Source organism: Nuphar pumila, chromosome 11 (assembly GCF_984573655.1).
Source record: "Nuphar pumila chromosome 11, dmNupPumi1.hap1.1, whole genome shotgun sequence".
NCBI classification, from domain to species: Eukaryota; Viridiplantae; Streptophyta; class Magnoliopsida; order Nymphaeales; family Nymphaeaceae; genus Nuphar; species Nuphar pumila.
Window position 1 is genome coordinate 40,832,021 of NC_143259.1, and position 144,179 is coordinate 40,976,199.

The 144,179-nt window shown below is 36.4% G+C and overlaps 1 pseudogene; it reads left to right on the top strand.

Moving 5' to 3' along the window:
- The first annotated feature begins 37,581 nt into the window (after positions 1-37,581).
- LOC149822299 (K(+) efflux antiporter 5 pseudogene) lies at positions 37,582-38,512 on the top strand (annotated as a pseudogene).
- Positions 38,513-144,179: the final 105,667 nt, after the last annotated feature.

Genomic DNA, 144,179 nt, shown 5'->3' on the forward strand with positions numbered 1-144,179 from the left:
GCTGATAGTCATGCTTCATCAGAAGATCGAATCCCTTCTTGGCTTTTGAAAACTGATGGAACAGAGGATGATCTCTGAGAGAAGCACAATTGAGGCATTCTCCGATTTTGTAGAAATGAGGTCCCTGCCACTGAACTATTGTTGCGACATTCTCTGTTGGATGAACCTCCTTCAATTTCAGCATGTCTAGACTGTCGCTCAGATTAATTTCATAAACTTCCCGGATGCTCGGGATGTCGGCGATGAAAGTAGGATGAGGAATCATGGGTTGTGGGAGCCTTTTGAAAGTGTACTAGGATCGAGGCAACAAGCACTAGAGGGGGGTGAATAGTGCTTTTAAAAATAATTTGCGGAATATTAAAGGATTTTGCAATTTGAATAGCAAACACACACAGAACACAAGATTTTGTCCTGGTTCGGTCTATCCCGACCTACATCCAGTCCCCAAGCAAAACCCGTTTGAGATTTCCACTATCAACCTTGTTAACTACAAGATCACACAGACCAAAATCGGTCCCACTTTCAGTAACAACCCTACTGAAAGCAAACAACTCCTTTAAACCAAGGAGTCCTTTTTACAGAAAATAAGTAACAACTTACAATACAACCTATGAGCCTTTCTTTTGAATACAAATGAGATACAATTGGCTTTTGAGGTTGTTGAAATACTCTACTCACGAATTCACTATCTCTCAAAGGGATTTGAGTGAAAAACTGAAGTGAAAATATCAAGTGAGTGAGAAAACAAATACTTGAATGAATAGGAGTGAAAAGCAAGAAGTAAATGATTCAAATTGATTGAATTCAAGTTATTTTGAGTGTAAAATGCACTCATATTTATAGTTGAAAGATTCCATACGTTGAGAGTATGAAAGGGTGTCAAAACCGTCCATTTTGAACAATCAAAACGTTTGAAAAATGAAAAGACACGCATTTATGAAGTTTCAGAAAAAACGACAAAATTAGTCGACTGAAACATCAGTTAGTCGACTAATAGTTAGTTATTAGTAGACTGACAGTTATCGTCGGTCGACTGATCTGTTAATCGAGCCGTTTGAAAATCTAAACTTTTGAAACTTAGTCGACTAGAGAAAAATTAGTCGACTGATAATATCATCAGTAGACTAAAAAAACTTTCAGTCGACTACTGTTAAAAATCTTTTAAAAAACAAACATTTTGTCTGGTTGACTGATAAAAGCATTAGTTGACTGATGCTAAATTTTTCAGAAAACACATGTTTTGCTCAGTCGACTGATAAAACCATTAGTCGACTGCTACTAATTTTCCAGAAAACAGACATTCTGTCCAGTCGACTGATAAAACCTTCGGTCGACTAATTTGACAAAAATAACTTTTTAGAAAATATGGCGCGAAAGGATTAGTCGACTGGTAAGTCTATTGGTCAACTAATAAACACAAAAATTTAAGAAAAGAGTTTTATAAAAAAAAATTCATGAGGGGTTCTTTTAGAAAAGTTTTTCTAAAGACTTTTAGGTAAAATGCTGTGATCATTGCAAAATTTTTCCTCTCTTGTGTATTTCTCTCTCTTCCTTCTCTTTCCCTTTTCTAACCTCTATTCTCCTCCTTTTTGAAGGGAGAAAAATAAAAGAAAGAAAAGAAAGAGAGAAGAGAAGAGAAAAGAAAAGGAGAAGAGAAGAGGAACTATTTTGCGCGGTCTCACTTGACCTTTATTTGAAAATATTTAGAAATTTAACTCGCCTCCGTTTTGAAAATTTGCGGGAAAATGAAGAGACGGGATTCGCTCGTTGGTACGAGGTTCGACCGTTCCTGGCGCCTTTACCAGGGGTAATCGAACCAAGGATCGAATCTATGCCTTTTGCTTTGCCTAAGTATAATCTAAGAATTTATCCTAACTCTAAATGCACAAAGAATCATACTTGTGCAATGCAAGGATGTATGCTCCTTTTGAAAAGATGTTTTAAAATTTTCCAAGTTTTCTGAGATGAATTTGGTAAAGGAGTGAAGAAATGATCGAATTTATCTTAGAGCTTGAGATAGATCAGAGAAATTCTAAGTTTTTGAAGTAAATTAGGATTTGGAAGAATAAATGAGAGAGAATGAGTTGAAGCTTTGAAATGAAAGGAAATGAAAAGTCAAAATCGACTTTGAATTTGGATTTGAATTTAGAAAAGGAAATGAATACTTGAGATGGAATTGAATTTGGATTTGAATTTAGAAAAGGAAATGAATACTTGAGATGGAATTGAATTTGGATTTTTAAATTTGGAATGGATCTGAGAAATTCGGATGGTATTTAAGAATAGAAATGGATTTAGATTAGATCCGACAATGGAATTGAAAACTAGAATTTGGAATTGGATTCCGGATCCTAAACGGAATGGGATCCGAGATTTGGAATCCAAGATGGACTTGAGTTCTGGATCCTAGAATGGGTTTGGTTCTGAAGTCTAAGATCCAAATGTAGAATTGGGTTCCTGATCCTAAGATGGATTTGGATCTGAAGTCTGAGATCCAAATGTAGAATGGGGTTCTGGATCCTAAGATGGATTTTGGATCTGAAGTCTGAGATCCAAGGTGAAATAGGATTCTGGATCCTATAAGGAAATTGGATCTGAAGTCTGAGATCCAAGGTGAAATAGGATTCTGGATCCTATAAGGAAATTGGATCTGAAGTCTAAGATCCAAAGTGAAATTGGAGTATGGATCCTAAAATGGAATTGGATCTTAAGTCTGAGATCCAATGTGAGTGTTGAATCCTAGATCCTAAAAATGGATTTAGATTCAGAAGATGAATCAAGAATCTCAAAGTTAAATTAAACTTTGATTGGAGTATTTGAATATAAAATGAATTTGGAATTTCAAAGTCAATTTGGATTTTGAAATCTGTTTTGAATTTGGAAATTTGAAGTTTGAATATAAGAATGATTTTGGAATTTCAAAATCAAATTGGACTTTGAAATTGACCTTTTGAATCTTGAAATGAGATAGAATTGGATTTGAATAAGATTTGATATGAGAAATGAAGGAGAAGAATCACTTGGAATTTTAAAAAGGAAATTTTTGAAAATATGATGCAATTCTATCCTATATGATGAATGAATTTAAAGAATCTTTGAAATTGGATTTTGAAAAGCTATTCCATTCTTTAAATGAATTAAAACAAGATTGAAGATATAATACATCCTTGACTATGGTCATTGAATGTATTATATAATAATCTATATTTAAATTCAAGAGAAGAATGAAACACATTTGGTGCTTTTATAGAATTTAAAACGAAATTAACTCTCAATATACCCTGACTATGGCCATTGGTATATATTTTGAGTTAATTTTAAGTTAAATTCTGATAAAAGGAGAAAATATTTAAGGAAATATGATGAATTTTGAAAATGGATCCAGTGTGGATCCAGTGTTATTTTGTAAAAGATAAAAATACTAAGTTTTGTCCACACCTTGACTATGGCCATTGATATGAATCATCAACTTAGGATTAATTTACCTCTTACGAAATGGTGCACGTGCCATTTCTGTTTCACCATTGATGAGAACTTGGGAAATAAAGAGAAAAATATGAGAACAAGTGATTCATGATATTTATAATGCTCATTCATTCTATCTAAGACAAGAAATGTAAATTTCTCATTTAGATCTAATTTATTACAATTTTGGAAATGCAAAGAAATGATGAAATTCTGAATCTAAGGAGGTTTCAACAATTTCTGAGCATTTCCTGCAAAACACTTAGTTAGTATAAAATGAGAGGAAAATAAAAATGGCAAAATATTTACATTGAATCCAAGGATACCGATAATTAGATAGACATGCCTAAAATGGAAAAGTATACATATATGAGAGGGTATATGCAATGGATGAAGGCAAGAGTTAGGATGGTCCAAGGTGAACCATCATGAAATGTGGTAGTTCCTGATGAACTGCCATGGAAAGGAAGAGACACGGTGGTTCATCGTGAACCTCTGTGGAACATGGCAGCTATGGTAGTTCTTGATGAACTACCATAGAGGAAAGGGGACATAGTGGCTCATTTGTGAACCACTGTGAAAACACAGCAACTATGGTAGTTCATTATTGAACTACCATAGAGGAAAAGAAAACACAATAGGGTGATGATCATTTGAGAGGCTGTGTGAAAGCAAAACGCAGCAAAATGCTGCAGTACGGCAGGTGTCTTTGGTGGCATGCGGGAATTGTGAGAGGTGTTGTATATTGGGGATTTGCTGAAAAGGTGTTTGGAGGTTTTGCACCATGGTGCTCTACTTGATGTTACATGCCCAACATTAAGGAGCGATCAGTCTGGAGACAACAGTTATAATTTCAGCATTTGTTACTGAGGCTACTGGAGAATTTCCAGTTTGTTTGACATGAGTGACAACTATGCCATGTTGGGGCTGTCAAGTGAAAGGATGAGGACAGTGAAGGGGGTTTACTTGGCATCCAGACAGCAGACCGAAGAGATTTTACAATAGCAACACCACTAAATTTCCCTTTCCCGATTTTATGCTTCTATTCGACTTTCTCTCCTATTGTTTCTAGCAACAAAAAGTAAATCATGTACAAAGCTCATGTTTTCACCTGCATGTTATAGTATATTTCTGCAACACAGACCATAAGAAGACATCATGTGATCGCTCTAGAGCTATTCCAAAGGTGGTAGCCTATCCTGCAGTGCAAACCCTGTTTTATTTTCATAGCCATCTCTACTTGTAAAACAGAAACAATGTGATCAAAACTTCCACTAGACATGATCCATTATAAATCTACCCAATAATATCTCATCTTTAACTAAATGAATGACATGACCAGTTATTGCACTGAAACTCAGACATTTACTCTAAGAAGTGGTTGTGGTATTTTAATGCTCTAAGCATGACATTCTAGATTTTGGTGGACAGATTCAAGGGGATACTCTTGAGCGTCGAAGAGACACAAAAGGCACCTGTTAGAGCACGCAGAATAATTTGACAGAAAATCAGGGAAGGCAATAAATTGAGATGGGCAAAGGCAATTCATCAGTCAAATTTCAATATAAACAGTGGATAGAGCAATTCTGAGCATTACATACTATATATTGGTTAATGAAATACAAGTTTCTTAAACTACAGAAAGAAAAACAAACAAGCAGCTTGGCTTAGAAGCATACTATCATCAACAAACTAAAGGCACCATTTTAAGACCAAGAAAACAAACAAAAAAAAAAAAGAATATTCCTGCGACCTTTGAATCATGAACCTGAGGAGCCAGGGGAGAGGTGTACTTACAGGAAGTTAGCAAGAAGGACATATTTTGTGTTTTCAAGGAACTAGGCTCCCCTTTCAGACTTGCACGATATCCACTCATACACTAAGAGGAAGGCTTAATGTTTTTCCAGCACATTAGTAAAAAAAATGATTTCTTCACTTCGTGTTTTGATTCCTGAATAATACTTTGAGATTTTACGCTGAAATGGAGCATTGGAAATGGACTTAATCCATCTCCGATCATTCTGAACCAAAGCCTACTTATGACATCATGCCATTATATGATCTCTAAATGCTCATGAATTCCTGCAAAAGGAAAAAAAAAACTTCAGTTAACAGACATCTAAATATAGTGGGTTGCCTAGTCTGGGCCAGACATGTACACATGATCAGATGGGTATTAAATTGAATCTTTGCCACAGCTTCACATGACCAAATTGCTTGATCTTGCGTGATCAAATTACCCTTCACGTTGCAGAGGCCTCGGTTCATATTTCGGTAGGCCTGGATGAATGGTCAGCGAACTCAACCGGGGTCAGGTGAGGGGTATGGCGCAGGGAAATGGTGGCAGCAGTGGAAGTATTGTTGGGAGTGCTGGAGGGATCATTCAGCAAATGTATGTCGGCGTCTTGCTAGAATGCTCTTGCAGGCTACACTCTTTGCTTCTGATTACCACTAAGATTTATGCCTCCACGTGAGAAAAACTCCAAATCCCTTTTCAGGGTACAAGCATGAATGATATTTTTGTATCGGAATTTGTCCATTGGGCTACCAAAAGGAATGTTCCCCTCTATGTTTCCAGACTGGATCCAAGCTGATTGAGAAACGCAGGCTACCGAACTTGTTTCACCAGAGATCTTTGGCATCTCTCCCAGGATACAAGAAAGGAAACTTGGTTTCCCAGAACCATCTCAGATTTCCATGACCATATTAGTGAGTGGGGTTACACTGTAGGTTTTGTGAAGGGTGAGTGATGAGTATCTGTATAACTGCAAAAATCCTATCATGGATTCACACAGAAGCTGCTCAAAATGTTCATACAGCCTTTGCTTTAGTTACTGCAAAGAGGTTTGTAAAGGCAACCTGCCGGGAGGTGTTGGGGCAGCAATTGCTAAATACAGCAACAGAGGGGGAACTAGCACCGATTATCATGATATATACAGGGAATTAACCTTGTGAATACAAGAAAATTGCATGATAAAACCGAACTGATTATAGTGCCTAACCAATTACCAGGTGAATATTATGATGAATCGAGGTTAATACGTTGCAGTGGTTAAAAGAAAAAAAAAATGTGCAAGCAGTATCTAGAAAAATATAAGATTCAAACCATAGTAAGCGAAACAAAGCAGATTTTCAGAAATACAAGGAGCAGGTAAACAGAAATCAAAGCAAGTGCAGATGAGGTAAGTTGAGGTGTGCAAGCGATGGGGAAAGGGGTACAACCACGCTGTAAAGACCCTTCAGGATTCTTGATGGTATTTAGGGATCCGATTAGAGCATTTTGTAGCAAGGGTCTGCAATGTCCCATGGACAAGGAATCTATGGTCCAATAGATGCTCTGAATCATAAAACTCAGGTGACTCGGATCATGATGCGTCTGTATGATGACACAACCAAGCCACCGAATGCATGGATAATGAGGTCTCAAACCCATTTATCAATTTAGATGATTCTTAACACATCAAGGCAAGTGGGGAACTCAATGCCATCATTATGATAATGATGTTCTGTTACCCTTGGGTACCGTCGACCAGAGACCATACCGTGTTGAAGATGAGGAACTCATCAATGATCCCGATGATCAGGGAGGATGCGGTGGAGAAACAGGTAAAACCAAACACGATAACAGATCTCAATGTCACCGTATCACTCACCTTATTAAGCCAAGCTCAGCTAGACTCTGATATATCAATGCTATCTCTTACCAAGATGCTAAACTCTTAACGAAAGAAGGAACGAGGATCAACCGTGGCACAGTAAATGAAATAAAAGGGGAATCAGAGTAACATTGGGAAATTGAAAACAACAGAAAATGAAAATGCCGACGAAGATCAAAATGACAGTTGATTGAATTGGGGGTTGGAAATCAAATATCCAAAGAAATGATAATGATGCAAGCAAGAAATCAAAATTTAAAGGGAAAATCAAAACACAAACAAGCAATCGATAATTTACAAAGAAGAAAAAAATTAAAACTAAACAGGGAATCAGAATAAAATTAAGAAAGTAGAAAGCAATGTCGGAATGCAAGCATTCCATTAATATCGCTCAAGGAGGTATTGAGGTTGCTATAGGCAACTCAATACCATCGATATTGCATTTTACGGGACCCGAAATGAGAAAAGCGTAAGAAAAATTGGGAACAGAAGATAAGGGAAAACACTTACCAGGGCTTTGCAGTGATTTTGAAGGAAGGAGGAGAACTCCGGGAGCCAGAAGAGAAAAGGGGAAAAGGAGGAAATAGAGCGTGAAGAAGAAGAATGGTGCGGGGGTGAAAACGGATCGTGTGTGAGAGAGATGCGGGGGTGAGAAGCGGTCCTGAAGAAGACCTTTCATGCCCCTTTTAAAGTTTTGAGAAGATGATTCGAGAGAAAAAGTGGTTGAAGATGAACGGTTTGGGGCATGGCCATGGAGGGTTCGGGCGGATGATGGAGGCGAGCTGTTGGCCATGGAAACTTCCCGAGATCGTTGGGGATCAAGGGTTTAGAAAGGGGATGGCGATCAGAGGGTTCGGTGATGGGCGGTAGAGGAGAGAGTTCTGGAGAGTAAAAGAAAAGGGGAACAGGCGAGAGATGAGGTTTTTTGTTACGGAGGGATTTTCCAAAGTTTTCCAAAAAGAGACCTCTTTAAAAAGTTCTTTTCTCAAAACGGGTTCTTAAGACCATTTTTTTTGTAATTTGCTTTTATTATTTGATTTTTTTGTTCTTTTTCCGGGCATTTTCTGATTTTTTTTTTATATTTTTGGAATAAAATCCTAAAATTCACGGAAAAACAAAGATTTAAACTAATTTTTTTGTATTTTTTGAGAAATATTTACAAGAGAAGGTTTCTAAGGCTATTTTGAGGAAATTTCTTCAGAAAATGGGTTTGGACCCAAGTTTTTAGAAAATATTCGAGTTTTAAACCTCGAATTGAGAAATACAATGTGATGGATCCAAAACGGATGTCGAATGGACTGTCCGAGCTATTTAAAGGCAATTTTTGGTATTTTCTATAATTTTAATTTTAAAATTTGAACAAGGAGATTCAGACTTGGATCTGGACAATGGATCCAGATCCAAAATCAATTTAAACATACGAAATGAATTTAATTTCAATAAAACTAGAGAAATGAACTGGAATTTAGATTTGAAATGACCCATTTGCTCAGAAAATGAATTTAGGGGGCAAGAAGGGAATATTTAAAAGATTTTGAAAAATTTGGGGTGTTCACAAATGCAACCTAAATATGCACTCTAAGTAAGGCTCTTACAAGAATCTAAGAATTTTTAATGAATTAAACATTTGCACACTAGTCTTCAAAGATTCTTTATCGAATTCTTCAATTTCTTCATAGCCTTAGTTGAAATGCAGTTGATTCCACTTGCTCATCATCAAAACCTTGTACTTGAAGTATCATGTATGGCTTCATTGTCGTAACAATCTCCCCCTTTTTTATGATGACAAACTTAATCAAAGATGAAACATTTAGATGCATAGATGGAGATTTTACTCCCTCTATCAATATGCTGCAAAACATTAAAAGTTAGTACTTTCAAAGCACATATATCACATATTGATTGGTTTGCATTTTCATTCATCATTACTTCATGCATGCATTCATTCAAAGCTTACTTTTTCTCTTAATTTCGCATTTCTCTTGGAAGATCTCATGCAATTTCAATGTAATGCTATCTTTTATCTTTTTCTCCCCCTTTGTCAGAATAAAAAAGAGTAAGGGCAGAAATAGCATAAGCAAAATAGAGATACAAGTTTAAAATATTACAACCCATAAAGTATGAAAGTTTAGACAAAAAAGATCAGAAAAGTGAGTTAAGCAAATCCTTGATTGAAGTAATCTCTTTCTGAATCGAAGATAGTTGTTGAGTCACATCTTCACGAAAAGTGTGTTGATGCAGCTCCAAAGCTTCCAGTCTCTGCATAACTTCATCATTGTCTTGACTTGTAGGAAATTTCTTTCTTTTTGCATGAGATGAAGGTGTCGCAGAAGGTGAAGGTTCAAAAATTGATGGTTCAGTAGGATCAGATGGTTCAGTTTGATCAACGTTTAAATGAGGCAGATATTTAATTTTCATTCTTTTAAAAATTGTTTGATCAAAGAACTCTTTTTGCTCAATATATTTTTCATTTGTTAAGGGAACTTTGAAATGTCTAAAAATACGAGTTAGAAGACATCCATAAGGAAGAAATGGTTTTTGTTTCCACAAATTTGTAAAATACACATTGGTCTAATTTATAGAAATATTTCCAAATAAAACATAAAGAGCCATAGATAGATCTGTGGAATAGTAATCAAAAGAACCAGTTTTAGGTAGAACATTGTGGGCAAGGATTCGCCCAGCAATGCGTGCACGAGTTTGAAGATTAGTATTTTTAAAAGGAGGGCAGTGAGGTGCACCTGGAAGAAGAATTTGTTCAAAAATTCTTTCATCATTTAGTTCAACAGTGTTGAAAAGAGTGTCTGAAGGTGGAATTTCTAGAATTTCTCCAAGCAGTTTAGAATCAAACTCGATTTCAACATCACGAACAAGAGAAGAAAGAACTTCAGTTTCATGATTAATTTGTAAATTCGTGTAAAACAAGTGAATCAGAAAAGGATAGTGAAGGGTATCTGCACAAGCATAAAAAAGATGTGAAATTCCAGGAAATAATTCTCTTACGTTGTAACGAGAAAACAGGTGAAACAGTAGATTTCAGCCTGGTAAAATAGGTAGTGCAAAAATTGATCCAAAAGTATCATATAAGAGAGGATTTCAGAGTAATCTGAGTGAAAAACCATGTCTTGAAGAAGGTGTAGGAGGAGGAGAACCTAAACCTTTTGCAGATGCAGACTTCGTACGAGGCATGATTAAAAACAGATTTACCAAAAAAAATGTCGGCTTCCAAATGACGTCCGACAAGGGGAAAATGTTGTCCGGCGTTCAGAAACGAAGGAAGATACGGTGGCTGACGGCGAGTGTGAAGGCTGCCACAAGGGGATTCCGACAATGGCTGAAGATACACCGTCACGGCAAGAGTGTTCCGACGTGTTTTGAAGATGCGCCAGTTACTGCAAGAGGATTTCGGCATTTTAAGATCACGGCCAGAAGATTCCAGCGTTTCCTTGTCATGGCAAGAAAATCCCAGCGAAGATCGAACGACACTCCAAGGGTTTTTCGGAAGAGAGAGAGGAAAGAGACCAAAAAGGGGTTTTCGTTTTAAGGGTTTCGTTCCTTTAAAATAAAAACAAAAAGGTGTGAAAATGAAACGATGCCTATTTAAAAAAAAACGGGTGTTAAAAAAAATCCAAGGGGTATCGGGTCCCTTCATTTAAAAAAAAAAATTTTTTGGTCGACTAAAACTTTATCAGTCGACTAAGAATGTGCGACTCATTCTAAAAACATCAGTCGACTAGAAATATATGGGTCGACTAATATGGTGCGATACATTCTAAAAATTTTAAAGCATCAGTCGACTAAATTTTTATCGGTCGACTAATATAGTGAAATTTTGAGATATTGTTCAAAAATTAGCATTTTTATAAATCCAAAAATGAGAAAATACCTAGTTCTCTCCTAATTCTCATAAAATCTTCATTTTTAAGAAGTTTAGTGAAGATATCGGCATGTTGTTCTTTAGTGGAAATAAAATTTAACGAAATATATCCTTTTAACACATGATCTCTTAAGAAATGATGTCTAACTTCAATATGCTTAGTTCTTGAGTGCTGAACAGGATTTTTCGAAAGATTTATAGCACTAGTGTTATCACAATAAATAGTTGTTGTAGAGTAATTCAAACCAAAATCTTTTAAGGTCTGTTTCATCCATAGTACTTGTGAACATGCTAAACTAGCTGCTATATATTCTGCTTCAGTTGTTGAGAGTGACACTGAATTTTGCTTTTTACTAAACTAAGAGACTAAAGAATTTCCTAAGAAATGACAAGTTCCACTAGTACTCTTGTGATCAGATTTACTTCCTGCAAAATCTGCATCACTATATGAAACTAAATCAAAGGAAGATGATTTTGGGTAAAACAAACCGAAATCTGAAGTATCTTTCAAATAACGAAGAATTTATTTTATGGCAGTTAAATGAGATTCCTTTGGATTAGCTTGAAATCTTGCACACATACAAACACTAAACATAATATCAGGTCGACTAGAAGTTAAGTATAATAGAGATCCGATCATACCTCTGTAGAGCTTAGTATCTACACTTTTACCATTTTCATCTTTATCAAGAGAAGTAGTTGTACTCATAGGATTCCTTCTTGATTTCGATGAGTCCATCCCAAATCTCTTGAGAAGTTCTTTTGTATACTTAGCCTGATTGATGAAGATTCCTTCTTCAGTTTGCTTTATTTGAAGTCCAAGGAAGTAGTTTAATTCGCCCATCAAGCTCATTTCAAACTCTTCCTGCATAGCTTTAGCAAATTCTTTACAAAGAGAATCATTAGTAGAACCAAATATTATGTCATCAACATAAATTTGCACAATAAGAATATCTGAATTAAGATTTTTAATAAATAAAGTGGAGTCTACCCGACCAATGGAAAAACCAGATTGTTCTAGAAAATTTTGTAGTCTTTCATACCACGCTCTTGGTGCTTGTTTGAGTCCATACAAAGCTCTTTTCAATTTGTAGACTTTTTCTGGATATTTCTCATTTTCAAAGCTTGGAGGTTGCTCTACATAAACTTCTTCATTAATGTGTCCATTTAAGAATGCACTCTTAACATCAATTTGATATAACTTGAAGTTCATGTAACTAGCAAAAGCAAGCATCATTCGAATTGACTCTAATCGAGTCACTGGTGCATAGGTTTCATCAAAATCTATGTTTTCTTCTTGATTATAGCCTTGCTTTGTTACGAATGACTTCACCATTTTCGTCCAGCTTATTTTGGAAGACCCATCTTGTTCCAATTACTGGATGATCCTTTGATCTATCAATTAGATCCCAAACATCATTCCTAGTAAATTGGTTAAGTTCTTCAGACATGGCCAAAAGCCAAAATTCATCATCACAAGCCTCATTGATATTCTTTGGTTCTAATTTAGATATGAAAGCAACATTTGCAATATATTTTTCTAATTGCCTTCTAGTTTGAACACCACTTTTTATTTCTTCAATAACTTGCTCATGTGGATGATTAGGAACTTCTTTCCAAACCGGTTGAAGAGGAATATTTTCTTGAAAAGTACTCTCTATCAAGGGTTCTTCTTGAAGTATTACTTCTTCTCCTTTGCTTAGAGGTATAACCTGCTCACAATTCTCATCAAATGCAACATGTAAAGATTCTTCAATACAAGATGTTCTTTTATTGAAAATACGATAAGCTTTACTTCTAGAAGAATATCCAAGAAATATTGATTCGTCTGATTTTGAATCAAACTTATCAAGATTATCTTTGGTATTTAACAAGAAACATTTACTACCAAAAATTTTGAAATATGAGATCTTTGGTATACGATCATAATACAATTCAAAACATGTTTTATGTAAGATTGGTCGAATAAGAACATAGTTTAAAACATAACATGCTGTATTTATTGCTTCAGCCCAAAAGTATTTTGGTAAATTTTTATCTTGAAGCATAGTTCTAGCACATTCTTGCAAAATTCTATTCTTTCTTTCAACAACTCCATTTTGTGGGGCCGCTCTAGGAAAAGCAAAGTTGTGAGATATACCTTGTAAATCACAAAACTTTAGAAAAGATTCATTTTCAAATTCACCACCATGATCACTACGAATTTTAATTATAAATGTAGATTTTTCATTTGTAATTCTTCTACAAAGTTTGGAAAATTCAGAAAAGCATCATTTTTGCTTTTTAGAAAAATCACCCATGTAAACCGAGAATAATCATCTACTATAACAAAAGCATACTTGCTACCATTCAAACTTTGAATTCTAGATGGTCCAAATAGATCTAAATGTAAAAGTTCAAGAGGACGTTTTGTTGAAACTATATCTTTTGCTTTAAAAGAACTCTTGATTTGTTTACCCCTTTGGCAAGCATCACATAAGTGATCTTTCTTATATGGTATTCTAGGTAGACCTCTTACAAGATCATTCTTGGATAACTTTAAAATAATTTTAAAGTTAACATGTCCAAGTCTCTTGTGTCATAACCATTGAATTTCATTTGAAACAATAAGACATTTTTCATTAAAAGTGGGTAATTCATCTAGATATAGTTCATACACATTGTTCCTTCTTTTACCTTTAAAAATAATCTTTTTAGATTGAAAATCAGAAATTAAGCATAAATCATTTTCAAAAGAAACATGAAAACCTTTATCACATAATTGACTAATAGATAATAAATTATGCATTAAACCATCTACTAAAAGAACATTTTCTATCAAGGGAAATTTTGGATTACCAATATTACCAATACCTATTACTTTTTCCTTGTTATTGTCACCAAAGGTGACGGTTCCTCCATCCTTATTTTGAAGGGTGGAAAATAACTCTGGCCTTCCAGTCATATGTTTGTAACAACCGCTGTCCAATATCCATTTGCTCCTTATGTTGTGTACCTACAACAAAATTAGAAAACAGAGCATTTGACCCCTTTCTATTTTCGAGTCCATGAGAGTTAGTCTTAGGAACCCATATCCATTTGGATTTTGGTTTCCTTTGATAATAAATATTCTTTCTATAAAAGAATTTATCACGTCTAGAATAATCATGTCTAGGCTTATAAGTATTATAGTTTCCATGATTAGATGCATTTCTATTAGAACTAGAAAGTTTAGTTCTATGAACAAATGGTTGAGAATAATGTCTTTGATTTTTCACCACATAGTTTGGTCTATTTTGAGTATCAAAGAAGCTATATCCCAATCCGGTTTTATTAACCGAGCATCTTTGAGAACCAAGAAGTTTTGCTAGATTCTCTTGACCATTTGTGAATTTGGTCACAATGGAAAGAATATCATTTGATTTTTCTTTTAGACTAGATATTTTTTTTTGTAAGAGATTGGTTCTAACTCCAATTTCTTTTATCTCAAATGTTTGGCAAGAGTTTTCCTTCTTGAGATCTTCTATCTCTTGAAGTAACACTTTATTTTGAGAGTCAAGAGTTAAATTTTCAGTTTTTAACTCTTTATTTTTAGAACTTAGACTCTTAAATTTAGCATATAAATCATTGAATGCATCTAACAAATCATCATAGTCAAATTGACTTACCGAATCTTCTTGTGCTACAAAACACATGTTAGCAACTTCTTCATTTGATTCTTCATCGGAAGAGGAGTCACTATCATCCCAACATGCTTGAAATGCCTTTTTCTTCTTGAATTGGTCCTTGGGCTTGATTTTGAGAAGAGGACAATCTTTCTTGATATGTCCTGCCTTTTTGCAGTTAAAGCACTTGACTTCATTGGGATTGGAAGAATCTGCTTTCTTTACCTTTCTTTGAAATCTTCCCTTTTTGATGAATCTTCTGAATTGCCTTGTGATGAGGGCAATATCTTCACCTTCATCTTCTTCTGAATTTTCTGAGTCAGAAGTAGCCTTAAAAGCAAGAGATTTCTTCTTGGGCTGTTCTTCTTGTCTGTCTTGAAGTTGGACTTCATATGCCATAAGGTTACCAACCAAATCTTCAAGAGTGAGAGTATTAAGATCATTTGCTTCTTCAATAGCAGTGGTTTTTCTCTCCCATTCAGGAGTTAAACACCTTAGGATCTTTCTGACTAAATCCACTTGTGAATATTCTTTTCCAAGGGATTTCAAAGTGTTAGTTATATCGATCATTCTAGTTACCATGTCCGATATAGATTCATTTTGCTTCATTTTGAACAATTCAAATTTATGAACTAAAGAAGCAATTTTAGATTCCTTTACCTTCGACGTACCTTCGTGTGTCACGAGAAGAGTATGCCAGATTTCATTTGTTGTAGAGCATTGAGAGATGTGATTAAACTCTACCTTGTCAACGCCACAATATAATGCATTCATTGCCATGGCATTAAGTGAAACAGTCTTCTTTTCTTCATCGGTCCATCGGCTGAAATCAGTTGATGGAGTTTGGTACTTTTCTGAAACAACTCTCCAAATATCTAGATCCATGGATTGCAAGAATATTGTCATTCTTACTTTCCAGTAACCATAGTTTGTTTCGTCAAAGAGAGGAGAACGAACAGAGGAGCATCCTTCTTTATGCTGAGATGTTGTAGTTGTCATGCTAGATGATGATCAAATCAAAATAATAGCAAACTTGCTCTGATACCAAATGAAATTGCACTAGGATCGAGGCAACGAGCACTAGAGGGGGGTGAATAGTGCTTTTAAAAATAATCTACGAAATATTAAAGGATTATGCAATTTGAATAGCAAACACACAAAGAACACAAGATTTTATCCTGGTTCGGTCTATCCCGACCTACATCCAGTCCCCAAGCAAAACCCGCTTGAGATTTCCACTATCAACCTTGTTAACTACAAGATCACACAGACCAAAACCAGTTTCACTTTTAGTAACAACCCTACTGAAAGCAAACAACTCCTTTAAACCAAGGAGTCCTTTTTACAGAAAATAAGTAACAACTTACAATACAACCTATGAGCCTTTCTTTTGAATACAAATGAGATGCAATTGGCTTTTGAGGTTGTTGAAATACTCTACTCACGAATTCACTATCTCTCAAAGAGATTTGAGTGAAAAAATGAAGTGAAAATATCAAGTGAGTGAGAAAACAAATACTTGAATGAATAGGAGTGAAAAGCAAGAAGTAAATGATTCAAATTGATTGAATTCAAGTTATTTTGAGTGTAAAATGCACTCATATTTATAGTTGAAAGATTTCATACATTGAGAGTATGAAAGGGTGTCAAAACCATCCATTTTAAACGATCAAAACGTTTGAAAAATGAAAAGACACGCCTTTATGAAGTTTCAGGAAAAATGACAAAATTAGTCGATTGAAACATCAGTTAGTCGACTAATAGTTAGTTATTAGTAGACTGACAGTTATCGTTGGTCGACTGATCTGTTAATCGAGCCGTTTGAAAATCTGAACTTTTGAAACTTAGTCGACTAGATAAAAATTAGTCGACTGATAATATCATCAGTAGACTAAAAAAACCTTTCAGTCGACTACTGCTAAAAATCTTCTGAAAAACAAACATTCTGTCCGGTCGACTGATAAAAGCATTAGTCGACTGCTGCTAAATTTTTCAGAAAACACATGTTTTGTTCAGTCGATTGATAAAACCATTAGTCGACTGCTGCTAATTTTTCAGAAAAAAGACATTTTGTCCAGTCGATTGATAAAACCTTCGGTCGACTAATTTGACAAAAATGACTTTTTAGAAAATATGGCGCGAAAGAATTAGTCGACTAATAAATACGAAAATTTAAGAAAAGAGTTTTATAAAAAAAAAATCATGAGGGGTTCTTTTAGAAAAGCTTTTCTAAAGACTTTTAGGTAAAATGCAACCTAAATATGCACTCTAAGTAAGGCTCTTACAAGAATCTAAGACTTTTTAATGAATTAAACATTTGGACACTAGTCTTCAAAGATTCTTCATCGAATTCTTCAATTTCTTCATAGCCTTAGCTGAAATGCAGTTGATTCCACTTGCTCATCATCAAAACCTTGTACTTGAAGTATCATGTATAGCTTCATTGTCGTAACACCTTTCTTCTGGATCTTCCCCTAAGACTGTGGTAATCATGCCCCATTTTGACCATTTGATGCATTTGTGACGGGTAGAGGGGACGACATTGACATTGTGGATCTAAGTCCGCCCTAGAAGAAGATTGTATGTGGGTGGCACATTCACCACGTGGAACAACACGGTATGCATCAAGTAGTTGATGAAAATTTCAAGGAAGATTTTACCTTCGGCTGTCTACCCATGATTGTCGAAGCCATAGATCGTTATGGGATCTAGGACATACTCCTCTTCCTTCAGGCCCAAGGCCTTGGTTGTCATCTCCGGACAAATATTGAGGCTGCTGCCCCCATCTACTAGCTCATGCGGGACTGTCATGCCCCTGGTTCACACCACTATATACAAAGCATTGTTGTGGAATGTATGAGGCTTTGGCAAGTCCTCATCTGAAAAGGTTATTGGTGCGTTGGTCATGGCTTGGTTGACTATCTGCGCCATGTCCTGTGGGGTTGTGCTCGGTTTGATCTTGATTTTCCTTAACAAATCATCTAGCACTTGCTAATGTTCAGGAGAAGCATGGTTAAATCCAGGATGACGATGTTCGATAGAGCTGTGATCAGCTTCTGAACTGACTCCGATATCTCACCTTTCTTTGAAACTGACTTGATGAAGCGCTTCAAAATTCTGGGAATCTGCTTGACAACCTCTATCGTTGCCTTTGCCGGCTCACTGACTGGTTTCTTGTTGCTAAGAATTGGAGTGATATCCACCCTCTTGGTGGAAGACTGTGCCTGACATAGGACTAGGACCTGATGTTGATCCTGAATGTCTTGGCTGGAACATGACTGAATACTGTTTTGAAGAAAGACTGTCTGTTCTGAAATAACTGAAGCTGAATGCTTGGGGAAAGGTTTGGACAAGATTTCAGGCTGCTCTTCGTCCTCATCCTCGATCAACAGATTCTTGTCGATATAGTCCTGGATAATATTTTTGAGGACAAAGCAATGCTCCGTGTTATGTCCTACGGTTTGGTGGAATTTGAAAAATTTTTCTGTCCATTTGCCCATAACAACTGGCAAATCAGCCACTTTAGGGAGTTTAACCTTCCCCTTTGACAACAAATATTCTAGGACATCTTCCCGAGATTGCTCTAGAGCTATGAACTCTTTGTCATAACTCCAGCAATCGTGCTTTGGCTTTAGTTGTTGTTTCACTTTAGGTTGTGGCACTGCCTGAACAGGCAGCGACTTGACAAACTTTTTCTTTTGGGCTGCCGAGTTTGCTCTCTCAACGTTGGAGCTTCCTGAGCCCTTGCTACGGTTTTTCTTATTTTTCTTGCTGTTAGAACTGCTGCTATTGCCTGGAAAATCTGTGGAATAAGCAACATGTGCCTTCTCTTTGCTCAGGGTTACCTCGAACGAACGAGTAACCTTCATAGAGGCCATTGTCCAATCCTATTTTGAGCCATTAGGCTCTCTCGATCAATTTGATGAACGATTTGGCAGGAGACGTAGATATGAGATTCCACAACGGTTGAGAAAAGTTATTGAGGATGATCTGCAAGGCATGCTCCTCTGGGATAGGAACCTTTATTTTGTTACAGGTGCTCCTCCACCTGTGAATAAATTATCTTGCTCTTTCATTCTCATTTTGTTTTAATTTGTATAAATAGTTGAGAGTGGGCGAGGCTTCAACATTGAACATGAAATGATTGATGAACAAGTTCACAACTTTATCGAACTCTCGTAGTTCGATAGGGTTGATGTGGTTTGCGTACCACCAGGCTGCTACTCCTTCTAGACTGCAAGGGAAGCAAATGAACAAAGCCATGTTGTCCTTTCTGAAGCGACCGCATTCCGTATGGAAGGTGGAAAAATGAGCTTTTGAATTGCCCGTTTCATCAAATTTGAGGAATTTTCGAGGAAGATTCTCCAGATTATCATCCCCGTCTAGGCTGTTATATAAATCTTCGCCTGAATAGGTTTGCTTGCCTTTGCTCTTGGCCTGGATGTCTTTGATTGCTTGAGTCGTCTCTTTCAATTGCTCGTGCATCGGATCCTCAGCTGAGATCCCAATTTTGGGCTTATTCACAGATTCAGGCTCTTCCGTGATCTTTACAAACTGTCGCAGAGGATTCTGAGTGAAGACAATCTCTAAATCTTCTGACTCTTCCTTTGCTGATTTTGCATCTTCAGAAGTAGTGTCCGCTGAATTTTCTTTTTGACAATCCTGACTTGCTTTTTCACAGCCTTCTTCTTCAGTTTGCTTTTAGGAATGACTTTCTTCAGACTGGCCTCAGCTTGTTCGGACGTCATCATGTCCATCATCTTTTGGAACATACCATACATGGTGGGATCAATATCATCTCCCTTGCTCTGATCCTGTCCTCTGTCTGACTTGGGAGAATCCATTGCTTCGACCTCGTCGTCACTGTGTTGAGGAACTGTCTCTTTTTCAGTCATTGTCTGAACCATTCTGACAATGCCAATGCTTTCTGGAGAATAAGGGAATGGTTAGAGCGAGGAAGAAACTTTTTAAAGCAAAATTTTGAGGAAGAGACAAGAATGAAAGGCTTGGTAGACAATCAAAAGATTATCCCATTACCAGGGATTGGGTCGTCACAAGACTTGTGACAATTACATCATCATTTTCATGACAACTGAAAATGTGCCTTATTACCTAGGTGCGGTTGTCAACCATAATAAAAGATATTGAAAAAGAATGAGGAAAAATAAAAAATATCCCTATTACGAGGGATGAGATCGTCACAAAAATCGTGACAATTTATGCTATAAAACAAATAACAGAATAAAATTTGGCCCAAAAAAGCTTTTCAATAGAATGAAAATAAATTTTATTTGATGACAGATTCAAAGACAAAGAGAGGGTGGGTAGACAGTTTGCCACCACTCTTGATATTCCGTCGATACATTGGGTCCAGAAAATATAGACAGAGAAGTAAAGGAATCCCAAGTGTATTTGGTTATATGGTATGCTCTAGACCACTGATTCGACTGCAGATCGAATTCTGACATGTTGCCTACCGGGAAATGATTGTTGACGTGAACTTGTCGCTGCGAGAACTATCTGAGACACCTCTCTGGCTGATAATCGACACAGAAGAAGGGGCCCAACAATCTGTAGCGCTTGCTACGAGAATAAGTGTAGTGAGAAACTGATTCTTGCCTGTCGAAGTAATCCCAAAGGATCTCCTCCTGATGCAGACTCTCGATCAAGGCTCGACACTGAATGGCAGACTTCGGCTTCTTACTGTTGAACCTAAAGAAATTAGCTTTTGACGACATATGTTGCCAGAACCACGACTGCAAGGCATAGGTGCATCCTTCCACCAGAATGGTCTCTCCAAGGATAAAGCAAGCTAAGCCTCGGTAGAGAAAGGCTAAAGTGGCCATAGAAACTGAAAGATGACGGGTCTGCTTGCTTCCCCATCTTCGAAAGAGCTGGACAATTCTGACATCAACAAAATTTTGACCGTCCTGGAAAAACGCTAATCCCATTGTGCATAGGATCATGGCATGCTGAATTCTGTCTTTTGCTGCTTGGGACAAGGCATCAACTTCCTCGTATGCTCCATATTTGTGATAAAGTCCAAACAGGTCGATGAACTGACTTCCGTTGATCTCAGTGAGAGGCCAAGATTTGCTCTTTGTTGCTCTGGCTAGTGCTTCTCAAACATCTACCCCTTTGATGTTGATCAAGAATTGCTGCTCGACAGGATCATTTGGCTGACCAGCCAGCTCTGGCAATTCCATAATATCATTAAATTCGTTCATCATTAGAGTCATCTCTCCCCATGGAAACCAAAATGTGCAGGTATGTGGATTTTATCGTTCTTCCATAGCCTGAATCGGACTTTCGTTGATGGTTCGCTTGCCCACTGCTGATGCCATCTCCAATCCACAATCATCCAAGTGGTCTGGGAACATATGCGAGAAGGTGGCGAACCAAGAATAATACCACCGAGAGAAGAAGAGATGAGTCTGGATAATCCGATGATCCAGGTATTCAACCTTTATCTGATAGAAGACATGATCTCTTGGAAAGACAACATCGAGGGAATTGGATGCCATCAGAATGATACTGGGGCAAAAGGAATGAGGAGAATCAGATAGAATGCAGAACTTATGGATAGACTCTTGAAGAATAGATACAAACCTGAAAATTTTCGAAAGATTGAGGAAATTTAAAAGAATTTTCTAGGGTTTTTTGAAGAAAATTTGATCTAAAAGAAAAAAAGAATGTAGGTAGAGAAAAAATATACACCTGGGTTTCTGAAAATAAGAGGAAGTTTTGAATAATATACCCAGGGTTTGGAAAAGGTTTGATATATATAGGAGAATACAAGGAAACATCGCATAACTACAGCTGCACAAATAAGGATACACACACAACACTCCCTAAAGGCTGACTCTAAATGCAATATTTGAAATGACTTGTAGGACCTTAATCCTAACTCTATGGTTCAGATCATCTGATTCCAATCAAAGTACGTCGATATACCCAAGCCGAAGCTCGAAGTACGTGGCATATAAAATATTTCTCCGGTTCTAAGGTAATGGCTTCCCAACATCCTTGAGCACCTACCAATATACCTCGGACTATGGCCCTTAGGTACGTGGTAGGGAGGCGCTAACCCAAATAAGTGGTCCAGTTGTAAGGCTCTCTCCCGAACTATAGTTCAGTGAGACAGCCCAGCAACGTGAAGACCGGGACAATATAGGTAAGGATGTTTTCGAAAAACATGCTCAACATGCAATAAAAACTAGAAAGCTCTAATGCAAGTCCTAAAGAGATAGGGTTTTAAATGAAGAGAAGCATACACTCGCATACATTGTTTGCATTCAATCCTTAGAATTGAGGAGAGTTGTATTTCAGACCTAAATTTAAGTGAACATGGAATAATCTCCTCAATATGGTCCTACCAAACCATACTTAGATCCTATATGCATTATGTCAGCTAGGGCAGAGTCTAGGCTCCTAAGGTTTGCATGGAAATGAAGCTGACATTTAAAGAATAAAGACTTAGAAAATATCAAAGCAAAGCAAAAAGGCACAAATTCGACTGGACGGAGACGAGTCCTATCACAGTCGCCAACTCCTGTGATCATGCAAAAAAATTTCTCTCATACCTTTTTTCCTTCTATTTGCCTTTCTAGCCTCTATTCCCTTTTGAAGGGAAATAAAAGACAGAAAAGAAGAGATAATGAGAAAAGAAAGAAGAGAGAGAGACTCTTTTGCAAGGTCTCATTTGACCAAAATTTTGAAAAATGTTTTAAAAATTACTCACCTCCGTTTTGAAAATTTGTGAGAAAATAGAGAGACGGGATTCGCTCGTCGATACGAGGTTCAACCGTTCCTGGCGCCTTTACAAGGGGTAATCAAACCAAGGATCAAATTTATGTCTTTTGCTTTGCTAAAAATATTATCTAAGAATTTATTCTAAGTCTAAAATGCACAAAGAATCATGCTTGTGCAATGCAAATGCAGAAATATATGCTTTTGAGAAAATAATTTAGAAATTTCAAGATTTTCCAAGTGATTCTGAAATAAATATGATAATGGAGTTAAGAAATGATTCAAAGATTTGAAATTGGTTTGAAAAAGTTAGATTTTGAATCTAACTTGGATTTTAAAATAGATCTGGAAGAAGAGACTTGAAATTCCAAGTCTTGGAGAGATCAAATTTTGGAAAGATAAGTCTTCAGATAAAGAGAAAAGGGAACTTTAGAATTGATTTTTTTTTTAAATAGGAATGAATTTTCAAAGTCATGATGGACATTGAATCTAGATCGATTTTCAAGAATTGATTTTGAATTCAAGACCTAAAACAGGAGTTGAATTTGAATTCAGATTTGAGAAATAAATTCAAATTTGGTTTTTGGAAATGAGAATTGGAAATGAAACTAGATTGTAAATCTAGAATGGAATTTTGATCTGAAATCTGGAATGGATTTTGATTTGAAATCTGGCATCCAAGATGAAACTGAATCTGGAATCCTAAATGGAATTTGGATCCGAAGTCTGGAATCCAAAAATGGAGTTGAATCCGACATCTGGAGTCTTAAATAGAATTGAATCCGAAGTCTGGAATCCAAAATAGAGTTGAATCTGAAATCTGGAATCTTAAATGGAATTGAATCCGAAGTCTGGGATCCAAGGTGGAATTGGATCTTGAAATCTGGAGCCCTAGATTGAATTGGATCCCGAAATCTGGAATCTAAGATGAGATTGGTTTTGAAAATCTGAATCCAAGGTGGAATTAGGTTCTAAACCTAGAATCCGAGATGAGATTGGATTTTGAAAAATCCAAATGGGACTTTGAAGATGGATCTGGATTTTGGAAATCCAGATTTGAATTTAAAGGTGGGATTTAAACTTTAGGAAAAATATGATTTTGAGACTCAGAATCACTCTCAAAACCTTGATTTTGAATTGAGAATCAAGACTCAATCTTTAGATAGAACCTTGAAGATTTTGAAAAATAAAGAATAAACTTGATTTTAAACTCAAATTTAAAAGTCAGGAGATGAATCTGGGAATTTCAAAGTTAAATTGAACTTTGAAATTTGATCTGAAATGCTAAATTGATCGTTGAAATTGAATCTTGGAAATGAATTTAGAATTTCAAAGTCGAATTGAACTTTGAATTTTGAATTGGAAATTGAATTTTTGAATATAAGAAGAAAATTCGAAATTTCAAAGTCAAATTGGACTTTGAAATTGAATTTTGAATTTTGAAATGAGATAGAAAGATGAATTGAAATAGAAATTGAAGGTTGGTTTGAGAAATGAAGAAGATATTTGAAAATATATCTCAAAATCACTTGGATTTAAAAAAAATTTAAAAATATGATGTAATTCTATCCTAAATGCTGAAATGAATTAAAGAATTTGAAATTGAATTTGAAAAGCATATTTCATTCTTTAAATGAATTGAAATAAGATTGAAGATATGATATACCCCTGACTATGGTCATTGAATGTATTATATAATAATCATATTTAAATTCAAGTGAAAAATAAAATACATTTCGGTGCCTTTATAGAGTTTAAAATGAAATTAACTCTCAATATATCCTGACTATGGCCATTGATATATATTTTGAGTTAATTCTAAGTTAAACTCTGATAAAAGAAGAAAATGTTCAAAAATATGATGATTTTTGGAAAGAGACCCAATGTGGATCCAATGTTATTCCATAAAAGATGAAAATCCTAAGTTTTATTCACATCCTGACTATGGCCATTGATATAAATAATCAACTTAGGATTTAATCACCTCTTATAAAAAATGGTGCACGTGTCATTCATGTTCCCATTTGTGAAATTTTGCAATAAAGGAGGAAAATGATATGAAAACAAGCAATTTCTAAAATATATGCATGCTCAGACATTCTAATCTAAGACAGGAAATATAAACTTCTCATTATAATCTAGCTGTTACATTTCTGAAACTGAAATGAAAATTACAATTCCTAAATTAAGATGAAAAAAAAAAGAATCAACCATTTTCATACATTTCCTGTAAAGAGAGCAAAGTTAGCAAAAATATAGTTATGGGAGGAAATCTGAAGTACCAAATTGAAACTAACATAAATGCATTGATGACGGGAGGTACATATGATATGCCAAGCAGAGGTAGGGAAATGAATTCAAAATGTATATGAGGTGCATTGGGTTCATGGGGAAGATGCATACTTCAAAGCCTATATGATGCTCAAGTGGTGTCATGACATATATATATATATATATATATATATATATATATATATATATATATATATATATATATATATATATATATACACACACACACACATAGATGCTAATGAAGGTGTCTTTATATGACAGAATAATAGGACTGTTTGGCAACTAAGGGAACCCATATTGTTAAACACAATCCTGGGATTTTTCGATCAATCCTAAAGGAAATAATACTGGAAAACCCAAATAACCTATTGGACAGTGGGAAACTAATGGAGCAAACACCCAACGAGTGTCATGCGAGCGGTGACAGGGGCGGTTGCAGCGGGTGGCTGCTGCTAATCAAGGCACAAGACTGGGTGATGAACATGTTGTGTTAGCAAGGTTCTGCTAAACATAAGTGCAGATAAGATTGGGCAACAAGATGCAAGGGGATGGTGTCCAGTGGAATGGCAATGAGCTGGAGGCTGGCCACCAAGGGATGACTTAATCAAAGAGCCCTGAATCAGGTCTCTGCTGGGCTGAAGATTGGGATTTTGGGATAACCAGAAATCCCAGGGAAGTTGAGGGAATGCTAACTGAATGAGTAGGGGAAAAAAATTAGATGTCATGAAAGTAAATGGCATGTTGTAAAGTGTTCGATGAAATTTTCCCTATATACTGCAGAACAGGGTGGTGTTGGCGTCATTCCCAGTCAAGCCACTCTTACTAAGGTTTTAACAGGGGATTAGCAGAAAATTCAAGCTGCAGAAGCTATACAGACTAAAACACTTATTGATCATGATGACAGAGTTGCATGATATTCACAAATTGAAAGAAATTTTAGTATGGACTAGCAGAAGCCTGCAAAAAAAAAATAGATAAAACTTTCATAACATGAACCCTACTTAAATAGAACTCCTGCAAAAAGTTTCTAGAAATATACGCTATCTCTTGTGAAAGGATTTAAGAGAATTCACTCTGATTGGTGACATCACTGGTTTCATCAATCTGTGGAGCATACTCATGAGAGCACACATTTTTCAAGCCATACCGTAGCTTCTGCAGAACCATACACTAAGACAAGCTTTAATGGTGCCACATTTTTTTTATGATTAATTTCATTGAGTGACCATCAGAATGACCTTCAAAGTCCATGTAGATCAACGAGCACTTCACTTGAACAATCATTTCATTTGAAACCACTTTTGAAGGCTTTGAATCAAGGAGCATCTTGACAGAGATCTCATCAATTCCAACCCCAACAAGAAGATTCTGACCAACAACTTATTCCTTTATCATATAATCATCAGGATTGATAACTTCACCAACATCATCCCCTTCACTCGAATTCTAAAAAAAAAACGGAGGATACTGTCACCCTTCATAATATACAATACACAATCATACACCATCGAATTCAACTAGGAGAGGTTCAAGAAGTAGTGACACACCAATGCTAATGTTCAGAAATAAGATATGCCACCTCGAGAATCAAATTAGAATAGCAGTGTAAAAAAAAAAAGGAAAAGAATATATATACGCCATATGTTGTATAGCTGGTTGATACTAAAGTACAAAAATGCTGCAATATATGGCAAATTACGAACCCAATTCAACCTAAAACAGGCAATGCAACAAGTGTTATGTACATGCAGTTAGGCCTACCCGATGCTAATGAAGGTGCCATGGATGGAACGCCTCATCAAATGGAATGAGGTGGCTGGTGGAGTGCTATGAGATATGCACATGCTCATAGAACCAAGTATGCTATTCACAGTGAAACACTCCAGATGTATATCAAAAAAAAAATGGATGAAGGTGAAGTGGGATTGTACATGAATCATCCTTTCCAGGACTTGGGTCTAATGGGTGAATTGAAATGCGTCAGATAGACCCTCATTGAGGCTATGCTTTACATAGTTCATGTTAAAACCCAAAATCAAGACCTCTGCCATTTTAGAGTCAAAGACCTCAGAGCATGATCTGATAGCAAATGGACCAAAAGCAGAACAAAACCTCAAATTAAATCTATTAGGGCTAATTTTGATAGTAGGTAACAATGCCTAAACAAAAAAAAGGCAGTGGAAGATATGATGATGAGTTCAATCTGACGCAGATGCAATATTGAACTGAGTGAAAGGCAACTAACTTGATATAAAATGATCGATCGGATGAAACACATTGCATAACAAAGAAAGAAGATAACAAAAAAAATGAAATCAAAATTAAATGACCATCAAATGAGAATAGGAGATCAACATGAACTAAAAGATAATCAAAAGCAGGAGGAAGATTAATATAATACAGGATGTACGCTGGAATGTGATGTAAACGAAGCAGTAAAATGTGAAGAAAAGTAAAGAAAATAAGGTGTTGGAATGTGCACATTCCGTTGATTTTGCATAGGCGCAAGTCGATCTTACAATAAGCAAGTTGTCATTACGACAGGTGCATTAATGGGGGCGATGCTCCTACGATGGAAGGAGGTCTTAAACACCACCAACTGTAAACAAAATGCCAGAAATGGGACAGTGACGATACTCGACACAGTAACGTAACACAACCAAGCACTACCTGACGAGAGAGAGAGAGAGACATTGGGGAAATTAACATAAAATGGAAAAATGTGAAGGAATTCAGAAAATGTGTTGGAACAAGGTTGTTCCGTTAGTTTTACTCTATGTGAGCTGATGCTACTATAGGCAGATCGGCACCACATGTGAGATTTTGCATCAAATTAAAAGAAAGCAAAACGAGAAGCACACGAGAAATACCAGAGAAAAAGAAAGTAAGAAAGTAACAGTGAGTAAAGAAAACTTACGGATAATTGAGGAAAAGGAAGTAATGGCTTACCGTGGCTAGGCTTCGATTGGGAGGGAAGGGGTGCTTTCCCTGTATACTACTGCGAAGCAATACTCCTTTACCGCTCGACAGGAAGAAGCAGAGGAAATGAGAAAAGGGAAAAGAGGAGAAGGAGGAGGAGCGAGGGATGCGAGAGGGAGCTTGGAGAAAGATGGATGGATGATCGATGATCCTCTTCTGAGACCCCTGTGTTCGCTTTTATAAGAAACAGAAGAAGGATCGAGAAGGGGCAGTTAGGGATCAATGGTCGGGGGGGGGGGGGGGGAGAGAGAGAGAGAGAGGCAGATGGTTGGCGATGGAGGGTTTGAGCAAGAGGCAGACGATTGAAGGGTTGAGGATGTAGGGAACTCTCCAGAAGGGGGAGGATCGAGAGAGGGAGAAGAGGAAGGCGATGGAGCGAGAGAGAAAGCGAGGATGATCGAAGAGTTCCCCTTCCTTTGATCTCCATCGGTGTTTTTCTGGGAGGAGACTCTTGCGCAGCTTGCAACGGGGACCCCTTTTATTTTAGAAAATTTTCAAAATGGTAGTTTAAAAGGGGGTTTTAGTAAAACAAGCTTCAAAAGATTTTTAAACTACTTATTTTTCGTATATTTTTCAGTTTTTTTTTTTGTTGTTGTTGTTTTCTTCATATTTTCTACATTTTTTTGTATTTTTGACATAAAATTCTAAAACTACGGGAGAATAAGAGATCTAAAACTATATTTTTTTTGGTATTTTTGAGAAATATTTACAAAAGAGGGGTTTTCTAAGAATTCAAGTTTGAATTCTTTAGAAAATGGATTTGGATCCAGGTTTTGAGGAAATATTCGAGTTTTGAACCTCGAATTGAGAAATACAGAGCAACGGATACCGGATGGACTGTCAGAGCGTTTCAAAAATTATTTTTGGTATTTTTGTAAATTTGATAAAAAAAATTGGATAACGAGGCTCAAATTTGGATTTTGAACTTGATCCGGATCTAAAATTGAGTCAAATATAGAAAATGGATTTGATTTCAGTAAATCCGAGAAATAACTGGATTTTAGATTTGAAGATGAATCAAATTTATTCAAAAAAATGAGGCCAGGGGCAAAAAGGGGATATTTACAAAATTTTGAAAAATTTGGGGTGTTCACACACTGTTGTAACTTCTTTGCATCCACAGCAGTTCCATGAACTGTTGTGTCTTCGTCCTTCTCACAGTAGTTCAATGAACTGTTGTCAGCCTCATCTCATACCTTTCTTTATTTAGCACAAACCTTACCCTCGGACATCTTCATATTGCAATTCTCCATTGACATTAGCCTTGCATATGCATATTCATATGCACTTTCTCATTGAATATGTGTATTGCATTCTCGTATGCATTCCATCAATAGGTATATGAATGGCCTTGGGCAAATACATATAGATTTTCATTAGCTTAAGGCATTGCATATATCTTTTCATATAGATTTTCATTAGCCTAAGGCATTGCATATGTCTTCTCATATAGATTTTCATTAGCCTAAGGTATTGCATATATATTTGTATATAAATTTTCTTGTTAGCATAAGACATGGCATATGCATTTCTCATTTAGCATGAGCGTTGCACTTTGACAAATGCATATGCATTTCATTCATGCATTAGACATTACATCTTCATTAATATGTGTGTTTCCATTATAGCTTAGGCATAACCATGTGCATATTGGTTTTGACATGACATTTTCATTTTTTGTCTACATTTTGCATTTTATTGCCTTGTGCTAACTCATATTTGCAGAGAAGCTTAGAAGATGCTGATTTCTTTTCTTAGATTAGAAATTTTAATATTTTGGTATTCGATTTCAGTTGTAATAACTTTATATTAATGAGAATTTCTATTTTTCTGTTTAGAATAGAATGTATGAGCATATAATTGCAGTTTTAATTCTCATAATTGCTTGTAACATTTCATTTTCCTTTATTTTTCAAAAAGCAGTGTGGGATAACACAAATGGCACGTGCACCTTTCTAATAAGCGGTAAATAACCCTAAGTAAATGATTCATATTTATGGTCATAGTCAAGATGTGAACAATACTTAGGATTTTTATCTTTTATGGAATAACATTTGATTTCCATCATATTTTTTTAAATATCTTTTCTTCCTCTATCAAAATTTAAGATATAAATTAACTTGAGATATATTTTTGGTCATAGTCATGGATATATTAAAAGATAATTTTATTTTAAATCCTATAAAGGCACCAAAATTTTATTTTATTCTTTATTAGAATTTAAATAAAAATTATATTATATTATATTTATGACCATAGTCATGAATCTATTATAATTTAATCTTATTTTAATTCTCTTAAAGAATAAAATTTGCTTTTAAATTCTAATCTTTAAATAAATTCTTTTAAAGCATTCATCATTTAGGGTCGAATTGCATTATTTCTTAAATTATTTTAAGTCATCTTCAAAATTCCAAGTGATTTTTGAAATAAATTTTCAAAATACAACTTTCATTTCTAAAATTCAAAATCATTTTAAATTTCTATTTATAAATTCAGACTTTCGTTTTATTCTCAATTCCACTTAATTTTGAATCTTATTCCAAATTCCAATTTTCCAATTTTCAATTCTCATTTCTGAACTTCATATTTTAATTTCAAAATTCATTTTCAAGTCCAAATGTTAAAATTCAAATTCTTTATTTCTATTTTAAATTTTTGGATTCCATTTCAAATCCTGAGTTTTAATTCAACTCTAAATCAAAGTTTTAAAATTCACTTTGAGATTCCAAATCAAATTTTGAGATTTACTTTGAAATTCTAAATCAATTTTCAAATTTCATTCTGATTTCAAATTCCAAGTCTGAATTCAAATTCTATTCTCAATTTCAAAATCCAAAGTTTATTTTAAGAAAATTCTAAATTTTCAATTTCTAAATTCATTCTTTGAATTCCAAATCCAATTTTAATTTCAAATTCTAAATCTCTAAATTCACTTCCAAATTCAAAGTTAAATTTCAAAATCAAAATCAATTCAAAGTTCCAATTTGAATTTCCGATTCAATTCTCAAGCTCAATTCTGATTCCAAATACCGAGTCAATTTTCAAAATCAATTCAATATTCCAATTTCAAAGTTCAATTCAATTTTCAAATTCCATTCCGATTTCAAATTCCAAGTCCAATTTCAACTTCTAAATTCAATTTTGAACTCTAATTTCAAAACCAGATTTCAATCAGGCTTCAATTTCAAATCTTTCAATTTTAAATTCCATTTTCAAATTCCAAATTCAATCTTTTTCCAATTCAATTTTCAAGTTCAAATGTTCACTTTCAATTCCTAAATCCATTTTAAAGTTTGGATTCAAATTTCAATCTTTTCGAAGTTCAATTTTTAAATCACCTCTTCAAAGATATTTTCAAACTTGTTTCAAAATCACTTGGAAAATCCAATCTTCTGAAATATTTTCAAAAGCATGCATCATATTCTAAACCATCATTTTCAAAGTTCATTGCACAAGCATGATTAAATGTGCATTTAGGATTTCAAAAAAATAACTTAGACAAATTTAGATAAAACAAAAGGCATAGATTCGATCCTTGGTTAAATTACCTCTGGTAAAGGCACCAGGAACGGTTGAACCTCGTACCGACGAGCGAATCCTGTCTCTCCATTTTTCTCATAAAATTTTCAAAACAGAGGCGAGTTAATTTTTCAAAATATCTTTTTCAAAGAAAGGTCAAGTGAGACCTTGCAAAAGAGTTTCTTTCCTTCTTTCTTTTTCTTCTCTCTTCTTTCTTTTTTTCTCCTCAAAAAGGCAAAAAGAGAAAAGGGAAAGAGGAAAAGGAATTTTTTTTTACAACGATCACAGAAGTGGCGACCGTGATAGGACCCATCTTTGTTCGATTAAATTGATGCATTTGCCTTGTTTAAATTCTTCTAAGTCATTATTCATCGAGATGTCAGCTTCATTTCATGCAAACCTTAGGGGCCTAGACTCTGACCCAGCTGGCATGATGCATATAGGATTAAGTATGGTTTGGTAGGACCATATTGAGGAGATCTATTCATGCTCACTTAGACTTAAGTCTGAAATATAACTCTCCTCAATCTAGGGATTGAATGCAAACAATGTATGCAAGTCTGTGCTTTCTTATGATTTTCAAAACTCTATCTCTTTAGGACTTTGCATTAGAAACATCTGATTTCTTGCAAGTTGAGCATATTTTCAAAACATCCCCACCTATATTGTCCCAGTCTTCACGTTGTTGGGCTGTCTCACTGAACCATAGTTTGGGAAAGAGCCTCACAACTGGACCACTTATTTGGGTTAATACCCCCGCCACGTACCAAGAGCCATAGTCCAAAGTATATTGACAGGCACTCAAGGATGTTGGAAAACCATTACCTCAGAACCGGAGAATTATTCTTATGCCACATACTTCGAGCTTCGGCTTGAGTCTATCATCATATCTTGATTGAAATCGGATTATTTAAACCTTAGGGTTAGGATTAAGGTCCTACAAGCTCTTTCAAAGTATGCATATTAGAGTCAGCTTTTAGGGAGTACTGTTTGTGCAACTTTGATTCTGTGATGCTCACTTATTCTTTATACTTGTGTTTTCTAGACAAAATTTTTCTAAAAATCCTGGATATTTCTTTCAAAGTTTTCTCCCCATCTTTCAAAACCCTGGTGTATATTTTTCTTTCTTCATTCCCTTTAGATCAAATTTTCCAAAACCTTAAAAATCTTTTTTTAAAAATCCCTTGATCTTTCAAAAATTCCAGGTGTGTATCTCTTCTTCCTTCTAGATCTCAATTTCTTCAAATTCTATCTTTTATTTTTCATAAAGCCCTGCATTTTATCTAATCCTTTCATTTTCTCTTCCCCAATATTATTCAATGGCGTCCAATTCACTTGATACCATCTTTTCCAAGGATCATGTCTCCTATTAGATAAGGGAAGGATTCCCATATTGTTGGGCAATTCAAACTCTTCCCTTCTTCCCTAGGTGGTATTATTATTGGTTTGCCACCTTCTCACGTATGTTCCTGGACCACTTGGATGACTGTGGATTGGAGATGACATCGACAGTAGGCAAGCAGACCATCAATGAAAATCTGATTCAAGCTATGGCAGAATGATGGAATCCACATATCTGCATATTTTGGTTTTCATGGGGAGAGATGACTCTACTGGTGGATGAATTGAATGACATCATGGGATTACCAGAGCCAGCTGGTCAGCCAGATGATCCCGTCGAGCAACAGTTCTTGATCAACATCAAAGGAGTGGATGTTCGAGAGGCCTTAGCCAGAGCAACCAGGAGTAGATCTTGGTCACTCACTGAAATTGATGGAAGTCAGTTCCTCAATCTATTTGGACTCTATCACAAATATGGGGCATACGAGAAAGTTGATACCTTGTCCTGAGAAACCAAGGAAAGAATTCAGCATGCCATGGTCCTATGCACATTAGGATTAGCTTTCTTTCAAGATGGCCAAAACTTTGTTGATATCCGGGTGGTCCAACTCTTGCGAAGATGAGGAAGTAAGAAGACACGTTGTCTCTCAATTTTCATGGTCGCCTTAGCTTTCCTCCATCAAGGTTTGACTCGCTTTGCTCTCAGAGAGACCATCTTGGTAGAAGGATGCATCTATGCCCTACAGTCATGGTTCCTACGACATGTGCCATCAAAATCCAGTTCATTCAGATCCAACAGCAAGAAGCTGCAGTCCACTCTTCAGTATCGAGCCTTAATTGAAAGTCTGCATCAAGATGAGATCATTTGGGACTACTTCAACCGACAGTAATCAGTTCCTTGCTATACCTATGCGCATGGCAAGCGCTACCGATTACTTAGTCCGTTCTTCTGTGTCGATTATCAGCCATAAAGATGTCTCAGGCAGTTTTTGCAGCGGCAGGCTCATGTCAACACTCATTTTCCGATATGTATTATGCCAGAATTTGATCTACAGTCAGATCAATGGTCTAGAGCATACCATGCTGCCAAATACACTTGGGAGTCTTCATTCCTCTTTCCATATTTTTAGGACCCAATGTATCTTCTGAATATCAAGAGTGGTGGCAAACTATCTGCCCGCCCTCTCTTTGTCTCTGATCTGTCATCAATAAAATTTACTTTTTTGTTCTCCCAAAAGTTTCAGGCCAAATTTTAGTTTTCAGTTGTTTTACTCCTTAATAAACAAATGGTCACAATTTTTGTGATGACCTTATTTCTGGTAATGGGACACTTTTTTTTACTTCTCTATGTTTCTTCAAATACCTTTTATCATGGTTGACAACCTCGCCTAGGTAACAAGGCACATTTTTCAGTTATTATGGAAATAATAATAAATTGTCACAATTCTTGTGGCGACCAAATCTTTGAAAATGGGATAATCTTTCTGAATTGTCTACCAAGTCTCCAATTGTTTCTTTTCTCAAATTCATCCCCCTTTCCCAAATTTCTCCTAAAGACTTTTTCAATGTTCTAACCATTCATTTATTCTGCAGAAAACATTGGCATTTCATCATGGTTCAGACAAGGACAGGAAAGAAGGCAGTTTAGCAGCACAGTGACAGTGAGGTAGAAGAGATGAATTCTCCCAGATCATCTGAGGGACATGGTCAAGAAGTGGAGGATGATGTCGATCCGGTCATGTACAAGCTATTTCATAAAATGATGACAAAGATGATGTCCAAACAGACTGGGGAAGGTCCAAAGAAAGTATCTTCCAAGAGCAAGATCAAAAGAAGCCCCGTGAAAAAGCATGTCAGGATCAGTAGAAAGAAAATTCAGCATGACAGCGCTTCTGAGAACACAGAGTCAACAGAAGAAGATTTAGAAGAAGAACAATCTGTGTTCATCCAAAACCCTCTGTGACAGTCTAAGAAAATAGCAGAAGAGCCAGAGTCAGTGAACAAGCCCAAGTGTGGGATCCCAGTGAAAGATCTGATCCACCAACAATTGAAAGAAATGACCCGCATGGTCAAAGATTTGCAAGCTAGGGATATAGGCAAGAGAACCTATACTAGCGAGGATTTCTATGACAACCTCGAAGGAGATGATAATCGAGAATATCTTCCTCGCAAATTTATCAAGTTTGATGGAATGGGCAATCCTAAGGCTCATCTGACGATGTTCTTCGCATAATACAACCATTTCAAAAGAGACAACAAAGCCCTATTCATCTGTTTCCCGTGCAGTTTAGAGGGTACAATGGCAAAATGGTATGATGAGCACATCAACCCTATCAAACTACGAGAATTCGATAAAGTAGTCAATTTTTTTATCGAACGCTTCTTGTTCAACACTGAAGCATTGTCTACTCTCAAACATCTCTGCAATTTAAAGCAGAAAGAAAATGAAAAAGCTAGAGAATTCATCCATAGGTGGAGGATCACCTGTAATAAGATGAGGACCCCCATTTCAGAAGAACATGTGCTCCAGATAATTCTCAATAATTTCTCTCAGCCTCTGAGGAGTCTCATATCCACCTCTCCCTCGAAGTCTTTCATTGAATTAACTGAATGAGTCGAGTGGCTCGATATGGGAATGGAGAATGGTGTCTATAAGGGTATCACTCTTATCAGAAATAACCCTGATTCAAAGAAGAAAGCACATTTCACTTTCTCCGCTGATATCTCCAATGACAGCAGTGGTATCAACAACAAAGATGGTAAACAAAATCATGGTAAAAACTCAGGAATCCCTAAGTTTAAGGGGAATAACTTGTGAACACCCCGAAATTTTCAAAGTTTTGTAAAAATGTCCTTTTTGCCCCTGACCCCGTTCTCTGAGAAAGTCAAAGCAATTTCAAAGTTAAAATTCAATTATTCTTTAGATTTTCTGGATTGAATTCCATGTTGATATATCCAAACTTGATTCCGGATCCGGACCCAGTGTTCAAAATTCAAATCTGAGCTTCGTTATCCAAATTTTCGAAATAAAATTTCAAAATACCAAAAATAACCTTTTGAAAGGCTCAGAAAGTCCATCCGGTATCCGTTTGGATTCATCGTGTTATATTCCTCGATTCGAGGTTTAAAACTAGAATATTTTCTCAAAACATGGGTCAAAACCCTTTTTTTTTAAGAAATCAAACCCAAATTTCTCAAAAAACCCTTCTCTTTGTAAATATTTCTGAAAAATTATAAAATGACTTTTAAATCCCTCATTTTTCTTAATTTCATAACTTTATACACTAAAATGAAGAAAAAGAATAAAAAAAAACCAACAAGAAGAGAAAAATACGAAAAATTGATAGAGTAAGCCTTTTATAAAAAAAAATAAAAAAAATGTTTCTTATAAAAACCCCTTTTAGCAAAAATTTCTTAAAAGGGCACCTTTTTGAAAAATTCATAAAAAAAACCCGAGGGACCCCGTTACGAATTTCTTTTTAGGGTTTTGAGAGCTTTCGCAAGGGGTCGGATGGCTGGCGCCTCCCTCCATTCTCTCCTCCTTCTCCCTCTCACCCAAACCCCCAGAAGTTTCCCCTTCCTTCCTCAATCGCCCTCCAAATCCTCCATCGCCCACCGATGGATCTCCTTTCTCTCCCATCGTTGATTCCCAACTGCCTACCCTTCCCAAACCATCGTCCCCTCTCTTTAAGAAGGGCACGATGAGAAAACCTTGGATCCATCGCTCCTAACCCCAGCCCCTTCTTCTTTACTCTCGGTCGTCTTCATCCTTGACACCCACCATCTTTTCCCATTCTGCATATCGCTTCTCACCCCCAATATTCCTCCTTCCTCTTCCATTCCACATCATCAAGAACGACGCAGCAACCCGACTATTTCCCCTGATTCCTTTCGTGCATCGCGTTTCACCCTGCCTAGCATCTTCTCTTTCACGATCCGCTCTCATCATCTCTCTGGCGACTTCCCCTTTGAAGAGCAGAAACCGACGATCTCTCAGCAGGATCGCAGGATTTCGGCAGGCAAAGAGCTTCACGTGACCTAGATTGAACAAAGAAGAACTCTCTTTTGTCAAAGAATCCCTATATAATCAGGTAAGAGCTTCCTCTCTCTCTCTGACTCTGATCTTTTGTCATTTCTTTTGATTTTAGCACCATTACCGCACCATGAGTGTTATCGCGTTGCCTGTAGCAAACCCCGATACACCCTTGTGCTACAATAAACGGGGCCACGGTTCCCACATATTTCCTTCATCTTTCCCATATTTTACCTTTTTTTTTAGTATTTTTGTTTTTTTTTTATTTATAAGTCGATTTGTTCCTAATTCTTTGTCTGTCATTTCTTTGTTTACATCAAAATCTCAAATCCCGTCTTGATGAATCGACATGGGTTTTGATGTTTCTTCTACGCTCTGCTTTTTCCTTTAGCCCCAATTAGTTATATTCGTCTGGATTCTTATGTTGAAACTGTTATGTCTACTGCATTATGGCTCAAAGTGCCATCGCTACTGCAATTTGATTTCCTGTTATTTTTTTTAGTTTCTGTTGATCGTAATTACTTGAGATGTTTTGATTTCCTGATTGATGCATATCCCTCTTTGTTCCATCAATGTCACAAATGACAACATTCAGTATCATGCTCTGCTCCTGTAAGTATGTTTTCTTGTCTTGTATTCGTTATCTGCTATGCCATATGATCGAATGTTAGATCGATGGGAGTTTCATTTCTATTTTTTGTTCATATTTTCTTCTGTCGCCTTTGTTTTGTCATTACAATTTCTATCTTCCATCTTCTTTTGATTTTATTGTATAAGTATCATGTCTTGTTAGCATACCAGACTATATTGGATTACATCAGCATTGTCATGAGGTTTACTGCAAGAAACTTACTGTTATAAAGAAATTTATGGATCATATTGGGTACTCTGTATGCCAAAGCTTTCTCACATTACCTTACCTTTTTTTTCTACATATATTCTGATCATATTGGGTACTTTAGCATTCTGCATTTTTTGTATTGATAACCCACTTGCCTGCGAATGGGATGCTCAGGGAAGATGACCATGTGTCTCCCAGTTACCTTAACGGTTATTCCTGAGATTAATTTGCAGAAGTCATCAGGTAAGTCGATTTATTGTTTGCTTTATTGATTCGCCTTTCAACACCTAAAACCCTCTGAGATTATGAGGGATATCAAGTTTGATCCAGAACAAAGTCGGTTTTGTATAGATGATCATTGTATATGATTATCCATTTTCTCTTGCTGAATACGTTGGTTCAATAACGTCTGGAAATAATCTTCAGCCAAAATCCAAGGTGGTATCGACCAATATTTTGAAGAAGTTTTATTGATATTGCCATCACCTCATATTGTTGTGGCATCCATCCACCAACTGCATCCTCTTCCCCTGCAAAAGAGTGCTATGCAGTGCAAAGTTGTTAAAGGACATGTTTGTTGGTGCTTTTCTGTTCATGTCATCAACAGTTGTGGTGTTCAAGTTTTTGGTGGAGTGTAATAGTACCAATGCTGTTCATAGCCAGGTCACAATCGGAACACTTATTTTCCAGAATTGCGTTGTTGGTCTGTTATTTGCTTCGCTTCCAGTTTTAGGTGGCAATGGTGGCCTTATTCAAGGTATTGTATCCATAGAGAAACTGTTGCTTGTGATGTCCGTGTTCCTGACTGCTGCATCCATATTGTGTTGGTCATTTGTTCCCCGTTTCTTGAAGTTGATGAGCCAGTTGTCTTCCCAGACAAATGAGCTTTATCAGCTAGCTTATGTGGCTTTTTGCTTATTATTAGCTTGGTGCATTGATAAACTTGGCCTCAGTCTTGGGTTGGGGAAATTTGTTGCTGGTGTTATGATATCAACCACTGATTTTGCTCGGCATACACTAGGTCAGGTGGAACCCATTTGTAACCTATTTGCGGCACTTTTTCTTGTTAGCATTGGCATGCTTACACATGTCCAATTTCTATGGAGCTAGCCGATCAAATGTTGATCATATTTAGAGAGATGTGAAGCTGATAAGATTTCAATGTGATGTTTGTTGTCATTACCTTTTCAGTGCACTACATTATCCTGCAATATTCACATCAGCAACCTTTCACCCATAAGACTTGATTGCATTACACCAGCCGGTTCCTTGCTGATTCTGATTGCATCAGAGGGAAGTCGCATCTCATCCATTGCAACAACGGCTGACTCAGGTAAGTAGCCAGTAATGGCGGTCTCACATGCTATAACTTCATACACAGCACACACATTCTCTACACATGCATAACATTTGTCATAATCCCATTTTTTATATCATGATATTTCTGCAACAATAAATAAGATTGTTCTTGCCTACATAGCTTCATATTGTTGCATCTGTTACCCATCTGCTCCCTTCATTTGTTGGTTGAGGGACGATTAAAGCTATGTATCCCCTGTATTGGTTTTAGGGTGATAAACTGTCATTCAGGAGATCTGTTGGTCTACTCTTTTGCTTTGCATATTGGGTTTGTTAATAATTATCTGAACTCATTAACTCACTTGTTGGCTTTTATATGTATTTTGACAATTGATGAAACCCATTGATTCACTGGTTGGTATATTGACTGTCATTGAGATCTGTTGATCTACTTGCTAGGTTTAAGCATTTTGTTTATCGGTAAATAGGGAAATCCACTGATCTACCTGCTGGATTTAGATGTTGGATTCATTAGCAGCTGTCCAAACTATCAATCTGTTGGCTAGATTATCTTGTATTATTTAAGGACTACTTGCTTAGGCCATTTTATATCAGTTCATGACCATGAAAGCCAATACACTCACACTGAGTACAGTGGCAAATGAGGTTGCAAGGATAGTTTCCCTGCTCAACAGGGTGCTGATAGCAGTAATACAGGACGTTGGGTAGTCAAAAACATGTGATGCTAATCTCGATTATCCTGGAGATCATATTCCTATTTTAATCTAGGGAGAACTTTGCATAATAACTCGTAAGCTCAGGGATAACGACACTACCCAGCCCACTTCCAGTTTCATTAGGATATCCCATCTCTATTTTCCATCATTCTTGTTAACTTTCGCTTGCCTAAAATATTGCTGGCATGTTGTCTTCTAACTTCGATCAGAAGTTTTTCTCCTTGTTCTTTTGAGCCATTTTTCATCAGCACATTATACAGTGATGAACCAGCCCGAAACCTCAACTATTATATGAATTTAACATGTTGAAGATGATTGACCGTGTGAAGCCAAAGGGGAAGATCAATTGCTATGTAATCACTGTTAGTGTTCTTGCGTCATAAGGTATATGCTTTATATACAGTGGCAGCAATCAAGGGAAGGATGGTGCATTTGGAACATCAACGGGTTTTTAGGATTAATGGCCGAGCTGGACCATCGGTTTAATTTCTAAGAGAATCTGATGATCCATGTTCTCGTATTCTGCAAAATGATAAACTGAACCTTGGAGGTATGTGTTTCTTCTTCTTCCCTTTTTTTTTGCACAAATATTGCATCTTCACATTCACCATTCCACCTATATACATCTATATATATTCATATATATATATATATATATATATATACATATTTACATCTATATATATATGCATATATATATGTATATAGATATACATCCTTTTCATTATCCTACACTTTAGATCTTAAACATCTTGGCACGTGGGCACTTTACCATTGACATCTATATGATATATGCAATTTTTCTTCTCCTTTTCATAGTAACCAAGTGCTTTGCTGGGAATATGTGAAGAATGTCATTACTTGGGATTCGTGTTTTCAATTTTAAGTGTTGTAATAAGTTAGATCTTAATGAGAATTTATATTTTCTATTCTAGATTAGAATGAATGAGCATTGTAAATATCATAAATTGCTTATTTTCATACTTTTTGCCTTTATTTCTCAAAGTATCACAATGGAAAAACACGAATGGCACGTGCACCATTTCGTAAGAGGTAATTAATCCTAAGTTGATGATTTACATCAATGGCCATATTCAGGATGTAAACAAAACTTAGTATTTTTATCTTTTATAAAATAACACTAGATCCACACTGGATCCTTTTCAAAATTCATCATATTTTTTTAAATATTTTCCTCTTTTATTAGAGTTTAATTTAAAATTAATTCAATATATATACCAATGGCTATAGTCAGGATATATTGAGAGTTAATTTCATTTTAAACTCTATAAAAGCACCAAAAACGTATTTTATTCTTTACTTGAATTTAAACGAGGTTCTTACATAATACATTCAATGACTATAGTCAGGGATGTATTATATCTTCAATCTCGTTTTTAATCCATTTAAAGAATGAAATATGATTTTCAAATCCAATTTCAAAATTATTTAAATTCATTCATCATTTAGGATAGAATTGTATCATATTTTCAAAATTCTTTTTTTAAAAAAATTCCAAGTGATTCTTTTTCTTCATTTCTCAGACCAAATCTCATTTTTAGATTCAAATTCAAAATCCTATCTCATTTTCAGGATTTAAAATTCGATTTCAAAGTTCAAATTGACTTTGAAATTTCAAATTCGTGTTGTATTCAAACTTCAATTTTTAAATCAAAAATCCAAACTTCAAAGTTTAATTTAACTTTGAAGTCATCTTCTGCTTCAAAAATCAAGTTCATTTTTCTTATCTTCAAAATCAAATTAGGTTCAAAATTTGAGATTGATTATGAATCTCAACACTTGACTCTTCCTAAAATTTAAATTCAATCTGAGTTTTCAAAACCCCAGATCCATCTTCAAAAGTCCTATTTGGACTTTCAGAATCCAAATACATGGTCAGATCCCAAAATCCATTTTAGGATCCAGAATCCAATTTCACCTTGGATCTCAGACTTCAGATCTAAAATCCATTTTAGGATCCAAAATCCAATTCCACCTTGGATCTCAGACTTTAGATTCAACTCCATTTTAGGATCCAGAGTCCAAATTCCATCTTGGATCTTAGACTTCAGATCCAAAATCCATTTAGGATCCAAAATCCAATTTCAGCTTGGATCTAAGCCTTCAAATCCAAATTTTCATTTAGGATCCAGAATCCAACTTCACCTTGGATCTCATACTTCAAATCCAAATTTTATTCTAACTTTTGATCCAATTCCATCTCATTCGAGATTTTTCTTGACTCCCAAAAATTCCAAAAACCAATTTTATTTCTCAATTCTACTTAGATTTTCCAAATTTCATTCTGATTTTAAGCTTCAAAGCCATAATTCAATTCCATTTCATCTCTATTCTGATTCAAAATTCTAATTCAAAGTCCATTTATGACTTTGAAATTTCCTTTCCTTTTATCTCAACTTCAAAATCGTTCATTTCAAAGTCTAGATTTATTTTCCCAAGCCCTGATTATTCCAAAAACTCAGAACTTTAAATCTTAAAGTTCTAAGTTAGAAACCATTTTTTCACCCTATTATCAGATTCATCTTAGAAATACTTGGAGATTTCTAAATCATTTTTTCAAAAAGAGCATACATCTTTGTATTGCACAAGCATGATTCTTTGTGCATTTAGACTTAGGATAAATTCTTAGACGATGTTTTAGCAAAGCAAAAGGCATGAATTCGACTTTTGGTTCGATTACCCCTAGTAAAGGCACCAGGAACGGTTGAACCTCGCACCGACGAGCGAATCTCGTCTCCCGATTTTCCCGCAAATATTTCAAAATGGAGGCGAGTTATTTTCTAGATATTTTCAAAATTAAGGTCAAGTGAGACCCCGCAAAAGAGTTCTTCTTCTCTTCTTTTCTTTTCTTTTTCTCCTTTCTCTTTCTTTCTGTCTTTTATTTTCTCCCTTCAAAAAGGAGGAAATAGAGGTTGGAAAGGAAAAAAAGAAGGAAGAGAGAGAATATTACGAGAGGAAAAATTTTGCGATGATCACAGTTTTGGCGACCGAGATGGGACTCATCTTCGTTCGGTCGAATTTAATGCCGTTTTCTTCTTTGCTTTGATATTATCTAAGTCTTTATTCTATAAATGTCATCTTCATTTTCATGCAAACCTTAGGAGCCTAGACTTTGTCCTAAGCTGACATCATTGCATATAGGATCTAAGCATGGTTTGGTAGGACCATATTGAGGAGATTATTCCATGTTCACATTAGACTTAGGTTCGAAATACGACTCTCCTCAATTCTAGGGATTGAATGCAAAACAATGTATGCAAGTGTATGCTTCTCTTTATTTTAAATCTATCTCTTTAGGACTTGCATTAGAGCCATCTGATTTCTTGCATGCTGAGCATATTTTTGAAAACATCCCTACTTATATTGTCCCAGTCTTCACGTTGCTGGGTTGTCTCACTGAACCATAGTTCGGGAGAGAGACTCACAACTGGACCACTTGTTTTGGGTTCGCGCCCCCCTACCACGTACCTAAGGGTCATAGTCCGAGGTATATCGGTAGGTGCTCAAGGATGTTGGGAAGCCATTACCTTAGAACCAGAGGAATATTTCTATGCCACGTACTTCGAGCTTTGGCTTGGGTATATCGGTGTATCTTGATTGGAATCAGATGATCTGAACCCTAGAGTTAGGATTAAGGTCCTATCAGCCATTTCAAAATATTGCATTTAGAGTCAGCTTCAGAGAGTGTTGTTTGTGCATCCTTGTTTGTACATCTGTGATTGTATGATATTTTATATTCCTTATATTTCCTAAAAACCCTGGGTATATATTATTCAAAATTTCCTCTTTGTTTTTAAAACTCAAGTGTATTTTTCCTTTTCTTCTCCTAATTTCTTCAAATTCTTTTGATCCTGCCTGCAAATTCTTTAAATCTCAAATCTTTGCCATCTACTTTTGAAATTCTTTTTTTCTTTTGCAATAAAATATCTTTTGTCAGGATATGTCCTTTTTAAAATTAATCTTTGTTCACATTTTACTTATTCTTTTTCAGAAAAAAAATGTGGTTGTCGCAAATTTTGGTGACAACCCGATCCCTCGTAATGGGATATTTTCATTTTCAGATTATGATTTCCTCCTTTATTAAAATTTCTTCCTAGATTTTTTCTAAAAACCCCCATTTTTGCTCTATAGAGAGCATTGGTGTTATCAGTTGAGTCAGGCAAAGATCAAAGATTGCACTGCTCTAACATCCCAGTTACAAGTAGAAAGTAAGGAATGGATTCTCAAAAGTCTGTCAGAGAAGGAGTTCAGGACAGCAAAAGTGAGATTGATCCCGCGATATATCGATTATTCAAAAAGATGATGGTTGAGATATTATCTGAGCAAGCTGAAGCCAGTTGCGGAAAAGCTTCCACCAAAAGAGAAGCACCTGTCACCATCCCCATGAATAAACACAGCAATATATGTGCAGGAAACTCTAAAGCCAGTAGGGGCAGCAACCAAGGCAACCAGGGCAGCAACTTGGGAGAGAATAAAAGCCAGATTGGGACATGTTGCGAAAACAGTGATAGACTTCTTCAATACAGTCTTCAGCAAAAAGGCAAGAAGCAAGAAAGACCAAAGCACAAGGATTGGAGCAGAGATCGAGATTTCACTTCTTTAGATGAGCCGCTTGACAAAATCCTCGAATACATGTTGTCTAGCAGATTAGTCAAGCTCCCAAAGGCCGCTAACCCTTCCACAGTCATGGGAAAATATATAAACCAATTCTGCAGGTTCCATAGGGCAACGGGGCATGACACTGAGCATTGTTTTGTCTTTAAGAATATAGTTCAAGACGGCCTTGATAAGAATCTCTTTGTCAAAAACGAAGAAGAAAAGCATCCAGATCTCCTAACCATGCAAGCCCAGTGTAGCTCCCAGAAAGAGGTCAACACTTAATGGAAATCAAGCAAGTCAAAGAAAACAAAACGCGATGGTTGGGATTGTGATCGCGAGCTTACCCCTCTAGGTCAGCCAATCAAAGAAGTTCTACAATACCTGCTCATGAAAGGCATGATCAAACTCCCAAAGCAGGATGATCCCTCTGTCACCAAGGGGAAATGGAAAGATCATTTCTGCAAGTTTCATCGAGCGAGGGGGCATGACACGGAGCGTTGCTTCATCCTAAAAAATATTGTGCAAGACTACATTGACAAAGAGCTTCTGGTGCCAGAGGAAGGAGAGGAGCAGACTGCAGCTCCACCCGAACCATTTCCAGACCACTCAGAGAATTGAGAATGCCACAAGTTGTTCGCTTTCATCCTTTTTTTTTTCAAGTCGCTTTATAGGGGCAAGTTAACCCAGTCTTTTGTGACTTTTTGGTTAAAATACTTGTAAATATTCAGTTTTGTTATCAATTTTTGCTTATCAATGAAATGTCGATTTTTTTTTTATCTTTGATATTCAATATTTCCTTCTTTTTGCCATACCGAGGCATTAAATTCCTTTTCTTTTTCAAAATGCAGGACAATCCTGACATCATTCATGAGAGAAATGATATTACCTATGAGGGTCTTTCAAAAATTATGAAATTTTTTCATATTTTAGTCCAACCTTTTTCAAAGATCAACCTTCGTGTTGATTATCTTTTCCAAAAAAATAGGTTTTCAACCATTATATTCAAGGATCAACCCTTGTGATTGATCATGTTTTCTGAAAATTAGTTTTTCAAATCATCACATTCAAGGATCAACCCTGATGTTGATCAGGTTTTCTAAAAAAATGGTTTTTCGAACCATTGCATTCAAAGATCAACCCTTGTGTGGATCATGTTTTCTAAAAAATTGTTTTTTCAAACCATTGCATTCAAAAATCAACCCTTGTGTTGATCATATTTTCTAAAAAATTGGTTTTTCAAACCATTGCATTCAAAGATCAACCCTCGTGTTGATCATATTTTCTAAAAAAATTGATTCCAAACCATGGCATTCAAAGATCAACTCTCGTGTTGATCATATTTTCTAAAAACTGATTTTGAATCATTACATTCAAAGATCAACCCTTGTGTTAATCATATTTTCTAAAAAAAATGATTTCGAACCATAGCATTCAAAGATCAACCCTCGTGTTGATCATATTTTCTAAAAAATTAGTTTGAATCATTGCATTCAAAGATCAACCCTCGTGTTGATCATATTTTCTAAAAAATTGAGTTTGAATCATTACATTCAAAGATCAACCCTTGTGTTGATCATATTTTCTAAAAAAATTGATTTTGAACCATAGCATTCAAAGATCAACTCTCGTGTTGATCATATTTTCTAAAAATTGAGTTTGAATCATTGCATTCAAAGATCAACCCTCGTGTTGATCATATTTTCTAAAAATTGGTTTTCAAATCATTGCTTCAAAAAAAAATTAACCCTCATGATGATCTCTCGTGAATGATCCCCTTTTAAAGATCAACTCTCACCCTTAATCCTCTTTCCAAAAAATGATTTTTCTCATATTCTTTAAAGATCCCACCTGCAGGCAAGATCAAACTCTTTTCTTAAAACTTTTATCATTTTTTTTTCACTTGTCAAATCCTCTTTCAGTCTTATCAGTTTTTTTTTTAATCTTTATCAAATTTTGTTAAATTTTATTTATTCATTCTTATTTCAAAAATTTCCCTTTCAGGTTAAGGGGTAAACCTGATGCCTCTTTCCCATGAGGTATTTTCTTTTTTCTTCCTTTGCATCCCCTTCAGGTTAAGGGATAAACCTGAAACCTTATCCTACGAGGTCCTTCTCGCTTCGGGATAAGGGATAATCCTGAATGTCTTTCTTCCTCTTTTAAAGCTTCATTTATCTCTGCCAAATCTTTTTCTTTATCTAATTTTATCAGTTTTATTTTTTTTTTAAGTTTTGACGATTCTTTCAATTCTTTATCAAGCCTTTTATTAATTTCCCTTCCCATTCAGGATAAGGGATAATCCTGAAACCACTCATAGGAGCAACAATGCTACCAGTGAGGATTCTGTTACAAAGATAATTCCCATAAAATTTTCTTGATTCTTCTCTTTTGTCAATTATTCCATCAATTTCTGTCTCTTCTTGTCAGTTCTTTTCAAATTTTATTTCCTCCCCAGTCAAGATAAGGGGCCAATCAGATCACATTCAAATAAATGCAGTCCTCAAGCTGGTCATTCTCAATCCTAGATCCGGTCCTCGCACTGGCAAATTTTCAAAACTCAATTAAAACTTTCTGTCAAAAACCCGAGTTTCGACTCGGGCTTCTCCTTTTGGATCCAATGCTCGCGTTGGAACCAATCATTTCTTTAGAAATTCGAGTTTTCAAAACTCGGGTTTCTCTTTTATCTTTTATTTTCTGAAGATCCGAGTTCCAGATCGGGTTTTTCCTCTATTATTTTCGTTTGAAGTTCCGAGTTTTGACTCAGACTTCCTTTTGAATCCAATACTCGTGTTGGAACCAATCATTTCTGTAGAAATTTGAGTTTTCAAAACTTGGGTTTCTCTTTTATCTTTTATCTTTTATTTTCTAAAGATCCAAGTTCCAGCTCAGGTTTTTTTTTCCTCTATTATTTTTGTTTGAAGTTCCGAGTTCCGACTAGGACTTCCTTTTGGATCCAATGCTCACATTGGAACCAATCGTTGCGTCGAAATTTTGAATTTTTCAAATCAAAAATTTCTTTTATCTTATATTGAAGATTCGAGTTCCGGCTCGGGTTTTTCCCTCTATTATTTTCGTTTGAAGATTCGAGTTCCGACTCAGACTTTCTTTTGAATCCAATGCTCATGTTGGAACCAATCGTTGTGTCGAAATTTCGAATTTTTCAAATCAAAAATTTCTTTTATCTTATATTGAAGATCCGAGTTCCGGCTCGGGTTTTTCCCTCTATTATTTTCGTTTGAAGATCCGAGTTCTGACTCGGACTTCCTTTTGGATCCAATGCTCATGTTGGAACCAATCGTTGCATCGAAATTTTGAATTTTTCAAATCAAAAATTTCTTTTATTTTATATTGAAGATCTGAGTTTCGGCTTGGGTTTTTCCCTCTATTATTTTCGTTTGAAGATCCGAGTTTCGACTCGGACTTCCTTTTGGATCCAATGCTCATGTTGAAACCAATCGTTGCGTCGAAATTTTGAATTTTTCAAACTCAAAACTTTTCTTTTATCCTTTGTTTTAAAAGACTCGAGTTCCCACCCGGGCTTTCCCTTTTCTTTCATTTAAAGTTCCGAGTTCCGACTAAGACTTCCTTTTGGATCCAATGTTCACGTTGGGACCAATTGATTGCGTCGAGAATTCGAGTTTTTCAACTCAAAATTTCTCTCTTATCTTTTATCTTGAACACCCGGGTTCCGACTCGGGTTCTCTCCTTTTATTTCATCTTCCTTTTTAGATACACGAGTCCAAACTTGGACTCTCTTCTTTTTCAAAAACCCCAACTGCCAGGCAGGACCTTCTTCCAAAATCCAGCCTTCCGGTTAATCCATTTCAAAATTCAAAATTCAGGTTTATTCTCTTTGAAAATCCTTCTATTACCCTTCAGGTTAAGGGATAAACCTGATGCCTCTTGATAACGAGGTATTTCTTTCCTTCTTTCCCCATTCAGGATAAGGGGATAAGTCCTGAAAGCCGACCACATGCAATTAAACTATGATGGTCCATTAATTTTCACCAAGGATCCTTGATTCCTCAATACTTTTTGAAAATCAAGCTCTCTTCAAAATCCGGTCCTCGCACCGGTAACCTTCTAAATTCAGTGTTCTGATCAAATTCTTCCCTTCTACAAATCAAGTTCTGACTTGAACTTCCAAATTTGATGCATTTCAAAACGTTTCAGCTTTTTGCTGGTCAAGTATTTCAAACGTTTCAGCTTTCGATGGTCAGGCATTTCAAAAAGATCCAACACTCATTGGTCATGTATTTCCAAACTTTTCAGCTTTTGTTGGCCATGTATTTCAAAACATCTCAGCTTTTGCTGGCCAGGTATTTCAAACATTCCAGCTTTTGCTGGTCATGTATTTCAAACGTTCCAGTTTTTTGTTGGTCAGGTATTTCGAACGTTCCAGCTTTTTGCTGGTCATGTATTTCAAACGTTCCAGCTTTTGCTGGTCAGGTATTTCAAAATGTTCCAGCTTTCGCTGGTCATGTATTTCAAACGTTCCAGCTTCTGCTGGTCATGTATTTCAAAGGTTCCAGCTTTTGTTGGTCATGTATTTCCAAAATCAGAGATTCAGCTCAAGGTCTCATCAAAATCTATATTGAGAGATTATTTCACAACAGAATTCTGGAACATTATGCCAATTTGCTAAAAACATTTGTTGATTTCAAATATTCTTACTACACAAAAGAAATTCCTCAGATTACCTCTAGTATCCTTTCCAAAAAGGTAAAACTTTTTGCGAAAAAGAGGTAAAATTCAAATATTTTCCTGTTGGTCAACTAAAAGGATGTAAGAGATGTCCTCGATATGATCAGTGAAAGAAATCTTCAATGATGTTGAAAAGGCAGAAGCAAATTGATATTGATCATGGCTATGGCATATGTTTTAAGACGACTTTCTGGCAATCAGGCAGTGGAAATATCTTGAGCTATAAAAAGAATCCACTCAATCCTTGTCTTCACATTCATTTAAAGTTGCAATCAAATATCTGCAAAAGGGATCTCTCAATTGTCGTCAAGTTGAAGACGAATATGCGAGCTAGACCCCTGGGGCCAAAGAAGATTTGAATCATCTCCGAGATGAAGGAGTTTGTGAAGGATCCTTCCAGGGAAAGTTCAGATCACCGTCGAGATGAAGGCGAGTGCGATGAACCTACCGACAAACCCTAAAAGATATTTGATTTCTGCTATCATCTAAAGACCTTTTGAGCCAATATCATCAATAGAATCTCTGAGATAAAAGAAGGATCGGAACATCTCCAAGATGAAGGAGTTTCTGACGTACCCTTCCCTGAAAAAGAGAGAAAAGATCAGGACATTCAAATGAAGTATGATGTAAAAACCTGAGAAAGTTCAATGACTCAAAAAGAGTGAAAAAAGATCATCATGGGAAAACACCCAGATATCAAACTGCCAAAGTTGTCAGAAGTCATCTTTTCTCATGCAAAATTCTTTTATCAATGTCTTCTCACTACTTGTTATTATGAAATTAAGAATATTTCTTCTCTTCTCATATCAGGGAAATGGATAGCTTCCTTGAAGAAAATCATCAGCGCTAAAAATTTTGAATTTGACTCTTAGAACTGAGGAGTTAACCTCATTGAAGGAAATACTCTAGGTAAAAGCGGGAATATCTTTGCACATACGTGCATATTTCCAAGCGTTTGAATCAACTATAATTTTATCTTATTGGCAAAATTTTCTAGCTATTTCAAGAATGAAATAAAAATTCGATATCCATTTTGATGAAACCTAGTGTTGTTTATATCTTCCAGGAAAAGTTGCCTCATTCAGTTGAAGTATCTCTTCCTGTCCCATCACGGTTTTCCCATTGAAGAATTCTGTATGGTCTACCCACTCAGGTTAAGGGTTAAACCTGAATTTTCTGTGAAAGGTCATTAATTTCAAAAGCTATTTTAGTCTCAGTAATGAGACGCCCAATTTCTTCCCCTTTTCAAAGCTTTAGGGAACCCTATTTTTCCTCTTTTTGCAAAAACCCCTTTCGGATTTGTTCGTCCAAACTCCGAAGGTCCCATCATGGTTTCTTCATTTAAGAAATCCGTATGGTGGATTTTTCCACTCAGGTTAAGGGTCAAACCTGAACCTTCTGCGAGAGGTCATTAATTTCAAAAGTTATTTCAGTCTTAGCAATGAGACGCCCAATTTCATCCTCTTTTCAAAGCTGTAAAGAACCCTATTTTCCTCCTTTCGCAAAAAACCCTTTTGGATTTGTTCGTCCAAACTCCGAAGGTCCCATCATGGTTTCTCCATTTGAAAAATTTGTATGGTGGATTTTCCCACTCAGGTTAAGGGTCAAACCTGAACCTTCTACGAGAGGTCATTTGATTTCAAAAGCTATTTCAGTCTCAACAATGAGACACCCCATTTCTTCCCCTTTTCAAAGCTTTAGGGAACCCTATTTTCCTCCTTTCGCAAAACCCCTTTCGGATTTTGTTCGTCCAAAATCCAAAGGTCTCATCATGGTTTCTCCATTTGAGAAATCCGTATGGTAGATTTCCTATTCAGGTTAAGGGTTAACCCTGAACCTTGCTTCGCGAGGTACCTCCCTTTCTTAGGTTTGGGTTAAACCTGAATCTCGTTTCGACGAGATTTCTCGTTTTTACGAGATGTTTCCTTTCAATCCCATCATGGTTCTTCCCATCAAGGAATCCATGCTTCATATATCCATCCAGAATAGGACCTTACTTGAGCTTCATTTCACAAGGCATTTCCCAAAAATGTCCCATTAAGGTCCTCATGTATTCCTTTCCTCATTCAATTCATTTTGATATATTTTCGTCCCATCCAGGTTAAGGGCTAAACCTGAATCATTCCAAGAAAAGCGTATATTGTCTCACCCATGAGACTTGATCAAAATTCTTATTCCACTATTTCAGGATATTCACACAAAGTCCCATCACGATTTCATCATTTCTATTTATTTGATCACATCATCTTCGAGGATTTCGTCTCCCCAAAACCATTCAAGATAAGGTTTTAAGCCTGAGAAGTCATATTTTCAAATTAATTCTTCCACACCCAGTTCAGATCTGCTTACTGGGGCATTTTCAAAATTTGAAGTGTTGTCTTTGCCACTAAGCTCGGCTTTCAATCGGCTTAGTAGCAAAGAGGGGCATCTGTGAACACCCCCAAATTTTCAAAGTTTTGTAAAAATGTCCTTTTTGCCCATGACCCCGTTCTCTGAGAAAGTCAAAGCAATTTCAAAGTTAAAATTCAATTATTCTTCAGATTTTCTGGATTGAATTCCATGTTGTTATATCCAAACTTGATTCCGGATCCGGACCCAGTGTTCAAAATTCAAATCTGAGCTTCGTTATCCAAATTTTCGAAATAAAATTTCAAAATACCAAAAATAACCTTTTGAAAGGCTCAGACAGTCCATCCGGTATCCGTTTGGATCCATCGTGTTATATTCCTCGATTCGAGGTTTAAAACTAGAATATTTTCTCAAAACTTGGGTCAAAACCCTTTTTTTTTTAAGAAATCAAACCCAAATTTCTCAAAAAACCCTTCTCTTTGTAAATATTTCTGAAAAATTATAAAATGACTTTCGAATCCCTCATTTTTCTTAATTTCATAACTTTATACACTAAAATGAAGAAAAAGAATAAAAAAAAAAGAAAAAAAAAAAGAGAAAATGCGAAAAATTGATAGAGTAAGCCTTTTATAAAAAAAAAATCATTTCTTATAAAAACCCCTTTTAGCAAAATTTTCATAAAAGAGCACCTTTTTTGAAAAATTCATAAAAAACCCGAGGGACCCCGTTACGAATTACTTTTTAGGGTTTTAAGAGCTTTCGCAAGGGGTCGGCTGGCTGGCGCCTCCCTCCATTCTCTCCTCCTCCCTCTCGCCCAACCCCCCAGAAGTTTCCCCTTCCTTCCTCAATCGCCCTCCAAACCCTCCATCACCCACCGATGGATCTCCTTTCTCTCCCATCGTTGATTCCCAACTGCCTACCCTTCCCGAACCATCGTCCCCTCTCTTTAAGAAGGGCACGATGAGAAAACCCTGGATCCATCACTCCCCACCCCCGCACCTTCTTCTTTACTCTCGGTCGTCTTCATCCTCGGCACCCACCATCTTTTCCCATTCTGCATATTGCTTCTCACCCCCAATATTCCTCCTTCCTCTTCCATTCCACCTCATCAAGAATGACGCAGCGACCCGACTATTTCCGCTGATTCCTTCTGTGCATCGTGTTTCACCCTACCTAGCATCTTCTCTTTCACGATCCGCTCTCATCATCTCTCTGGCGACTTCCCCTTTGAAGAGCAGAAACCGACGATCTCTCAGCAGGATCGCAGGATTTCGGCAGGCAAAGAGCTTCACGTGACCTAGATTGAACAAAGAAGAACTCTCTTTTGTCAAAGAATCCCTGTATAATCAGGTAAGAGCTTCCTCTCTCTCTGACTCTGATCTTTTGTCATTTCTTTTGATTTTAGCACCATTACCGCACCATGAGTGTTATCGCGTTGCCTGTAGCAAACCCTGATACACTTTTCTTGGAAGGATCCGTCACAAACTCCTTCATCTCGGAGATGATTCAAATTTTCTTTGGCCCCAGGGGTTTAGCTTGCATATTCGTCTTCATCTTGACGACAATTGAGAGATCCCTTTTGCAGATATTTGATTGCAGCTCAAATGACTGAGGAGATATGGATTGGGTAGGTTCTTTTACTGCCCAGGATATTTCCACTGTCTTATTGCCAAAAGAATGATTTTTAAGAATGTGCCATAGCTATGATCAATATCAATTCACTAATGGCTTTTCAACATCATTGAATTTTCTTTTACTGGTCATATCGAAGATTTTTCTTTGTCCTTTTGGTTGACCAACAGAAGAAGCTTGAATTTTCTTCTTTCTTCGCAAAAGTCTTGTCCTTTTGAAAATAATATTGAAGGTAGTTCGAGGTAATTCTTTGTGCGATGAAAGCTTTGAGATCAACAATGGTTTTTTATAGCAAATTGGCAAGATATTCTTGAAATCCTTGATGAAAGTAATTGCTTGATATCGAATCGACATATCCAAGACAAAATTCTCCTATCTTTTTCTTAAGAAGAGAGACTCAGGCTTAGCCCTTACCTGAATGGGAAGTTAGAACTACTCCTCTCTTTCCTAAAGAGGAGGTGTTTGCAAAATGGAACTTTCGAAGAAAAATTAAGTTTTCGTCAAAAGTCTCTATCTCTAGGCTTCTTTTATGAAAAAGCGACCGAAAATAAGGTTGAAAAAGTATCATAGAGGAACGAGTCCATCACACTCTCCCTAGAAGAGGGTCCTCTGTGAAGGGGTTGGCCAAAAATGAGAAAATCGGGGGCCACAAAAGGAAACGGGCTTCCGACGAAGCTCTCTCTAGAAAAGGATTTCTTTGTGTAAAAATTAGGTTGTTTTGCAAACAGTTTGCGAAGAAACGAGTCCCTTCAAACTCTCCCTAAAAAAGGGTTCTTGCGAACGAAAGATGGTTGCATGCAAAAGGAATGAGCTCCCTCGAACTCTCCCTGAAGATGGTCCTTCGCAAGAGAAAAAGATTGATTTTTGACAAAATGGTAACCCGAAGGTTGAAATTGAGATTTTAGAGCTTGAATGTTGATGAGCGGTTAGCACAAAGACTGAACCTGGAGGGCTAACTGATCAGTCAGCCAGACACTAGCATGAGTGCTAGATGTACCAGTACGAGCACTGGATTTTGAAAATGCACCAGTACGAGCACTGGGTTTCGAAAATGCACCAGTACGAGCATTGGGTTTTTGAAAATGCACACCAGTACGAGCATTGGGTTTAAAAAATGCACCAGTACGAGCACTGGGTTTTAAAAAATGCACACCAGTGCGAGCACTGAATTTTGAAAATATACCAGTATAAACACTGGGTTTTGAAAAACACACTAGTACGAACACTGGATTTTAAAAATGTACCAGTGTGAGCACTGGTTTTTCAATAATACACCAGTACGAGCACTGTGTTTTCAAAAAATGCACCAGTACGAGCACTGGATTTTGAAAAATGCACCAGTACGAGCACTGATTTTTCAAAAATGTGCTAGTACGAGCACTGGATTTTAAAAAATGCACCAGTACGAGCACTGGTTTTTAAAAAAAATGCACCAGTACGAGCACTGGGTTTTCCAATGGAGAGTTGAAAAGGAGTCTGACATTCTAAGATACTTGAGAATTGAGCGAGAATGATTTTCGGTGTTTCAGGATTATCCCTTATCCTGAATGGGAAGTTCAGGTTTATCACTTAACCTGAAAGGAAAATAAAGGAAGAACTTTGGTCCAATAAGAGCATTGGGTCGAAAGGGGGAAATTCGAGTCGGAACTCGAAATCGCAGAAATGGAAGATAAAGGGGAAAACCTGAGTCAGAAACTGGATCTTCAAACGAAAATATCAAAGGAAAAATCTGAGTCAGAACCCGGATCTTCAAACGAAAATATAAAAGGAAAAACCCAAGTCGAAACTCGAATCTTAAAAATAAAGATAAAATAAAAAACCCGAGTTTGAAAACTCGAATCTTCAAAGCAATGATTGGTTCCAACGCGAGTGTTGGATCCAACAGGAAGTCCAAGTCGGAACCGAAACTTCAAATGAAAGATAAAAAAGGGAAAAACCTGAGTCAGAACCCGGATCTTTAAAAACTAAAAAAAAAATGGAAAACCCGAGTTTGAAAACTCGAACCTTCAAAGCAACGATTGAATTCAACACGAGGGTTGAATCCAAAAGGAAGTCTGAGTCGAAACCCGGAACTTCAAACGAAAAAAGGAAAAACCCGAGTCAGAACTCGGATCTTTTAAAAATAAATAAAAAAATGGAAAACCCGAGTTTGAAAACTCGAATCTTCAAAGCAACGATTGGATCCAACACAAGCATTGAATCCAAAAGGAAGTCTGAGTCGGAACCCGGAACTTCAAACGAAAAAAGGAAAAACCCGAGTCAGAACCCGGATCTTTAAAAATAAATAAAAGAAAAAAAATGGAAAACCCGAATTTGAAAACTCGAATCTTCAAAGCAACGATTGGATCCAACACGAGCATTGAATCCAAAAGGAAGTCTGAGTCAGAACCCAAAACTCTAAACGAAAGATAAAAAGGAAAAACCCGTGTCGAAACCCGGATCTTAAAAATAAAAGATAAAATGGAAAACCCAAGTTTGAAAACTCGAATCTTCAAAGCAGTGATTGGATCCAACACGAGCGTTGAATCCAAAAGGAAATTCGAGTCGGAATCCGGAACTCAAAAGATGGACATATAAAAATGAGACCCAAGTCGGAACCCAGATCTTTTTAAAAACAAAAAAAACAAAAAAAAAAAAAAACCTGAGTCAAAACTCAAATGGGAAGGAAATAATTCCAACCTAGGAGTCGAATTCTGGAAGGATTGACAAAAGGTATGACTAGATTCCGACGATGAAGAAGATGAGAAATTTATTCAAGATCCTTGACCCAAGATGGCTTGAGATTTGAATTTATTTATGACGGTTTTCAGGATTATCTCTTATCCTGAAGAAGAATAAAAATTTGACAGAATCGACAAAACTTGATAGAGATTGATAAGAGATAAAACGAATTGATAAAAAGAAAAGAATCCATAAAATTTGATAAAATTGACAATAAAAATTGGAAAACGCTGGTAAGGCTTTGGTAGAAATTTGAGGAAACATTGATGATGGAAGACTTCAGGACTATCCCTTATCCTGAAAGAAAAAGGACCTCGCAGGACGAGGTTCAAGTTTGTCCCTTAACCTGAAAGGGAAAAAGAATAAAAGAGTGCCTCATTGAAAAGAGACATCAGGTTTATCCCTTAACCTGAAAGGGTAGAAGAATAAGGATTTGATAAAACTTAATAAAATCAATGAAAAATTTAATGATCTTGATAAAAACTGATAAAATTGATAATAAATTGATGAAAATTTGATCAGATTGAAAAATGAATAAAAATGGATAAAACTAAGATTTTAGGAAAACAAAGTTTTGTCTGATTCTGCCTGCACATGATGAAAGGAAGATAGATGTATATATAAAAATAAAAATAAAAATGCCCCAGTATCATGGAGAAGAATGTGAGAATTGATAGAAGATCATTATTTTATTGAAAAGGCTCTCTGAAGAGTATAAAAGGCTAGAATGAATATTTTATGTATAAAATATCTTTAAGTGTAGAGCATTGATTAGATCTGGTAGTTCCACTCCATCTGCGTTGATCAGACGATATGAATTGCGGGGCAATGCTTCTTTAACCACATAAGGCCTTCCCAGTTGAGTGACCACTTGCCTCGTGGCCGATGCTTGAGATGAGATGTCGATCTGAGCACTAGATCATTAACTCAAAATCTTCTCTCAATGACAAACTTGGCATAATGTCTAGCTATCCTCTGACAATAAGCTTGAGCATGCTCTGCTGCATTGAGTCTCTTCTCGTCTAGCAGATCTAGTTGTACCAATCTCTGCTGCTAATACTGATCAAGCGGAAGTTCTATGAGCGACGCAAACTTGAATGCGGGCTTCTGAACGTGGAGAGGTAATACCACTTCAGTCCCATACACAAGCTCTGAAGGAGTAGCATTGGTTGGAGTCTGAATGGTGGTTCGGTACGCCTAAAGTGCATCGTGCATTTTCTCATACCAATCACGGCCCGTTTCCACTGTTCTTTCCAGAATGCGGATCAAAATTTTATTGGTGGCCTCTGCATGGCCATTCCCTTGAGGATAATACGGGGCTGAGAAGTGATGATGAATCCTAAACTTCAAACAAAAGGTCTTCATCCTTTCATTTTTAAAGTGACTGCTATTGTCTAAAACAATATCATGTGGTACGCTGAAACGGCAAAAAAGATTCTTATGGATAAAAGAAACCACATGTCGGCCTTCTACTGTTCGCAAAGTTACAACTTTGACCCATTTGGTGAAGTATTTTGTAGTCGTGAGGAAATATTTGTGACCATTAGAAGCCGAAGGAGTGATTGGACCCACCACGTCGAAGGCCCACATTGAGAAAGGCCAAGGAGAAACTACGGACTGCAAGTATGTGGCTGGCGCATGAATAGAAGGTGCGTGCATCTGACATTTGACACACTTCCTCATAAATCGATGGCAATTCTGCTGCATGGTTTTCTAATAATACCCTACTCAGATGATCTGCTTGACAAGTGTTTGGTAGCCGACGTGACCACTATAAATTCCCTCGTGTGCCTCTCGAACAACTTTCATCGCTTTGTCTCTGTCTAAGCATCTGGCGTACTCAGAACTGAACCCACGATGGTAGAGAGTATTGGCAAGGATGAAATAGTGGGTTGACATGTGTTGAATCGCACATTGCTCCTTTCTTGGCATCTCCGGTGGGAATTCACCGGTTTCAATAAAGTTTTTGATGTCTTGGTACCAAGGTTTCTCTTTCTGAGTGGCTTGGTTTACTTGTTCAACTAGAATAAAGGCAGGTTGATCAAGTCTGCCAATCTCGAAAAAATGACATGATTTACTGTCTTTAAAAGACAAAATGGAGCCTAGACAGACCAAACCATTGGCTATATGGTTGTATTCTCTCTTGACATGATTCAACTGAAATTCTTCGAAGTTGCCTATGAGATCTAAGGCAATCTTTTGATAAGGGATTAATTTTGAATCCTTGACTTGCCATTCGGCCTTGACTTGACTGACAACAAGCAAGGAATCGCCGAAGGCATGTACTCTCTTGACGTTGAAATCTTGCAAAATCTTGAGACCTTGTATCAGAGCTTCATATTCGGCCATGTTGTGAATACATTGAAAGTTGAGCTTGAGGGAATAAGGGATCATCTCCTTTTTGGGAGTGATCAATAAGATCCCGACCCTAATACCAGACATATTCCTGGCCCCATTAAAGAATACGGTCCAAACTGAAGATTCCTGAATATTACAGATGCGATCATCGGGAAAATCATCTTCTGCCTTAATCTCTTCTGTCAACGGAAAATCTGTCAATTGATCTGCGATAGACTGTCCTTTGACTGACTTCTGAGAAATATACTCCAAGTCATATCGCATCAGGAGGACTTTCCATTTTGCAATCCATCCAGTAAGGAAAGGCTACTCAAGGATATACTTGAGGGGATTGAGCCTCGACAGAATTTTGATTTATGAGGCTAGCAGATAATGTCTCAATTTCTGACACATCCACACTAAGGCTAGACATGTCTTTTCTATTTGAGAATATCTCTTCTCATAATCGATGAAAGTCTTGATTATGTAGTAGATGACATGCTCTATCCGGCTGCCTTCCTTATACTGTGCAAGAAATCCGCCACAAGCATTCTGGTTGACGGAAATGTACAAGAGAAGTGGTTTTTCTAATTCTGGTGGCTTCAAAACGGATGGATTGAGGAGATACTGCTTGATGCGTTCAAATGAGAGCTGACATTTTGATCTCCATTCAAATTTCACTTATTTTCTCAACAAGTGATTGAAGGGCTCGCATCTTATGGCCAAGTTAGAGATGAAGCGCCGAATCGACTGAATGCGCCCTTGAAGGCTCCTCAGCTCTCTAAGATTGGTTGGAGGTGGCATATCAATGATCGCTTTTGCCTTAGCGGGATCTACCTCTATCCCTTTCTTGATGATCATAAAACCAAGCAGTTTGCCTGATTCTACTCCGAAGACACATTTCTGCGGATTGAGTCTCAACTTGTACAGAATGAGTCTTTTGAAGACTTGGCCGAGAGCATCGAGATGATCCTCTCCTTCTTTGGATTTGACCAGAATGTCATCTACATAGGCATTTATGTTCTTGTGCATCTGGTCATGGAAGATAATTGTCATTGCTCTCTGATAGGTTGCTCCAACATTCTTGAGCCCAAACGACATGACTGTGTAGCAAAATGTGCCCCAAGGCATGGTAAAAGAAGTTTTTGATTGGTCATGAGTGGCCAATTCGATTTGATTATATCTTGAGTATCTATCCATAAAGGAAAACATGGCATGGCCCGCTGTGCTGTCGATCAAAAGATCGATATTGGGGAGTGGATAATCATCCTTAGGGGTAGCCTTGTTGAGATCTCTGAAATCAATACAAATTCGAACCTTGCCATTCTTTTTTAGAACTGCTACGATGTTTGCCAACCAGTCTGGATAATCAATAGTCCGGATGAATCCTACTTTTAACAACTCCTCAAGTCCTTCTTTAACTTGTGGTGCTACTCGGGGATCTATTTTCTTGAGTTTCTGCTTTATTGGCTTGCAGTCTGGTTTTAGCACAAGACGATGCTCGACCAGTTTGGGATCTAAGCCTGGCATGTCTTCATAAGTCCAAGCGAAGACTTCTTGATGTTGCTTGAGAAAATGGATGAGTCTTTCCTTCTCATTTGGACTTAAGCTGGAGCCAATCTTGAGGATCTTCGGATCATCTTCTGAACCAATATTGACATCCTCCGTCGGATCCTGCACCAAAGGCGATGGTTTATCCTGCTTCTGAATACTAACAACTCTTGAATCGCTGAGTCAAACTCTGCCAATTCTTCAGTCTGTTCTGCCATCTTGTTGACCCCTGCCACTGCCTTTGCCTTACAGATTCTGGCTGGTTTGGAGTTATTTTGAAAAAAAATGGGATTGATAATGAGCCTTTTAAGAAATTTAGGAGCCATGATTTGACAATCCTGAAAAGCTCAAAGAAAGTTTTTGAGAAAAAGGTAAGAGATTCAAAATAACCTTTCGCACAAAAACAAAGAATGATGATATAGACAAAATATAAAGGGAGAACGATATACGCCAAGATGTGAAGGGAAGATCAAAATTTTATTGATTGAGCAACTTGATATTTACAAATGATTTTGATAAAAAAAGGAAAACCGGGACAGAGTTGTCCCTACAAGATAACAAAAAGAGAGAGAAAACAGAAAACAATGGCATCATCCTCTTCATTCTGCTCCCTTGACAAAGGTAGTTCTCTTGCCGGATGACTGACCAGTGAATCCCAATCCTATGCTAGTGACATGCTGAATGGGAATGATCGGTTCCAGAATGCCATCCTCATTCTTTTCGAGACCCCTAAAGGGCTGATAGTCATGCTTCATCAGAAGATCGAATCCCTTCTTGGCTTTTGAAAACTGATGGAACAGAGGATGATCTCTGAGAGAAGCACAATTGAGGCATTCTCCGATTTTGTAGAAATGAGGTCCCTGCCACTGAACTATTGTTGCGACATTCTCTGTTGGATGAACCTCCTTCAATTTCAGCATGTCTAGACTGTCGCTCAGATTAATTTCATAAACTTCCCGGATGCTCGGGATGTCGGCGATGAAAGTAGGATGAGGAATCATGGGTTGTGGGAGCCTTTTGAAAGTGTACTAGGATCGAGGCAACAAGCACTAGAGGGGGGTGAATAGTGCTTTTAAAAATAATTTGCGGAATATTAAAGGATTTTGCAATTTGAATAGCAAACACACACAGAACACAAGATTTTGTCCTGGTTCGGTCTATCCCGACCTACATCCAGTCCCCAAGCAAAACCCGTTTGAGATTTCCACTATCAACCTTGTTAACTACAAGATCACACAGACCAAAATCGGTCCCACTTTCAGTAACAACCCTACTGAAAGCAAACAACTCCTTTAAACCAAGGAGTCCTTTTTACAGAAAATAAGTAACAACTTACAATACAACCTATGAGCCTTTCTTTTGAATACAAATGAGATACAATTGGCTTTTGAGGTTGTTGAAATACTCTACTCACGAATTCACTATCTCTCAAAGGGATTTGAGTGAAAAACTGAAGTGAAAATATCAAGTGAGTGAGAAAACAAATACTTGAATGAATAGGAGTGAAAAGCAAGAAGTAAATGATTCAAATTGATTGAATTCAAGTTATTTTGAGTGTAAAATGCACTCATATTTATAGTTGAAAGATTCCATACGTTGAGAGTATGAAAGGGTGTCAAAACCGTCCATTTTGAACAATCAAAACGTTTGAAAAATGAAAAGACACGCATTTATGAAGTTTCAGAAAAAACGACAAAATTAGTCGACTGAAACATCAGTTAGTCGACTAATAGTTAGTTATTAGTAGACTGACAGTTATCGTCGGTCGACTGATCTGTTAATCGAGCCGTTTGAAAATCTAAACTTTTGAAACTTAGTCGACTAGAAAAAAATTAGTCGACTGATAATATCATCAGTAGACTAAAAAAACTTTCAGTCGACTACTGTTAAAAATCTTTTGAAAAACAAACATTTTGTCTGGTTGACTGATAAAAGCATTAGTTGACTGATGCTAAATTTTTCAGAAAACACATGTTTTGCTCAGTCGACTGATAAAACCATTAGTCGACTGCTACTAATTTTCCAGAAAACAGACATTCTGTCCAGTCGACTGATAAAACCTTCGGTCGACTAATTTGACAAAAATAACTTTTTAGAAAATATGGCGCGAAAGGATTAGTCGACTGGTAAGTCTATTGGTCAACTAATAAACACAAAAATTTAAGAAAAGAGTTTTATAAAAAAAAATTCATGAGGGGTTCTTTTAGAAAAGTTTTTCTAAAGACTTTTAGGTAAAATGCTGTGATCATTGCAAAATTTTTCCTCTCTTGTGTATTTCTCTCTCTTCCTTCTCTTTCCCTTTTCTAACCTCTATTCTCCTCCTTTTTGAAGGGAGAAAAATAAAAGAAAGAAAAGAAAGAGAGAAGAGAAGAGAAAAGAAAAGGAGAAGAGAAGAGGAACTATTTTGCGCGGTCTCACTTGACCTTTATTTGAAAATATTTAGAAATTTAACTCGCCTCCGTTTTGAAAATTTGCGGGAAAATGAAGAGACGGGATTCGCTCGTTGGTACGAGGTTCGACCGTTCCTGGCGCCTTTACCAGGGGTAATCGAACCAAGGATCGAATCTATGCCTTTTGCTTCATCACAAAAAAGGTGGGCAAGCTAGCATACAAGTTGGAGTTTCCCCCAGACTTCAAGGTACGCCCGATGTTTCACGTGTGCAACCTCAAGCAGTTTCATCCGGATGATGGAGACCCGGAACACAATGTGCCACAGCGCACTCTCATCATGCAGAGGGCCCCAGCAACACAACGGGCCGAAAAGCACCTCAGTCAGATCCTTTGCCACAAGGTCAACTACTTGGGATAGGCAAAGAAATACTTGGTGCAGTGGGAGAAAACGGCGGAACCAAAGTGGGGGCTGCATTCTGAATGAACAGCCGCTACCCGGCTGAAGTCAGAGCTTACCACGAAACAGATGGCGCTGAGGACGACACATGATTTGAAGGGGGGAGCATGTTCCCTTGCGACTTACATTGTACAGTTGCGCTTAAATTCTGTTTTGCTTTTGTTGAGTCTGATGTAAGCTGCCTAGTTCAGGTGAATCAATAACCCGAAGGGGCAGCCCGTATACTTGAACTATAATAGCCTGCGGGCAAAATTGTGAATGAAGTAAATGTGTTGAACTTTCTTTTGTTCACCCTCATTGTGATTGCAATTTCTCTCCCTCTATTCTCCCTTGCTCTCTTACACTCTAATTACAAGCTTCCGCGACCGACAAGCGAGCTAACAAGTAGGCTTGCGGCGGTGGGGAGGGACCGTCGCGCCGCGCTGGCCCATTGAAAGAAATAGGCCAGTGACAGTCAAGTGAGTCATGATTTTTTACTCCAGAACAACTCCACTTCCCTTATGGCCTAGGAAAGGTCATTGCGGACAATAGATTCTCTCTAATTGCGTCATAGTTACCAGAGTCCACAACCGATTGTAGACCAGCTAGCTCGGTTTGAAGATCTTGAATTCTACGACCAACTGAACCAAAAGACAGACCGTTCCAAGACTTGAAGATTGTATATGACTTCATTTAATTTTTATAGCACACATAGCATAGGGAATCCACTAACTCGGGTGCACCAAGCAGCCTCTATGATAGCCCTATAATTGTGCCAAAGCATCCACATTTCAAAAAACTTGCAAACGAATACTCCAAATCCCTTTTCAGGGTACAAGCATGAATGATATTTTTGTATCGGAATTTGTCCATTGGGCTACCAAAAGGAATGTTCCCCTCTATGTTTCCAGACTGGATCCAAGCTGATTGAGAAACGCAGGCTACCAAACTTGTTTCACCAGAGATCTTTGGCATCTCTCCCAGGATACAAGAAAGGAAACTTGGTTTCCCAGAACCATCTCAGATTTCCATGACCATATTAGTGAGTGGGGTTACACTGTAGGTTTTGTGAAGGGTGAGTGATGAGTATCTGTATAACTGCAAAAATCCTATCATGGATTCACACAGAAGCTGCTCAAAATGTTCATACAGCCTTTGCTTTAGTTACTGCAAAGAGGTTTGTAAAGGCAACCTGCCGGGAGGTGTTGGGGCAGCAATTGCTAAATACAGCAACAGAGGGGGAACTAGCACCGATTATCATGATATATACAGGGAATTAACCTTGTGAATACAAGAAAATTGCATGATAAAACCGAACTGATTATAGTGCCTAACCAATTACCAGGTGAATATTATGATAAATCGAGGTTAATACGTTGCAGTGGTTAAAAGAAAAAAAAAATGTGCAAGCAGTATCTAGAAAAATATAAGATTCAAACCATAGTAAGCGAAACAAAGCAGATTTTCAGAAATACAAGGAGCAGGTAAACAGAAATCAAAGCAAGTGCAGATGAGGTAAGTTGAGGTGTGCAAGCGATGGGGAAAGGGGTACAACCACGCTGTAAAGACCCTTCAGGATTCTTGATGGTATTTAGGGATCCGATTAGAGCATTTTGTAGCAAGGGTCTGCAATGTCCCATGGACAAGGAATCTATGGTCCAATAGATGCTCTGAATCATAAAACTCAGGTGACTCGGATCATGATGCGTCTGTATGATGACACAACCAAGCCACCGAATGCATGGATAATGAGGTCTCAAACCCATTTATCAATTTAGATGATTCTTAACACATCAAGGCAAGTGGGGAACTCAATGCCATCATTATGATAATGATGTTCTGTTACCCTTGGGTACCGTCGACCAGAGACCATACCGTGTTGAAGATGAGGAACTCATCAATGATCCCGATGATCAGGGAGGATGCAGTGGAGAAACAGGTAAAACCAAACACGATAACAGATCTCAATGTCACCGTATCACTCACCTTATTAAGCCAAGCTCAGCTAGACTCTGATATATCAATGCTATCTCTTACCAAGATGCTAAACTCTTAACGAAAGAAGGAACGGGGATCAACCGTGGCACAGTAAATGAAATAAAAGGGGAATCAGAGTAACATTGGGAAATTGAAAACAACAGAAAATGAAAATGCCGACGAAGATCAAAATGACAGTTGATTGAATTGGGGGTTGGAAATCAAATATCCAAAGAAATGATAATGATGCAAGCAAGAAATCAAAATTTAAAGGGAAAATCAAAACACAAACAAGCAATCGATAATTTACAAAGAAAAAAAAAATTAAAACTAAACAGGGAATCAGAATAAAATTAAGAAAGTAGAAAGCAATGTCGGAATGCAAGCATTCCATTAATATCGCTCAAGGAGGTATTGAGGTTGCTATAGGCAACTCAATACCATCGATATTGCATTTTACGGGACCCGAAATGAGAAAAGCGTAAGAAAAATTGGGAACAGAAGATAAGGGAAAACACTTACCAGGGCTTTGCAGTGATTTTGAAGGAAGGAGGAGAACTCCGGGAGCCAGAAGAGAAAAGGGGAAAAGGAGGAAATAGAGCGTGAAGAAGAAGAATGGTGCGGGGGTGAAAACGGATCGTGTGTGAGAGAGATGCGGGGGTGAGAAGCGGTCCTGAAGAAGACCTTTCATGCCCCTTTTAAAGTTTTGAGAAGATGATTCGAGAGAAAAAGTGGTTGAAGATGAACGGTTTGGGGCATGGCCATGGAGGGTTCGGGCGGATGATGGAGGCGAGCTGTTGGCCATGGAAACTTCCCGAGATCGTTGGGGATCAAGGGTTTAGAAAGGGGATGGCGATCAGAGGGTTCGGTGATGGGCGGTAGAGGAGAGAGTTCTGGAGAGTAAAAGAAAAGGGGAACAGGCGAGAGATGAGGTTTTTTGTTACGGAGGGATTTTCCAAAGTTTTCCAAAAAGAGACCTCTTTAAAAAGTTCTTTTCTCAAAACGGGTTCTTAAGACCATTTTTTTTGTAATTTGCTTTTATTATTTGATTTTTTTGTTCTTTTTCCGGGCATTTTCTGATTTTTTTTTTATATTTTTGGAATAAAATCCTAAAATTCACGGAAAAACAAAGATTTAAACTAATTTTTTTGTATTTTTTGAGAAATATTTACAAGAGAAGGTTTCTAAGGCTATTTTGAGGAAATTTCTTCAGAAAATGGGTTTGGACCCAAGTTTTTAGAAAATATTCGAGTTTTAAACCTCGAATTGAGAAATACAATGTGATGGATCCAAAACGGATGTCGAATGGACTGTCCGAGCTATTTAAAGGCAATTTTTGGTATTTTCTATAATTTTAATTTTAAAATTTGAACAAGGAGATTCAGACTTGGATCTGGACAATGGATCCAGATCCAAAATCAATTTAAACATACGAAATGAATTTAATTTCAATAAAACTAGAGAAATGAACTGGAATTTAGATTTGAAATGACCCATTTGCTCAGAAAATGAATTTAGGGGGCAAGAAGGGAATATTTAAAAGATTTTGAAAAATTTGGGGTGTTCACAAATGCAACCTAAATATGCACTCTAAGTAAGGCTCTTACAAGAATCTAAGAATTTTTAATGAATTAAACATTTGCACACTAGTCTTCAAAGATTCTTTATCGAATTCTTCAATTTCTTCATAGCCTTAGCTGAAATGCAGTTGATTCCACTTGCTCATCATCAAAACCTTGTACTTGAAGTATCATGTATGGCTTCATTGTCATAACAATCTCCCCCTTTTTTATGATGACAAACTTAATCAAAGATGAAACATTTAGATGCATAGATGGAGATTTTACTCCCTCTATCAATATGCTGCAAAACATTAAAAGTTAGTACTTTCAAAGCACATATATCACATATTGATTGGTTTGCATTTTCATTCATCATTACTTCATGCATGCATTCATTCAAAGCTTACTTTTTCTCTTAATTTCGCATTTCTCTTGGAAGATCTCATGCAATTTCAATGTAATGCTATCTTTTATCTTTTTCTCCCCCTTTGTCAGAATAAAAAAGAGTAAGGGCAGAAATAGCATAAGCAAAATAGAGATACAAGTTTAAAATATTACAACCCATAAAGTATGAAAGTTTAGACAAAAAAGATCAGAAAAGTGAGTTAAGCAAATCCTTGATTGAAGTAATCTCTTTCTGAATCGAAGATAGTTGTTGAGTCACATCTTCACGAAAAGTGTGTTGATGCAGCTCCAAAGCTTCCAGTCTCTGCATAACTTCATCATTGTCTTGACTTGTAGGAAATTTCTTTCTTTTTGCATGAGATGAAGGTGTCGCAGAAGGTGAAGGTTCAAAAATTGATGGTTCAGTAGGATCAGATGGTTCAGTTTGATCAACGTTTAAATGAGGCAGATATTTAATTTTCATTCTTTTAAAAATTGTTTGATCAAAGAACTCTTTTTGCTCAATATATTTTTCATTTGTTAAGGGAACTTTGAAATGTCTAAAAATACGAGTTAGAAGACATCCATAAGGAAGAAATGGTTTTTGTTTCCACAAATTTGTAAAATACACATTGGTCTAATTTATAGAAATATTTCCAAATAAAACATAAAGAGCCATAGATAGATCTGTGGAATAGTAATCAAAAGAACCAGTTTTAGGTAGAACATTGTGGGCAAGGATTCGCCCAGCAATGCGTGCACGAGTTTGAAGATTAGTATTTTTAAAAGGAGGGCAGTGAGGTGCACCTGGAAGAAGAATTTGTTCAAAAATTCTTTCATCATTTAGTTCAACAGTGTTGAAAAGAGTGTCTGAAGGTGGAATTTCTAGAATTTCTCCAAGCAGTTTAGAATCAAACTCGATTTCAACATCACGAACAAGAGAAGAAAGAACTTCAGTTTCATGATTAATTTGTAAATTCGTGTAAAACAAGTGAATCAGAAAAGGATAGTGAAGGGTATCTGCACAAGCATAAAAAAGATGTGAAATTCCAGGAAATAATTCTCTTACGTTGTAACGAGAAAACAGGTGAAACAGTAGATTTCAGCCTGGTAAAATAGGTAGTGCAAAAATTGATCCAAAAGTATCATATAAGAGAGGATTTCAGAGTAATCTGAGTGAAAAACCATGTCTTGAAGAAGGTGTAGGAGGAGGAGAACCTAAACCTTTTGCAGATGCAGACTTCGTACGAGGCATGATTAAAAACAGATTTACCAAAAAAAATGTCGGCTTCCAAATGACGTCCGACAAGGGGAAAATGTTGTCCGGCGTTCAGAAACGAAGGAAGATACGGTGGCTGACGGCGAGTGTGAAGGCTGCCACAAGGGGATTCCGACAATGGCTGAAGATACACCGTCACGGCAAGAGTGTTCCGACGTGTTTTGAAGATGCGCCAGTTACTGCAAGAGGATTTCGGCATTTTAAGATCACGGCCAGAAGATTCCAGCGTTTCCTTGTCATGGCAAGAAAATCCCAGCGAAGATCGAACGACACTCCAAGGGTTTTTCGGAAGAGAGAGAGGAAAGAGACCAAAAAGGGGTTTTCGTTTTAAGGGTTTCGTTCCTTTAAAATAAAAACAAAAAGGTGTGAAAATGAAACGATGCCTATTTAAAAAAAAACGGGTGTTAAAAAAAATCCAAGGGGTATCGGGTCCCTTCATTTAAAAAAAAAAATTTTTGGTCGACTAAAACTTTATCAGTCGACTAAGAATGTGCGACTCATTCTAAAAACATCAGTCGACTAGAAATATATGGGTCGACTAATATGGTGCGATACATTCTAAAAATTTTAAAGCATCAGTCGACTAAATTTTTATCGGTCGACTAATATAGTGAAATTTTGAGATATTGTTCAAAAATTAGCATTTTTATAAATCCAAAAATGAGAAAATACCTAGTTCTCTCCTAATTCTCATAAAATCTTCATTTTTAAGAAGTTTAGTGAAGATATCGGCATGTTGTTCTTTAGTGGAAATAAAATTTAACGAAATATATCCTTTTAACACATGATCTCTTAAGAAATGATGTCTAACTTCAATATGCTTAGTTCTTGAGTGCTGAACAGGATTTTTCGAAAGATTTATAGCACTAGTGTTATCACAATAAATAGTTGTTGTAGAGTAATTCAAACCAAAATCTTTTAAGGTCTGTTTCATCCATAGTACTTGTGAACATGCTAAACTAGCTGCTATATATTCTGCTTCAGTTGTTGAGAGTGACACTGAATTTTGCTTTTTACTAAACTAAGAGACTAAAGAATTTCCTAAGAAATGACAAGTTCCACTAGTACTCTTGTGATCAGATTTACTTCCTGCAAAATCTGCATCACTATATGAAACTAAATCAAAGGAAGATGATTTTGGGTAAAACAAACCGAAATCTGAAGTATCTTTCAAATAACGAAGAATTTATTTTATGGCAGTTAAATGAGATTCCTTTGGATTAGCTTGAAATCTTGCACACATACAAACACTAAACATAATATCAGGTCGACTAGAAGTTAAGTATAATAGAGATCCGATCATACCTCTGTAGAGCTTAGTATCTACACTTTTACCATTTTCATCTTTATCAAGAGAAGTAGTTGTACTCATAGGATTCCTTCTTGATTTCGATGAGTCCATCCCAAATCTCTTGAGAAGTTCTTTTGTATACTTAGCCTGATTGATGAAGATTCCTTCTTCAGTTTGCTTTATTTGAAGTCCAAGGAAGTAGTTTAATTCGCCCATCAAGCTCATTTCAAACTCTTCCTGCATAGCTTTAGCAAATTCTTTACAAAGAGAATCATTAGTAGAACCAAATATTATGTCATCAACATAAATTTGCACAATAAGAATATCTGAATTAAGATTTTTAATAAATAAAGTGGAGTCTACCCGACCAATGGAAAAACCAGATTGTTCTAGAAAATTTTGTAGTCTTTCATACCACGCTCTTGGTGCTTGTTTGAGTCCATACAAAGCTCTTTTCAATTTGTAGACTTTTTCTGGATATTTCTCATTTTCAAAGCTTGGAGGTTGCTCTACATAAACTTCTTCATTAATGTGTCCATTTAAGAATGCACTCTTAACATCAATTTGATATAACTTGAAGTTCATGTAACTAGCAAAAGCAAGCATCATTCGAATTGACTCTAATCGAGTCACTGGTGCATAGGTTTCATCAAAATCTATGTTTTCTTCTTGATTATAGCCTTGCTTTGTTACGAATGACTTCACCATTTTCGTCCAGCTTATTTTGGAAGACCCATCTTGTTCCAATTACTGAATGATCCTTTGATCTATCAATTAGATCCCAAACATCATTCCTAGTAAATTGGTTAAGTTCTTCAGACATGGCCAAAAGCCAAAATTCATCATCACAAGCCTCATTGATATTCTTTGGTTCTAATTTAGATATGAAAGCAACATTTGCAATATATTTTTCTAATTGCCTTCTAGTTTGAACACCACTTTTTATTTCTTCAATAACTTGCTCATGTGGATGATTAGGAACTTCTTTCCAAACCGGTTGAAGAGGAATATTTTCTTGAAAAGTACTCTCTATCAAGGGTTCTTCTTGAAGTATTACTTCTTCTCCTTTGCTTAGAGGTATAACCTGCTCACAATTCTCATCAAATGCAACATGTAAAGATTCTTCAATACAAGATGTTCTTTTATTGAAAATACGATAAGCTTTACTTCTAGAAGAATATCCAAGAAATATTGATTCGTCTGATTTTGAATCAAACTTATCAAGATTATCTTTGGTATTTAACAAGAAACATTTACTACCAAAAATTTTGAAATATGAGATCTTTGGTATACGATCATAATACAATTCAAAACATGTTTTATGTAAGATTGGTCGAATAAGAACATAGTTTAAAACATAACATGCTGTATTTATTGCTTCAGCCCAAAAGTATTTTGGTAAATTTTTATCTTGAAGCATAGTTCTAGCACATTCTTGCAAAATTCTATTCTTTCTTTCAACAACTCCATTTTGTGGGGCCGCTCTAGGAAAAGCAAAGTTGTGAGATATACCTTGTAAATCACAAAACTTTAGAAAAGATTCATTTTCAAATTCACCACCATGATCACTACGAATTTTAATTATAAATGTAGATTTTTCATTTGTAATTCTTCTACAAAGTTTGGAAAATTCAGAAAAGCATCATTTTTGCTTTTTAGAAAAATCACCCATGTAAACCGAGAATAATCATCTACTATAACAAAAGCATACTTGCTACCATTCAAACTTTGAATTCTAGATGGTCCAAATAGATCTAAATGTAAAAGTTCAAGAGGACGTTTTGTTGAAACTATATCTTTTGCTTTAAAAGAACTCTTGATTTGTTTACCCCTTTGGCAAGCATCACATAAGTGATCTTTCTTATATGGTATTCTAGGTAGACCTCTTACAAGATCATTCTTGGATAACTTTAAAATAATTTTAAAGTTAACATGTCCAAGTCTCTTGTGTCATAACCATTGAATTTCATTTGAAACAATAAGACATTTTTCATTAAAAGTGGGTAATTCATCTAGATATAGTTCATACACATTGTTCCTTCTTTTACCTTTAAAAATAATCTTTTTAGATTGAAAATCAGAAATTAAGCATAAATCATTTTCAAAAGAAACATGAAAACCTTTATCACATAATTGACTAATAGATAATAAATTATGCATTAAACCATCTACTAAAAGAACATTTTCTATCAAGGGAAATTTTGGATTACCAATATTACCAATACCTATTACTTTTCCCTTGTTATTGTCACCAAAGGTGACGGTTCCTCCATCCTTATTTTGAAGGGTGGAAAATAACTCTGGCCTTCCAGTCATATGTTTGGAACAACCGCTGTCCAATATCCATTTGCTCCTTATGTTGTGTACCTACAACAAAATTAGAAAACAGAGCATTTGACCCCTTTCTATTTTCGAGTCCATGAGAGTTAGTCTTAGGAACCCATATCCATTTGGATTTTGGTTTCCTTTGATAATAAATATTCTTTCTATAAAAGAATTTATCACGTCTAGAATAATCATGTCTAGGCTTATAAGTATTATAGTTTCCATGATTAGATGCATTTCTATTAGAACTAGAAAGTTTAGTTCTATGAGCAAATGGTTGAGAATAATGTCTTTGATTTTTCACCACATAGTTTGGTCTATTTTGAGTATCAAAGAAGCTATATCCCAATCCGGTTTTATTAACCGAGCATCTTTGAGAACCAAGAAGTTTTGCTAGATTCTCTTGACCATTTGTGAATTTGGTCACAATGGAAAGAATATCATTTGATTTTTCTTTTAGACTAGATATTTTTTTTTGTAAGAGATTGGTTCTAACTCCAATTTCTTTTATCTCAAATGTTTGGCAAGAGTTTTCCTTCTTGAGATCTTCTATCTCTTGAAGTAACACTTTATTTTGAGAGTCAAGAGTTAAATTTTCAGTTTTTAACTCTTTATTTTTAGAACTTAGACTCTTAAATTTAGCATATAAATCATTGAATGCATCTAACAAATCATCATAGTCAAATTGACTTACCGAATCTTCTTGTGCTACAAAACACATGTTAGCAACTTCTTCATTTGATTCTTCATCGGAAGAGGAGTCACTATCATCCCAACATGCTTGAAATGCCTTTTTCTTCTTGAATTGGTCCTTGGGCTTGATTTTGAGAAGAGGACAATCTTTCTTGATATGTCCTGCCTTTTTGCAGTTAAAGCACTTGACTTCATTGGGATTGGAAGAATCTGCTTTCTTTACCTTTCTTTGAAATCTTCCCTTTTTGATGAATCTTCTGAATTGCCTTGTGATGAGGGCAATATCTTCACCTTCATCTTCTTCTGAATTTTCTGAGTCAGAAGTAGCCTTAAAAGCAAGAGATTTCTTCTTGGGCTGTTCTTCTTGTCTGTCTTGAAGTTGGACTTCATATGCCATAAGGTTACCAACCAAATCTTCAAGAGTGAGAGTATTAAGATCATTTGCTTCTTCAATAGCAGTGGTTTTTCTCTCCCATTCAGGAGTTAAACACCTTAGGATCTTTCTGACTAAATCCACTTGTGAATATTCTTTTCCAAGGGATTTCAAAGTGTTAGTTATATCGATCATTCTAGTTACCATGTCCGATATAGATTCATTTTGCTTCATTTTGAACAATTCAAATTTATGAACTAAAGAAGCAATTTTAGATTCCTTTACCTTCGACGTACCTTCGTGTGTCACGAGAAGAGTATGCCAGATTTCATTTGTTGTAGAGCATTGAGAGATGTGATTAAACTCTACCTTGTCAACGCCACAATATAATGCATTCATTGCCTTGGCATTAAGTGAAGCAGTCTTCTTTTCTTCATCGGTCCATCGGCTGAAATCAGTTGATGGAGTTTGGTACTTTTCTGAAACAACTCTCCAAATATCTAGATCCATGGATTGCAAGAATATTGTCATTCTTACTTTCCAGTAACCATAGTTTGTTTCGTCAAAGAGAGGAGAACGAACAGAGGAGCATCCTTCTTTATGCTGAGATGTTGTAGTTGTCATGCTAGATGATGATTAAATCAAAATAATAGCAAACCTGCTCTGATACCAAATGAAATTGCACTAGGATCGAGGCAACGAGCACTAGAGGGGGGTGAATAGTGCTTTTAAAAATAATCTACGAAATATTAAAGGATTATGCAATTTGAATAGCAAACACACAAAGAACACAAGATTTTGTCCTGGTTCGGTCTATCCCGACCTACATCCAGTCCCCAAGCAAAACCCGCTTGAGATTTCCACTATCAACCTTGTTAACTACAAGATCACACAGACCAAAACCAGTTTCACTTTTAGTAACAACCCTACTGAAAGCAAACAACTCCTTTAAACCAAGGAGTCCTTTTTACAGAAAATAAGTAACAACTTACAATACAACCTATGAGCCTTTCTTTTGAATACAAATGAGATGCAATTGGCTTTTGAGGTTGTTGAAATACTCTACTCACGAATTCACTATCTCTCAAAGAGATTTGAGTGAAAAAATGAAGTGAAAATATCAAGTGAGTGAGAAAACAAATACTTGAATGAATAGGAGTGAAAAGCAAGAAGTAAATGATTCAAATTGATTGAATTCAAGTTATTTTGAGTGTAAAATGCACTCATATTTATAGTTGAAAGATTTCATACATTGAGAGTATGAAAGGGTGTCAAAACCATCCATTTTAAACGATCAAAACGTTTGAAAAATGAAAAGACACGCCTTTATGAAGTTTCAGGAAAAATGACAAAATTAGTCGATTGAAACATCAGTTAGTCGACTAATAGTTAGTTATTAGTAGACTGACAGTTATCGTTGGTCGACTGATCTGTTAATCGAGCCGTTTGAAAATCTGAACTTTTGAAACTTAGTCGACTAGATAAAAATTAGTCGACTGATAATATCATCAGTAGACTAAAAAAACCTTTCAGTCGACTACTGCTAAAAATCTTCTGAAAAACAAACATTCTGTCCGGTCGACTGATAAAAGCATTAGTCGACTGCTGCTAAATTTTTCAGAAAACACATGTTTTGTTCAGTCGATTGATAAAACCATTAGTCGACTGCTGCTAATTTTTCAGAAAAAAGACATTTTGTCCAGTCGACTGATAAAACCTTCGGTCGACTAATTTGACAAAAATGACTTTTTAGAAAATATGGCGCGAAAGAATTAGTCGACTAATAAATACGAAAATTTAAGAAAAGAGTTTTATAAAAAAAAAATCATGAGGGGTTCTTTTAGAAAAGCTTTTCTAAAGACTTTTAGGTAAAATGCAACCTAAATATGCACTCTAAGTAAGGCTCTTACAAGAATCTAAGACTTTTTAATGAATTAAACATTTGGACACTAGTCTTCAAAGATTCTTCATCGAATTCTTTAATTTCTTCATAGCCTTAGCTGAAATGCAGTTGATTCCACTTGCTCATCATCAAAACCTTGTACTTGAAGTATCATGTATAGCTTCATTGTCGTAACACCTTTCTTCTGGATCTTCCCCTAAGACTGTGGTAATCATGCCCCATTTTGACCATTTGATGCATTTGTGACGGGTAGAGGGGACGACATTGACATTGTGGATCTAAGTCCGCCCTAGAAGAAGATTGTATGTGGGTGGCACATTCACCACGTGGAACAACACGGTATGCATCAAGTAGTTGATGAAAATTTCAAGGAAGATTTTACCTTCGGCTGTCTACCCATGATTGTCGAAGCCATAGATCGTTATGGGATCTAGGACATACTCCTCTTCCTTCAGGCCCAAGGCCTTGGTTGTCATCTCCGGACAAATATTGAGGCTGCTGCCCCCATCTACTAGCTCATGCGGGACTGTCATGCCCCTGGTTCACACCACTATATACAAAGCATTGTTGTGGAATGTATGAGGCTTTGGCAAGTCCTCATCTGAAAAGGTTATTGGTGCGTTGGTCATGGCTTGGTTGACTATCTGCGCCATGTCCTGTGGGGTTGTGCTCGGTTTGATCTTGATTTTCCTTAACAAATCATCTAGCACTTGCTAATGTTCAGGAGAAGCATGGTTAAATCCAGGATGACGATGTTCGATAGAGCTGTGATCAGCTTCTGAACTGACTCCGATATCTCACCTTTCTTTGAAACTGACTTGATGAAGCGCTTCAAAATTCTGGGAATCTGCTTGACAACCTCTATCGTTGCCTTTGCCGGCTCACTGACTGGTTTCTTGTTGCTAAGAATTGGAGTGATATCCACCCTCTTGGTGGAAGACTGTGCCTGACATAGGACTAGGACCTGATGTTGATCCTGAATGTCTTGGCTGGAACATGACTGAATACTGTTTTGAAGAAAGACTGTCTGTTCTGAAATAACTGAAGCTGAATGCTTGGGGAAAGGTTTGGACAAGATTTCAGGCTGCTCTTCGTCCTCATCCTCGATCAACAGATTCTTGTCGATATAGTCCTGGATAATATTTTTGAGGACAAAGCAATGCTCCGTGTTATGTCCTACGGTTTGGTGGAATTTGAAAAAATTTTCTGTCCATTTGCCCATAACAACTGGCAAATCAGCCACTTTAGGGAGTTTAACCTTCCCCTTTGACAACATATATTCTAGGACATCTTCCCGAGATTGCTCTAGAGCTATGAACTCTTTGTCATAACTCCAGCAATCGTGCTTTGGCTTTAGTTGTTGTTTCACTTTAGGTTGTGGCACTGCCTGAATAGGCAGCGACTTGACAAACTTTTTCTTTTGGGCTGCCGAGTTTGCTCTCTCAACCTTGGAGCTTCCTGAGCCCTTGCTACGGTTTTTCTTATTTTTCTTGCTGTTAGAACTGCTGCTATTGCCTGGAAAATCTGTGGAATAAGCAACATGTGCCTTCTCTTTGCTCAGGGTTACCTCGAACGAACGAGTAACCTTCATAGAGGCCATTGTCCAATCCTATTTTGAGCCATTAGGCTCTCTCGATCAATTTGATGAACGATTTGGCAGGAGACGTAGATATGAGATTCCACAACGGTTGAGAAAAGTTATTGAGGATGATCTGCAAGGCATGCTCCTCTGGGATAGGAACCTTTATTTTGTTACAGGTGCTCCTCCACCTGTGAATAAATTATCTTGCTCTTTCATTCTCATTTTGTTTTAATTTGTATAAATAGTTGAGAGTGGGCGAGGCTTCAACATTGAACATGAAATGATTGATGAACAAGTTCACAACTTTATCGAACTCTCGTAGTTCGATAGGGTTGATGTGGTTTGCGTACCACCAGGCTGCTACTCCTTCTAGACTGCAAGGGAAGCAAATGAACAAAGCCATGTTGTCCTTTCTGAAGCGACCGCATTCCGTATGGAAGGTGGAAAAATGAGCTTTTGAATTGCCCGTTTCATCAAATTTGAGGAATTTTCGAGGAAGATTCTCCAGATTATCATCCCCGTCTAGGCTGTTATATAAATCTTCGCCTGAATAGGTTTGCTTGCCTTTGCTCTTGGCCTGGATGTCTTTGATTGCTTGAGTCGTCTCTTTCAATTGCTCGTGCATCGGATCCTCAGCTGAGATCCCAATTTTGGGCTTATTCACAGATTCAGGCTCTTCCGTGATCTTTACGAACTGTCGCAGAGGATTCTGAGTGAAGACAATCTCTAAATCTTCTGACTCTTCCTTTGCTGATTTTGCATCTTCAGAAGTAGTGTCCGCTGAATTTTCTTTTTGACAATCCTGACTTGCTTTTTCACAACCTTCTTCTTCAGTTTGCTTTTAGGAATGACTTTCTTCAGACTGGCCTCAGCTTGTTCGGACGTCATCATGTCCATCATCTTTTGGAACATACCATACATGGTGGGATCAATATCATCTCCCTTGCTCTGATCCTGTCCTCTGTCTGACTTGGGAGAATCCATTGCTTCGACCTCGTCGTCACTGTGTTGAGGAACTGTCTCTTTTTCAGTCATTGTCTGAACCATTCTGACAATGCCAATGCTTTCTGGAGAATAAGGGAATGGTTAGAGCGAGGAAGAAACTTTTTAAAGCAAAATTTTGAGGAAGAGACAAGAATGAAAGGCTTGGTAGACAATCAAAAGATTATCCCATTACCAGGGATTGGGTCGTCACAAGACTTGTGACAATTACATCATCATTTTCATGACAACTGAAAATGTGCCTTATTACTTAGGTGCGGTTGTCAACCATAATAAAAGATATTGAAAAAGAATGAGGAAAAATAAAAAATATCCCTATTACGAGGGATGAGATCGTCACAAAAATCGTGACAATTTATGCTATAAAACAAATAACAGAATAAAATTTGGCCCAAAAAAGCTTTTCAATAGAATGAAAATAAATTTTATTTGATGACAGATTCAAAGACAAAGAGAGGGTGGGTAGACAGTTTGCCACCACTCTTGATATTCCGTCGATACATTGGGTCCAGAAAATATAGACAGAGAAGTAAAGGAATCCCAAGTGTATTTGGTTATATGGTATGCTCTAGACCACTGATCCGACTGCAGATCGAATTCTGACATGTTGCCTACCGGGAAATGATTGTTGACGTGAACTTGTCGCTGCGAGAACTATCTGGGACACCTCTCTGGCTGATAATCGACACAGAAGAAGGGGCCCAACAATCTGTAGCGCTTGCTACGAGAATAAGTGTAGTGAGAAACTGATTCTTGCCTGTCGAAGTAATCCCAAAGGATCTCCTCCTGATGCAGACTCTCGATCAAGGCTCGACACTGAATGGCAGACTTCGGCTTCTTACTGTTGAACCTAAAGAAATTGGCTTTTGACGACATATGTTGCCAGAACCACGACTGCAAGGCATAGGTGCATCCTTCCACCAGAATGGTCTCTCCAAGGATAAAGCAAGCTAAGCCTCGGTAGAGAAAGGCTAAAGTGGCCATAGAAACTGAAAGATGACGGGTCTGCTTGCTTCCCCATCTTCGAAAGAGCTGGACAATTCTGACATCAACAAAATTTTGACCGTCCTGGAAAAACGCTAATCCCATTGTGCATAGGATCATGGCATGCTGAATTCTGTCTTTTGCTGCTTGGGACAAGGCATCAACTTCCTCGTATGCTCCATATTTGTGATAAAGTCCAAACAGGTCGATGAACTGACTTCCGTTGATCTCAGTGAGAGGCCAAGATTTGCTCTTTGTTGCTCTGGCTAGTGCTTCTCAAACATCTACCCCTTTGATGTTGATCAAGAATTGCTGCTCGACAGGATCATTTGGCTGACCAGCCAGCTCTGGCAATTCCATAATATCATTAAATTCGTTCATCATTAGAGTCATCTCTCCCCATGGAAACCAAAATGTGCAGGTATGTGGATTTTATCGTTCTTCCATAGCCTGAATCGGACTTTCGTTGATGGTTCGCTTGCCCACTGCTGATGCCATCTCCAATCCACAATCATCCAAGTGGTCTGGGAACATATGCGAGAAGGTGGCGAACCAAGAATAATACCACCGAGAGAAGAAGAGATGAGTCTGGATAATCCGATGATCCAGGTATTCAACCTTTATCTGATAGAAGACATGATCTCTTGGAAAGACAACATCGAGGGAATTGGATGCCATCAGAATGATACTGGGGCAAAAGGAATGAGGAGAATCAGATAGAATGCAGAACTTATGGATAGACTCTTGAAGAATAGATACAAACCTGAAAATTTTCGAAAGATTGAGGAAATTTAAAAGAATTTTCTAGGGTTTTTTGAAGAAAATTTGATCTAAAAGAAAAAAAGAATGTAGGTAGAGAAAAAATATACACCTGGGTTTCTGAAAATAAGAGGAAGTTTTGAATAATATACCCAGGGTTTGGAAAAGGTTTGATATATATAGGAGAATACAAGGAAACATCGCATAACTACAGCTGCACAAATAAGGATACACACACAACACTCCCTAAAGGCTGACTCTAAATGCAATATTTGAAATGACTTGTAGGACCTTAATCCTAACTCTATGGTTCAGATCATCTGATTCCAATCAAAGTACGTCGATATACCCAAGCCGAAGCTCGAAGTACGTGGCATATAAAATATTTCTCCGGTTCTAAGGTAATGGCTTCCCAACATCCTTGAGCACCTACCAATATACCTCGGACTATGGCCCTTAGGTACGTGGTAGGGAGGCGCTAACCCAAATAAGTGGTCCAGTTGTAAGGCTCTCTCCCGAACTATAGTTCAGTGAGACAGCCCAGCAACGTGAAGACCGGGACAATATAGGTAAGGATGTTTTCGAAAAACATGCTCAACATGCAATAAAAACTAGAAAGCTCTAATGCAAGTCCTAAAGAGATAGGGTTTTAAATGAAGAGAAGCATACACTCGCATACATTGTTTGCATTCAATCCTTAGAATTGAGGAGAGTTGTATTTCAGACCTAAATTTAAGTGAACATGGAATAATCTCCTCAATATGGTCCTACCAAACCATACTTAGATCCTATATGCATTATGTCAGCTAGGGCAGAGTCTAGGCTCCTAAGGTTTGCATGGAAATGAAGCTGACATTTAAAGAATAAAGACTTAGAAAATATCAAAGCAAAGCAAAAAGGCACAAATTCGACTGGACGGAGACGAGTCCTATCACAGTCGCCAACTCCTGTGATCATGCAAAAAAATTTCTCTCATACCTTTTTTCCTTCTATTTGCCTTTCTAGCCTCTATTCCCTTTTGAAGGGAAATAAAAGACAGAAAAGAAGAGATAATGAGAAAAGAAAGAAGAGAGAGAGACTCTTTTGCAAGGTCTCATTTGACCAAAATTTTGAAAAATGTTTTAAAAATTACTCGCCTCCGTTTTGAAAATTTGCGAGAAAATAGAGAGACGGGATTCGCTCGTCGATACGAGGTTCAACCGTTCCTGGCGCCTTTACCAGGGGTAATCAAACCAAGGATCAAATTTATGTCTTTTGCTTTGCTAAAAATATTATCTAAGAATTTATTCTAAGTCTAAAATGCACAAAGAATCATGCTTGTGCAATGCAAATGCAGAAATATATGCTTTTGAGAAAATAATTTAGAAATTTCAAGATTTTCCAAGTGATTCTGAAATAAATATGATAATGGAGTTAAGAAATGATTCAAAGATTTGAAATTGGTTTGAAAAAGTTAGATTTTGAATCTAACTTGGATTTTAAAATAGATCTGGAAGAAGAGACTTGAAATTCCAAGTCTTGGAGAGATCAAATTTTGGAAAGATAAGTCTTCAGATAAAGAGAAAAGGGAACTTTAGAATTGATTTTTTTTTTAAATAGGAATGAATTTTCAAAGTCATGATGGACATTGAATCTAGATCGATTTTCAAGAATTGATTTTGAATTCAAGACCTAAAACAGGAGTTGAATTTGAATTCAGATTTGAGAAATAAATTCAAATTTGGTTTTTGGAAATGAGAATTGGAAATGAAACTAGATTGTAAATCTAGAATGGAATTTTGATCTGAAATCTGGAATGGATTTTGATTTGAAATCTGGCATCCAAGATGAAACTGAATCTGGAATCCTAAATGGAATTTGGATCCGAAGTCTGGAATCCAAAAATGGAGTTGAATCCGACATCTGGAGTCTTAAATAGAATTGAATCCGAAGTCTGGAATCCAAAATAGAGTTGAATCTGAAATCTGGAATCTTAAATGGAATTGAATCCGAAGTCTGGGATCCAAGGTGGAATTGGATCTTGAAATCTGGAGCCCTAGATTGAATTGGATCCCGAAATCTGGAATCTAAGATGAGATTGGTTTTGAAAATCTGAATCCAAGGTGGAATTAGGTTCTAAACCTAGAATCCGAGATGAGATTGGATTTTGAAAAATCCAAATGGGACTTTGAAGATGGATCTGGATTTTGGAAATCCAGATTTGAATTTAAAGGTGGGATTTAAACTTTAGGAAAAATATGATTTTGAGACTCAGAATCACTCTCAAAACCTTGATTTTGAATTGAGAATCAAGACTCAATCTTTAGATAGAACCTTGAAGATTTTGAAAAATAAAGAATAAACTTGATTTTAAACTCAAATTTAAAAGTCAGGAGATGAATCTGGGAATTTCAAAGTTAAATTGAACTTTGAAATTTGATCTGAAATGCTAAATTGATCGTTGAAATTGAATCTTGGAAATGAATTTAGAATTTCAAAGTCGAATTGAACTTTGAATTTTGAATTGGAAATTGAATTTTTGAATATAAGAAGAAAATTCGAAATTTCAAAGTCAAATTGGACTTTGAAATTGAATTTTGAATTTTGAAATGAGATAGAAAGATGAATTGAAATAGAAATTGAAGGTTGGTTTGAGAAATGAAGAAGATATTTGAAAATATATCTCAAAATCACTTGGATTTAAAAAAAAATTAAAAATATGATGTAATTCTATCCTAAATGATGAAATGAATTAAAGAATTTGAAATTGAATTTGAAAAGCATATTTCATTCTTTAAATGAATTGAAATAAGATTGAAGATATGATATACCCCTGACTATGGTCATTGAATGTATTATATAATAATCATATTTAAATTCAAGTGAAAAATAAAATACATTTCGGTGCCTTTATAGAGTTTAAAATGAAATTAACTCTCAATATATCCTGACTATGGCCATTGATATATATTTTGAGTTAATTCTAAGTTAAACTCTGATAAAAGAAGAAAATGTTCAAAAATATGATGATTTTTGGAAAGAGACCCAATGTGGATCCAATGTTATTCCAAAAAAGATGAAAATCCTAAGTTTTATTCACATCCTGACTATGGCCATTGATATAAATAATCAACTTAGGATTTAATCACCTCTTATAAAAAATGGTGCACGTGTCATTCATGTTCCCATTTGTGAAATTTTGCAATAAAGGAGGAAAATGATATGAAAACAAGCAATTTCTAAAATATATGCATGCTCAGACATTCTAATCTAAGACAGGAAATATAAACTTCTCATTATAATCTAGCTGTTACATTTCTGAAACTGAAATGAAAATTACAATTCCTAAATTAAGATGAAAAAAAAAAGAATCAACCATTTTCATACATTTCCTGTAAAGAGAGCAAAGTTAGCAAAAATATAGTTATGGGAGGAAATCTGAAGTACCAAATTGAAACTAACATAAATGCATTGATGACGGGAGGTACATATGATATGCCAAGCAGAGGTAGGGAAATGAATTCAAAATGTATATGAGGTGCATTGGGTTCATGGGGAAGATGCATACTTCAAAGCCTATATGATGCTCAAGTGGTGTCATGACATATATATATATATATATATATATATATATATATATATATATATATATATATATATATATATATATATATATATATATATATATATACACACACACATAGATGCTAATGAAGGTGTCTTTATATGACAGAATAATAGGACTGTTTGGCAACTAAGGGAACCCATATTGTTAAACACAATCCTGGGATTTTTCGATCAATCCTAAAGGAAATAATACTGGAAAACCCAAATAACCTATTGGACAGTGGGAAACTAATGGAGCAAACACCCAACGAGTGTCATGCGAGCGGTGACAGGGGCGGTTGCAGCGGGTGGCTGCTGCTAATCAAGGCACAAGACTGGGTGATGAACATGTTGTGTTAGCAAGGTTCTGCTAAACATAAGTGCAGATAAGATTGGGCAACAAGATGCAAGGGGATGGTGTCCAGTGGAATGGCAATGAGCTGGAGGCTGGCCACCAAGGGATGACTTAATCAAAGAGCCCTGAATCAGGTCTCTGCTGGGCTGAAGATTGGGATTTTGGGATAACCAGAAATCCCAGGGAAGTTGAGGGAATGCTAACTGAATGAGTGGGGGAAAAAAAATTAGATGTCATGAAAGTAAATGGCATGTTGTAAAGTGTTCGATGAAATTTTCCCTATATACTGCAGAACAGGGTGGTGTTGGCGTCATTCCCAGTCAAGCCACTCTTACTAAGGTTTTAACAGGGGATTAGCAGAAAATTCAAGCTGCAGAAGCTATACAGACTAAAACACTTATTGATCATGATGACAGAGTTGCATGATATTCACAAATTGAAAGAAATTTTAGTATGGACTAGCAGAAGCCTGCAAAAAAAAAATAGATAAAACTTTCATAACATGAACCCTACTTAAATAGAACTCCTGCAAAAAGTTTCTAGAAATATACGCTATCTCTTGTGAAAGGATTTAAGAGAATTCACTCTGATTGGTGACATCACTGGTTTCATCAATCTGTGGAGCATACTCATGAGAGCACACATTTTTCAAGCCATACCGTAGCTTCTGCAGAACCATACACTAAGACAAGCTTTAATGGTGCCACATTTTTTTTATGATTAATTTCATTGAGTGACCATCAGAATGACCTTCAAAGTCCATGTAGATCAACGAGCACTTCACTTGAACAATCATTTCATTTGAAACCACTTTTGAAGGCTTTGAATCAAGGAGCATCTTGACAGAGATCTCATCAATTCCAACCCCAACAAGAAGATTCTGACCAACAACTTATTCCTTTATCATATAATCATCAGGATTGATAACTTCACCAACATCATCCCCTTCACTCGAATTCTAAAAAAAAAACGGAGGATATTGTCACCCTTCATAATATACAATACACAATCATACACCATCGAATTCAACTAGGAGAGGTTCAAGAAGTAGTGACACACCAATGCTAATGTTCAGAAATAAGATATGCCACCTCGAGAATCAAATTAGAATAGCAGTGTAAAAAAAAAAAAGGAAAAGAATATATATACGCCATATGTTGTATAGCTGGTTGATACTAAAGTACAAAAATGCTGCAATATATGGCAAATTACGAACCCAATTCAACCTAAAACAGGCAATGCAACAAGTGTTATGTACATGCAGTTAGGCCTACCCGATGCTAATGAAGGTGCCATGGATGGAACGCCTCATCAAATGGAATGAGGTGGCTGGTGGAGTGCTATGAGATATGCACATGCTCATAGAACCAAGTATGCTATTCACAGTGAAACACTCCAGATGTATATCAAAAAAAAAATGGATGAAGGTGAAGTGGGATTGGACATGAATCATCCTTTCCAGGACTTGGGTCTAATGGGTGAATTGAAATGCGTCAGATAGACCCTCATTGAGGCTATGCTTTACATAGTTCATGTTAAAACCCAAAATCAAGACCTCTGCCATTTTAGAGTCAAAGACCTCAGAGCATGATCTGATAGCAAATGGACCAAAAGCAGAACAAAACCTCAAATTAAATCTATTAGGGCTAATTTTGATAGTAGGTAACAATGCCTAAACAAAAAAAAGGCAGTGGAAGATATGATGATGAGTTCAATCTGACGCAGATGCAATATTGAACTGAGTGAAAGGCAACTAACTTGATATAAAATGATCGATCGGATGAAACACATTGCATAACAAAGAAAGAAGATAACAAAAAAAATGAAATCAAAATTAAATGACCATCAAATGAGAATAGGAGATCAACATGAACTAAAAGATAATCAAAAGCAGGAGGAAGATTAATATAATACAGGATGTACGCTGGAATGTGATGTAAACGAAGCAGTAAAATGTGAAGAAAAGTAAAGAAAATAAGGTGTTGGAATGTGCACATTCCGTTGATTTTGCATAGGCGCAAGTCGATCTTACAATAAGCAAGTTGTCATTACGACAGGTGCATTAATGGGGGCGATGCTCCTACGATGGAAGGAGGTCTTAAACACCACCAACTGTAAACAAAATGCCAGAAATGGGACAGTGACGATACTCGACACAGTAACGTAACACAACCAAGCACTACCTGACGAGAGAGAGAGAGACATTGGGGAAATTAACATAAAATGGAAAAATGTGAAGGAATTCAGAAAATGTGTTGGAACAAGGTTGTTCCGTTAGTTTTACTCTATGTGAGCTGATGCTACTATAGGCAGATCGGCACCACATGTGAGATTTTGCATCAAATTAAAAGAAAGCAAAACGAGAAGCACACGAGAAATACCAAAGAAAAAGAAAGTAAGAAAGTAACAGTGAGTAAAGAAAACTTACGGATAATTGAGGAAAAGGAAGTAATGGCTTACCGTGGCTAGGCTTCGATTGGGAGGGAAGGGGTGCTTTCCCTGTATACTACTGCGAAGCAATACTCCTTTACCGCTCGACAGGAAGAAGCAGAGGAAATGAGAAAAGGGAAAAGAGGAGAAGGAGGAGGAGCGAGGGATGCGAGAGGGAGCTTGGAGAAAGATGGATGGATGATCGATGATCCTCTTCTGAGACCCCTGTGTTCGCTTTTATAAGAAACAAAAGAAGGATCGAGAAGGGGCAGTTAGGGATCAATGGTCGGGGGGGGGGGGGGAGAGAGAGAGAGAGGCAGATGGTTGGCGATGGAGGGTTTGAGCAAGAGGCAGACGATTGAAGGGTTGAGGATGTAGGGAACTCTCCAGAAGGGGGAGGATCGAGAGAGGGAGAAGAGGAAGGCGATGGAGCGAGAGAGAAAGCGAGGATGATCGAAGAGTTCCCCTTCCTTTGATCTCCATCGGTGTTTTTCTGGGAGGAGACTCTTGCGCAGCTTGCAACGGGGACCCCTTTTATTTTAGAAAATTTTCAAAATGGTAGTTTAAAAGGGGGTTTTAGTAAAACAAGCTTCAAAAGATTTTTAAACTACTTATTTTTCGTATATTTTTCAGTTTTTTTTTTTGTTGTTGTTGTTTTCTTCATATTTTCTACATTTTTTTGTATTTTTGACATAAAATTCTAAAACTACGGGAGAATAAGAGATCTAAAACTATATTTTTTTTGGTATTTTTGAGAAATATTTACAAAAGAGGGGTTTTCTAAGAATTCAAGTTTGAATTCTTTAGAAAATGGATTTGGATCCAGGTTTTGAGGAAATATTCGAGTTTTGAACCTCGAATTGAGAAATACAGAGCAACGGATACCGGATGGACTGTCAGAGCGTTTCAAAAATTATTTTTGGTATTTTTGTAAATTTGATAAAAAAAATTGGATAACGAGGCTCAAATTTGGATTTTGAACTTGATCCGGATCTAAAATTGAGTCAAATATAGAAAATGGATTTGATTTCAGTAAATCCGAGAAATAACTGGATTTTAGATTTGAAGATGAATCAAATTTATTCAAAAAAATGAGGCCAGGGGCAAAAAGGGGATATTTACAAAATTTTGAAAAATTTGGGGTGTTCACACACTGTTGTAACTTCTTTGCATCCACAGCAGTTCCATGAACTGTTGTGTCTTCGTCCTTCTCACAGTAGTTCAATGAACTGCTGTCAGCCTCATCTCATACCTTTCTTTATTTAGCACAAACCTTACCCTCGGACATCTTCATATTGCAATTCTCCATTGACATTAGCCTTGCATATGCATATTCATATGCACTTTCTCATTGAATATGTGTATTGCATTCTCGTATGCATTCCATCAATAGGTATATGAATGGCCTTGGGCAAATACATATAGATTTTCATTAGCTTAAGGCATTGCATATATCTTTTCATATAGATTTTCATTAGCCTAAGGCATTGCATATGTCTTCTCATATAGATTTTCATTAGCCTAAGGTATTGCATATATATTTGTATATAAATTTTCTTGTTAGCATAAGACATGGCATATGCATTTCTCATTTAGCATGAGCGTTGCACTTTGACAAATGCATATGCATTTCATTCATGCATTAGACATTACATCTTCATTAATATGTGTGTTTCCATTATAGCTTAGGCATAACCATGTGCATATTGGTTTTGACATGACATTTTCATTTTTTGTCTACATTTTGCATTTTATTGCCTTGTGCTAACTCATATTTGCAGAGAAGCTTAGAAGATGCTGATTTCTTTTCTTAGATTAGAAATTTTAATATTTTGGTATTCGATTTCAGTTGTAATAACTTTATATTAATGAGAATTTCTATTTTTCTGTTTAGAATAGAATGTATGAGCATATAATTGCAGTTTTAATTCTCATAATTGCTTGTAACATTTCATTTTCCTTTATTTTTCAAAAAGCAGTGTGGGATAACACAAATGGCACGTGCACCTTTCTAATAAGCGGTAAATAACCCTAAGTAAATGATTCATATTTATGGTCATAGTCAAGATGTGAACAATACTTAGGATTTTTATCTTTTATGGAATAACATTTGATTTCCATCATATTTTTTTAAATATCTTTTCTTCCTCTATCAAAATTTAAGATATAAATTAACTTGAGATATATTTTTGGTCATAGTCATGGATATATTAAAAGATAATTTTATTTTAAATCCTATAAAGGCACCAAAATTTTATTTTATTCTTTATTAGAATTTAAATAAAAATTATATTATATTATATTTATGACCATAGTCATGAATCTATTATAATTTAATCTTATTTTAATTCTCTTAAAGAATAAAATTTGCTTTTAAATTCTAATCTTTAAATAAATTCTTTTAAAGCATTCATCATTTAGGGTCGAATTGCATTATTTCTTAAATTATTTTAAGTCATCTTCAAAATTCCAAGTGATTTTTGAAATAAATTTTCAAAATACAACTTTCATTTCTAAAATTCAAAATCATTTTAAATTTCTATTTATAAATTCAGACTTTCGTTTTATTCTCAATTCCACTTAATTTTGAATCTTATTCCAAATTCCAATTTTCCAATTTTCAATTCTCATTTCTGAACTTCATATTTTAATTTCAAAATTCATTTTCAAGTCCAAATGTTAAAATTCAAATTCTTTATTTCTATTTTAAATTTTTGGATTCCATTTCAAATCCTGAGTTTTAATTCAACTCTAAATCAAAGTTTTAAAATTCACTTTGAGATTCCAAATCAAATTTTGAGATTTACTTTGAAATTCTAAATCAATTTTCAAATTTCATTCTGATTTCAAATTCCAAGTCTGAATTCAAATTCTATTCTCAATTTCAAAATCCAAAGTTTATTTTAAGAAAATTCTAAATTTTCAATTTCTAAATTCATTCTTTGAATTCCAAATCCAATTTTAATTTCAAATTCTAAATCTCTAAATTCACTTCCAAATTCAAAGTTAAATTTCAAAATCAAAATCAATTCAAAGTTCCAATTTGAATTTCCGATTCAATTCTCAAGCTCAATTCTGATTCCAAATACCGAGTCAATTTTCAAAATCAATTCAATATTCCAATTTCAAAGTTCAATTCAATTTTCAAATTCCATTCCGATTTCAAATTCCAAGTCCAATTTCAACTTCTAAATTCAATTTTGAACTCTAATTTCAAAACCAGATTTCAATCAGGCTTCAATTTCAAATCTTTCAATTTTAAATTCCATTTTCAAATTCCAAATTCAATCTTTTTCCAATTCAATTTTCAAGTTCAAATGTTCACTTTCAATTCCTAAATCCATTTTAAAGTTTGGATTCAAATTTCAATCTTTTCGAAGTTCAATTTTTAAATCACCTCTTCAAAGATATTTTCAAACTTGTTTCAAAATCACTTGGAAAATCCAAACTTCTGAAATATTTTCAAAAGCATGCATCATATTCTAAACCATCATTTTCAAAGTTCATTGCACAAGCATGATTAAATGTGCATTTAGGATTTCAAAAAAATAACTTAGACAAATTTAGATAAAACAAAAGGCATAGATTCGATCCTTGGTTAAATTACCTCTGGTAAAGGCACCAGGAATGGTTGAACCTCGTACCGACGAGCGAATCCCGTCTCTCCATTTTTCTCATAAAATTTTCAAAACAGAGGCGAGTTAATTTTTCAAAATATCTTTTTCAAAGAAAGGTCAAGTGAGACCTTGCAAAAGAGTTTCTTTCCTTCTTTCTTTTTCTTCTCTCTTCTTTCTTTTTTTCTCCTCAAAAAGGCAAAAAGAGAAAAGGGAAAGAGGAAAAGGAATTTTTTTTTACAACGATCACAGAAGTGGCGACCGTGATAGGACCCATCTTTGTTCGATTAAATTGATGCATTTGCCTTGTTTAAATTCTTCTAAGTCATTATTCATCGAGATGTCAGCTTCATTTCATGCAAACCTTAGGGGCCTAGACTCTGACCCAGCTGGCATGATGCATATAGGATTAAGTATGGTTTGGTAGGACCATATTGAGGAGATCTATTCATGCTCACTTAGACTTAAGTCTGAAATATAACTCTCCTCAATCTAGGGATTGAATGCAAACAATGTATGCAAGTCTGTGCTTTCTTATGATTTTCAAAACTCTATCTCTTTAGGACTTTGCATTAGAAACATCTGATTTCTTGCAAGTTGAGCATATTTTCAAAACATCCCCACCTATATTGTCCCGGTCTTCACGTTGTTGGGCTGTCTCACTGAACCATAGTTTGGGAAAGAGCCTCACAACTGGACCACTTATTTGGGTTAATACCCCCGCCACGTACCAAGAGCCATAGTCCAAAGTATATTGACAGGCACTCACGGATGTTGGAAAACCATTACCTCAGAACCGGAGAATTATTCTTATGCCACATACTTCAAGCTTCGGCTTGAGTCTATCATCATATCTTGATTGAAATCGGATTATTTAAACCTTAGGGTTAGGATTAAGGTCCTACAAGCTCTTTCAAAGTATGCATATTAGAGTCAGCTTTTAGGGAGTACTGTTTGTGCAACTTTGATTCTGTGATGCTCACTTATTCTTTATACTTGTGTTTTCTAGACAAAATTTTTCTAAAAATCCTGGATATTTCTTTCAAAGTTTTCTCCCCATCTTTCAAAACCCTGGTGTATATTTTTCTTTCTTCATTCCCTTTAGATCAAATTTTCCAAAACCTTAAAAATCTTTTTTTAAAAATCCCTTGATCTTTCAAAAATTCCAGGTGTGTATCTCTTCTTCCTTCTAGATCTCAATTTCTTCAAATTCTATCTTTTATTTTTCATAAAGCCCTGCATTTTATCTAATCCTTTCATTTTCTCTTCCCCAATATTATTCAATGGCGTCCAATTCACTTGATACCATCTTTTCCAAGGATCATGTCTCCTATTAGATAAGGGAAGGATTCCCATATTGTTGGGCAATTCAAACTCTTCCCTTCTTCCCTAGGTGGTATTATTATTGGTTTGCCACCTTCTCACGTATGTTCCTGGACCACTTGGATGACTGTGGATTGGAGATGACATCGACAGTAGGCAAGCAGACCATCAATGAAAATCTGATTCAAGCTATGGCAGAATGATGGAATCCACATATCTGCATATTTTGGTTTTCATGGGGAGAGATGACTCTACTGGTGGATGAATTGAATGACATCATGGGATTACCAGAGCCAGCTGGTCAGCCAGATGATCCCGTCGAGCAACAGTTCTTGATCAACATCAAAGGAGTGGATGTTCGAGAGGCCTTAGCCAGAGCAACCAGGAGTAGATCTTGGTCACTCACTAAAATTGATGGAAGTCAGTTCCTCAATCTGTTTGGACTCTATCACAAATATGGGGCATACGAGAAAGTTGATACCTTGTCCTGAGAAACCAAGGAAAGAATTCAGCATGCCATGGTCCTATGCACATTAGGATTAGCTTTCTTTCAAGATGGCCAAAACTTTGTTGATATCCGGGTGGTCCAACTCTTGCGAAGATGAGGAAGTAAGAAGACACGTTGTCTCTCAATTTTCATGGTCGCCTTAGCTTTCCTCCATCAAGGTTTGACTCGCTTTGCTCTCAGAGAGACCATCTTGGTAGAAGGATGCATCTATGCCCTACAGTCATGGTTCCTACGACATGTGCCATCAAAATCCAGTTCATTCAGATCCAACAGCAAGAAGCTGCAGTCCACTCTTCAGTATCGAGCCTTAATTGAAAGTCTGCATCAAGATGAGATCATTTGGGACTACTTCAACCGACAGTAATCAGTTCCTTGCTATACCTATGCGCATGGCAAGCGCTACCGATTACTTAGTCCGTTCTTCTGTGTCGATTATCAGCCATAAAGATGTCTCAGGCAGTTTTTGCAGCGGCAGGCTCATGTCAACACTCATTTTCCGATATGTATTATGCCAGAATTTGATCTACAGTCAGATCAATGGTCTAGAGCATACCATGCTGCCAAATACACTTGGGAGTCTTCATTCCTCTTTCCATATTTTTAGGACCCAATGTATCTTCTGAATATCAAGAGTGGTGGCAAACTATCTGCCCGCCCTCTCTTTGTCTCTGATCTGTCATCAATAAAATTTACTTTTTTGTTCTCCCAAAAGTTTCAGGCCAAATTTTAGTTTTCAGTTGTTTTACTCCTTAATAAACAAATGGTCACAATTTTTGTGATGACCTTATTTCTGGTAATGGGACACTTTTTTTTACTTCTCTATGTTTCTTCAAATACCTTTTATCATGGTTGACAACCTCGCCTAGGTAACAAGGCACATTTTTCAGTTATTATGGAAATAATAATAAATTGTCACAATTCTTGTGGCGACCAAATCTTTGAAAATGGGATAATCTTTCTGAATTGTCTACCAAGTCTCCAATTGTTTCTTTTCTCAAATTCATCCCCCTTTCCCAAATTTCTCCTAAAGACTTTTTCAATGTTCTAACCATTCATTTATTCTGCAGAAAACATTGGCATTTCATCATGGTTCAGACAAGGACAGGAAAGAAGGCAGTTTAGCAGCACAGTGACAGTGAGGTAGAAGAGATGAATTCTCCCAGATCATCTGAGGGACATGGTCAAGAAGTGGAGGATGATGTCGATCCGGTCATGTACAAGCTATTTCATAAAATGATGACAAAGATGATGTCCAAACAGACTGGGGAAGGTCCAAAGAAAGTATCTTCCAAGAGCAAGATCAAAAGAAGCCCCGTGAAAAAGCATGTCAGGATCAGTAGAAAGAAAATTCAGCATGACAGCGCTTCTGAGAACACAGAGTCAACAGAAGAAGATTTAGAAGAAGAACAATCTGTGTTCATCCAAAACCCTCTGTGACAGTCTAAGAAAATAGCAGAAGAGCCAGAGTCAGTGAACAAGCCCAAGTGTGGGATCCCAGTGAAAGATCTGATCCACCAACAATTGAAAGAAATGACCCGCATGGTCAAAGATTTGCAAGCTAGGGATATAGGCAAGAGAACCTATACTAGCGAGGATTTCTATGACAACCTCGAAGGAGATGATAATCGAGAATATCTTCCTCGCAAATTTATCAAGTTTGATGGAATGGGCAATCCTAAGGCTCATCTGACGATGTTCTTCGCATAATACAACCATTTCAAAAGAGACAACAAAGCCCTATTCATCTGTTTCCCGTGCAGTTTAGAGGGTACAATGGCAAAATGGTATGATGAGCACATCAACCCTATCAAACTACGAGAATTCGATAAAGTAGTCAATTTTTTTATCGAACGCTTCTTGTTCAACACTAAAGCATTGTCTACTCTCAAACATCTCTGCAATTTAAAGCAGAAAGAAAATGAAAAAGCTAGAGAATTCATCCATAGGTGGAGGATCACCTGTAATAAGATGAGGACCCCCATTTCAGAAGAACATGTGCTCCAGATAATTCTCAATAATTTCTCTCAGCCTCTGAGGAGTCTCATATCCACCTCTCCCTCGAAGTCTTTCATTGAATTAACTGAATGAGTCGAGTGGCTCGATATGGGAATGGAGAATGGTGTCTATAAGGGTATCACTCTTATCAGAAATAACCCTGATTCAAAGAAGAAAGCACATTTCACTTTCTCCGCTGATATCTCCAATGACAGCAGTGGTATCAACAACAAAGATGGTAAACAAAATCATGGTAAAAACTCAGGAATCCCTAAGTTTAAGGGGAATAACTTGTGAACACCCCGAAATTTTCAAAGTTTTGTAAAAATGTCCTTTTTGCCCCTGACCCCGTTCTCTGAGAAAGTCAAAGCAATTTCAAAGTTAAAATTCAATTATTCTTCAGATTTTCTGGATTGAATTCCATGTTGATATATCCAAACTTGATTCCGGATCCGGACCCAGTGTTCAAAATTCAAATCTGAGCTTCGTTATCCAAATTTTCGAAATAAAATTTCAAAATACCAAAAATAACCTTTTGAAAGGCTCAGAAAGTCCATCCGGTATCCGTTTGGATTCATCGTGTTATATTCCTCGATTCGAGGTTTAAAACTAGAATATTTTCTCAAAACATGGGTCAAAACCCTTTTTTTTTAAGAAATCAAACCCAAATTTCTCAAAAAACCCTTCTCTTTGTAAATATTTCTGAAAAATTATAAAATGACTTTTAAATCCCTCATTTTTCTTAATTTCATAACTTTATACACTAAAATGAAGAAAAAGAATAAAAAAAAAACCAACAAGAAGAGAAAAATACGAAAAATTGATAGAGTAAGCCTTTTATAAAAAAAAATAAAAAAAATGTTTCTTATAAAAACCCCTTTTAGCAAAAATTTCTTAAAAGAGCACCTTTTTGAAAAATTCATAAAAAAAACCCGAGGGACCCCGTTACGAATTTCTTTTTAGGGTTTTGAGAGCTTTCGCAAGGGGTCGGATGGCTGGCGCCTCCCTCCATTCTCTCCTCCTTCTCCCTCTCACCCAAACCCCCAGAAGTTTCCCCTTCCTTCCTCAATCGCCCTCCAAATCCTCCATCGCCCACCGATGGATCTCCTTTCTCTCCCATCGTTGATTCCCAACTGCCTACCCTTCCCAAACCATCGTCCCCTCTCTTTAAGAAGGGCACGATGAGAAAACCTTGGATCCATCGCTCCTAACCCCAGCCCCTTCTTCTTTACTCTCGGTCGTCTTCATCCTTGACACCCACCATCTTTTCCCATTCTGCATATCGCTTCTCACCCCCAATATTCCTCCTTCCTCTTCCATTCCACATCATCAAGAACGACGCAGCAACCCGACTATTTCCCCTGATTCCTTTCGTGCATCGCGTTTCACCCTGCCTAGCATCTTCTCTTTCACGATCCGCTCTCATCATCTCTCTGGCGACTTCCCCTTTGAAGAGCAGAAACCGACGATCTCTCAGCAAGATCGCAGGATTTCGGCAGGCAAAGAGCTTCACGTGACCTAGATTGAACAAAGAAGAACTCTCTTTTGTCAAAGAATCCCTATATAATCAGGTAAGAGCTTCCTCTCTCTCTCTGACTCTGATCTTTTGTCATTTCTTTTGATTTTAGCACCATTACCGCACCATGAGTGTTATCGCGTTGCCTGTAGCAAACCCCGATACACCCTTGTGCTACAATAAACGGGGCCACGGTTCCCACATATTTCCTTCATCTTTCCCATATTTTACCTTTTTTTTTAGTATTTTTGTTTTTTTTTTATTTATAAGTCGATTTGTTCCTAATTCTTTGTCTGTCATTTCTTTGTTTACATCAAAATCTCAAATCCCGTCTTGATGAATCGACATGGGTTTTGATGTTTCTTCTACGCTCTGCTTTTTCCTTTAGCCCCAATTAGTTATATTCGTCTGGATTCTTATGTTGAAACTGTTATGTCTACTGCATTATGGCTCAAAGTGCCATCGCTACTGCAATTTGATTTCCTGTTATTTTTTTTAGTTTCTGTTGATTGTAATTACTTGAGATGTTTTGATTTCCTGATTGATGCATATCCCTCTTTGTTCCATCAATGTCACAAATGACAACATTCAGTATCATGCTCTGCTCCTGTAAGTATGTTTTCTTGTCTTGTATTCGTTATCTGCTATGCCATATGATCGAATGTTAGATCGATGGGAGTTTCATTTCTATTTTTTGTTCATATTTTCTTCTGTCGCCTTTGTTTTGTCATTACAATTTCTATCTTCCATCTTCTTTTGATTTTATTGTATAAGTATCATGTCTTGTTAGCATACCAGACTATATTGGATTACATCAGCATTGTCATGAGGTTTACTGCAAGAAACTTACTGTTATAAAGAAATTTATGGATCATATTGGGTACTCTGTATGCCAAAGCTTTCTCACATTACCTTACCTTTTTTTTCTACATATATTCTGATCATATTGGGTACTTTAGCATTCTGCATTTTCTGTATTGATAACCCACTTGCCTGCGAATGGGATGCTCAGGGAAGATGACCATGTGTCTCCCAGTTACCTTAACGGTTATTCCTGAGATTAATTTGCAGAAGTCATCAGGTAAGTCGATTTATTGTTTGCTTTATTGATTCGCCTTTCAACACCTAAAACCCTCTGAGATTATGAGGGATATCAAGTTTGATCCAGAACAAAGTCGGTTTTGTATAGATGATCATTGTATATGATTATCCATTTTCTCTTGCTGAATACGTTGGTTCAATAACGTCTGGAAATAATCTTCAGCCAAAATCCAAGGTGGTATCGACCAATATTTTGAAGAAGTTTTATTGATATTGCCATCACCTCATATTGTTGTGGCATCCATCCACCAACTGCATCCTCTTCCCCTGCAAAAGAGTGCTATGCAGTGCAAAGTTGTTAAAGGACATGTTTGTTGGTGCTTTTCTGTTCATGTCATCAACAGTTGTGGTGTTCAAGTTTTTGGTGGAGTGTAATAGTACCAATGCTGTTCATAGCCAGGTCACAATCGGAACACTTATTTTCCAGAATTGCGTTGTTGGTCTGTTATTTGCTTCGCTTCCAGTTTTAGGTGGCAATGGTGGCCTTATTCAAGGTATTGTATCCATAGAGAAACTGTTGCTTGTGATGTCCGTGTTCCTGACTGCTGCATCCATATTGTGTTGGTCATTTGTTCCCCGTTTCTTGAAGTTGATGAGCCAGTTGTCTTCCCAGACAAATGAGCTTTATCAGCTAGCTTATGTGGCTTTTTGCTTATTATTAGCTTGGTGCATTGATAAACTTGGCCTCAGTCTTGGGTTGGGGAAATTTGTTGCTGGTGTTATGATATCAACCACTGATTTTGCTCGTCATACACTAGGTCAGGTGGAACCCATTTGTAACCTATTTGCGGCACTTTTTCTTGTTAGCATTGGCATGCTTACACATGTCCAATTTCTATGGAGCTAGCCGATCAAATGTTGATCATATTTAGAGAGATGTGAAGCTGATAAGATTTCAATGTGATGTTTGTTGTCATTACCTTTTCAGTGCACTACATTATCCTGCAATATTCACATCAGCAACCTTTCACCCATAAGACTTGATTGCATTACACCAGCCGGTTCCTTGCTGATTCTGATTGCATCAGAGGGAAGTCGCATCTCATCCATTGCAACAACGGCTGACTCAGGTAAGTAGCCAGTAATGGCGGTCTCACATGCTATAACTTCATACACAGCACACACATTCTCTACACATGCATAACATTTGTCATAATCCCATTTTTTATATCATGATATTTCTGCAACAATAAATAAGATTGTTCTTGCCTACATAGCTTCATATTGTTGCATCTGTTACCCATCTGCTCCCTTCATTTGTTGGTTGAGGGACGATTAAAGCTATGTATCCCCTGTATTGGTTTTAGGGTGATAAACTGTCATTCAGGAGATCTGTTGGTCTACTCTTTTGCTTTGCATATTGGGTTTGTTAATAATTATCTGAACTCATTAACTCACTTGTTGGCTTTTATATGTATTTTGACAATTGATGAAACCCATTGATTCACTGGTTGGTATATTGACTGTCATTGAGATCTGTTGATCTACTTGCTAGGTTTAAGCATTTTGTTTATCGGTAAATAGGGAAATCCACTGATCTACCTGCTGGATTTAGATGTTGGATTCATTAGCAGCTGTCCAAACTATCAATCTGTTGGCTAGATTATCTTGTATTATTTAAGGACTACTTGCTTAGGCCATTTTATATCAGTTCATGACCATGAAAGCCAATACACTCACACTGAGTACAGTGGCAAATGAGGTTGCAAGGATAGTTTCCCTGCTCAACAGGGTGCTGATAGCAGTAATACAGGACGTTGGGTAGTCAAAAACATGTGATGCTAATCTCGATTATCCTGGAGATCATATTCCTATTTTAATCTAGGGAGAACTTTGCATAATAACTCGTAAGCTCAGGGATAACGACACTACCCAGCCCACTTCCAGTTTCATTAGGATATCCCATCTCTATTTTCCATCATTCTTGTTAACTTTCGCTTGCCTAAAATATTGCTGGCATGTTGTCTTCTAACTTCGATCAGAAGTTTTTCTCCTTGTTCTTTTGAGCCATTTTTCATCAGCACATTATGCAGTGATGAACCAGCCCGAAACCTCAACTATTATATGAATTTAACATGTTGAAGATGATTGACCGTGTGAAGCCAAAGGGGAAGATCAATTGCTATGTAATCACTGTTAGTGTTCTTGCGTCATAAGGTATATGCTTTATATACAGTGGCAGCAATCAAGGGAAGGATGGTGCATTTGGAACATCAACGGGTTTTTAGGATTAATGGCCGAGCTGGACCATCGGTTTAATTTCTAAGAGAATCTGATGATCCATGTTCTCGTATTCTGCAAAATGATAAACTGAACCTTGGAGGTATGTGTTTCTTCTTCTTCCCTTTTTTTTTGCACAAATATTGCATCTTCACATTCACCATTCCACCTATATACATCTATATATATTCATATATATAAATATATATATATATATATATATATATATATATATATATATATATATATATATACATATTTACATCTATATATATATGCATATATATATGTATATAGATATACATCCTTTTCATTATCCTACACTTTAGATCTTAAACATCTTGGCACGTGGGCACTTTACCATTGACATCTATATGATATATGCAATTTTTCTTCTCCTTTTCATAGTAACCAAGTGCTTTGCTGGGAATATGTGAAGAATGTCATTACTTGGGATTCGTGTTTTCAATTTTAAGTGTTGTAATAAGTTAGATCTTAATGAGAATTTATATTTTCTATTCTAGATTAGAATGAATGAGCATTGTAAATATCATAAATTGCTTATTTTCATACTTTTTGCCTTTATTTCTCAAAGTATCACAATGGAAAAACACGAATGGCACGTGCACCATTTCGTAAGAGGTAATTAATCCTAAGTTGATGATTTACATCAATGGCCATATTCAGGATGTAAACAAAACTTAGTATTTTTATCTTTTATAAAATAACACTAGATCCACACTGGATCCTTTTCAAAATTCATCATATTTTTTTAAATATTTTCCTCTTTTATTAGAGTTTAATTTAAAATTAATTCAATATATATACCAATGGCTATAGTCAGGATATATTGAGAGTTAATTTCATTTTAAACTCTATAAAAGCACCAAAAACGTATTTTATTCTTTACTTGAATTTAAACGAGGTTCTTACATAATACATTCAATGACTATAGTCAGGGATGTATTATATCTTCAATCTCGTTTTTAATCCATTTAAAGAATGAAATATGATTTTCAAATCCAATTTCAAAATTATTTAAATTCATTCATCATTTAGGATAGAATTGCATCATATTTTCAAAATTCTTTTTTTAAAAAAATTCCAAGTGATTCTTTTTCTTCATTTCTCAGACCAAATCTCATTTTTAGATTCAAATTCAAAATCCTATCTCATTTTCAGGATTTAAAATTCGATTTCAAAGTTCAAATTGACTTTGAAATTTCAAATTCGTGTTGTATTCAAACTTCAATTTTTAAATCAAAAATCCAAACTTCAAAGTTTAATTTAACTTTGAAGTCATCTTCTGCTTCAAAAATCAAGTTCATTTTTCTTATCTTCAAAATCAAATTAGGTTCAAAATTTGAGATTGATTATGAATCTCAACACTTGACTCTTCCTAAAATTTAAATTCAATCTGAGTTTTCAAAACCCCAGATCCATCTTCAAAAGTCCTATTTGGACTTTCAGAATCCAAATACATGGTCAGATCCCAAAATCCATTTTAGGATCCAGAATCCAATTTCACCTTGGATCTCAGACTTCAGATCTAAAATCCATTTTAGGATCCAAAATCCAATTCCACCTTGGATCTCAGACTTTAGATTCAACTCCATTTTAGGATCCAGAGTCCAAATTCCATCTTGGATCTTAGACTTCAGATCCAAAATCCATTTAGGATCCAAAATCCAATTTCAGCTTGGATCTAAGCCTTCAAATCCAAATTTTCATTTAGGATCCAGAATCCAACTTCACCTTGGATCTCATACTTCAAATCCAAATTTTATTCTAACTTTTGATCCAATTCCATCTCATTCGAGATTTTTCTTGACTCCCAAAAATTCCAAAAACCAATTTTATTTCTCAATTCTACTTAGATTTTCCAAATTTCATTCTGATTTTAAGCTTCAAAGCCATAATTCAATTCCATTTCATCTCTATTCTGATTCAAAATTCTAATTCAAAGTCCATTTATGACTTTGAAATTTCCTTTCCTTTTATCTCAACTTCAAAATCGTTCATTTCAAAGTCTAGATTTATTTTCCCAAGCCCTGATTATTCCAAAAACTCAGAACTTTAAATCTTAAAGTTCTAAGTTAGAAACCATTTTTTCACCCTATTATCAGATTCATCTTAGAAATACTTGGAGATTTCTAAATCATTTTTTCAAAAAGAGCATACATCTTTGTATTGCACAAGCATGATTCTTTGTGCATTTAGACTTAGGATAAATTCTTAGACGATGTTTTAGCAAAGCAAAAGGCATGAATTCGACTTTTGGTTCGATTACCCCTAGTAAAGGCACCAGGAACGGTTGAACCTCGCACCGACGAGCGAATCTCGTCTCCCGATTTTCCCGCAAATATTTCAAAATGGAGGCGAGTTATTTTCTAGATATTTTCAAAATTAAGGTCAAGTGAGACCCCGCAAAAGAGTTCTTCTTCTCTTCTTTTCTTTTCTTTTTCTCCTCTCTCTTTCTTTCTGTCTTTTATTTTCTCCCTTCAAAAAGGAGGAAATAGAGGTTGGAAAGGAAAAAAAGAAGGAAGAGAGAGAATATTACGAGAGGAAAAATTTTGCGATGATCACAGTTTTGGCGACCGAGATGGGACTCATCTTCGTTCGGTCGAATTTAATGCCGTTTTCTTCTTTGCTTTGATATTATCTAAGTCTTTATTCTATAAATGTCATCTTCATTTTCATGCAAACCTTAGGAGCCTAGACTTTGTCCTAAGCTGACATCATTGCATATAGGATCTAAGCATGGTTTGGTAGGACCATATTGAGGAGATTATTCCATGTTCACATTAGACTTAGGTTCGAAATACGACTCTCCTCAATTCTAGGGATTGAATGCAAAACAATGTATGCAAGTGTATGCTTCTCTTTATTTTAAATCTATCTCTTTAGGACTTGCATTAGAGCCATCTGATTTCTTGCATGCTGAGCATATTTTTGAAAACATCCCTACTTATATTGTCCCAGTCTTCACGTTGCTGGGTTGTCTCACTGAACCATAGTTCGGGAGAGAGCCTCACAACTGGACCACTTATTTTGGGTTCGCGCCCCCCTACCACGTACCTAAGGGTCATAGTCCGAGGTATATCGGTAGGTGCTCAAGGATGTTGGGAAGCCATTACCTTAGAACCAGAGGAATATTTCTATGCCACGTACTTCGAGCTTTGGCTTGGGTATATCGGTGTATCTTGATTGGAATCAGATGATCTGAACCCTAGAGTTAGGATTAAGGTCCTATCAGCCATTTCAAAATATTGCATTTAGAGTCAGCTTCAGAGAGTGTTGTTTGTGCATCCTTGTTTGTACATCTGTGATTGTATGATATTTTATATTCCTTATATTTCCTAAAAACCCTGGGTATATATTATTCAAAATTTCCTCTTTGTTTTTAAAACTCAAGTGTATTTTTCCTTTTCTTCTCCTAATTTCTTCAAATTCTTTTGATCCTGCCTGCAAATTCTTTAAATCTCAAATCTTTGCCATCTACTTTTGAAATTCTTTTTTTCTTTTGCAATAAAATATCTTTTGTCAGGATATGTCCTTTTTAAAATTAATCTTTGTTCACATTTTACTTATTCTTTTTCAGAAAAAAAATGTGGTTGTCGCAAATTTTGGTGACAACCCGATCCCTCGTAATGGGATATTTTCATTTTCAGATTATGATTTCCTCCTTTATTAAAATTTCTTCCTAGATTTTTTCTAAAAACCCCCATTTTTGCTCTATAGAGAGCATTGGTGTTATCAGTTGAGTCAGGCAAAGATCAAAGATTGCACTGCTCTAACATCCCAGTTACAAGTAGAAAGTAAGGAATGGATTCTCAAAAGTCTGTCAGAGAAGGAGTTCAGGACAGCAAAAGTGAGATTGATCCCGCGATATATCGATTATTCAAAAAGATGATGGTTGAGATATTATCTGAGCAAGCTGAAGCCAGTTGCGGAAAAGCTTCCACCAAAAGAGAAGCACCTGTCACCATCCCCATGAATAAACACAGCAATATATGTGCAGGAAACTCTAAAGCCAGTAGGGGCAGCAACCAAGGCAACCAGGGCAGCAACTTGGGAGAGAATAAAAGCCAGATTGGGACATGTTGCGAAAACAGTGATAGACTTCTTCAATACAGTCTTCAGCAAAAAGGCAAGAAGCAAGAAAGACCAAAGCACAAGGATTGGAGCAGAGATCGAGACTTCACTTCTTTAGATGAGCCGCTTGACAAAATCCTCGAATACATGTTGTCTAGCGGATTAGTCAAGCTCCCAAAGGCCGCTAACCCTTCCACAGTCATGGGAAAATATATAAACCAATTCTGCAGGTTCCATAGGGCAACGGGGCATGACACTGAGCATTGCTTTGTCTTCAAGAATATAGTTCAAGACGGCCTTGATAAGAATCTCTTTGTCAAAAACGAAGAAGAAAAGCATCCAGATCTCCTAACCATGCAACCCCAGTGTAGCTCCCAGAAAGAGGTCAACACTTAATGGAAATCAAGCAAGTCAAAGAAAACAAAACGCGATGGTTGGGATTGTGATCGCGAGCTTACCCCTCTAGGTCAGCCAATCAAAGAAGTTCTACAATACCTGCTCATGAAAGGCATGATCAAACTCCCAAAGCAGGATGATCCCTCTGTCACCAAGGGGAAATGGAAAGATCATTTCTGCAAGTTTCATCGAGCGAGGGGGCATGACACGGAGCGTTGCTTCATCCTAAAAAATATTGTGCAAGACTACATTGACAAAGAGCTTCTGGTGCCAGAGGAAGGAGAGGAGCAGACTGCAGCTCCACCCGAACCATTTCCAGACCACTCAGAGAATTGAGAATGCCACAAGTTGTTCGCTTTCATCCTTTTTTTTTTCAAGTCGCTTTATAGGGGCAAGTTAACCCAGTCTTTTGTGACTTTTTGGTTAAAATACTTGTAAATATTCAGTTTTGTTATCAATTTTTGCTTATCAATGAAATGTCGATTTTTTTTTTTTATCTTTGATATTCAATATTTCCTTCTTTTTGCCATACCGAGGCATTAAATTCCTTTTCTTTTTCAAAATGCAGGACAATCCTGACATCATTCATGAGAGAAATGATATTACCTATGAGGGTCTTTCAAAAATTATGAAATTTTTTCATATTTTAGTCCAACCTTTTTCAAAGATCAACCTTCGTGTTGATTATCTTTTCCAAAAAAATAGGTTTTCAACCATTATATTCAAGGATCAACCCTTGTGATTGATCATGTTTTCTGAAAATTAGTTTTTCAAATCATCACATTCAAGGATCAACCCTGATGTTGATCAGGTTTTCTAAAAAAATGGTTTTTCGAACCATTGCATTCAAAGATCAACCCTTGTGTGGATCATGTTTTCTAAAAAATTGTTTTTTAAAACCATTGCATTCAAAAATCAACCCTTGTGTTGATCATATTTTCTAAAAAATTGGTTTTTCAAACCATTGCATTCAAAGATCAACCCTCGTGTTGATCATATTTTCTAAAAAAATTGATTCCAAACCATGGCATTCAAAGATCAACTCTCGTGTTGATCATATTTTCTAAAAACTGATTTTGAATCATTACATTCAAAGATCAACCCTTGTGTTAATCATATTTTCTAAAAAAAATGATTTCGAACCATAGCATTCAAAGATCAACCCTCGTGTTGATCATATTTTCTAAAAAATTAGTTTGAATCATTGCATTCAAAGATCAACCCTCGTGTTGATCATATTTTCTAAAAAATTGAGTTTGAATCATTACATTCAAAGATCAACCCTTGTGTTGATCATATTTTCTAAAAAAATTGATTTTGAACCATAGCATTCAAAGATCAACTCTCGTGTTGATCATATTTTCTAAAAATTGAGTTTGAATCATTGCATTCAAAGATCAACCCTCGTGTTGATCATATTTTCTAAAAATTGGTTTTCAAATCATTGCTTCAAAAAAAAATTAACCCTCATGATGATCTCTCGTGAATGATCCCCTTTTAAAGATCAACTCTCACCCTTAATCCTCTTTCCAAAAAATGATTTTTCTCATATTCTTTAAAGATCCCACCTGCAGGCAAGATCAAACTCTTTTCTTAAAACTTTTATCAATTTTTTTTCACTTGTCAAATCCTCTTTCAGTCTTATCAGTTTTTTTTTTAATCTTTATCAAATTTTGTTAAATTTTATTTATTCATTCTTATTTCAAAAATTTCCCTTTCAGGTTAAGGGGTAAACCTGATGCCTCTTTCCCATGAGGTATTTTCTTTTTTCTTCCTTTGCATCCCCTTCAGGTTAAGGGATAAACCTGAAACCTTATCCTACGAGGTCCTTCTCGCTTCGGGATAAGGGATAATCCTGAATGTCTTTCTTCCTCTTTTAAAGCTTCATTTATCTCTGCCAAATCTTTTTCTTTATCTAATTTTATCAGTTTTATTTTTTTTTTAAGTTTTGACGATTCTTTCAATTCTTTATCAAGCCTTTTATTAATTTCCCTTCCCATTCAGGATAAGGGATAATCCTGAAACCACTCATAGGAGCAACAATGCTACCTGTGAGGATTCTGTTACAAAGATAATTCCCATAAAATTTTCTTGATTCTTCTCTTTTGTCAATTATTCCATCAATTTCTGTCTCTTCTTGTCAGTTCTTTTCAAATTTTATTTCCTCCCCAGTCAAGATAAGGGGCCAATCAGATCACATTCAAATAAATGCAGTCCTCAAGCTGGTCATTCTCAATCCTAGATCCGGTCCTCGCACTGGCAAATTTTCAAAACTCAATTAAAACTTTCTGTCAAAAACCCGAGTTTCGACTCGGGCTTCTCCTTTTGGATCCAATGCTCGCGTTGGAACCAATCATTTCTTTAGAAATTCGAGTTTTCAAAACTCGGGTTTCTCTTTTATCTTTTATTTTCTGAAGATCCGAGTTCCAGATCGGGTTTTTTCTCTATTATTTTCGTTTGAAGTTCCGAGTTCTGACTCAGACTTCCTTTTGAATCCAATACTCGTGTTGGAACCAATCATTTCTGTAGAAATTTGAGTTTTCAAAACTTGGGTTTCTCTTTTATCTTTTATCTTTTATTTTCTAAAGATCCAAGTTCCAGCTCAGGTTTTTTTTTCCTCTATTATTTTTGTTTGAAGTTCCGAGTTCCGACTAGGACTTCCTTTTGGATCCAATGCTCACATTGGAACCAATCGTTGCGTCGAAATTTTGAATTTTTCAAATCAAAAATTTCTTTTATCTTATATTGAAGATTCGAGTTCCGGCTCGGGTTTTTCCCTCTATTATTTTCGTTTGAAGATTCGAGTTCCGACTCAGACTTTCTTTTGAATCCAATGCTCATGTTGGAACCAATCGTTGTGTCGAAATTTCGAATTTTTCAAATCAAAAATTTCTTTTATCTTATATTGAAGATCCGAGTTCCGGCTCGGGTTTTTCCCTCTATTATTTTCGTTTGAAGATCCGAGTTCTGACTCGGACTTCCTTTTGGATCCAATGCTCATGTTGGAACCAATCGTTGCATCGAAATTTTGAATTTTTCAAATCAAAAATTTCTTTTATTTTATATTGAAGATCTGAGTTTCGGCTTGGGTTTTTCCCTCTATTATTTTCGTTTGAAGATCCGAGTTTCGACTCGGACTTCCTTTTGGATCCAATGCTCATGTTGAAACCAATCGTTGCGTCGAAATTTTGAATTTTTCAAACTCAAAACTTTTCTTTTATCCTTTGTTTTAAAAGACTCGAGTTCCCACCCGGGCTTTCCCTTTTCTTTCATTTAAAGTTCCGAGTTCCGACTAAGACTTCCTTTTGGATCCAATGTTCAAGTTGGGACCAATTGATTGCGTCGAGAATTCGAGTTTTTCAACTCAAAATTTCTCTCTTATCTTTTATCTTGAACACCCGGGTTCCGACTCGGGTTCTCTCCTTTTATTTCATCTTCCTTTTTAGATACACGAGTCCAAACTTGGACTCTCTTCTTTTTCAAAAACCCCAACTGCCAGGCAGGACCTTCTTCCAAAATCCAGCCTTCCGGTTAATCCATTTCAAAATTCAAAATTCAGGTTTATTCTCTTTGAAAATCCTTCTATTACCCTTCAGGTTAAGGGATAAACCTGATGCCTCTTGATAACGAGGTATTTCTTTCCTTCTTTCCCCATTCAGGATAAGGGGATAAGTCCTGAAAGCCGACCACATGCAATTAAACTATGATGGTCCATTAATTTTCACCAAGGATCCTTGATTCCTCAATACTTTTTGAAAATCAAGCTCTCTTCAAAATCCGGTCCTCGCACCGGTAACCTTCTAAATTCAGTGTTCTGATCAAATTCTTCCCTTCTACAAATCAAGTTCTGACTTGAACTTCCAAATTTGATGCATTTTAAAACGTTTCAGCTTTTTGCTGGTCAAGTATTTCAAACGTTTCAGATTTCGCTGGTCAGGCATTTCAAAAAGATCCAACACTCATTGGTCATGTATTTCCAAACTTTTCAGCTTTTGTTGGCCATGTATTTCAAAACATCTCAGCTTTTGCTGGCCAGGTATTTCAAACATTCCAGCTTTTGCTGGTCATGTATTTCAAACGTTCCAGTTTTTTGTTGGTCAGGTATTTCGAACGTTCCAGCTTTTTGCTGGTCATGTATTTCAAACGTTCCAGCTTTTGCTGGTCAGGTATTTCAAAATGTTCCAGCTTTCGCTGGTCATGTATTTCAAACGTTCCAGCTTCTGCTGGTCATGTATTTCAAAGGTTCCAGCTTTTGTTGGTCATGTATTTCCAAAATCAGAGATTCAGCTCAAGGTCTCATCAAAATCTATATTGAGAGATTATTTCACAACAGAATTCTGGAACATTATGCCAATTTGCTAAAAACATTTGTTGATTTCAAATATTCTTACTACACAAAAGAAATTCCTCAGATTACCTCTAGTATCCTTTCCAAAAAGGTAAAACTTTTTGCGAAAAAGAGGTAAAATTCAAATATTTTCCTGTTGGTCAACTAAAAGGATGTAAGAGATGTCCTCGATATGATCAGTGAAAGAAATCTTCAATGATGTTGAAAAGGCAGAAGCAAATTGATATTGATCATGGCTATGGCATATGTTTTAAGACGACTTTCTGGCAATCAGGCAGTGGAAATATCTTGAGCTATAAAAAGAATCCACTCAATCCTTGTCTTCACATTCATTTAAAGTTGCAATCAAATATCTGCAAAAGGGATCTCTCAATTGTCGTCAAGTTGAAGACGAATATGCGAGCTAGACCCCTGGGGCCAAAGAAGATTTGAATCATCTCCGAGATGAAGGAGTTTGTGAAGGATCCTTCCAGGGAAAGTTCAGATCACCGTCGAGATGAAGGCGAGTGCGATGAACCTACCGACAAACCCTAAAAGATATTTGATTTTTGCTATCATCTAAAGACCTTTTGAGCCAATATCATCAATAGAATCTCTGAGATAAAAGAAGGATTGGAACATCTCCAAGATGAAGGAGTTTCTGACGTACCCTTCCCTGAAAAAGAGAGAAAAGATCAGGACATTCAAATGAAGTATGATGTAAAAACCTGAGAAAGTTCAATGACTCAAAAAGAGTGAAAAAAGATCATCATGGGAAAACACCCAGATATCAAACTGCCAAAGTTGTCAGAAGTCATCTTTTCTCATGCAAAATTCTTTTATCAATGTCTTCTCACTACTTGTTATTATGAAATTAAGAATATTTCTTCTCTTCTCATATCAGGGAAATGGATAGCTTCCTTGAAGAAAATCATCAGCGCTAAAAATAAGAATTTGACTCTTAGAACTGAGGAGTTAACCTCATTGAAGGAAATACACTAGGTAAAAGCGGGAATATCTTTGCACATACGTGCATATTTCCAAGCGTTTGAATCAACTATAATTTTATCTTATTGGCAAAATTTTCTAGCTATTTCAAGAATGAAATAAAAATTCGATATCCATTTTGATGAAACCTAGTGTTGTTTATATCTTCCAGGAAAAGTTGCCTCATTCAGTTAAAGTATCTCTTCCTGTCCCATCACGGTTTTCCCATTGAAGAATTCTGTATGGTCTACCCACTCAGGTTAAGGGTTAAACCTGAATTTTCTGTGAAAGGTCATTAATTTCAAAAGCTATTTTAGTCTCAGTAATGAGACGCCCAATTTCTTCCCCTTTTCAAAGCTTTAGGGAACCCTATTTTTCCTCTTTTTGCAAAAACCCCTTTCGAATTTGTTCATCCAAACTCCGAAGGTCCCATCATGGTTTCTTCATTTAAGAAATCCGTATGGTGGATTTTTCCACTCAGGTTAAGGGTCAAACCTGAACCTTCTGCGAGAGGTCATTAATTTCAAAAGTTATTTCAGTCTTAGCAATGAGACGCCCAATTTCATCCTCTTTTCAAAGCTGTAAAGAACCCTATTTTCCTCCTTTCGCAAAAAACCCTTTTGGATTTGTTCGTCCAAACTCCGAAGGTCCCATCATGGTTTCTCCATTTGAAAAATTTGTATGGTGGATTTTCCCACTCAGGTTAAGGGTCAAACCTGAACCTTCTACGAGAGGTCATTTGATTTCAAAAGCTATTTCAGTCTCAACAATGAGACACCCCATTTCTTCCCCTTTTCAAAGCTTTAGGGAACCCTATTTTCCTCCTTTCGCAAAACCCCTTTCGGATTTTGTTCGTCCAAAATCCAAAGGTCTCATCATGGTTTCTCCATTTGAGAAATCCGTATGGTAGATTTCCTATTCAGGTTAAGGGTTAACCCTGAACCTTGCTTCGCGAGGTATCTCCCTTTCTTAGGTTTGGGTTAAACCTGAATCTCGTTTCGACGAGATTTCTCGTTTTTACGAGATGTTTCCTTTCAATCCCATCATGGTTCTTCCCATCAAGGAATCCATGCTTCATATATCCATCCAGAATAGGACCTTACTTGAGCTTCATTTCACAAGGCATTTCCCAAAAATGTCCCATTAAGGTCCTCATGTATTCCTTTCCTCATTCAATTCATTTTGATATATTTTCGTCCCATCCAGGTTAAGGGCTAAACCTGAATCATTCCAAGAAAAGCGTATATTGTCTCACCCATGAGACTTGATCAAAATTCTTATTCCACTATTTCAGGATATTCACACAAAGTCCCATCACGATTTCATCATTTCTATTTATTTGATCACATCATCTTCGAGGATTTCGTCTCCCCAAAACCATTCAAGATAAGGTTTTAAGCCTGAGAAGTCATATTTTCAAATTAATTCTTCCACACCCAGTTCAGATCTGCTTACTGGGGCATTTTCAAAATTTGAAGTGTTGTCTTTGCCACTAAGCTCGGCTTTCAATCGGCTTAGTAGCAAAGAGGGGCATCTGTGAACACCCCCAAATTTTCAAAGTTTTGTAAAAATGCCCTTTTTGCCCATGACCCCGTTCTCTGAGAAAGTCAAAGCAATTTCAAAGTTAAAATTCAATTATTCTTCAGATTTTCTGGATTGAATTCCATGTTGTTATATCCAAACTTGATTCCGGATCCGGACCCAGTGTTCAAAATTCAAATCTGAGCTTTGTTATCCAAATTTTCGAAATAAAATTTCAAAATACCAAAAATAACCTTTTGAAAGGCTCAGACAGTCCATCCGGTATCCGTTTGGATCCATCGTGTTATATTCCTCGATTCGAGGTTTAAAACTAGAATATTTTCTCAAAACTTGGGTCAAAACCCTTTTTTTTTTAAGAAATCAAACCCAAATTTCTCAAAAAACCCTTCTCTTTGTAAATATTTCTGAAAAATTATAAAATGACTTTCGAATCCCTCATTTTTCTTAATTTCATAACTTTATACACTAAAATGAAGAAAAAGAATAAAAAAATAAAAAAAAAAAAGAGAAAATGCGAAAAATTGATAGAGTAAGCCTTTTATAAAAAAAAAATCATTTCTTATAAAAACCCCTTTTAGCAAAATTTTCATAAAAGAGCACCTTTTTTGAAAAATTCATAAAAAACCCGAGGGACCCCGTTACGAATTACTTTTTAGGGTTTTAAGAGCTTTCGCAAGGGGTCGGCTGGCTGGCGCCTCCCTCCATTCTCTCCTCCTCCCTCTCGCCCAACCCCCAAGAAGTTTCCCCTTCCTTCCTTAATCGCCCTCCAAACCCTCCATCGCCCACCGATGGATCTCCTTTCTCTCCCATCGTTGATTCTCAACTGCCTACCCTTCCCGAACCATCGTCCCCTCTCTTTAAGAAGGGCACGATGAGAAAACCCTGGATCCATCACTCCCCACCCCCGCACCTTCTTCTTTACTCTCGGTCGTCTTCATCCTCGGCACCCACCATCTTTTCCCATTCTGCATATTGCTTCTCACCCCCAATATTCCTCCTTCCTCTTCCATTCCACCTCATCAAGAATGACGCAGCGACCCGACTATTTCCGCTGATTCCTTCTGTGCATCGTGTTTCACCCTACCTAGCATCTTCTCTTTCACGATCCGCTCTCATCATCTCTCTGGCGACTTCCCCTTTGAAGAGCAGAAACCGACGATCTCTCAGCAGGATCGCAGGATTTCGGCAGGCAAAGAGCTTCACGTGACCTAGATTGAACAAAGAAGAACTCTCTTTTGTCAAAGAATCCCTGTATAATCAGGTAAGAGCTTCCTCTCTCTCTGACTCTGATCTTTTGTCATTTCTTTTGATTTTAGCACCATTACCGCACCATGAGTGTTATCGCGTTGCCTGTAGCAAACCCTGATACACCCTTGTGCTACAATAAACGGGGCCACGGTTCCCACATATTTCCTTCATCTTTCCCATATTTTACCTTTTTTTTTAGTATTTTTGTTTTTTTTTTTATTTATAAGTCGATTTGTTCCTAATTCTTTGTCTGTCATTTCTTTGTTTACATCAAAATCTCAAATCCTATCTTGATGAATCGACATGGGTTTTGATGTTTCTTCTACGCTCTGCTTTTTCCTTTAGCCCCAATTAGTTATATTCGTCTGGATTCTTATGTTGAAACTGTTATGTCTACTGCATTATGGCTCAAAGTGCCATCGCTACTGAAATTTGATTTCCTGTTATTTTTTTTTAGTTTCTGTTGATCGTAATTACTTAGGATGTTTTGATTTCCTGATTGATGCATATCCCTCTTTGTTCCATCAATTTGACAAATGACAACATTCAGTATCATGCTCTGCTCCTCTAAGTATGTTTTCTTGTCTTGTATTCGTTATCTGCTATGCCATATGATCGAATGTTAGATCGATGGGAGTTTCATTGCTATTTTCTGTTCATATTTTCTTCTGTCGTCTTTGTTTTGTCATTACAATTTCTATCTTCCATCTTCTTTTGATTTTATTGTATAAGTATCATGTCTTGTTAGCATACCAGACTATATTGGATTACATCAGCATTGTCATGAGGTTTACTGCAAGAAACTTACTGTTATAAAGAAATTTATGGATCATATTGGGTACTCTGTATGCCAAAGCTTTCTCACATTACCTTACCTTTTTTTTCTGCATATATTCTGATCATATTGGGTACTTTAGCATTCTGCATTTTCTGTATTGATTCCCCACTTGCCTCCCAATGGGATGCTCAGGGAAGATGACCATGTATCTCCCAGTTACCTTAACGGTTATTCCTGAGATTAATTTGCAGAAGTCATCCGGTAAGTCAATTTATTGTTTGCTTTATTGATTCGCCTTTCAACACCTAAAACCCTCTAAGATTATGAGGGATATCAAGTTTGATCCATAACAGAGTCAGTTTTGTATAGATGATCATTGTATATGATTATCCATTTTCTCTTGATGAATACGTTGGTTCCATAATGTCTAGAAATAATCTTCAGCCAAAATCCAAGGTGGTATCGACCAATATTTTGAAGAAGTTTTATTGATATTGTTGTCACCCCATATTGTTGTGGCATCCATCCACCAACTGCATCCTCTTCCTCTGCAAAAGAGTGTTATGCAGTGCAAAGTTGTTAAAGGACATGTTTGTTGGTGCTTTTCTGTCCATGTCATCAACAGTTGTGGTGTTCAAGTTTTCGGTGGAGTGTAATAGTACCAATGTTGTTCATAGCCAGGTCACAATCAGAACACTTATTTTCCATAATTGCGTTGTTGGTCTGTTATTTGCTTCGCTTCCAGTTTTAGGTGGCAATGGTGGCCTTATTCAAGGTATTGTATCCATAGCGAAATGGTTGCTTGTGTTGTCCGTGTTCCTGACTGCTGCATCCATATTGTGTTGGTCATTTGTTCCCCGTTTCTTGAAGTTGATGAGCCTGTTGTCTTCCTAGACAAATGAGCTTTATCAGCTAGCTTCTGTGGCTTTTTGCTTATTATTAACTTGGTGCAATGATAAACTTGGCCTCAGTCTTGGGTTGGGGTCATTTGTTTCTGGTGTTATGATATCAACCACTGATTTTGCTCGGCATACACTAGGTCAGGTGGAACCCATTTGTAACCTATTTGCGGCACTTTTTCTTGCTAGCATTGGCATGCTTACACATGTCCAATTTCTATGGAGCTAGCCGATCAAATGTTGATCATATTTAGAGAGATGTGAAGCTGATAAGATTTCAATGTGGTGTTTGTTGTCATTACCTTTTCAGTGCACTACATTATCCTGCAATATTCACATCAGCAACCTTTCACCCATAAGACTTGATTGCATTACACTAGCCGGTTCCTTGCTGATTCTGATTGCATCAGAGGGAAGTCGCATCTCATCCATTGCAACAACGACTGACTCAGGTAAGTAGCCAGTAATGGCGGTCTCACATGCTATAACTTCATACACAGCACACACATTCTCTACACATACATAACATTTGTCATAATCCCATTTTTTATATCATGATATTTCTGCAACAATAAATAAGATTGTTCTTGCCTACATAGCTTCATATTGCTGCATCTGTTACCCATCTGCTACCTTCATTTGCTGGTTGAGGGACGATTAAAGCTATGTATCCCCTGTATTGGTTTTAGGGTGATAAACTGTCATTCAGAAGATCTATTGGTCTACTCTTTTGCTTTGCATATTGGGTTTGTTAATAATTATCTGAACTCATTAACTCACTTGTTGGCTTTTATATGTATTTTGACAATTGATGAAACCCATTGATTCACTGGTTGGTATATTGACTGTCATTGAGATCTGTTGATCTACTTGCTAGGTTTAAGCATTTTGTTTATCGGTAAATAGGGAAATCCACTGATCTACCTGCTGGATTTAGATGTTGGATTCATTAGCAGCTGTCCAAACTATCAATCTGTTGGCTAGATTATCTTGTATTATTTAAGGACTATTTGCTTAGGCCATTTTATATCAGTTCATGACCATGAAAGCCAATACACTCACACTGAGTACAGTGGCAAATGAGGTTGCAAGGATAGTTTCCCTGCTCAACAGGGTGCTGATAGCAGTAATACAGGACGTTGGGTAGTCAAAAACATGTGATGCTAATCTCGATTATCCTGGAGATCATATTCCTATTTTAATCTAGGGAGAACTTTGCATAATAACTCGTAAGCTCAGGGATAACGACACTACCCAGCCCACTTCCAGTTTCATTAGGATATCCCATCTCTATTTTCCACCATTCTTGTTAACTTTCGCTTGCCTAAAATGTTGTTGGCATGTTGTCTTCTAACTTCGATCAAAAGTTTTTCTCCTTGTTCTTTTGAGCCATTTTTCATCAGCACATTATGCAGTGATGAACCAGCCCGAAACCTCAACTATTATATGAATTCAACATGTTGAAGATGATTGACCGTGTGAAGCCAAAGGGGAAGATCAATTGCTATGTAATCATTGTTAGTGTTCTTGCGTCATAAGGTATATGCTTTATATATAGTGGCAGCAATCAAGGGAAGGATGGTGCATTTGGAACATCAACGAGTTTTTAGGATTAATGGCTGAGTTGGACCATCGGTTTAATTTCTAAGAGAATCTGATGATCCATGTTCTCGTATTCTGCAAAATGATAAACTGAACCTTGGAGGTATGTGTTTCTTCTTATTCCCTTTTTTTTTGCACAAATATTGCATCTTCACATTCACCATTCCACCTATATATATATATATATATATATATATATATATATATATATATATATATATATATATATATATATACATCGTTTTCATATTCCTACACTTTAGATCTTAAACATCTTGGCACGTGGGCACTTTACTATTGACATCTATATGATATATGCAATTTTTCTTCTCCTTTTCATACTAATAAAGTGCTTTGCAGGGAATATGTGAAGAATGTCATTACTTGGGATTCGTGTTTTCAATTTTAAGCATTGTAAATATCATAAATTGCTTATTTTCATACTTTTTGCCTTTATTTCTCAGTCTCGTAATGGAGAAATACGAATGGCACGTGCACCATTTCGTAAGAGGTAATTAATCCTAAGTTGATGATTTACATCAATGGCCATAGTCAGGATGTAAACAAAACTTAGTATTTTTATCTTTTATAAAATAACACTAGATTCACACTGGATTCTTTTCAAAATTCATCATGTTTTCTTTAAATATTTTCCTCTTTTATCAGAGTTTAATTTAAAATTAATTCAATATATATACCAATGGCCATAGTCAGGGTATATTGAGAGTTAATTTCATTTTAAACTCTATAAAAGCACCAAAAACGTATTTTATTCTTTACTTGAATTTAAATGAGGTTCTTACATAATACATTCAATGACCATAGTCAGGGATGTATTATATCTTCAATCTCATTCTTAATTCATTTAAAGAATGAAATATGATTTTCAAATCCAATTTCAAAATTATTTAAATTCATTCATCATTTAGGATAGAATTGCATCATATTTTCAAAATTCCTTTTTTAAAAAATTCCAAGTGATTCTTTTTCTTCATTTCTCAGACCAAATCTCATTTTTAGATTCAAATTCAAAATTCTGTCTCATTTTCAGGATTTAAAATTCGATTTCAAAGTTCAAATTGACTTTGAAAATTTCAAATTCGTGTTGTATTCAAACTTCAATTTTTAAATAAAAAATCCAAACTTCAAAGTTCAATTTAACTTTGAAGTCATCTTCTGCTTCAAAAATCAAGTTCATTTTTCTTATCTTCAAAATCAAATTAGGTTCAAACTTTGAGATTGATTCTGAATCTCAACACTTGACTCTTCCTAAAATTTAAATTCAATCTGAGTTTTCAAAACCCCAGATCCATCTTCAAAAGTCCCATTTGGACTTTCAGAATCCAAATACATGGTCAGATCCCAAAATCCATTTTAGGATCCAGAATCCAATTTCACCTTGAATCTCAGACTTCAGATCTAAAATCCATTTTAGGATCCAGAATCTAATTCCACCTTGGATCTCAGACTTCAGATCCAACTTCATTTTAGGATCTAGAGTCCAAATTCCATCTTGGATCTCAGACTTCAGATCCAAAATCCATTTAGGATCCAAAATCCAATTCTAGCTTGGATCTAAGCCTTCAGATCCAAATTTTTATTTAGGATCCAGAATCCAACTTCACCTTGGATCTCAGACTTCAGATCCAAATTCTATTCTAACTTTTGATCCAATTCCATCTCATTCCAGATTTATCTTGACTCTCAAAAATTCCAAAAACCAATTCTATTTCTCAATTCTACTTAGATTTCCCAAATTTCATTCTGATTTTAAGCTTCAAAGCCAGAATTCAATTCCATTTCATCTCTATTCTGATTCAAAATTCTAATTCAAAGTCCATTTATGACTTTGAAATTTCCTTTCCTTTTATCTCAACTTCAAAATCGTTCATTTCAAAGTCTAGATTTATTTTCCCAAGCCCTGATTATTCCAAAAACTCAGAACTTTAAATCTTAAAGTTCTAAGTTAGAAACCATTTTTTCACCCTATTATCAGATTCATCTCAGAAATACTTGGAGATTTCTAAATCATTTTTTCAAAAAGAGCATACATCTTTGTATTGCACAAGCATGATTCTTTGTGCATTTAGACTTAAGATAAATTCTTAGACGATGTTTTAGCAAAGCAAAAAGGCATGAATTCGACTTTTGGTTCGATTACCCCTGGTAAAGGCACCAGGAACTGTTGAACCTCGTACCGACGAGCGAATCTCGTCTCCCAGTTTTCCCGCAAATATTTCAAAATGGAGGTGAGTTATTATCTAGATATTTTCAAAATTAAGGTCAAGTGAGACCCCGCAAAAGAGTTCTTCTTCTCTTCTTTTTTTCCTTTTTCTCCTCTCTCTTTCTTTCTGTCTTTTATTTTCTTCCTTCAAAAAGGAGGAAATAGAGGTTGGAAAGGAAAAAGAGAAGTAAGAGAGAAAATATTACGAGAGAAAAAATTTTGTGATGATCACATAACTCTGTGGCTTAAAAAGAAAAATTCAAACAACAGCCTTCCCAGCCAGTTTCACAACTAGAAGTAAAACCGCAAGGAAAATCGAAACATGATGGCTGGAGTTATGAAAGAGAAATTACTCCTCTGGATCAATCCCGTGAAAATATCCTTGAATACATGCTTGCAAAGAGAATGATCAAACTTCTGAAGGTTGTTGATCCTCCTATCCTGATGAGAAAGATGAAAGACAGATTTTGTAAATTCCATCGAATGGTGGGACACGATATGGAAAGTTGTTTTGTTCTCTAGAACATTATCCAAGATTGTATCGACAAAAACTTGCTGGTAGAAAATGAGGAGGAAAATCAACCAAATATCCTATCCAAACCTTTCCCAAACCACTCAGCCGCAGTCATTTCAGAGCAATTGTTTCATCCCCAGGATCATATTCGACCATGCTCTGGCCAAAACATCCATGATCAGCACCAAGTCCTAGTGTTGCATCAGGCTCAGTCCTCCGCCAAGAAAATGAATATCATTTCGATCCTCAGCAAGTTAAACTCAGATAGTAAACCCACAAAGGCATCCACAGAAGTTGCCAGACATATTCCTGGGTTTCCTAAACGCTTCATCAAATCTACTCTAGAAAAGGATGAGGCATCCGATGAAGATACCAAATCAGTTCAGAGGCCAATTACTGCCCTCTCAAACATTTTCATCCTTGAGTTAGCACATGCCTCTCCCAAACACCAACAAGTTCTGGATAATTTACTGAAAAAGATCAAGGTCAAACCGAGCACAACTCCTCAAGACATAGCCCAGATCGTCAATCAGGCCATGACCAATGCACCAATCACATTTTCAGTTGAGGACTTGCCAAAGCCTCATACATTTCACAATAATGCCTTGTATATAGTGGTGCAAACCAAGGGAATGACCATCCCACATGTGCTCATTGATGGAGGCAGCAACCTCAATATTTGCCCAAAAATAACAGCCAAGGCCTTGGGATTGAAAGAAGAAGAATACGTGCCAGACCCAATCACAATTTATGGTTTTGACAACCACGGGCAGATAGCAAAATGAAAAAATTTCCTTGAGATTTTCATTAATTATTCAGTGCATACGATATTATTTTATGTCGTCAATGTGCCACCAACATATAATCTTCTGTTGGGACGTACATGGATTCACAATGCCAATGTTGTCCCCTCAACCCTCCACCAATGTATAAAATGGTATAAGGGAGGAATGATCACCACAATTTTGGGAAAAGATCCTGAAGAAAGGCTACCACGGCCTATGATTCTCCATCCAAACTTTACAACAGACATCCCTAGCATTAGGGAAAGTGATGAAATCAATCTCAGGGACAGTTTGGAAATATTGAAATTGAAAGAAGCTCAGATAGAGGAAAATGTTGCAACAATAGTCCAATGGCAAGGACCTTATTTCTTCAAACTAAGAGGATGACTCAATTGTGCTTCCTTTAACGATCACCCTTTGTTCCCTCAGTTCTCAAAAGCAAAGAAAGGATTTGGCCTCCTGATGAAGCATGGCTATCAACCTTTCAGGGGTCTGAAAAAGAATAAAGATGACAGATTGGAGTCGATCATCCCTGCTCGACATTTAGCCAATTCAGGATTGGGGTTCACCGGTCAAGCATCCAACAAAGGAACCACATTCGTCAAAGGAACAGAATGAGGAGGATAATGGCATAGTTTTCTGCTCTCTTTCTTTGTTTTTTTAGCCACCTTGTAGGGACAACACAGTCTCGGTCTTTTGTGTCCTTTGTCAAGTTTTTGTAAATACTTAGTCACTGTTCTCAGCTTTACTTAATCAATGAAATTTTGATCTTCTCTTCACATCTTGGCGCCTATCATTCTTGCTTATATTATGTCTATGTTACCATTCTTTGCTTTTGTACAAAAATTTGTTTTGGGGTTTATAATTTCTCTTAAAAATCTTTTCTTTGCATTTTTAGGATTGTCAAATCATGACTCCTAAACCAATCAAAAGGCTCATTATCAATCCTAAATTTTCTCAAAATAACCCCAAGCCAGCAAGGATTCACAAGATAAAAGCAAGAGCAAGGGTCGGCATGGTGACAGAACAGATTAAAGAGCCAACAGAGTTTGACTCGACCATTCAAGAATTGCCAAAATTTACTCATATTCAGAGGCGGGATGAACCATCATCTTTTGTTCATAATCCAACAAAAGATATCAACATTGGTTCAGAAGATAATCCAAAAATCCTTAAAATTGGCTCAGGTCTAAGTTTAGAAGAGAAGGGAAGACTCATCCATTTTCATAAGCAACATCAAGAAGTATTTGTTGGACTTATGAAGATATTCCAGGATTGAATCTCAAGCTAGTTGAGCATAGCCTTAAGTTGAAACCAGACTTCAGGCCAATCAAGCAAAAACTAGAGAAATTGGATCCTCAAGTTGAGCAACAAGTTAAGGAAGGACTTGAAGATTTGTTAAAAGCAGGATTCATTCGGGCCATTGATTATCCAGATTGGCTGGCAAATATTGTGGCAGTTCCCAAAAAGAATGGCAAAGTCCGAATTTGTATTGATTTCAGATATCTTAATAAGTCACCCCGAAGGATGATTATCCACTCCTCAATAATGATCTTCTGATTGATAGCACGGTAAACCATTCCATGTTTTCCTTTATGGATGGATATTTCGGCTACAATCAAATCAAGATGGCCGCTCGTGACCAGTCAAAAACTTTCTTCACCACACCGTGGGAAACCTTTTGCTATACAATCATGCCATTTGGGCTCAAGAATGTTGGGGCAACCTATCAAAGAGCAATGACCGTTATTTTTCATGATCAAATGCATAAAAGTATGGATGCCTATGTAGATGACTGTGATCATTGCAAAAAAAATTCTTTGTTCCTCTTTTTCCTTCTCTTTTCCTTTCTAGCCTCTATTCCCTTTTTGAAGGGGACTAAAAGATAGAAAAGAAGAGATAAGAGAAAAGAAAAAGAAAGAAGAGAGGAACTATTTTGCAAAGGTCTCACTTGACCTTTATTTGAAAATATTTTAAAAAATTACTCGCCTTTGTTTTCAAAAATTTATGGGAAAAATGGAGAGACAGAATTCGCTCGTCGGTAAAAGGTTCAACCGTTCCTAGAGCTTTTTTCAGGGGTAATTGAACCAAGGATCGAATAAATGCCTTTTTTCTTTGCCTAAATATTGTCTAAAAAATTATTCTAAGTCTAAAATGCACAAAGAATCATGCTTGTGTGATGCAGATGTATGCTTTTAAGAAGGATAATTTTAGAACTTTTGAGATTATCCAAGTGATTTTGAAATAAGTTTGAAAACATTTTGAAGAAATGGTTTTTGAAAGTTGAAATGAGAAAAGTTAGATTTTGAATCTAACTTAGAACTTGAAATGGATCTGGAAGAAGAGACTTGAAGTTCTAAGTCTTGGAATAATCATAGATTTGAAAATAGATTTGAATTAAAGAGTGAAGAGAAAAAGGAGAATTTAAACTGAGATAGAATTTGAAGTAAAAGTGAAATTTCAAAGTCAAAATGAACTTTGAATTTGATTCTCAAAAAATGATTTTGAAAAGAAATTTTGATCTTGAGCCTAAATTCAGAACCTGAAACAAGAATTGAATTTGAAAATTGAATTTAGACTTGGGAAATAGATTTGAAAATAGAGTTGAAATTTGAATTTGGAATCAAGGTGAGATTTGGAAGTGGAATTGGATTTGAGAAATCCAGATGGACTTTGAAGATGGAATTGGATTTAAGAAATCCAAATGGAATTTGAAATTGGATCTTGGATTTGAGAGATCTAGATGGATTCTGGAAATAGAATTGGATATGAGAAATCCAGATGGAACTTGAAAATGGAATTGGATCTTGGAGATCCAGGTGGAATTTGAAGATGGAATTGGATTTGAGAAATCTAGATGGGATTTAAATTTGATATTGAAAATCAAGGTGGGGTGGAATTGGATCCTAAATTGATTAGAAAATAGTAGTGGATTTGAGAAATCCAGACAAAATAAAATTTGGATCCAGATAGAACTTGAAAATGGGTTTTGGGGATTTGAGAAATCCCAATGAAAATCGAAAATAGAATTGAATATGGAATTGGAATCAAGTTGGAAAATGGAATTGGAATCAAGTTGAAAAATGGAATTGGATTTTGAAAATCCTGAATTTGATCTTGAAATCTGCCTTGAATTTAGAGAAAACCGATTTTTGATATTCAGAATCAATCTCAAGACTTTGATTTTGGATAGATGATTGGATTCGAGAATCAAGACTCGATCTTAGATAGAACTTGGAGGTTTTGGAATTTAAAATAGAGAATAAACTTGATTTTAAACTTGAATTTTGAAATCATTAGACAAATCTGGGATTTCAAAGTTGAACTGAACTTTGAAATTTGATTTGGAAAATTGAATTGATTTTGAAATGAGATTCTGAACTTGGAAAATGAATTTGGAATTTCAAAGTTGAATTGAACTTTGAAATTAGATTTGAGTTGATTTCGAATTTGAATTTTGAACTTGGAAATGAATTTGGAATTTCAAAGTTAAATTGAACTCTGAAGTTTGATCTGGTTTGAAAATTGAATTTTGAATTTAGAGATGAACTTGAAAATTCAAAGTTGAATTGAACTTTGAAATTAGAATGTTGAAGTTTGAATTTTGAAATAAGATAGAATTGAGAATAGGAAGATGAATTTGAATTTATAAATAAGACTTGAAGATTGATTTTGAGAAATGAGGAAAATATCTGGAAAATTTATTTCAAAATCACTTGGGTTTTGAAGAAAACTTGAAATATTTTGAAAAAAAATAATGTAATTCTATCCTAAATGATGAAATGAATTAAAAGAATTTTGAAAATTAGAAAAAAAACATATTTTATTCTTTAAGAGAATTAAAATAAGATTAAAGTTATAATACATTCATGACTATGGTCACAAATGTATTATAAAATAATATGTATTTAAATTCAAATAAAGAATAAAATGCATTTTAGTGCCTTTATAGAATTTGAAGTGAAGTTAGTCCTCAATATATCCTAACTATGGCCATGAATATATATTTTGGATTAATTTTCAGGTCAAATCCTAATAAAGGAAGAAAAATTCAGAAAATATGATGAATTTTGAAAGAGACCCAAGTGTGGATCCAATGTTATTCCATAAAAGATAAAAATCCTAAGTATTGTTCACATTTTGACTATGGCCATAAATGCAAATCATCTACTTAGGATTAATTGTCTCTTATTAGAATGGTGCACGTGCCATTTGTCTTTCACCATGGTGAGAAATAAGATAAAAATGAGATGAAACACATGATTTATGGGATCTACATGCTCATACATTCTATTCTAGTACTGGAAATGTAAAGTTCTCATTAATATCTAGCTATTACAACTTTGAAATGAAATTCAAATTTAAATTTTTAAACTAAGAAGGAAAAAGCAATTTTCTACTTAATTCCTGCAAAAATTCAAGTTAGCACAAAGTAAAAGAAGCATATAGAAGGAAATTTGCAAAACGTTATATTGAATCTAAAATGCAAATGGTAAAGGGTTCAGGCATATACCTACGTATTATGCATGTGAGGATGCATATGCTAGGGTACAAATGCAGCAAGTCAAAGGTAATGAGACTGAATTTTACAAGAATGCATATGAAGATGTGCTCATGGAAATGCAGATATGTATATGATACGCAAGAGAGGATGTGAAAGTGTGGGAAGGGTGAAAATGTTAATGGAGTTACAACAGGGTGTAAATGCAGTGGAGTGCAAAATATATGTATAAGTGGTAGAGTATAGAGATGCAACAGTGTAGTAGACACCGTGGAAGATGCAGGTTATGTGCTAAGCAAGTGGTGAATGAGAATAAGTAGTGTTGTGGGAATGCTACTGTTGCAGGGTATGTTGCAATGGGTGTGGAGCTGGAATATACAGGCAGTAGGAGTGATGGTGTTGGTAGTGCATAGGAAAACTACAGGGGGCAGGTGATGATGAGAAGATGGTTGTAGGTGATTAACAGTGAATAATGTGAAGATGAAAGGGCTGGGATATGAAGTGTAGATGATGTGCTTCAACTGTGTATAAGGTGTGAGGGACTGGTGTTGTGAAAGTGTAGTGAAGGTGAGGGCAAGACAGCTACGGGTGCTAATGCAAGATAAAAACAGTGGTGAAAGGTGAGTACTAAGTGGCTGAAGGTATGGTGAAGTAAGTGGGTAGTTGTTGTAGTGTGTGTAGCATTGCTGTGAGTGAAGCACAACGCAGGTGAGGCTGCAGCAGATTGAGTGTTGCTGCTGTGTATGCTGCAATTTGCAGCAAGTGGTAATAGTGGGAAGTATTAATTGTATAATGGGTTTTGCAGGTGAGACTGGGAGTGAAGTAGCCATGTGCTATAGTGTTGGTGAAGGGAAGATGCTATCTTGATGGGGGTGTACAACAGGCTAAGTGGAGTGGAAGTTGTGGTTTGTGATTATAGTGCATAGACAGGACTATGCATAGGGTGCATACAACAGTGATGTTGCGGAGAATATAAATGATGGCGGCAAGGTAGGAAAAGAAATGATGTGAGCCACAGCAGCCCTTGAGCTGCTATGCTCATGTATGCACAAGACAAATGGCTGGTTGTTGTGCATAGGGTGAAATTGTCGTGAGGTGAGTGTAGGTGCGGAGGGTGATACATGTAGATATGTTGTGATGAATAGTGTAAATTGCAGGAAGATGCAGTGATAGTGGTGTAGTAAATAGTGCAGGGAATGAAGGATGTACGTATGATGGGTGTGGTAGTATGATGCACAGGGGGGTTTAGCAGGTAGGATATGTCTAGTGCTATAGTTAACTAAACGGAACAAAAGCACATACCTGGCAACAACTGAATCTGAACTTATAATGGTAAATCGTAAATAAAGAGCCTCAAGATTAAATCAGATTTCTACGAGACGAAGTGACTCAATGCAGCTTTCAGAAATTGGATATCAGCAAAATTTGTGTCCATGGAAAAATCGCCATTGCAAGATGGACCTGATAAAGAATGGATGTTTTTTCCAAAATCGGGAGGACAGATGTGATCCCCATAAGAAGACCTCCATGCGCATACCTCTTTTTTTTGTTGTTGTTAGCCAAACCACCAGCAACTTTATCCCTCTTGATAACGAATCAGGCAGATATGTGTAAGATCTAGAAAACATTTTCACACTTGTTGGTAGATATAAGACCTTCCACTTGATCAAGAATATCAGCAAAAATTTCCAATGATTCAAAAGGTCATAGCTTCAGAGAATTCTTCTTCTTTAGTTGTGGCTTGCGGAAGAATTGACTAAGGGTTTGCTTTGTATTGGCAAAGACAGACTCGACTTCTCCAGCCTAGGTTAAATTAATGTAACCCGATGGCAAATTTCCAATAGAATTAAGAGGAGATGGACAGAAAGGAGCCGGAACACAGAAAATGAAGGTGCAGGAGAATGGAGAATGGGATTCATGTTCAAGAACTTTGAGGTTTCATTAAAAAATCTGGACTAGTTTTAATTTTACTTCTGTACACTCAGTGACAATCAACACCTCGAATGTGTTCTTCTCTTCTTCTTTTTTTGCCAAGCCGTGAGATAGCCCCAACATTATTAAATCTCAAAATGGTTCTTTTAATCTGACTACCCATGATGCAGGAAAATGCATAAAAGCACATGGTCCACATTCTTTTGATTTCAAAGAAAGTTTATGCACATACCAACTTCATAACTTTGCAATGGCCATCAAAAGCAATCATTTGAAAAGAAAAATACTATAAACTCAAAAGGCTACTCAAAATTATTGGTCGATTATCCAATAAAGTATAAACACACAGGCATCCAAAGGTGTAAATTTCGATGTGACACCATTGATCTGCAAAAGCCATACTTCAGTAGAATATCTATGGGCTAGCAACCCATAACACCTATCCCTACACATTACGCAATGCCATAAAATAGATCTAAATTTCCCCATGGCTAATATAAGTCATTTACACACATATTGTACCATACAAGGTGAGAGGTAACAATCGAGAGAGAAAGAGAGACTCACGAAACCAAACTCAAGAAAACCAATATGAGAGGCAAACAAGGAACATTCTTGGCACCAGTTGATGAAAACAAACAATGGGCAGCGATAGCATTGCTCAACTAGACCCCTCACATGCACACCAACCGATGAAAGGGGATAACAAAACACACCATAGCACTGTGCATGTATTCAAAATGTGATCGAGATGCAGATGAATTAGTGAAATGAAATGAGATATGACTATATACAGCACAGAAATTATGGTATGCAGCACACACAGATGGTGGATATGAAACAAGGATGATCCAATGCTATACTTGGTTGAATCAATACCGTTGTCGCAAAATGCAGGATGATATCAAAACATACCAATACAAAAGGGGACGATGATGTGATGTACAAAACATGCTGGAATAATAGATGCAGTGATCTAACAGATGCCATGACCAGAATGATCAACATGACTCAACATATATGAAAGCAAAATCAAGATCGAATCATTTCCAAAAGATGAAACCAACGTATCTTTAGGATAAGAATTGGGGAGACAAGAATCGCCTGTGATTAACAACATATCAGAATCGCAACTTGCAGAAGCATATCCTCAAAAGATGGAAATAATCAAAACTAGCAACTTCAGCTTGCGGATTGCACAAATGGGATTTCAGAAAATATAAATTGCCAAAACGAACAATATCTCCAGATCACAAATTACAGAAACATAAAAGGGATAACAGAGAAAGATGCGTTGGATGAGATGGGGAAACCAGTATTGCTGAATGATGGCATGAAGCCTATCCAACTGTGCGTGTGATGTGAGGAATTACATAAATATACGGATGATGCTTCAAATAGGAACGCAGCAAAGAAAGGAAACAATGAATCAGATATTATCAAAACAAGAGATCAAATGTAACAGATAATCAGATATAAGAAATCAAAATCAAAATCAGACAAGAAACAAAATACAAATATGAAGGATTAAAATCTATAAAGCAAATGCATCAACTCATGCTTTCATAAGGAAAATAAAATAAAGGTCTCAAAGGGGCCTAATGAATTCTCCGGATCGCTGCTATGCATCATACGACTCATCGGCAAATGGGTATTCAGTACCTAGATATGCCTCATCTGAATGCCAACAGCAAAATACAACCAGATGGGATTCATAGGAAAATCAATTACGAGAAAGAGGAAAAGGAATGGATGCAACAATTCTAGAATGACTAAAGTGTCTTCCGATGTTATTTAAAATGAGAAATCAAAATGTAAAGACAAGTAAATAGCAGAAAGGAGCAGAAAATCAGATAATGAAAATGAAAGCAGGACAAATCAGGCATAAACAGATTTTCAACCGAAAACCAGAGAAATCTAATAAACATAAAAATAAATGTTGGAGTGAATATTCTGTTGATTTTGCACAAGGGTGGGTTGATGTTTCATAGGCAACTCAACACCACCAGAAGTGTTGTAGTGATGCAATAACAGAAAAAGCTTCAAAGGAATTTAGAGGGAGAAGAAGAAATCAGAGGGAAGATGAATAGCGACTTACCGTGGCTCTGCAGAGATTCTGAAAGAGGGAGCCCTCCTTTTGTTACCGTGGAAATCCTCTGCTACTGAAGAGGAAGAGGAGGGAGGAGAGCGATTGAGGGAGATGAGAGATAGATGATTTGAGAGGGGCGATCGATCGAGAGAAGGGGAGGGGTGTGAGATGCCTTCTGGATGGGAATGGATGATCTCGACCTCCCCCTGTGGTCTCTCTTTATAGCGAGAGACTGTTAGGAATTTTGCAAATCGGGTTTAAGAGGTTTTGAAAATTTTTAAAAGAATGGCTCCTTTTAAAAGTTTTCTCAAAAGAGGTTTTTAGCAAAAACAACTTTCATAGAGGGGCTTCTAAAACCTATTCTTTTGTATTTTCTTTTGTTCTTTTCTCTGCATGTTTTCTATATTTTTTTGTGTTTTTGACATAAAACTCCAAAACTATGGGAAAATAAGAGGTTTTAACTATTTTTTGTAAAATTTGAACATATTTACAAAAGAGGGGTTTTCTGAGAATTCAGGGCTGTTCTTTAGAAATTTCTTTAGAAAAATGAGTTTGGATCCAGAGTTTTGATAAAATATTTGACTTTTGGATCTCGAATCGAGGAATACAGAGCAGTGGATCCAAACGGATACCGGATGGACAGTTTGAGCCATTCAGAAACTATTTTTAGATTTTTATAAATTCAATTTAAAAATTAGGTAACGAGGCTCAAATTTGGATTTTGATATTGGATCCAAATCTGAAATTGGGTCAGATATTGAAAATAGATTTGGATTCTAGTGAATCCAAGAAATAAATGGAATTTTGATCAAAAACTGACTCAATTATTCAGAAAATGGGATCCAGGGGCAAAAGAAGACTCTTTATATTTTTTTGAAAAATTTGGGGTGTTCACAGATGCCCCTCTTTGCTGCTAAGTCGGTTGAAAGTCGAGCTTAGTGGCAAAAAAAATACTCCAAAATTTGAAAAATGCCCCAGTCAGCAAACCTGAACTGGGTGTGGAAGAATTATTTTGAAAACATTATTCTCAGGCTTAACACCTTATCCTAAATGGCTTTGGGGAGACAAAATCCTCGAAAGTGATATAACAGAAAATGAGGAAATCGTGATGGAACTTTGGGATGAAGATCCCAAAATGGTGAAAATAGGAATTTTGATCATGTCTCTTGGGTGAGACAAAATAAGCCCTTTGGAATGATTCAGGTTTAGCCCGTAACCTGGATGGGACAAAGATATCTCAAGACAAATCTTTGGGTTCTACCCTTACGTGAATGGTGAAGGAGTACATGAAGACCCTAATTGGACATTTTTAAGAAAAATACCATCATGAAATGAAGCTCAAGTATGATCCTTCCTTGGATGGATATGAAGGGCATGGATTCTATGACGGGGAAAAACCATGATGGGACTGGGAAAACTACCTTATCGAAATGAAATTCAAGTTTAACCCTAACCTGAACAGACGATACCTCGTGACAAAATGAGGTTCAGGCTTAACCCTTAACCTGAAAGGGGCGACACCTCGTAGAGCGAGGTTCAGGCTTAACCCTTGTCCTGAAAGGAACGTTACCTCAAGGAGCGAGGTTCAGGCTTAACTCTTATCCTGAAAGGGACGATACCTCAAGGAGCGAGGTTCAGGCTTAACCCTTAACCTAAAGAGGACGACCATATGGAATCCTCAAACGAAGAAACCATGATGGGACCTTCAAAGTTTGGACAATAAATCCAAGAGGGGTTTGTAAAAAGACGAAAATGGGGGTCCCTGAAGCTGGAAAAGGGATTGATCTTGGTGTCTCATTGTTGAGACTGAAATAGCTTTTAAAATAGGTGACCTTTTGCGATTCAGGTTTTAGCCCTTATCTTGAGCGGGACGATACCTCGAGGAGCGAGGTTCAGACTTAATCATTAACCTGAAGGGGCATTAAATCTTCGAAAGAAGAAACCATGATGAAGCCTCCGGATTTTGCACAACAAATCCGAGAGGGATTTGCAAAAGGAGAAAAATGGGGGTCCCTAAAGCTGGAAAAGGGATTGATCTTGGGTGTCTCATTGCTGAGACTAAAATAGCTTTTAAAGCAAATGACCTTTTGCAGAAAAATTCAGGTTTAATCCTTATCTTGAGCAGAAACTGTCTATGGTGGGACAGTGGAAAACACAGGGAAGTGTGCAGATCCGAGAGCCCAGGCGCTCAGATCAAAAGAGAAGGGAAGGACTTTCCAGTCCTAATGAGGGACAACGCCAGGATATGTCAAAACAGATATCAAGTTCTTGCTTCATGTTGGGATAACTAGAAAATATTGCGAATAAGATGCAAAAATTGTAGTTGATTCAAAATGATTGAACTGTACACATATATGCGAAAGATATTTCCTTTCTCTACCTAGAGTATTACCTCCAATCGGGCTAACTTTGTAGAATCAATAATCAAATTCAAATTTATTGTTGTTGAGTTTTTTTAAGGAAGCTATTCATTTCCTTGATATGAAAAGAGATGAAATATTCTTAGTTTCATAAAAGCAATTGAATGAAAAGATATTGATAGAAGAATTTCACATAGATAAAGATGACTCTTGGCGGTTTTGGCAGTTTGATATCTGAGATTTACCCATGATGTTCTTTCTGGCACTCTTTTTGAGACATTAAGCTTTCTTAGGTTTCGGGGAGAGGTTTTTCACATCATCCTTCATTTTGGAGATGTTTTGATTTTCTTTTTGGAATGGTACATCACAAACTCCTTTAACTTGGAGATGTTCTAATCCTTCTTTGTCTGATGATATGGTCTATTGGGATAGCAGCAATCAAATATCTTTTAGGGTTTGTCGGGAGGTTGTAAACACCCCAAATTTTCATCCTCATTCAGTGTCAACATTTCCTGTGTCATTGCATATCACTGCATGAATTCGGCATACCATTTCACCGCATTGCACAGCAGTGCATGTCATTACATCTCATTCTTGAGATCCAGTATTCTTGTTTTCAAAATATTCAATCCAGAATTGAGTTTTAAAGTTTTTCTTTCAAAAATCAATTTCAAAACCTGGGTTTTTTTTTTAACATTCTGTCATTGTCCAACCCCAAGACTTTATATTTTGAAATATTTTCTCAGAAAACAATCTGGATTCATTTTAAATTCAAATTTCAATCAATTTCAATTCTCAGATGAGACCCATTTAAGTGGTGTTGCTCCTGGATTCCTTTATTTATCAAATTTCTCAAAATTCTAGAGTTTCAGTCCAATCAGGACTCTGTCCCAGAGTCCTAATCCAGTTAGGAGTCTATTCTGAAGTATGTTTTCCTTTCATTTTCAATCTTTTCTGTTTGTTTTCAAAATTTAGGTCATTTTACAGAGTTCAGTTAGTTCAGAACTCTATTTCAGAGTTTCGGTCGAGTTAGGAGTCTAACCCTGACTGTATTTTTCGACTTGTTTTACCAATTTCTGATAAATTCTTTCAAAAACTTTTCATTTGGCTTTTAAAATCTAAAATCTCAGAATCCTAAGAGTTCAGGACTCTAACCCGGAGTTCTAGTTCACTTGAGACTCTATTTTCAAAAATCTTGAATTTCAACTATAGATTTTAACCCCTTTTCAAAGTTGTTTTCAGTGTTTATTTCAAAATTTTCAAAACTCGATGTGGGCCCACTCAGTTGGCACCATATCCAGAGGAGTTCTCACCCAGTTAGAACCCTATGCCATTTTAAAAAATTTAGTTTCAAAGTTTACTTTTGAAAATCTTTTGAAAACTTTCTCAATTTCAAGTTTTAAAATCATTTTTTTTTGAAAAAAACTCAAGTAGGGCCCACTCGGGGTGGCGCCATATTCGAGTAAGTCAGGGCTAGACTAGGGTTAGTCAGTGTCTTGGTTAGTGTTAGAGGTTTAGAAGAGTCAAAAGTTATTTTAAAAAAGCTCATTTTGAAGTTTGGATTTTAAAACTAGTGTTTTTAAAGGTTTTTAAAGGACTTTAAAAACCCAAATGTGGAAAATGCCAAGTGGCATCACATTTAGGGATTTTTTAGGTTTAGTTAGGGGTTAATTAGGTATTAATTAGGATAATTTAGGCTAGGGGTATATAGGTAATCCTCTACAAAAATTGCCCCCCCCCCCCCCTTAGAGAGTCCAAAATTTTTAAAACACTTGATTTTTAACCTAAAAAAAAATTATAAATAGAGAGAGAGGGGGGACAATTTTCATTATTCATCTTTTGCAATTCTTAGAGTTTCTCTCTCCTCTCCATCCCTTCCTCCATTGTTGCAACTCCAAGGTATTTATTTCTTTTAATTTCTTTAGTTTATTTAATGCTTTTATGGATTTAAACACCAATTTAGCCATTGGCACCTACCCTTGCATGGATTAAACCATGGATTCAAGTCCAAGAACCTCAAGAACGATCCAAGAAGATGATATAACTCTGTTTTTTGTGTTTTACAGGGATTCTAATCCATTAGAATCGATTTTAGCATTGTCTTTTGCATTATTAACCAATAAAACATGTGATTTACCCTTCTAATGGGTTAAATCCATGCTTTTAAAGGTAAAATCAAATTCCAGCCATTGATTCCCTAATTTTTATTTATTTATTTATTTATTCATGTTTATTACACATTTTCCAGCATAGAAATAATTTTTATTTTACTGTTCTAGTGTTTATTTTATTGTTTTTCATTAGTTAATGCATGTTTTCTCAAGATTCTTAGATTTCTGTGTGTTTTTAGTTTAGAACAGTAAAGAGCATGCTATTTCGGACTGAAATACTTACTGTTAATGTCTGATTTGTTTATATGTGATACATGCATATGTAAAGGAACTGCTGTAAAGAAATCAGAGATTTTGGGATTCGGGAACCCTGTCAGAAAAATCAGACATCAAATCAGGTTTTTAAAACTTTAAAATCATTGTTAAAATCAAAAGGGTAACTTGCTGGTAGGTTATTTTCCTTATCCGATATCTGATTTGAGATCCGTAAAATGCTGTGGATTTATGTTGAGATGATCTATTTACTGTGAAATTTTGGTAATTTTTGGCCTCATTTAATATTTTTACTCTGACAGAAAGTCTGATTTTAAATTTAAACCTCGTTAGGGTTTACCAAAACCCTAATCAGACTAGTAATGACCATAGATCTCAAACCACATATTCGATTTATGATATGTAAAAAAAGAGTTTCATTATTTTTCTGTCCACTATTTACTTCTAAAATTTCAGAAATTTTCGATTAAGTTTGCTATTTATTTTTGTATTTTCAATCCTAAGTAGCAGTTTTAACCCTTGTTAGATTTGTTATATTTTAGTTCAGATTGCCGGAAGTGTTTCTCCCTAACCGAAGATGCTTTTTCCGATTTGTAAATTGGGAAATCTCTGTTTTTTTTCCTAGTTTATTTATGTATAATTCAGAAGTTTTCATGGAGGATTGACCCCTGATTCGGGTCTAACTCTGAAACTGGTTTGTGACATAGGTTAAAAATAGCATATTTTAGGGTTTTAATGCAATTTTTGGATTAAAATAATGTCAAAAAATTAATTTTATGATTTCAATCTGACTTCAGAAACATAACAAGTGCAGGTACCAATTTTTATGAAATTTGGAATCCGTTTGATGCCTAAATTGATCAAATTGCAAAAACAGGGCCTCGCAGGATCCTGAAACACTGCCAAAATCACAATTTTTGTGATATTTCTTGATTTTCGTGCATAAGTGTGTGTTTTTAGGGTTTGTTCATGTTTAGAATTATATTAGGATGTTTCATGCTCAATTTTGTGCTTATTTGACTTCATTTAAACCCTAAACCCAAAGTTTTTAACAAAATTTATTTCAGAAAACCCTGATTTCAAGGCCATAGTCTTGCTATCAGGGGCAATTTGGTTATTTGACCTAAATTTCGAAATTTTAAACCCTAATTTTTATATTTTTGATCATGTCATATCATATTTGAGTTAATTTATTTTTATTTGTATTTCAAAACTTGCATTTTTACCAAATATTTTTCTAAAAAACCTGATTTCAAGGCCATAGTCTTGCTATCAGGGGTATTTTGGTCATTTTGACCCCAATTTCGAAATTTCAAATTCCATTTTCATATTTATTCTATTTTATTTCACATTTTATTAAGTTTATATAAGGGAATCATGGAAAATGGCTTATGTCTAGCAAAATCCAGTAATTTCTAGATATTACTGGATAAATCTAGAAAAGCCAACATATTTTCACTAACCAGTTTTTCTAGTTTTGCAGGAACATTGAAGACTTTATTTTTCTTTATTTTCCTGTATTTAAATTCAATTAGTGATGTAAATTAAATGTAAATTAAATGTAAATTTTGGAATAAGAATTTCAATTCCTGCATAGAATAGGATTTGCATTGCATATAGTTTTAAGCTTTGATATATAACTGCTATGTATGCCAATTCATGCACATATTTCAAATTCACTATGATCTACACGAATGGCACGTGCACAAGCTCTTATGGAGTTGACAAACTTGGTGGAATTTGTATTTATGGCCATAGTCAGATTACGAATGATACCCAGATTTGTAATCTTCGTATTAACCACATTCAGCCTACACTCTTAGGCTAACTTCAAAATGCACTGCATTTCTCAAAAATACAAAAAAGATTTTTTCAATTCCTCAAAATCAAGTCTTTCAAATCCATATTCATTCAATTCATTCATTTGCAAATTTCAATTTCAATTTAAAGAAATCAATTTTCTCAAAAGTTCTAAGTCTTATTCTAAAATCGATTTTCTCAAAACTCTAAGTTTTCAAATGATATTTCAAGTATTTTTCAAAGTTCAAAATTCAATTTTCCAAGTTATAGCTTCAATTTCCAAGTTCTAATTCAAAGAAATCAAATTTTTCCAAAGTCATTTCACATTTCTCAAAATCAATTTTCATAAAACCTCTAGATTCTTCAGAAATCGATTTTCACTTTCTCAAATATAGTATCTCAATCATGATTCACGATTTTCAAGTGATACCTTTTCCAAGAATTCTCCAAAAATTTCCAAGTATTTCAAATCTCAAAGCAAACATCATGTTTTCAAATATGCATTTTCAGAAATTCATAGCACATGCCTGATTCTTTGTGCATTTAGGAAATAGAATATGATTTAGACAAGTTGAGCAAGGTTAAGCATACAATTGATTCTTGGTTCAATTACCCCTGGTAAAGGCGCCAAGAACGGTTGAACCTCGTACCGACAGGCGAGTCCCGTTCTTCGGAATTATCCCGCATTTTAAAACGGAGGCGAGTTATTTTCAAAATCATTTTCAAAGGTCAGTTTGACTCGCAAAAGTAAGAATTTTGCAATGATAACAGGTTTGGCGACCGTGATGGGACCTGTCTTCGCCTGATCAATTGTGTGCTTAACTTAGTTCGAATTGTTAAAATCGTATTCCATGGAATGTCAGCTTCTATTTAATGATGTCATGTGAACCTAGGAGCCTAGACTTGAACCTAGCTGACATGGATTGCATATAGACTAGGCATGGTTTGGTAGGACCATATTGAGGAGAATTATTCATGCTCACATAGACTTAGGTCTAATACAACCCTCCTCAGTCTAGGTTTGATTGAAAACAATGTTTGCTTCAAATTTTTTAAAATTCTATCTCTTTAGGTTTTAGAGCCTTCTAATTTGATGGCATGTGATCATATTTTCAAAAACCACCTCACCTATCTTTACCCGGTCTTCACGTTGCTGGGCTCTCTTCCAGAACCATAGTTCGGGACAGAGCCTCACAACTGGGTCACCTATTTGGGTGAAAGTCTCTCTGCCACGTACCAAGGGCCATAGTCCAACGTATATCGACAGGTGCTCAAGGATGTTGGAAAACTTGAACCTAGAACCAGAGAAATTGATTTTATGCCACGTACATCGAGCCTTGGCTTGAGTATATCGGCATAGCATGATTGGACACAGATGATCTGAACCTTAGAGTTAGGATTAAGGACCTACAGCTATTTCAAAACTTGTGCATCTAGAGTCAGCTTTTAGGGAATGTTGTATGTGCATACTTGTTTGTGCAGGATGTAATTGAATGTGTTATAGTCATTTCCTTGTTATTTTCCATATTTTCCCAATTTTCTAAAATACTGGATGATTTTTCAGAAATCCCCAATCCATTTCCATATACTTTCCATGTTTTAAATCCTGGACGATTTTCAAATACTCTATTTTATGAAGTATTTCTTTATATTTCATTAAACCCTGGACGATTTTTCCAAATTCTCCTAATTTTCTTCAAAACTCCAGGTGATTTTCATTCTTTCGTTCTTCTGGATCTCGAATTTCCTACTTCATTTTATCCTGCCTGCATTTTTTTCAAAATCCTCTTATTTTCCCATGTCTTATTCCAATTTTCTATGTCTTCCAGTCTGATGGCATCCAGTCAGCTTGATTCAGTCTTCTCTGAGGGTCACATCTCCTACGAGGTGCGACAAAGTCTTCCCGAGCATCGAGTCCTCAGCACCGGATCCTTCTTTCCCCGGTGGTACTATTCATGGTTCAAGAACTTCTCTCATATGTTTTCAGACCACTTGGACGATTGTGGGTTAGAACTGGCGTCCGCAGTGGAAAAGCAGATAGTCAACGGCAATTTAATTCATGCACTAGCAGAACGGTGGAATCCGAGCACTTCTACTTTCTGGTTCCCATGGGAAGAAATGGCGTTGCTGATAGATGAATTTTCAGAGATTATGGAATTACCTGAGCCAGCCGATCAACCTGGAGATCCATTGGAGAAGGAGTTTTTGATTAATGTCAAGGGTCTGGATCCCCGAGACGCTTTAGCTCGCATGACAGGACGCAAGTCTTGGCAATTGATAGAGGAGGATGGAAACGAATATGTGGACCTGCTCGAAATCTACATACAGTATGGAACATTTGCGGAGGTCAGCTCGTTGTCTCGAACAGCTCGAGAAAGAATCCAGCATGCGATGGTCTTATGTGTTAAAATGTATCTAATATATATATATATATATATAGATATATATATATATAGATATATATATATATATTAGATATATACATACTGTATATTACATTAATACCCAATAGGGGTATTTCTGTAATTTCACATAGTTGTTTTAGAAAACAACTATTTTTCTTTTTTTTCCAAATGTAATTATTTATTTTTGTTTTTTTAATTTCTTTTTTTTCAGTTTTTGAGGACCTAAAGGGGCTCCAACATAGAGTCGTTGGAGCCCCCAACGGTCACAAATGTGACCGTTGGGGGCTCCCAACGACTCCATGGGAGCCCCCTTTTGGCTCTCCTTTTGAGGCCCTTTGGCCCTCCTTTTTCCTACTCTTCCTCTTGTATAAATAGGGGTGAACCCCTTGTGTATTATCATTCTTGAGAGCTTTCCTCTCTTCTCAATAAGAGGCTCTTTATATTGTTGCCTTCTTAAAGGCTTGTGCTTGTATTATCCCTTTGTGGATTTGTGATATTGTCTCTTTTATTCATTGTTGTAAGTGCTTGTATGCACTCTTTATATTTTCGCAATATCTCGTTACATGGTATCAGAGCCACTCGATTCTTGAAGGAAAGGTGTGGTTCGTGTTTTTCATATCTAGTAGATATCTTCTCACTTCTTGGCAACATCATGGAGACAAAGATTGACCTTTCTTTCAAGCTCAATGGAAAGAATTATATGATGTGGGCATCGGCAATGGAAAATAATCTCAAAGGGAAGAAGCTTTGGGGTTTTGTCATGGGTTCCATTCTGGAACCCAAGCTTATGCTCACGAAGATCGAAGAAGGTCAAGAAAAGGCTCTTGAAGGAGATGCTCGCCTCAAGGCCATTGAAAGTCATCAAAAGGAAGTGCAAGATTGGGAAAGCAATCACGCAAAAATCCTTGCGTGGTTTATGAATAATGTGGAGCTTAAGGTATGTGCTAATATAGCTAAATTTCGTAGAGCCAATGAGGCTTGGTCCTTTATGAAGGGTATGTATACCCAAAAGGATCTTGCAAGAGCATATTTCTTGCAAGAAAAGATTAGAACCACCAAGCAAAGTGATTCTAGCATTCAAGACTATTATAGTGCTTTAAACCCACTATGGGATGAATTGGCTCTCTTAGAGCCAAAATGGGTTTCTATGGAAGATATTGATTTAAGGCAAAAACAAATGGAACAAGAGCGATTGTTTCAATTTCTTTTTGGGCTACGTCCCGAATTTGAGCAAGTGAGATCTTCACTTCTCCATAGATCTATTTTTCCTCCTATTGAGGATGCTATTGCCGAAATCACTCAAGAGGAGACAAGGCTTGGCATGAGTAAGCATGTTGATGAAGTCCTTGCGGTATCCAAACCGGGTAATAATGTTAGAATCTATAAGCCTCCTCATTTTGGGAAACAAGAAAACTACAATGGAGGAAGAAAAATGATTGTTTGTCATTATTGCAATGAGCCGGGTCACATTAGACCCGCTTGTCCTAAGCTTATTGGAACCTTCAAGCCTAAAGTGGCTTCTCTAGAGGAAACCACCGCCAAAGAAGATGAAGGCAAGAACAATGACATCAAATAAACTCTTGGACAAATATCTATGGCTCTCCAACAAATGCTAAAAGTTTCTTCTTCCACATCGGGTGCGGCTATTGCTTCATCATCTTCACCCGGTACGTATTCTTGGATCCTTGACTCCGGAGCTTCTTTTCATATGACCCCTCATGAAAATGCACTTATTGATGTTTGCACCAATTCAAAGGACTCTTGTGTCTCTACGGCCGATGGAACCTTTTTAAAAATTTCAAGTATTGGCACTTTTAAAGATTCACAAAAATTTTGTGTTCCAAAAGAGTTGTTCCTAAACTAAATTTAAACCTATTTTCGGTTTCTCAAATTGCCGACCATGGATGTGAAATATCTTTCTCATCTAATGGTTGCTTTGTGCAGGATCTCCGGTCCGGGAAGCGGATTGGGCAAGGCCATAGAAAGGGAGACCTCTATTATATGGACCATCTTGATCTCCCTACAAACTTTTTTTGTTCTTATGTCCAAGAAAAAAACATGAAAACTTGGCATAAAAGACTTGGTCATCCAAGTTATTCCAAAATGTATCTCTTTCCTTTTGGAAACAAATTTTGTAAGGAAAAAGAAATTAATTGCAAAGATTGCATTTTTGGAAAATGAAGTTTATTCCATTTCCAACTAGAACTTTTCTTTCATCAAGGCCTTTTGAATTGGTGCATTCGGATGTTTGGGGGCCTTCTCCGGTTATGTCTAAAGGAGGTTATTCATATTATGTTACGTTTATTGATGATTTTACTCGGTATGTTTGGATTTATTTCCTTAGTCATAAATCGGAAGTATTTACTTTCTTTAAAGATTTTCATAAAAAGGTTCAAAATCAATTTCAAAGTAACATATCTATTTTAAGATCCGATTCCGGTGGCGAATACTTATCTCACGAATTCCAAAACTATTTAACCCAAAATGGCATTTGCCATCAAAAGTCATGTCCTAGGACTCCACAACAAAATGGCCTAGCGGAAAGGAAACATAGGCACATTGTTGAAACCGCTAGAACATTACTTATTTCTAAGAATATTCCAAAGAAGTTTTGGGCCGAAGCCGTCTTAACCTCAACCTATCTAATCAATAGAATGCCCTCTTCTAAATTAAAAAATGCTTCTCTCTATGAAAAACTCTTTAAATTTTCACCCGATTTCAATCGTCTTCGTATTTTTTGTTGCAAATGTTTTGTCCTATCACACAAAAGGGATAAGTTATCTCCAAAAGCAATTGAATTGTTTTTCTAGGATATGGAGAAAATCAAAAAGGGTATAGATGTTATGATTTTAAGAATGATAAATTATATATTTCAAAAGATGTAACATTTCTAGAAGAAGAAAACGGTTTTGATAAACTAGAAGAAACAAATGAAATTGACTATATATTCTTATATGATCTTATTGATGACATACAAGAAGATTTTCTTGAAAACATTGATGATTCTCGTGAGGTATCCCCTCTTGACATAACACCCTCAAATGATAGTGATTCTAATATAAATGTTCATGATAGTGATACCAGTATAAATGTTTACTCAAGAAGAAATCAAGAAAATCCTATTAGTGCCCTTGAAAAATATTCTCAAATTTCTGAGGAACCACAAGTTAGGCATTCTTCTAGAATATCAATACCCCCAAATAGGTTTGTATCCTATGATTCCTTAACTCCCAACTATCGGGCATGTTTAATAACCTTACACTCTTATTTTGAACCGGCACACTATAATCAAGCTAAATCTATACCTCATTGGGTTGAAGCAATGCAAGTTGAACTTAATGCGCTAAAAAAGGCCAATACTTGGGAAATAGTTAATCTACCCTCACACAAAAAACCTATTGGTTGTCGCTGGGTCTTCAAAGTTAAAACTAAAAGCGATGGCTCTTTAGAACGATATAAAGCTAGATTAGTTGCTAAGGGATACTCCCAAGAATATGGCATTGATTACGAAGAAACATTCGCTCCTGTAGCTCAAATGACCAGTGTTAGGACTTTAATAGTTGTTGCATCAACCAAAAAGTGGCCTATTTATCAACTTGACGTAAAAAATGCCTTTTTAAATGGAAGTTTAAGTGAAGAAGTTCATATGGATCCGCCACCCAGAATAAATATTAAGCAAGGTCAAACTCTTCGGCTTTTGAAGGCATTATATGGCCTTAAACAAGCTCCTAAGGCTTGGTATGATTGTTTCAGTGATATCATGATAAAGTTAGGATTTCACTCTTGTTATACTGACACTGCTCTTTTGTTAAAAATGCAGGTTCTAGTATCGTAATTTTGTTGCTTTATGTTGATGGTATGATTATCACTGGGAATGATCAAAGTAGTACTGTTAATGTTAAAAATATGTTAAAAGATAATTTTGATATGTCTGATTTAGGTTTTCTCAGATATTTTCTTGGAATTGAGGTTGCATATTCTCCTAGAGGATATATTTTGTCACAGATGAAGCTTGCTGCAGATATATGCTCTAAGTCTGGGATTTCTGATGATAAGAAGGTAGAGACTCCCGAGGTTATTAATGCCAAATTGCGATTAGAGGATGAAGTTCTTCTGGAAGATCCCACACCTTACAGACAACTCATTGGGTCTCTTACCTATTTGACCATCACCAGACCAGACATCACTCATGCGGTTCACTCCGTCAGTCAATTTCAGCATGCTCCTACAACTGTGCATATGAGTGTTGTTCTCCGGATCATCCGCTACATTCGAAATACCATCAATAAAGGGCTATTTCTATCCTCCTCTTCTTCCTTGAATCTTCTTGCTTATACTGATGTAGATTGGGGAGGTAATCCCAATGATCGAGTCTCAACTACTGGTTTTTGTGTCTTTTTAGGGGACTCGTTGATTGCCTGGCGATGCAAGAAGCAGTAGAAAGTTTCACTATCATCCACTGAAGTTGAGTATCGGGCGATGGCTACTACGACAATGGAACTTGTATGGCTTCGCAGTTTACTTAAAGACATGGGAGTTGATATTACTGAAGCTTCAAAGCTATGTTGCGACAACAAGAGTGCCATCTATATTGCAAGCAATCATACTTTTCATGAACGTACAAAACATATCGAAATGGATTGCCACTATGTTCGTGATGAATTCTTACGAGGAACTATTGCTCTGCCATATGTCACTTCAGAATATCAGTTGGCAGACTTCTTCACTAAAGCCCTTCCGGCTCCTCGCTTCATGATTCTTCTTGGCAAACTTTCCGTCATTCCCCCGTAAAGTTTGAGGGGGGTGTTAAAATGTATCTAATATATATATATATATACATATATATTAGATATATACATACTGTATATTACATTAATACCCTATAGGGGTATTTCTGTAATTTCGCATAGTTGTTTTAGAAAACAACTATTTTTCTTTTTTTTCCAAATGTAATTATTTATCCCCAGAGGATTCCCCAGAGGCTGAAAAGCAGTGTCACGGATGCATCCAACTTCTGCAGAAGTGTTAAGCTAACTATTGTAGCCCCTTTCCCCTAACTCCAATGACTGGGGAGGCCGGATCTTTGCCCGTGGGGTGGTTGTTAACAACCTGTCCATTGGAGTTTTTGTACCGATCTGTCCTCTCCCTTGACAGACAACCAGAAGCGAACGGGTGCGTTAGGGGTTGCTTAACTAACGACCCATTTTATGCTGTGGTCTTTAAACCACTCGAGCATCTTGCCTGTGAAGGCGAATGTGAGGCCATTTATGTGATTACAACAGTTTGCATTTAGCGTTGTTCGAGGTCGCACGACCGTCTCATCCGATCATCGCAGTACTAGACGTGTCGTGCACGACTATAAGTACTCTACGATAAAGGGGGTATAGCTCCTCAATAGAAGCCTCAACAGGAGTGTTTCACAAAGATGTAAAGTTTATCAACTTTACTCTATCTTTTGAAACAGCAGTACCTTGTGCCAACATGATGCATGTGATTATCTCGAATCACATCCGCTATCGGGGTATCTACATGTCTCGCATGACTCGATACCAGCCTCGATAGACGAGATACGGGTTTCTCAACAGAACACCCGCTAAGAAGTTCGCTCGCTCCCGACTAAACTCTTGTCGCAAGAGGGAGAGTGGTAAATGCTCCTTGCATCCACCACGAGGATGCCCTTAAGGCATCCGCAAAGAGCAAGAACCTGCACGTCATCTGCAACAGCCAGGCAATACCAACACGTATGCAAAAGCAAGAGGTTAGGCGCAGAGCGCGACGGCAAGGTAAAGGGCAAGGATTTGCGAAACCGCATCCTTGAGTGAAGTGGATACTCGTATAAATATATACATATATATATATATATATATATATATATATATATATATATATATATATATATATATATATATATATATATATTCAATGGTCGCTTTTAGTTCAATTGAACTTAATTCAAATATCCAAGTCTTCCGTGCAATTTTCCCCTACCTTGGAGGGTTACGAGCTTGCTGACGTCTGCGGACGTACACGATTGACGGCTCGGGTCGCGGAGCGCGAGTGGGATCCGTCGTAGCTGCAAATATGCGATATTAACAAGCAAACTCTGACAAAAGCAAAAGCAAGGCAAAGACTCGACTTTTCCGATACATAGGGTTGGGGCCAACCGTCCCAATTGACTCGAAAAGAAGATGGGGCAGGATCAAAAGACTCTAGCTGCCAAAAGAGGGGTGTAGTCAAATGCGAACAGATGACTCACGCTACTAGGAATTCCTCGTTGGAGACCAACAATTGTAATGATCTGTCCCCATCACGATATAGCTTCCAAAGATTCCCCGGGCTTGTCGGCCAAGGGTATCGGCTTGCGCACAAAGGGCAGGGGGCCATCGGCCCCTGCTGGCAACAAAAAGGCAGGGGCCATCGGCCCCTGCTGGCATAACAAAAGGCAAGGGCCATCGGCCCCTGCTGGCATAATAAAAAGGCAGGGGCCGATGGCCCCTGCTGACAAACTAAAAAGGCAGGGGCCATGGGCCCCTGCTGGCACAAACAAAAGGCAGGGGCCGATGGCCCCTGCTGGCATAACAAAAGGCAAGGGCCATCGGCCCCTGCTGGCATAATAAAAAGGCAGGGGCCGATGGCCCCTGCTGGCATAATAAAAAGGCAGGGGCCGATGGCCCCTGCTGGTACAATAAAAAGGGGCAAGGAGGAGGGGCTCGGCCCCTCCCCTGCCGTAACAAAAAAAACAGGGAGGAGGGGCTCGGCCCCTCCCCTACCGAAACGGAGAGCAGAGAGGGGTGTCGTGCCCCTCCCCTGCTAAAAGGGGGCAAAGGGAGGGGGTTTGACCCCTCCCGTGGCCACACAGAGAAATGAGAGAGAGAGAAGAGACGGAGAGGGAAAAGAGGGAGAAAGAAGAAGCGATGGCGTACCAGGGGGTTTTCGGAGGAACTCGCCGAAGAGGAGCTCGCCGGAAGGAAAAGGGGGGGGGTCGCCGATGTCGGTGGCGGCGGCTGTCGGGGGTCGCCGGCGTCGGTGACCGTGGACGAGCGAGAGAGGGAAACGGAGAGACAGAGAGCGAGTGGCGGTGAGGGGGGTTTCGTAACCCTCCTCCCGCCTGCCTCGCTGTCTTTTAATGACAGCGAGGGTCGGTGGCCCGGGTCGGATCCGGATCCGGCCCAAACCAAATTTTTTTTTTTTTTTTTTTTTGATATTACAACTAAAGTCTCTTTCGATGTTATTTAAAATGAGAAATCAAAATATAAAGACAATTAAAGTAAATAGCAGAAAGGAGCAGGAAATCAGATAATGAAAATTAAAGCAAGAAAAATCGGGCATAAACAGATTTTCAACCGAAAACCAGAGAAATCTAATAAACATAAAAAGAAACGTTGGAATGAATATTTCGTTGATTTTGCACAAGGGTGGGTTGATGTTGCACGGGAAACTCAACACAACCAGAAGTGTTGTAGTGATGCAATAACAGAAAAAGCTTCAAAGGAATTTAGAGGGAGAAGAAGAAATCAAAGGGATGGTGAATAGCGACTTATCGTGGCTCTGTAGAGATTCTGAAGAAGGGAGCCCTCCTTTTGTTACCGTGGAAATCCTCTGCTACTGAAGAGGAAGAGGAAGAAAGGAGAGCGATCGAGAGAGAGGAGAGATGGATGATTCGAGAGGGGTGATTGATCGAGAGAAGGGGAGGGGTGCAAGATGCCTTCTGGATGGGAATGGATGATCTCGACCTCCCTCTGCGGTCTCTTTTTTTAGCGAGAGACCATTAGGAATTTTGCAAATCGGGTTTAAGAGGTTTTGAAAATTTTTAAAAGAAAGGCTCTGTTATCGTCGCAAAATTTTTTCCCCGTCTTCCCTTCCTTGCGGAAGAGAGAGGGAAATGCTTTCGCGATGTCAAACTTGACCGGATTTTGGAAATTGTTTTGAAATACTCGCCTCCGTTTTTTAAAATTGCGGGAAAATCCATGGGATGGGGCTCGACCTGTCGGTACGAGGTTCGATCGTTTCTGCCGCCTTTAACAGGGGTAATCGAACCAAGGACCCAAAATTGTGCTTGACTTAGTGAAATTGCCGAAATTGCGTTCTATCCTAAATGCACAGAGAATTCAGGCATGTGCTATGAGATTTGGTAAAATATAAGTTGGAAAACTATGATGTATGCTTAGAAAATATTTAGAGTTTGAAAAGCATTTCTCAAGAAAACTCAGACGAAGAAGGTTTGAAATCTCGAGAAAGTTTATAAAGAGTTGGAAAATCTTGAAGAAGTGAGAATCTTGAGAAAGTTTATAAAGACTTAGAAAATTGAGAATCTCAGGACAATTTTGAAAAAGATTAGAAAGACTTGGAAAAATGAGAATCTCAGGAAGATTTTAAGAAAATTTATAAAGACTTGGAAAAATGATAATCTCAGGAAAATTTTAAGAATTCTTGAGAAAATATGAACTTTTGAAAAGGAAAGCACTTGTTGAGAAAATGCAGACTTTGAGAATTTTCTTAAGAAAATGATAGGAAATTTTTAGGAAAGATTCATTGGAGAAGGAAATTTAGAACTTAGGAAATTGAAATCCTAAGAATCTTGTTTTTTAATGTCTGAAAATCAACTTTGATTCTTGAGAAAGATGAGAAATTCCTTCTGAAAAGAATCTTAAGAAAATAACATTTTCTAGGAAAATCATAGGAAAACTTTGATTTGGAAAAATCCAACTCCGAATATCATCATAGTTTCTTGAGAAAATCGATTCCATGAAGTGAAAATCTTTTGAGAAAATCATGAGAAAAACAAATGATGCAGATGATGTGAATGAATGAATGCACTTTTGAAAAGATTTCTTAAAATTTTATTGGAAAAATGTGGATTAAGCCAAAGTAAATCCTTCATATATTCTGACTGTGGCCATGAATATATTCAGGGTTTATTTGAGTTAATTTACAATATTGGGAAAACATTGGAAATATGAGGTGCATTTTCAAGATAGCCTAAGAGTGTAGGCTCAATGTGACTGGTAGAGAGATGATGGATCTGGGTCTCGTCCATATTCCAACTAGGGCCGTAAATATGGACTCCACCGAGTTCATCAACTCTCTAAGAGTTGGTGCACGTGCCATTCGTGTTCATCCACGGTGAATTTTGAAAATTTGAGATTTATGCATCATAGAATCAGGATATTACTGAAATCAAACTATATGAGATGTGACCTAATCTAAGCAGTAAAAGTAAATCTTATTCCAAGGTTTACATTGGATTGTTACATTGCATAACATAAAGTAAAAGAAAATTGAAATGGATCCAAGGAATCTGCATCTTCTAGATTTTCCTGCAAAATGAGAGCTAGTACAAAATAACCAAGGAAATGGACATATATATATAATATATACAACGAAGAGACATATACAAATATCAAAATGCTAAAATAGGTGCTAAATGTCATGTAACAATGGAGGTGTAACTATATGAGAAAATATATGGATGTTCATACATGGAAATAAGAGCACATGAAGATATATATATATATATATATATAAGTATATATCTATGTATATATATATACATATATACGTATACATATAGATAAATATATATAGATATACATATATATAGATATATATATACATATAATGAGAAAATATGTACATACTAATGGAAATTACGTATAATAGGTAAAACCAGAAATTACAGGTATATACAATTTTTGTAGGTGATTTCACACAACCATACTTCTCAAATTATAAGGCAATTTTCAGTAAAAATAGGTATGGAGCCTTCCTATATATTCATAATGAAGCACGCCAAAGATGGTTGGGAGATCACGATTGGATATAGAGATATCCGTTCATGAATATGGCCAAATATCAAGACTGCTAACCTTGGCATGTTCCCCCTCTTCCGGGTCTTGTAGCAGAAAATGAATATGTGCAGGAAATGGGTTGTGGAACCATCATGGGCTATTTCAAGGATATCATGAAAAGGATATGAAAAGTTTGGTGAATAGGTAAAGATGTCGTGGAAAATGATGAAATAATATGTATAATTGGTGCTGCAAATATTATAACAATATAGCAAACAAGAATTTAGCACTAAGCTAAGCAAAATCTCATAAAACCAAGGGTGATGTTCCAGCCATAACTTCATAAAACGGGGATTTTAACAGCAAGCTCATAAATCAAATGATGAAGTTCCAGCCATAACTTCATAAAACAAGAATTTTGAACATCAAACTCATAAATCAAATGATGATATTCCAGCCCATAGCTTCATAAAACAGAAATTTTGGCATCAAATGATGAGGTTCCAGCCATAACTTCATAAAACAAGAATTTTACCATCAAGCTAAACAAAATTTCATAAATCAAATGATGATGTATTTACAAGAG